At 39.0% G+C, this 122,414-nt stretch overlaps 6 protein-coding genes across 10 annotated transcripts; 3 read left to right on the plus strand and 3 right to left on the minus strand.

Annotated features, from left to right (window-relative positions):
* The first annotated feature begins 9,116 nt into the window (after window positions 1–9,116).
* Window positions 9,117–13,314, plus strand: proza (protein Z, vitamin K-dependent plasma glycoprotein a). The gene is made up of 9 exons (XM_015006241.2): window positions 9,117–9,244; window positions 9,944–10,075; window positions 10,580–10,722; window positions 10,848–10,872; window positions 10,943–11,056; window positions 11,148–11,276; window positions 11,931–12,046; window positions 12,137–12,254; window positions 12,343–13,314. Exons 2-9 carry the CDS (start codon window positions 9,997–9,999, stop codon window positions 12,876–12,878), a joined length of 1,260 nt encoding a protein of 419 aa, XP_014861727.2. The 5' UTR covers window positions 9,117–9,244; window positions 9,944–9,996; the 3' UTR covers window positions 12,879–13,314.
* Window positions 13,315–22,244: 8,930 nt separating this feature from the next.
* gprc5ba (G protein-coupled receptor, class C, group 5, member Ba) lies at window positions 22,245–41,359 on the plus strand. Of its 2 annotated transcripts, XM_088008340.1 has the most exons (4): window positions 22,247–22,861; window positions 32,913–33,939; window positions 35,831–35,952; window positions 37,079–41,359. In XM_088008340.1, exons 2-4 carry the CDS (start codon window positions 32,913–32,915, stop codon window positions 37,121–37,123), a joined length of 1,194 nt encoding a protein of 397 aa, XP_087864466.1. In that variant the 5' UTR covers window positions 22,247–22,861; the 3' UTR covers window positions 37,124–41,359. The 2 variants fall into 2 exon arrangements, with proteins under 2 accessions (XP_014861704.2, XP_087864466.1); XM_015006218.2 differs by lacking the exon at window positions 37,079–41,359 and having other exon boundaries at window positions 22,245–22,861; window positions 35,831–36,850.
* Window positions 41,360–42,256: 897 nt separating this feature from the next.
* iqck (IQ motif containing K) lies at window positions 42,257–57,041 on the minus strand. The gene is made up of 9 exons (XM_088007886.1): window positions 56,993–57,041; window positions 56,831–56,922; window positions 56,378–56,504; window positions 56,202–56,299; window positions 55,806–55,858; window positions 55,641–55,718; window positions 55,213–55,297; window positions 46,932–47,043; window positions 42,257–43,258 (listed from the first exon to the last, which is right to left on the minus strand). Exons 1-9 carry the CDS (start codon window positions 57,039–57,041, stop codon window positions 43,107–43,109), a joined length of 846 nt encoding a protein of 281 aa, XP_087864012.1. The 3' UTR covers window positions 42,257–43,106.
* A 1,043-nt stretch (window positions 57,042–58,084) lies between these two features.
* Window positions 58,085–85,654, minus strand: sun1b (Sad1 and UNC84 domain containing 1b). 4 transcript variants are annotated; one of them, XM_015006224.2, is made up of 23 exons: window positions 82,122–82,438; window positions 79,522–79,619; window positions 70,484–70,672; window positions 69,475–69,716; window positions 69,059–69,331; window positions 68,810–68,944; window positions 67,616–67,768; window positions 66,771–66,854; window positions 65,518–65,628; window positions 65,259–65,378; window positions 65,064–65,157; window positions 64,639–64,697; window positions 64,021–64,208; window positions 63,539–63,817; window positions 62,994–63,086; window positions 62,770–62,861; window positions 62,516–62,660; window positions 62,096–62,413; window positions 61,908–61,992; window positions 61,184–61,299; window positions 60,875–61,042; window positions 60,659–60,751; window positions 58,085–60,552 (listed from the first exon to the last, which is right to left on the minus strand). In XM_015006224.2, the coding sequence occupies exons 2-23, from the start codon at window positions 79,602–79,604 to the stop codon at window positions 60,436–60,438; spliced, it is 3,237 nt and encodes a 1,078-aa protein (XP_014861710.2). In that variant the 5' UTR covers window positions 79,605–79,619; window positions 82,122–82,438; the 3' UTR covers window positions 58,085–60,435. The 4 variants fall into 4 exon arrangements, with proteins under 4 accessions (XP_014861710.2, XP_014861709.2, XP_014861714.2 ...); XM_015006223.2 differs by lacking the exon at window positions 82,122–82,438 and adding an exon at window positions 79,968–80,052; XM_015006228.2 differs by lacking the exons at window positions 79,522–79,619; window positions 82,122–82,438 and adding an exon at window positions 85,456–85,654.
* A 487-nt stretch (window positions 85,655–86,141) lies between these two features.
* On the plus strand, window positions 86,142–98,220 carry ccp110 (centriolar coiled-coil protein 110). The gene is made up of 18 exons (XM_015006229.2): window positions 86,142–86,301; window positions 86,432–86,467; window positions 86,602–86,754; window positions 86,834–86,952; window positions 87,032–88,366; window positions 89,565–89,772; window positions 90,718–90,846; window positions 91,536–92,685; window positions 92,826–92,947; window positions 93,359–93,536; window positions 93,650–93,759; window positions 94,281–94,397; window positions 94,500–94,601; window positions 94,679–94,795; window positions 94,933–95,006; window positions 95,184–95,249; window positions 95,368–95,427; window positions 96,252–98,220. The coding sequence occupies exons 6-18, from the start codon at window positions 89,611–89,613 to the stop codon at window positions 96,325–96,327; spliced, it is 2,463 nt and encodes an 820-aa protein (XP_014861715.2). The 5' UTR covers window positions 86,142–86,301; window positions 86,432–86,467; window positions 86,602–86,754; window positions 86,834–86,952; window positions 87,032–88,366; window positions 89,565–89,610; the 3' UTR covers window positions 96,328–98,220.
* A 783-nt stretch (window positions 98,221–99,003) lies between these two features.
* On the minus strand, window positions 99,004–110,654 carry LOC148158019 (nuclear GTPase SLIP-GC-like). The gene is made up of 23 exons (XM_088008343.1): window positions 110,354–110,654; window positions 110,175–110,256; window positions 109,795–109,907; window positions 109,573–109,617; window positions 109,411–109,449; window positions 106,842–106,866; window positions 106,663–106,743; window positions 106,479–106,572; window positions 106,019–106,235; window positions 105,690–105,923; window positions 105,212–105,418; window positions 103,699–103,874; window positions 103,453–103,546; window positions 103,266–103,353; window positions 103,038–103,159; window positions 102,686–102,862; window positions 102,422–102,576; window positions 102,067–102,184; window positions 101,752–101,860; window positions 101,530–101,663; window positions 100,123–100,204; window positions 99,969–100,046; window positions 99,004–99,883 (listed from the first exon to the last, which is right to left on the minus strand). The coding sequence occupies exons 2-22, from the start codon at window positions 110,239–110,241 to the stop codon at window positions 99,988–99,990; spliced, it is 2,436 nt and encodes an 811-aa protein (XP_087864469.1). The 5' UTR covers window positions 110,242–110,256; window positions 110,354–110,654; the 3' UTR covers window positions 99,004–99,883; window positions 99,969–99,987.
* Window positions 110,655–122,414: the final 11,760 nt, after the last annotated feature.

Here is a 122,414-nt window from a genome sequence, read left to right on the forward strand (position 1 = left end):
AAAATGACAAGGTACGGCTGATAAACCTTCTTCAGGAATCAGAAATGGAAAGAGAAAGGATAATACTGAAGTTAAATTACGTAAAGGGCCAGATCCTAGAAACAGATCAAACTTTGGACTGGCTAAGGACAGAGAAGGATGCAGCAGAAGATAAATTCAGAAACTTGAAAAAAGATATTTACTCAATGACTGAAAAGTTTGATGAAATTGCAGCTGATGCCAGTGAAAGAGTGCAGGAATGTAAGAAAATGCTCCATGAGAAGGAACACGTGATTTTTGAGCAGCAGAGAATAATCTTTGAACTGAAACACGATCTACAATTGGCAAAAATTGACTTGACGGACAGCTCTGTTGGTGTCTTGCACCAGGCCATCGAAGACCGGGATAAAACAATTGACGTCCTCTGTGAGAAAGTGGAGCACTACACTAAGCGAATTGAGAAAAATGTGCAAGCCTTTGAACAGCAGGAAACAAAAGGAAAGAAAGGCAAAGTCATTTGCTTCCTTGAGTCTCAGCTAAAAGATGCAGAACAGAGGGCAAACAACGCAGAACAGGCACTGTATCAAGCCAAAGTTATGATCAAGGAAAAAAACAAAGAAGTCTGGAAGGTTTCAGATATTTTGAGAAATTATACGGCTGGTACTTACGGTCTAAATTCAGCCTTTAAAGACTTGGAGAGGTGGAAACATAAAATGAAAGTGAAAGCTTCTGACATGGAACCATTGACCACAGCGTTTAACCATCTTGAGATGAGAGTAAAAGACCTCATGGAGGAAAATTTGGATGTCAAGAACATGCAGAAAGAAGGGCATGCAAAGGAGTTCTACATTCCAAAAGGTCATAGACGACTGAAACCCAAAGAGGAAGACGACAAGACTGAACAGCCTACACGTGACTTAGGGGCAAGGCATAAAACTAAACATTTGGAGAGACACAATCCTGCAGAGTCACAGTTGGACAAAGATGGTCAATGGCAATCTGTGCTGAATTCATTTACAGATACCAGCAGCAACACAGATGAAGAACCCCGACCCGGCCAGTTTCTTCAAAATGAGATATCTAACCTAAGCAAAGAAATGGAGATTGTGAAGAGGAAGCTGGACAGATTTCAGAAAATATGGGACAATTTTAGTCCAGTTCAAAGAGAAAGGGCAGTTAGTAGGGCAAACATCGGATCGGGTAGTACGGGGATGCCATTTGCACCAAAACAAACCTCTTCTTTCGAGATGGAGGAAAGCAATGAGAGCCAGAGAGCAGCGGATGGGTCTAAATTTATGACTACCTCTCTCAGCACTTTGAAAGAGCGAAATGCAGCACTGGAGTCTCAGGTTAAGGAGTTAACAAAAATACATTTGGATGATAAAAGAGTGGAGCAACAGCTAAGAAGTGAATTGGCAAACAGAAACCACAGAGGGGTCAGTGAGACAAACAGTGGTAGAATCCCGGAATTGGAAAGGTCGGAGTCTGAGCTGCGCATGAAGGTTTTTGAACTTCAGGGGAAGTGTTGCAGTTTCAATGAGAAAATACTAAGCCTTAAACAAGAGAGTAACATAGCCCAAGAGGAGAGAAAACAGGCAGAAGACGGACGAATGAGAGCAGAAGAAAAGGCAGAGGAGCTCAAATTTAAAAATGCAGAACTCGAGAAGGCTGTCGCCAAACTGAAAGACAAGAAGGCTGCTCAAGACGCAAACGCAGAGAGACAAGAGGCTTGCCTACAAGAAATGAAGAAGAGGGAGATGGATAATAACAAGATTATGGATGTGCAGAAAGACGAAATCTCGCTCCTGAGGAGTCTTGTGAAAAAGAAAGAGCAAACAATTCATTCACTGGAAGAGAACCAACTGGTTCTTCAAGAGGCGTGCCAGCTTGCAGAGGGTAAGCTGCAAGAAGAGTTGAAACAAAATCAACAGAAATATCGTAAGATTCACACAGAACTTCTGAACTGTGTTGCGGCTTTTGAGGGAGATGCAATACTCCCTCAACAGGTACCTGTGGTTGAACAGGTAATGTATGCTTTGGGCAAATTCAAGGAACATCTCAGCAGCACTTTGGCCACACACAAACATTTGGAAGAGAAATTAAAGGAGAAAGAGGATGCTCTAAAGAAGGCAGAGCATAAAATTCTTTCCAGTGATAGGGTCATCAATGATCTGCGTCTGGAGCTCTCCTCTCTTAGCAGACAGCAGCTGCAAGCTGACCAAGCCGTGGCCCAAGAGCTGGCATCGCTAAGCAAAGCTAAAGAGACCATGAACAATCTTCAGCTTCAACTAGAAAGAAAAGATGAAGTGATAAAGAAAAACACCGAAAGATTTACTCGATCCTTGAATGAACGAAATGAGTCGATAAACAAGTATCAAAATGAATTGGCAGAACTTCAGCACAAACTTAATTTGGAAATGCACACTGGCCAGCGTTACAAAAATGAGATTGAGAAGATGAAGCAAGAAATCAACAGTTTTAACAGTAAACTAGATGTCCAGATGGCGTTACGCACGGAGTGTCTAAATGAAAAAGCGGAACTACAAAACAAACTCGCCCAAAAGGAAATAGAGCTTGAAACTGTTAATAAAGACTTATTGGAGCTTAGACAGGAATATGAAGATATTTCCTCAAAACTATCCAGAGAAAGCGCTTCACAAAAACGGGAATTGCATTTCATGCAGCAGCTAGCTGAAAGGGAGGCTGAAGAGTTTAAAGTACAGGTAAAATATCTTAAAGATAAACTTCAGGCAGCTGAAAAGACGATCATAGAATTCAGAAGGAATGAAGACAGCATGAGAAACAAAATGAAGGACCTGATTCAAGAAATCGAGTTTTTTCAGAAGAGGCAGAAAGTCATTGAGGATGAAAAGGGAATGTATCGTCGAGAAAGCCGTCGGCTCACATTACAGTTAAGGAGACTGAGCACTGTTCCTCTAAAGCAGCTGCAGCAAAGTACCGGTGGTCCAACCGTTGAGGAACTGCAAGCGAAGATCAGAGTGTTAGAAGGTGAATTTGAATATAGATTGAAAACTAAAACAGAAGTGAACAAGGAAATGATCGAATTTAGGATGAGAAAGACATGGCAGAAAAGGTTGGAGAACCTGGAGACAAGTCTTAAGCAGAAAGAAGAAGAGAATGAATCTCTGTTAAAAAGACAATCTACTCTCAGAAATCTCCTCGAGAAACTGGAAAAAGAGAAACGAGCACTTCAGGATAAGCTCAAGCCTCAAGCGTACAGGAAACAATCACAGATGTGAGTGTTTCCTTACCTGAGTGGGCCAACAGGAGTCTCTCCAAGACCTTCATGATGTGGGATGTCAGGGCAACAGGTCTATAGTCCCACCAGGACAGTGAGTCACTTCCCTAATAACAAACCCTATGTGAGCTAAGGGAACTGTAAACATTTAAAAAAGAGAACTTCAGGGAACGAGACAGAGAGTGACTGAGGAGCAGCAGAAGCATCTCAAAGTCAAGATTAGAGACAGTGTACAGGAAACCCTAACCCTGGAGAGCAAAAGGAGGATCAGACAGATGAATGTTCAGCAAATGAGCTGAACACATTCTTCAACAGATTTAGTTCAGGAACAAGCTCATCCTCCTACTCCTGTCCTGCCTCCATCTACGACAAGTTTGTCAACAAAATCAGGAGATGCTACCTTTGCCTCTCCATCCTACTTTTCTGAATCTCGACGTCAGGTGAAGAGGCAGCTGAACCACAGGGTCCAGATGGTTTCAGCCCCAGAGTCCTGAAGGCCTGTGCAGAGCACTTCTGTGGGATTCTGCAACACCTCTTCAAACTTAGCTTGACCCAGAATAAGGTTCCATTGTTATGGAAGACATCCTGCTTGATTCTGGTACCCAAGAAAGCTCTCCCATCAGTCATTAATGACTATAGAACCGCTGCCCAGATGTTTCATGTCAAGGTCATGGAGAAACTTCTGTTGGCTTATGAGTAAGCAGACAAACGCATATACTATATGGGTCTGCTGGAGTTTGCTTTCTGCTGTGGACCTGGAGAGGAAGACGCCGTCATCCACCTTCTTAACAAACCCTTTGTCACCTGTCGCTGCTGTTGTATCGACCATCCAGACCACTCAGGTCTTCTGGTTCTGGTCTACTCTGCACCCTGTTCCTTTTTTTTGCTTCTGCAATGTAATGTTCTTTTTTATCTTGTTTGTTGTTTTATTTTTCTTCTAGGCTTTGAATTGCCTTATTGCTAAAAATGTGATGATGATGAATTGATGATGATTGTTTTTATACTTCAGGTAGACATTTCACCAATAAAAAAATAAAACATAATAAAAAGTAGAACTTTCACATTTTCTAAGTATAGATGCTCAGATACATTTTCTAAGCATCCTTAGAAAATGTGAAAGTTCTACTTTCACATTTTCTACTATCACCAAACGTACAAACTCAAATACATGAAAACACACCACTTGTTTGGTGGCCATGAGACTGAAGAGGATTATGACAAAGTTTGACTTATTTAATCAGACCTTGGCACTTTTCCATCCTCTCGTTCATGACATGAATAATCTTCCCATTTCCTGTGTCTCTTCTAAATCAAAAATAGTTTCTGAACCAGATATAAATAATACATACACACATGCATACATATGTACACACCTACCTGCATAAGATATAAACACATAAACACACACACAAAACACCACAAAAAACGCCTAATGATGCGTCCACACCAATGGAACCTTCTCCTGGGTCAAAACAGGTTTTGAGCGCCAGGCGCGTCTGGTTTTACATTCAAAGTCTTTGTGGAGGCGAGTCTGGGGCCGTTATTTTTTTTAATCTAAACAACATTTAGATTAAACATAAAGTATGGTTGTGTGTGGGGAACTCCAGGTATTTTCACCCTGGTTAATTTATCTGTAAGCTGTCGAGAATGAGGTGACATTAACTATTGATATTGTGTGTGATGCCCCCCTGGGGTGTTTGTTTTGTGTGCTTATAAAACTGGACTGAAGAAGAGCAGGCGAGACATGTGCAATGATGTGCTCTTTCCTTAGTGCTGCCCTGCAATTTAGAGCTGGCACTCAAAAAATAATGAGTGCAGAGGGAATAAATGGGAGCTACAATAAAGAGAGAGAGAGAGAGAGAGAGAGAGAGAGAGAGAGAGAGAGAGAGAATATGAGAGGGTAATGTTGAATAAAACATAAACAGTCTGAAGGAGATGGATCAGATGATTGGTGGTGCTTTCCACTGCTGCACACTGCAAGCCAGCCTATATACACCACCAAATATACCTACCAGGGCGCATGTGCAAAGCTACAGTCTGTGCAACATGTGTTCATGGACAGATATCTGTTGCACAAATCTCTACTGAGCCACAGTTATGGATCTAACCTCAGATTCGATTCACCAGAGAAATTACTACGTTAATCACTTATGCACCAGCTCTTCATTCTTTAACATACTCTTTGTCTACTCCACACACCAGCGTTTGGTTGTTCTCCCTCCTCTGGCCACTTCAGCTCCTATCCCCGTCCAGCACCAGGGACCAGCTGGTCTGAGCAGGCTCCTATTATTCCTCTGTTATTAGACTGGGGAGATGGAGACATTTAACACGGTTGCTTCTAAGACCAAAGCCCCCACGGCCCTGCGTGTAAATTGCATTGCTCTTGCAAACAGTCTTATTAAAATATGACCACTAAAAAGGGACTCTGGCTCCATATATGGTCCAGTTTCAGAAACATTTACTGTTGGATGGGTTTAATCATTGTTTCAGAGTCTGATATCAAATATTTAATAACTCTATAGCACCCTTGGATGATAATTCTTTAGGAGGGAAAAAATAAATTAAAAATATTATTCTTACCAAAACTATAGATTTGATATCCTGACACCAGAAGTTAGCTGCCTCTAAAACAAGTTCTCAACAGCTTCCAGATGATCATTTTGTACACTCAAAATTTCCCTCCTGATCTGATTTGTGAAGAGCCTGAATTCGCTTTTTGTTGTTTCCAGGCTCCTGTGCACCAGTTTTAGCTGATCAGATGTACACACTGAATCACGAGAGAGAGATCACACATCTGAGGGTTATAGCAGCAATGGACAATGTTTTGTCTTTAAGGTGTATTACTTTTCTGTATGACGAAATTTCTGTTTTCCTTTATTGTTAGCATGTAGATGTCATTGTGTACTCTAAATTGAAATCAGAGAGGGTGAAATTTGAATGCCTTCAAAACAGATTTTCCTCATGAATATATAGTGTTTAAGAATTAACCCTTTCATGCACAGTGGTGACTACAGTGGACAGCTGTCTAAAAGCCATTTTCTTGTGCTTCTTGTGGATTTTTATGTTATAAATGCACAAAGACCACTGAAGTGGACACTAATGCATCATAAAATACACTATAAACTACTGGCCATCAGCTGCAAATGCAAGAAATTATTTTTGTTAAATCCAATATGGCCGACAGACAAAAAAAGCATACCAACGGACCCAGTCCCTCCTTCTACTATAGACGACTCTTGCAGGTAAAAAAAAATATTGTGACATCAGATAACCTCTAAAGAACAATACTACTGGTGTATTTTTCAAATAACAGCTTTGTATTTGGAGAAAATTAAAATTGCTCACCTAAAATAAAATAAAAAAAATAAAAAATCCCTACCATTTCTTATGCCTTAAGAAAATAAAAAAAGGAAAAAAATCCTGACACAAAGGATCATAATTCATGCATGAAAGGGTTAAGCTGTATATTTTGGTAAACATTTTTTCTATCTTAATAGTCAAAAGGTTTAGTTTGAAAACATAGTAAACTGAAAAAGTGTCCATACCACAGCATCATAAATAAGTAATTTTACATGTGTAAAATGATATGTTATTGTTTCTTTTTTGCATATTGTTTTTTTCTGTTCCCGATGTGACTTTTGTTTGTTTTTAGCCTTTTGCACTTTAATTTTAATTTGCCTATCAGGTTACAAATTTAAAGTTGTTTGAAAAAATTCATCCAGGTTTCAGAGACCATTGCACAAAAAGAAGAACTATTCAAATGTAATAATATGTTGTTGTTCTTGTTGTTTTTTCAGAAGTATTTAAAAACTGACTGGTTGGCAGTGGTGAGATCCTAAGCTGCTCCACTATTTAGCAAACTGGCTGTGATGCAATGTGATAGCCGGTGACTTTCCTGGACCAGTCTTGCATACACCTCATATTAATGATTAGTGGGTGTTAGCACAAATGTCCAAACATGCAGTAATTACATTGAAATCTCCACCTGCAAAACATTTCAAATAAGCATCTTTGATTCTCACATCAGCTCTGAATCAAGTATGTTTGGTCTTTAAATCTAGATTGTTGAACAAATAGACTGTGTGTTTGATGTTCTGAAAATAACATAAAATCATGTCACATTCTCATGTCTTTGTGAGGTATGATGACCTCACAAAGACATTGTATACAGTGTGTTGTTGTCTTTGTGAGGTATGATGACCTCACAAAGACATTGTATACAGTGTGTTGTTGTCTTTGTGAGGTATGATGACCTCACAAAGACATTGTATACAGTGTTTTAGTGTTGTTGTCTTTGTGAGGTGTGATGACCTCACAAAAATATTGTATACAGTGTTTTAGTGTTTTTTCTCTTTGTGAGGTGTGATGACCTCACAAAGACATTGTATACAGTCTTTTAGTGTTGTTGTCTTTGTGAGGTGTGATGACCTCACAAAGACATTGTATACAGTGTGTTGTTGTCTTTGTGAGGTATGATGACCTCACAAAGACATTGTATACAGTGTTTTAGTGTTGTTGTCTTTGTGAGGTATGATGACCTCACAAAAATATTGTATACAGTGTTTTAGTGCTGTCTTTGTGAGGTATGATGACCTCACAAAGATATTGTATACAGTGTTTTAGTGTTGTTGTCTTTGTGAGGTATGATGACCTCACAAAAATATTGTATACAGTGTTTTAGTGTTGTTGTCTTTGTGAGGTGTGATGACCTCACAAAGACATTGTATACAGTGTGTTGTTGTCTTTGTGAGGTATGATGACCTCACAAAAATATTGTATACAGTGTTTTAGTGTTGTTGTCTTTATGAGGTGTGATGACCTCACAAAGACATTGTATACAGTGTTTTAGTGTTGTTGTCTTTGTGAGGTATGATGACCTCACAAAGACATTGTATACAGTGTTTTAGTGTTGTTGTCTTTGTGAGGTATAATGACCTCACAAAGATATTGTATACAGTGTTTTAGTGTTGTTGTCTTTGTGAGGTATGATGACCTCACAAAGACATACAGTGTTTTAGTGTTGTTGTCTTTGTGAGGTGTGATGACCTCACAAAGACATTGTATACAGTGTTCTAGTGCTGTCTTTGTGAGGTATGATGACCTCACAAAGACATTGTATACAGTGTTCTAGTGCTGTCTTTGTGAGGTATGATGACCTCACAAAGATATTGTATACAGTGTTTTAGTGTTGTTGTCTTTGTGAGGTATGATGACCTCACAAAGACATTGTATACAGTGTTCTAGTGCTGTCTTTGTGAGGTATGATGACCTCACAAAGACATTGTATACAGTGTTCTAGTGCTGTCTTTGTGAGGTATGATGACCTCACAAAGATATTGTATACAGTGTTTTAGTGTTGTTGTCTTTGTGAGGTATGATGACCTCACAAAGATATTGTATACAGTGTTTTAGTGTTGTTGTCTTTGTGAGGTATGATGACTTCACAAAGACATACAGTGTTTTAGTGTTGTTGTCTTTGTGAGGTGTAATGACCTCACACACCTCATAAAGAGGTGTGTGAAGTTTCAATATTGAATGCAACTTCAACCTGCATTCAATATTTGGAAGCACATTGTTGATGATTGGACTAAAAACGAAAATTAAGCTAATTATTTTTGCTATTTGTTTTCAACAAGTTTTCTTTGTTTATTGCTGTATAATTATCCATCTACCAACTCTGACGAGCTTCTTGGTCTCTATGAAGAATAAAACAACCCGTTTTAAATGGTAACATCGTTTACATTAATGTTCACTGTAACTCCTTAATCGCGTCAGATTCTGTCATGGCTCCTCCTGTCTCAACACTGTGTAACAGTGTCCTCTCCTGGCGTCTCGTTGTCATTACAAGCACTACAAACAATAAACAGAGGAAGGCGGATGTCTGGGATGTGACCAGAGCCCGTTACTTTGGACGGACAGGCCCGAATCCGTCCGGTGGGTTCCTGCTGTTTTTCAGAACCAATTGGGGGGAAAGAAGCAGGTCACTGATTGATTTTGTTTCTCCAAGTAAGTATCGGGTATCTTGTTCGCTTTTTATTGTCATCATTGTCGGCAATGTTAAACGGTTTTCGGCCTGCTAGAATAACCCGCCCTGTCAAAAACAAACGAGAGATATGTATTTTATATCACAGGGGTTTTCCCCCTAAAATTGCGCAATAAATGACTAAAAAAGAACTTGTGCAGATTTTGTGTCGCACTGCAGAAAGCTGCTTGATAAAAAAGGATATTCGCAATGAGTGAGACATGGACAGATTATTTGTTTCAGAATATATAATAAAATAAAGCGTCACAATCATGGAAGCCCTTCAATGGGATGCTGAATCATGTCAGATGTCTCTCATCAACATCTGTATACAAAAGATATGAGGTCAAATTTCTAGCATTAAATATTTCCATGAAATGTGGATAAAAACATCATATTGAATGAACCTGAATGAACCTTGCAAAGTTTTAAAAATGAAATCATGAATATAGTATTTCTAATAAATTAAATCCTATTCTCAGATTTCATTTAGTTTGCTTTTATGCAACTGTTAAAGTCTAAATACAACGGATCACTATGAATTTGTGTAAAATGATTTTATAGTGGGTAAGCTGTAAGGATGTATGTGTGTATGAATAGACGGATAATCAATGATGGATAAACAGATTTTTATTTTTTTTGCATTCATCATCATAGCTGTAATCCCCTTGTTGTGTTTCCAGGATTGCACATCGATCCCTGCGGTACCGACACGTCAGACGTCTGGGTTGTTACCATGCGTTCTTCCACTACATACGCTGCTGTGCTCTGTCTCCTTGCCGGGGCAGTGACAGCCATTCAGACCCCCCAGAAAGGTGAAAAAGGCCACCACAAATACCAGATGGAGCTGTAAGCCTCAAGAGTGGGTCAGAATAAATACAAAATGGCAGCATCTGTAGCACTGACCTGTGAAAGGCATTAAGTAAACAGAAGCACAGATACTCTTAAAATGTTATATTTATGAACAAAAACTTATCCTCTTTCACCCTGTCACAGCCTGATCGATCCCTGCTCATGTCTCAACATGTTTCAGCTGTTTTATAAAATAATAACAATAATAAATAGGGTTTTTAGATGCTATTTAGAAGTGTAAATGCAGACCGGCTTTAGCTGGGATTGACAAATATTAAAAAAATATTTTAAAGAACTAGAATGAGATGGACTGTTTGCCCTCTATTTGTAATGTGCACGAACCGTTCTACAATACAATAATTACAGAATGTGAGTCTTTCCTTTCCAAAAAATGTGCTAATTTCCAAAGAAGCTTACTGGCTCTATACATGAATTGGCCATGCTGAGTAAAGTCACTGTTCCCTCAGTATTTCTGGAGAAGCAGCAGGCCACCTCGCTGATCTCCCGTCAGAAGAGAAATGCTGGAGCGTCCAACTTGGAGCAGGCTTGCATGGAGAGGGTGTGCAGCTATGAGGAAGCCAGGAAGTATTTCCAGGACTCGTATCGCACGGTTAGTAGCTTGCTGTGTATTCCCTTCATTTTAAATTCCTCTAAGCGTCCTCATTCTAAGAACTGACAGATAAGACCTTTCACGCGCCTGCTTCTCTCGCTCATCATGTGCAATTTTTCTTCCAGGACATTTTCTGGTCTGTCTACATTGGTAAGTTACATTAAAGAACCTCGTGTTCAACAATGCGCTGCCTCTTCTCACAAACGTGTTCTCTGTTTAGATGGAGACCAGTGTGCTGAAAACCCCTGCAAGAATGGAGCCATGTGCTCCGACAGTGTTGGAGGCTATGACTGCGTCTGCAAGTCGGGTTTCACGGGAGTCCACTGTGAAAAAGGTGCAGATCTGTTGTAGGCATCATGTAAAAACTGCTGCTTGTTTATTACTTACACATTAGTGTGCACACTCTGCTACATTCTGCAAACCAGATGAGACTCTTTGCACGCTGGAAAAGGACAAGGGCTGCTCACAGTTTTGCAAACCGGGCTACACGTCCTACGAGTGTTCCTGTGCCCGAGGCTGGAGGGTCAAAGACAAGGTCAAGTGTGAAGCTGCAGGTATGTTGTCGGTTTTTCCTTGTGTGTTTTTTTTGCAACTAAGACAAAGTTAAGCTTCCTACTTACTTACCATAGGTTATACTTACTTGAGTAATCTATTTTCACCTAAAATGTATTTTGGATAAATTGACTCACTAAATTAACCTATCAGTCCAGTTTGTGTAGGAGACAAAAGCAGATACATTTTGTTTTAACAAAGAATTTATTGACATTGTTTGGCATTAAATCAAATTAAACTTTTAACCTGTATGTCTTGGGTTTCCTTCCACAAGCTTCTCAATATAGTTTTTTTTATGCTGCAGTATAATGATATAGTATAATAATTGTAAAAACTAAAGGTAACTACTTTGTGGATTTCACTTATCGCGGGTTATTTTCGGAATTCAACCCCCATGAAAAATGAGGGATCACTGTAATCGTTTGAAGTGATAAATGTGGTACCTGTAGACATCTGGAAATTGTACCTAAAGATAAACCAAACCTGCAGAGGTCCACATTTGTGTTCCTGATAACTTTGTAAATTTTTCGTAGATTTTCAAAATGTCGCACAAGAAAACAGTGTGTATTAGGTGCTTCCTTAAAATATGCGTAAGAGTGTCTTTACCAACAGAAGCTTACTAATCTAATCTAATCAGAACCGTCTTCCCTTGTTAGTCAGATACCCGTGTGGTCAGGTGAACAATCTGTCTCAGTGGAAGAGCAGACAGTCAAGTCTTTCTACCAGTAACTTTGATGGACTTTCTTGTACGTTATCCGAGTGTCCTTGGCAGGTAAGGGGAGCCTACTCTAATGGACCACCTTGCACAAACTCCTGTAGATGCCCTTTTTGTGTTCACACAGTATCTCGATCTTCTTACCAGGCTTTCTTGAAGACTTCAGAGTCTCAGGGCTTCTGTAGTGGAGTAATTCTGAAGGAGGACCTCGTCTTGACTTCAGCTCAGTGCGCCAATAAATACAGCTCCTTCACGGTTGCAGTTGGTAAGTGTAGTGAACATTAATGCTTCTTTGAATTCGGTGCTTTGCACAACACCAAAAACCGATGTTGTCCATTCCATTGTCTCGTCAGGAAAGCGCAGCAGCAACGTTGAAGACGGAGAGCAGACGCTGTATGTGAAGCTAATTCACGTCCATCCTCGTTACGTGAGAGACCGTCCTGAAAATGACCTGGCTGTGATAGAGCTCCGCGACCGCATAACCTTTAAGCAAGATGTCGTCGCGGCCTGTCTGCCAGAGAAAGACTTTGCAGAGAGCATCTTAATGTCTGGAGATTTGCCAGCTGTTGTCACCGGCTGGAAGGAATCCACACAGATGTCCAGTCTCCAGGGCGAGCTCACTATAAACCAGCTGGTGTACAATAAGCTGCCTCAGTGCATGGAAACGTACCCCAACCTGATGACCAATAAAATGGGCTGCACCGCTGCCCGGGCCAATGCCGACTGCTCCATGAGCTCGGGCAGCCCCTTGCTCACAATGTACAGGGATGTGTTGTTTCTCACAGGGGTGGTGAGTAAGCCAGAAGGGGCTGACTGCACCAAAGGCTACATCTTCCAAAAAGTATCCCGCCACCTCAGCTGGCTGCAGACGTTGATGGGTTCACGTTAGAAAGGTGAAGCGAGGGAACACATCAAGCTTCATTATGAATTTAGCTTAATGCAGGTAAATAATTACTTAAACAGGGAATCCGTTCTATATATTTTTTGTTTAACCTCAGTCATAAGCTTTTCTGCGTGTGTCTTTTTAAAATATCCATAACATAAGAAACACTGGAGTTTGTTGGATTTTCTTCCTCTGTGCACTTCATCTTTTATCCACAAGGTGGCTCTCTGTTGACGTCAGTAAAGAGCTTTCCTCTTGCATGTGTTAAGTACTCAGAGGTTGTATGACCTGTAAATTATTCAGCATGTTTGTGACGTGAACATACTTTCCAATACCTTTGAAGTTCTGTATTTCAGCAACAATGTAATGGTTGACTTGCACCTTAAAGGAGCCCTGGTAAACACAGTTTTATGAATGTAATAAACCATAAAACCAAGACCAATTTATAGTGCAGTGTCTCTAATTTATAGTAATGTAAAATGGTTTTAAGCAGTTTTGTAGATTTATGGATATCTGAGATATTGTTCAATCATCAGGTGACTGCCAAGGTCAGAAATATGGATATTAATGTACAACATTATGTATGTTAATATTCTACAAAACAATCTAATCTATACTATACTCTCTGCTTGTTCCTAAAATATCTACTGACAAAAGTATTTCCACTCACGCAGATTTTTGTCCTCCAATATCAAACATGCAGTTTTTATGCAGTTTTCTCATTTTAGAAGCACAAATTGCACACTGCAAACTATCAAGAAAAGCAGAAGTGAAAAAAGAAAAAAAAACAAAGCATAGAAAATAAACTTTGAAAAACCTTAATAAAGCATGAAGACCACTTTAAATATAACAGATCAGGTTTCTTGTAACAAAGTTTAGGTGTGACTATGCAAAGTATGAACACTAAACCATTGTAATCATAAAATGGAAACATGAATCAGCCCACATTCTTTATCAAAGCTTAGCTAATCAGGGGATTTATTTAAGATTTCCACAGAGAAACTTTGAAAGAGAAGAAGATCAATAATAAACAAAATATAATTTAGCAGTAATAAGAACTACCCATTCAAAAAAGTTGGCCTGAGTTGCTCCGTCCATGGTAATGTTTTCCCATTTTGTCCCACACAGACATTATTAGCCTGGCCTGACTGTCACATACCAGTGTGTTGTCTGGCAACATTTTCCCACGGACACTCACCCTCAGCAGTCTTCTCACAGCCTCGATGGGCTGGTGAACAAGGCTGGGGCCATGTCATGCAGGCAAAGAAAAAAAAAAAGAAACAGAAGAATGGGCTGGAGAGACTGAAAGCAATAGAAGGCCCATAACAAAAAAAAAAAAAAAACTGGCCTGCCACTTTAGATTGGGAGCTTGAAAAGAACATCTCAGAAAGTTGGGGCCTATGCTGGCTGTTGCCATGGTACTCACCAGGGAGATGGCTCCTCGCTCCCAAAAAATGGCCGTGCTCCTTTACTGGGCCGTCCAGAGGAGATTCATTTGACGGAGCACCTTCCTTCCTGAGTGTGGTCCTGCTCTCCGGTTCTACCAGTTCAGTTCTCAACAGAGAAAGATAAAAGATTATATGAATATATGTACAATTAATACTGACATATCACACTTTGTAATTAATACTAACACATTTTATATGTTAGAATGGCCCAGTCAAAGTCAAGACCGAAATCAAGTCAAGAATCTGTGACAATAGTTTTGCAAAGAAGAATGGGCAGAAAGGTCATTCAGCAGATATGCAAAATTTGTAGAGACATACAGCTCCACACTTATCCTAAATCCCCAGATTACAGAGTTTATATGTATAAACATTTTTGAGAATTATGCATTATTTTCCCTTCACATTGGACATCGGTTTGTCCAATGAAATAAAATACTATAAACTAAAGTTTATAGTTGAAACCAGGCAAAATGTGGGAAAAAAAATAAAGTTACAATATGGGCTATGTGGGAGTTATCTGACAAACTGACACAGTGCTGACATTAGCCAACAATTAGCCAACAAAACTATATAAAAAACGATCTGGTGATTGCATTGTTGATGCTCAACAGAAGCCAGTCTTTGAGTGGACATATTGAGAGATCTGAGAAACACTGAGACACACTAGCAACCCGATCACAAGGGCTGCAAAGTAAATGGCGATGCTATTCCTATTAATGGAAAAAGTCATGACAAACTTTTAAGGAAACTAAATTTTTCTTGAATACGTCAGCAGAGCCCACATCTGACCAAATCCCACAACTTCAGTAATCCTTAATTCCCCCCAAACCCAACAACAGTCACATGCTGTGACCTCATATTCTTGCATGTATTTTGTGTGTGTTGGAAAGCACACTAACGAAAAACATCTCATTGTTGGAAAACCTGACCATCTTAGTTCATTACTACTTGCTCAAACACGTCACCCGATCTTTTCCAGTAAGTCCATTCTCAAAATTTATGTTCCCAGTCTTTTTTTTTTTTTTTTTTTAATCCCACATTAGCTTGTCTCTTAGTTTAAATCAATGGAAAAGCTACTTCCTTTCGTCCCACCCCCATTCAGACTCTACCCCATGCCAGACAGAGCGGCTTCTACTTCACTGGGTAATTGTTCAGACGGGTGGAGATAAAACTAGACCTCAAGAGGTTATAGCTTGGGCTGAAAGAAAATTTTGAAAGCAAAAGAATTAGACAAGCTGAACGGTTTTATATAACACTGCTATAGACTAATATCTCTCTTTATGTAAAACACTCATATACAGTAGAAATGGGTCCATCTTCACTGGGCCTTATGTTCCTCTCTCTTGGCTGAGTTTAGCTTTAAATAATTAACACGTTTTTGGATGAAAACTTTACAAAACCAGGACTTAGTCTTCATGACTAATGTATATTTATCTGTTTTTGTAGAATCATCTGTAGCATTTTGGATCATATCTGACCAGGCAGAAGTTATGTAAGAGACTGGAGGCTTCTGCTGACTATTTGTGAGTCTCCCATTATGTGCCTTATGAATTTTATATAAACATGGGAGGAATAGGACCCTGGAGACAAAGGAATGACTCTGTGCTATTATTTTTAAATCCAGTTGGGGATAAATGTGCCAGCATACCAACTTGCTCATGATGAATTTTTTATAAACCAATATTTAGCAGTAATTCTGCAGCATTTGCTCACAGACTTAGAGCACAACAGCATGCTAAAATGTATTCATTATGTCCATTGGCTCAACTACATTCACAAAGGTGCATTACCATTTCAGGTCCCACTGAAGTCTAGCCAGATATTCCTTTGACTGAACTTCGTCTCTCCAAGATAGTTTTAGAGTGTCTGGCAAGTTTGTTTAATCTTAGCTGACACAAAAACTAAGGACAACAATAGAGCATTCGACTTAGATGAAATAGAAAACAATAAGTGTGTGTAACAACGTTATATTTGAACGTTATATAGATGTGGAGATCATCAAAACTGGTTTATTCATTCTTCAAATTAATTTTGTTTAGTCAAAAAGTTATTTTGTCCTCACATTTACTGCTGTATAGGTAAATGTTGTTCTTGACAGTTGGTGGTTACCATAGGAACCAGTAACTGCCAGCTCATCCCCTTTTCCTGTTGCCATCTGTAACTGTGGTATGTGCTTTCTTTACAAGTATTATATTTTAACATTAGGCTAATTTAGTTAGATACAGGGTTTCATACGTAATCTTGCAATGTTTTATATTTTAAGCATTTTTAAAATATATACAAAGATGCTTTGTCTATATTAAAAGTGCTATATAAGTTTGATGTATTTTTATTATTATTTTACTCTTTAATTTTTTTTTTACTTTTAACTGTTATGATACTGAATGTTGTGCATTTCAGATATGTTCAACTGTATATCTATGAACTCTTCATTGGGAACCATTTCTCTGTAGTTATTGTATTTTTTTTCATGTATAGGGGCAGAAACTGTGGGACTGATGGTAACCATCAACTTGATTTTCCCTCTGAGGTATGTTTTCATTTTAATTTTTTACCAATTGTGTGGTAGTCTTTGAATGTTAAATATTTCCTGTACTAAAAACATATATATTTATCACTATTTGTGTTAAAGATAATATTAGTTATGCAAACAAACAATGTAAATTTATGTTACGTTCGACTATACGATCACACTCAGGTTGCCCCTCTTTCTGTTGCAGTCTGTAACTGTGGGGCAGAAGCTGTTGGACTGATGTATTTATTTTTTCTCATTAGAATAAGTACAGTGAGCCTGAGTGTGTCTATTGTGAAGTCAACCTACTGGACCAGAGACAAACAGAGAAGGGTCGCACATGGACAGACATGGGTAAATAATTTAATCATATTTAACACATCCAGTAAAGTCTTCACTATTTTCTATCCATGTGTAAATACTAGTGGATGTAAAAAAAAGAAATAGTACTGCATTGACATTTTTTGGCATTTACTGCACCACTCATTGGTAGAGGATCTTTTAATATGGTGGCAACACGGGTACTGAATACTACTTGTGAAGTGCTTTGCACTTTAAAGTCACATACTATTGTTTAGTATCCAATATAGCTATCATTCATAAATTGGGTGAAAGTTGAAGGTTTAAACTATTTATTAGCACTTATTACAGTTTGTATCACAATAAGCCAATGGCACACATGCTTTATTTTGGCACATTTAAAAATCTGCACAGCTGAGTAGCTGTTAGCTTTGTTGTCTCATAGCAACAGGCTCCTTTGATTTTAGCCAGACTATGGAAAGCTGAGCAAAGATGCTTAGAAATTTCTTTATAAGGTGTTTATCTATCAACTACTCTTGTTAACTTGTGATAATACTCAGAATTTTTGTTTAATATTTAGTTATTTTGACCTAAAAAAACAAATTTTATCAGTATTTTCACAGCACAATATGGCATCCCAGTGCCTTATTGACAAAACAATAAGGCATCCCAGGCACTGGGATCCCAATAAGGCTCTGGGGTCCCAGTGCCCTATTGAGTGCCTCAATATTTTGGCTACTGATTCAAATTGTAAGATTACCATCAAAAAACATCACTGATCACATTAGTGTAATTGATCATCACCAGATTTCAGAATTAAAGCATATGAGAACCACACATTTTTGACTAGCTTAGTTCTCTTGAAATGAATAATCAACTCATGATTCAGAGTAAACCATTGTTCATTATTGTGGGACCTAGAGACTGGGCGACAGAGCAGGAAGGTAAATCCTGGTGTTGCCTTTATTCCAATGACCCCACTTCGACCTTCTGTGGGTTAAACCATGTTGATAGGGCCACTGGGAGACCTGAAAAGCTCACCAAAGGATCTGCAAAGCTCACTGAATGAAAATATGGTGCATGGTGAGGTCTTCAAAGAGGTCAGCTAACCCCATGCCTATAGTGGTGAAACTAAAAAGTATGTTTTACTTCTTCAATACAATTTATTTGTTGATTTGATTCTCGGGCATCTGGAATCTGCATCATCCTGGCTTCTTCTGTTTTGCTGCCTGGAGTCTTGACCTCGACAACTACTGGAGTGTGAACTGAATAGACAGGGTGGCGGATGGATGAGATTTGGATTATCCCGCTTAAACTGAATTACCAACATTAAGGGAAAAAGCAAGAGTGTATTTCCTTCTGAGCAGCTGTATGATTATAATAGTAGCACAGCATGGTGATAAATTCTGAATTTCCACAGCAGGATTTTATATGAAAAAACTTAAAATGTCAAAAAAGCCCTTAATATTTTGAATAGCGAACAGCTGGTCCCTGATGGCAGAAGGAAAAGTGAGCACTAATCGTAGACAGTGAAAATAACAACTGTACTTGACGCAAAGTAGCAAGTTTCATGGTGACTTTTCAGTTTTAGGAAGCACTGTGCAGGACAAAGAACCTTTGATAAATCGCTACATGGATCCTGAAGCGTTTTAATCCAGTTTCATGGAGTTTTTCTCTGAAGAATGGAAATGGATATGTTGAGAATAAAACAAGGAAGCTTTTCAGCTACAACTTCATCTAAAATTGATAGATTTGACAATCCAAAAAGACATTTTTGTGTCTCAAATTGGTCACTACTGCATTGTGCTGGTGAGAAGTATTATAAAGCGGTTTTTCCTAAAAATTGTTAAGGCTGAGAAGAACTGGAATATCTGTTGAGCTTGTGAATCAGATGAGAGCAGAACAACTCCTGACAAAGCACTGATATCTCAAACTCACATCGTTTCCATTACAGCCTGAGTAAAGTGGGATACGTACATGGAAATAAAGTTACTCTATATAATTAGTCACTCTTCCTGTTAATTTGGACACCTGCATCCTGTCATAGTTAATGCATCCTGTAAGGTCACAGGATCTCATTGTGATGCTAGTTGCTGGAAACAGATGCAGCGTGCGTGTCTCCGTGTCGGCCACCCTGCTGTCACTGCGCTGTTTGTTGTGCGGAGGCCAAAAGGAGGCCTTGACGACGAGACGAGGCAACCTCCGGAGAAGGAAGAGGAAAGAAAAGTGGGGGGGCCTGGGGGGAGAAGACATACTGAAAATGAATATGAATGGAAAGAGAGAGATTACTCAAACATATATATAGTAGATGAGTCAAAAATAAACCGGGGCAGCACCTGTGAGCCTGCTGTTCTGGTACAAAAGAAGGTTTATTTAACAGACAATAACTCACGAGGCTGAGCCACAGTTAGTACAGGCTGTCAGTACGGCTATATTAGTCAGTGACTGAGCCTCACATGTGTTCACTCTGATCCAAGTTACTGTAGAACCCGCTATAAATACTCCGACATTCTTGTCTAAACGTCAAACTAATGATGAGAACATGCACTACGTATGCGTTCAATTTCTACTGAACCAGCCAGTTCAAGCAATCAGGTCTGGAATATAGACAAACTAGTATTCCCAGTTCACAGATTAAGTGAATTTCTGAAGCTAAAATACATCACACAAACACAGCAGCTGAAACCAGATATTTGCCAGCACTCAATGAAAAGACATATGATCCTTTTTCTCACTGTCTGACATTCAGTTCAATTCAGTTCCATTTCCCAAAGCTAAATTAAATGTTGCTATGTATATCATCCCAGTGTCTTCAGAGAGTCATGGGCAGTCAGTCTTGCAGCAAATCTAAAGAAGCCTCTGACTGAAGTCATTGCTGCTGTATGACAGCCTCATGACTGCCACACATGATCGTCATGACATGCTAGAGGGATTATTTCACAGTAACATGACCTGGAGGACATGAGCTGCTAGTCCACCTCATTTGCTTTCGCTGGTTGTATGGTTAGATACCAAGAAAAGAAACGTATTTGGCTCAGATTTCTGTTGCAATAACTTTTATATTCTGAAAAAGGTGGACTAATCACCTTGTAACACATGAAACATGTTCAAAGATTTTCTGCATTCTGGCTTCAAAAGGAAACTGGAAAATAATTAAAAAGATTTCTTTTACTCTCTATTCTGCAGCCAGTCTTTGCAGAAAGTTGTTGCATAGGCACTCATGATAAATCTGTGTAATGGTTTCAAAAATAAATTAATCTTAATTTGCAGCAGTCTAATATCATGTTGAACATTTTTTTTGTGATTTCTCTTACTGTAGATGTGGGTAAATTTTGGATTTGAGTCAGCTGTTTGTTTTTTTTTTCTTCCTTCTTCTTTTTAAATTAAATCAACACATGAATCATCCATTTACCTTGAGGAGCCTGATTGCTTGCCTTTCCTATTTTAAATGGCAACTAAGCAGGAAATTATAGTTTGCTGATTAAAAGGTCCTGGACAGGGCGAGATTTACTTAAAAAGCATTTTACACATTTTTCAGGCACTATATATCAGAGTGTTATGTGAAATCTAACTGGCTATCTCAGTAATGCCCATGTGCAGTAATTACATGGTCATAAGCCTCTCAATTACCTTATTATTTTAACATGATGAGGGATGTTTCTTTGAAATCAATTTACCGTGATTAAATACGTGTGGTTGTTCAATGATTTCCTGTCCCTTTTCACATCTTCCACGGCTCATATAAAGATAATGAGAATGGCAGCACTACCAGTGATATACTGCAAGGGCCTGTCCGCTGATAAGTGAAAGAACCATTAATCTCTCCCAATCCTCCTGTTTCAAGCACTGACCCCTCCTCCACATGGCCCTCCTCCACCCCCTCTTCCCATGCTGTCACTCTCTCAGGCTGCACCTGTCACATTAGTCTCACATCCTCAGCTGCCATTCCATATGATACGCCTCCTTCCTGCTCCCAGAGACTGTGTGTCACCCCTTTTTGCCTGGATTTATGAGTACGAAAAGAAGGAGAGCAGGAAAACAAGAGATTAAAGCTAAAAATAATAAATAAATAAAAAACTGCACGTGTCAAATGTAAGTGTGCGTATAACTTTCTGCTACAATTGGACCGGTTCCGATTGTATGTCCAAAATATGGATTAACACTCAATCGGTGGATTAATTGTGATAAAATCCAGCACAAACATCAGCTTCCTGTATAGATGTGACGAGGCTCCTTCTGTTTGCTATGAACTGAAATGGCAGGAAAACGACAACAGATTCGTGCTGTGATGAAGGCAGAACAAGAATCAGAGAGGAGGAGGTGCAGTAGTGGCGGTGGTGGTGGTGGGGGGAGGAGGGGGGTCACCACTGAAATCCTCCCCGATAAGACGGACTGGAGCAGCTGTGGCAACAAACGTGTGATGAAATCGAGAAATAATAATCCCCGCAGCAGTTTGTTGCTGCGTCAAGACCTCTGAGATGACCGGTGGAAGCATAAACATTTTTTTTATGTATGCTATTAAAACAATGGAGTGCATGAAATTGCATTTTTTTTTTGTTCCCGAGGCAAGGATATGAAATATTAATAACGTAAATCAATAATATAAAACTTACGTTAATGTTTGAAAGTCATAGTAGTAACTTAGAATGAATTAACTCGTGTAGAATGATGCGTTCAAATCTCGCTGAATGTGTAGCTAAATGCAAGAAAAATGAAGAAAACATGTTAGATGCTGCAATGGAAGAGAAGGGGATTGGTGTTCACCTTCCAGCAGGACAATACGAGCTGCAACACCCGCATAGATCAAAGTATGTGTTGGTGACCCAGTCAAAGTCTACACCTATCCAAATTACATACAGCAAGACTTTAGAAGTGCTGCTCACAGATTCTCTCCATCCGCTACTTTGTCTTTTGGATTCCAATGAAATCCATTTATCCCTCCTCAAGAGTTCAAGAGTTGTGAATAGGTTTGAATGGCTGCGGTGGCATTCGGTGGAAATTCAACAGCGTCCACACTAGGAGCTGACTCGCCGTCTCCAGCTGGGAGGTAACCTATAAGCTGAACACATGCCAGTAAACAAGTCATTTATCAGAGTGAGGCGCTTTAACAGGGAAAGGACAGAGAGAAGTCCGCGCTGAGGGTGTGGAGAGATGTCACTTTCCGTGCTTGTGTGCGCGCCTGGCTGCGTAGCGGGATTACCATTACGCACGTTATGCGGAGCGCTGTTTTGGTGATGCGTTCAGTCGGGAGAGGTGCAGCGGGGAGCTGCGAGCGTCAAACCGGAGACTCAGAGACAGAATCAGCAAAATAACCGGAGAGAGAAGGAGGAGGGGCACGGTTTGTTATGGGGGGGATTTTCACTCGTTTACAATCTCTCTATCCTGGAGAAGATGCGCACCGTTAAACAAAGGATTTAGATTTTTTTTTTCTTCTTCTTCTTCTTCTTTGTAAGGATACGGGACCTGTCTTGTATTTTGACCCTGACACCCTCTCCGGTTCGGACTTGCATCAATGCTTGTTTTGGCTCTGAGGACCGCGGACACTGGCTGAATCTCCGGGCACTCGTCTGCTTCGGAGTCCATGTGGAGCGGCAGAGGAGCATCAAACCCAGCGAACTGAGAGCTCAGTCCGAAATGTGACATTTTTAAAACAATATTCAGCATCCCATCAAACCTGGCGACTGTGAATCCCTCTTTATACTAGATCACATCTGTTTACATCGATCAAGGTAGGTGCTGAACGTAGAATGCTGATTGATTCAGTCGTGGGGGTGGGGGAGAAGTGTGGACGTCCGTGCGCCTGGTTTATTTAGAGGTCTGTGTTTTAAATGTCCTGAAGAAGACCTGGTTTTATTTGGAATCCGGCTGCTGTGTCGTAAATAAGATAAGAGCCGCATCAGTTGCAGTATTTTGGGGGAGAAAAACGGCGATGTCTATGCACCAAATGCATAGGTGTGTGACGCGGAGAAGCGGTATGGACACATATGCTCTTGCTCGTAATGGTGCATTTAACAAAAATAAAATAATTTAAAAAAAAAACCTCAACACAAATCTGTTTAGGGCTCCAGTCGATGTTTTTTGCACTTTTTTTTCTCACGGAGATAAAGGCGTCTGTGTCTTTTGGCTGCGCCTCCATTTTCATCACACACTAGGGGGGGGGGGGTGCGGGGGGCGGAGGAAAGGGGGTTTCAGGGGTGTCAATCATTTCTCTATTCTCCAGCTTTGAGGCTGGATACCATTCCCTATTTTTGGATCACACACAGTCACGCACCTCAATAACAATGGTTCATAGCTGCTGCTGTCCCCCCACCCCCTCAAACAAACACACTCTTCTGGAACCCCCAGGGACCCTCCCATGTGGCCTTTATTGTTAAACGAGATGAGGGGGGTGTGAAGAGAAAAGAAAAGGAAAGGAAAGAAAAGAGAAAGAGCTTACTTTAAATGTGTGATTGCATTTAGCTGTTCTTGCAGGTCAGCTAAAACCTAAAGGGAGACACCTTGGGATGTGTTCCTCCCAGCGCTGCACATAAGAGTCTAATTTGACTGAGGCATTTTGTATGGAAATGGATGTCAGACTTTCTGTAGGTCAATATATGACATATGAGCCTGTTGTCAGTGCAGGATTTGCTCTCCAAAAGCTCCTGGGTCTTTTTATTTTATTTTTATTTTTTTTACTGTGTTCTGTTTTCCCTCATGAATAAATATTCAGCTGAGTGGAGCTGTTTATTATCAGACTGTGCATTCATCAGTTAGTTAGCCCCCTCTTGGGAAAAGATGACACGACCGCGTCCTCTGGGCTGAAGCCATATGTACCCAGTACGGATTACTACACAGTGTGTTCATTCTCCCATTTTGCAACGATAAACTTCCGTGTGTTTTACTGGAATTTATATGTGGTAACTCAAGCTAATCACCATGAAGTGGTAAGAAAATGATACATGCTTTTTAAATGTACTTATTTTATAGAAATTGTTGTACCGCGCATATGCACTCAGCCTTAAGAGTCAAGAATCTCCTTTTGCTTCAATCTCAGCTGCAACTTGTTTTACCAACTTTGCACATACAGAGACAAGTTCTGGCACATTTTTGTGCAAAATCCCGTAGATCAGTCAGACTGGTTAAAGAGCATCTCTAATGTCCTGTCGGTATCCTCTTCCATCCATTTACAAACACAATTTCTGACTGGCTTCCTTTCAACAATGGCTTTCTTCAAACCAGATTTGTGGATGTAATGTCAACACATTCTTCCGCCTGAGCTATGGATCTCTGCAGCTCCTCCAAGGTTCTCTATTGCCTTGCATTTCACTGCATGTAGAGCTGAAACTCTTTTGGGGTCAGTCTTCAACAGCGTCGCACTAAGACTGAAATCTCAAATTAGCTCAAGTTATGTCAGATTGGACTTCATGCATATGAGGACATACATTTTTCAACTCTTGTCACATATTCCCAGTGGATTTAGGTCTGGACGTGGACTAGGCTGTGATCTATGCCCTTTCATTGTATCTCTGGCTGTACGTTCAGAGCTGTTGTTCTGCTGGAAGGTAAACCTATGCCTTAGTGTCAGGTTTTCTGCGAACTCTAATAAGTACGGTAGTCCTATTTGTTTGGCTCAGTCCGTCTTCACAGCTTTCCTGTCCCTGCTGAATAAAAGCACTTCCACAGTGAGCTCGTTTCATTGTAAGCATGGTGTTTGCTGGGTGATGTGTTGTGTTGACTTTCTGCCACACTCAACGTTTTGTGTTTTGGGCCAAAAAGTTTCATTTTGGTCTCATTTGACTCCTTCTTTCACACGTTTGCTTGTCCAACAGAAGGACAGTGGCAAAATGTAAATTGAACTTCTGATGATTTTATTTTAACAATGACTATCTTCTTGGCAATAATCCACAAATATTATCTTAACTGACCTCTGGATCTCTGCGGCTTCACCAGAGTTACCAAGAGTCTATCGACTGATTCTGTTAGTAATGCTCCTCTTGCCTGTCTGTGTCGTTGTCGGTTTGCAGTTGTTTTACATTTTCAAATGATGGATTGAACGGAGCTGTCTGAGTGGTTCAGAGCTTGGAGTACTCATTTATAACCTAACCGTGGTTTAAACCTCTCCATGCTATGTGTTCAGAAATAAAACTGGCCATTACAAAGCATCTGTATTTATTGTGAGATAAAATTACGCACAGTGACTTCTGAAATGTGATCGACTGACTAGGGAAATCAGAGCACATGCTTAGGATTTTATTTATATATAGTTAGGAAAGCATTTATCATTTTTCAAAAAATTCCAATAAACAGCATTCATGGATTATAAAGGAACCTGATGTGTAAAATGTCCCTTTTGTAAGGAACTGCTTGTAAATGTGTTTTTTATAAGGTCAGGTTGTTATATGTTGGAGCTTCGCTGCTTCATCTCTCATGTATGCATTTGTGTTCATGCCCCCACTCCCTCTTCCAACACACACACACACACACGCACGCACGCACGCACGCACGCACGCACACACACGCTCCTGCTCACGGCAAGCGGCTCACTCCAATTCCTCCTCCGAGCATCCGGCTGTTCCTCGCTCCTCCTGCTCCTCTGATCACTATCGCGCTCTCAAACCCAGTCTGATCCCCTCTTACCCCCCTCCCCCCACCAGCCCACCACTCATCCTCTTTCCGGATGTCAATCTATAATTGAAGATGCTTAATCATATCGCAGTGAAGCGGAACACATGACACCGGAGCTGTGCATGCTCAGGATACACATTTTTGCGTGCCATCACATCCGTCCGGTCATCCCATACTGTATCTGTTATGATGATAGAAGAGGAGGGAGGGGGGGTGAGAGGGTGGACGTGTAACACTGGCTCTGCTAATTGCGAAGTCAATTAGCATATGGTCTTGCTGTAAGCCCAGTCACATGATAATGAGGTATAATTAGGGGGACCAGGGATCTTTGAGGAGGCAGGGGATGAATATGTGCACTGACAGTTTCCATAAAATGGCTCCCAGGAGGTTGGAAATATCTCATTCTTTTTAAGCGTGCATTTAATCATCTGTTGCGTTTCTCCTTTCGGATTTTTTATTTTTTTAACTGAGCCTTATTTTCCAGGCTCCTTCTACATTTAAAAGCAGCTTTGCATCCAAATGTTACAAAACTCAGCAATTATGTCTTGGTCTAAAAAGAAAAAAAATCCATGGGAAAGGACCACATTTGCTCACACCTACATTCATTTTAAAAGCACCAGTTAACCAAGTGAGCATATTTTGGGAATGTGGGAGGAAACAGTAGTACTCAGAGGAAACCTACGCATGCAGAGCATAAAAACTGCACGAGATTGGAGCCTGGAACAATTGGCAGCCTAAACTTCTGTATCAAGAACTCATCTGTTTTCATTTACATTAAGATTATTAAAAGAACAATTATGCACCTTTAGCTGAGTGTAGTTATTTCTTCAAAATTAAAATGACTCAGACTTTAGTGGGTAGTCTACTGCCACATTTTCTCATCCGTACTCTCCTTTGCCTCTTATTTTGAATTTTTATAAATCTCACTAGCTGCTGCAAAGGACAAAAGACGAGCTAAATGTTTTCAGTGCAAAGATACACATTTGCATTCTCTCTGGTAAAGTCAGTCTTCTAATACAGAAACTGAAATGACAAAAAAACAAATAACAATAATACAAAATTTGACAAGGGATTACAACAAAAACAAAATATAATAAGGGTAAAGATCCTAAGAGATTTTTCTCATTTAGTTTCCACTAATGATAGCAAAGAATTTTAAATAATTACGAACCGATCTTAACTTATGACAGAGTTCTGTAGTGATGTAGCACAAAAGTACAAGGAGAAATTTTAACTTGCTAGAGCATTTATGCAGCAATTAAAATGTGCTTGTCCGTTTGGATAAATCTTTTTGTCTCAGATAAATGCAATTTATCTGAGACAAAAATCAACCTGAGAGTAGTTGATGTGGCCTAAGGCTGCAGCAAAACAAACAGCTTCACTGTTTGTCCAATGGCAGAACAAATCTTTATTCTGCCATTGTTCTGTCTAGGTGTGAGCCTCTATGCTGTCAGTGTGATAACATTATAAACACATTTGATGGTATTTATGGTATATATATGTGTAACCCAAAACATTGGTTTTATTGTTTTTCGTTTTTTTTTTTAATTGCTTCTGTAGTTTGTCATGTAGTTTTAAAATACTGTTGCCATAACAATGGTGATTGATTTTTTCCTTTTGTTTCCTGCAAAAGGAAAACTGTCCAAACTGCAGAATTCAGCATTTTTGTAATATGGAAAATATTTGGTAACCACCATGGCAGAGCAACATGTTGGGGAGGGGCAATGTAAAATCTTGGGATACCTTGATGTAGTACCAAGTCTAAACTGAAAACCATCTTGTGTTTACATCTATTGTATAAAGGTTATCACAGTGAAGGCTTGTTTCTATACATCTTAACTTCTAGGAGACAAATGTTTAGGATATCTCTACACTGATATTTCTTTGTGTGTTTTTATTTCGGTTTCTGCTTTCACACCTCCTGAGCAACAACCAACATTTAAACTAAATAACGCACAGCTTTCACTACAGAGATGCTTTCTCTACTCGAAACTAATAAAACCCCAACAAACCAAACTGAGTTAGCCAAAATGTCACCCATACATGGAGCCAGTATGAGATTTTTACAGTATGATAACCTGGACTAACAGCTTTCAGCCAGCTAACACGTAGTGCACAGCAACAGTTGGCATAAAATGTGTACAATGTTACTCTATGCTTTTTCCAGCAGGAAAAACCTCTGGTCAACCCGGTGCTTTCTCTGGCATCTCATCAAAAGTGCTTTAAATTGTAGGAAGGATTTGATGGAATGTCTTTGCAGTCTCAAAATTGTAAAACCTTATTGTACCTTGACATTGGTAATCTGTCCAGGACATAAAGACAAAAGATAACTTCCTTCAACAGGCAGAATCATTAAAAGGTCCCCGCTCTCCAAAAGTAGCTAATGTGTACTGCGGAAAATTATTTGGAGAAACCCCCAGAAACATTATAATGGAAGCCTGGGAGTTATTACATACACTGTAGATACTGCTCTTCATTTAACGAGTCATTTCGGAGCAATTAGCAGGGAGCATTTATTAAATTGGTTTAAGTAAATTAGACATTTTTATAATTAATCATCCCTCAATGGCTGTTTCACTCAGAAAGCAAACTAGACATGCTTCTTTTGAATGAAAATTCAGAGGCAGTAAACACAACTTCACTCCTGGAAGAAGTCAAAAAAGCTTAGCACAAAACTGACGGTTTCATTTTATTTGTGATTAACTTGTGAGCTAATAACTCGTCCCTCCATCTGAGTAAGCGGCGGTCCGGTCGAATATTGCACATTTTTTAGAAACTCTGATATTTTGTGTGTTGCTGAAATAATCTGGCCAAAACTGCTGCAGAACAGAAAGACACGAAGCAAGTCGTTAAAATGCAATAATCGTTCTGATCGTTACCACAGTAATTAGACAGCATCTGGCTGTGTGTTGCGTCTGATAATCATAGGAGTCTGTAATTGTCCTGGACCACTTGACTCATCACGCTCCCCCCCGTCCCCCATCCTTCTCTGTCCAGCCTGGAGCTCGTCTGAATGACTGCAGTGCTGCACATTTGTCCCCTCGAGCCTGTATTCCTGTTCAGTGCTGCAAAGAATGCATGCTGCATTTGCGTCACAATGGGGATTTGTGTTTCAACCATGCATGTTGTCCTCATAAGGACATATAATGCGTGCAACCAAGCTAAATGTCAAACCTGCAGCATGCCAACAGAGGCATGTTGGACATGCATGCAGCACAAAAGCAAGCTTGCAACCTTGTGAGGTGTAGAATAAAGGAGCTCAGTGCCACCCGGCTGTTTGCACTTGCAGCAGAACTGGCTGGAGCTGGATTGTTCCTGAATTACATAAGAAAAAGAACGAATAAAGGCAAGTGGAAGGAAGTGGAGGAGGAGGAAGGACCACAAGGATCTAAGATGGAAGAAAGGGGAAGATGAAGAGTGTTTGGAGGTCTTTTTTAAACGAGTAGCGTGTTGAAGGAGGAGGGGCACGGACGTCTAGCAGAACAGAGAATTTGAAACGGAGAACAGAAATGGCGACAGAAAGGAACATGCATGGCGAGGCAGAAGGCCGCCGAGGATGAGCAGCCAATATCATCCTCCCTTTTCACACGGCTCACTAATATGAAAGAAATGTGAGGACTTAAGTAGCATATGTGCTGCATGTGCATGTCACTCTTAACATGTGGGATTTTACACATGCATGTGCAGCTGATGGCTCTCATGTGACCGCGCCTGTGTGTGGCCTGTGGTGGCTTCCGGCTCACAGGTTCTGCCAAGTCCCACTCAAAAAGCAGCCAGTGCAACCATCTGTGCAAGAGGGAGTGATGGGGCAGGAGGACGAGTGAGTGGAAAAGCCAATAGTGTGCAGGACGCAAGCCTCAGCCTCTTGTTGTGCATCCGTCTTGACTACGTGGCTTTATTGCCTCTGTCGTTGGACCGAGACAAAGAAGGTGGTGATGAAGATACAATAAGGAAGGAGAGAGCTTTTTACCTACATTTGTCCTCTGTAATTTAGAGACAAGAAGGACTAATCAGATGTGATGTGCCACATATATTTCGTTGTGCATAAATCTGTGCTTAAAAGCTTTGACTGATGGTGGATTAATAATAAGTGGTTTCGAGCTGATGCAGTATTGCAGAAAGGCGACAGAAGGAAAAGGGGGAGTTTTGACCCCTAATTGATAATCATGTACACAATCACATGCATGCAACTTGCACTGTTAGGCCTGGGGCTTCCTAGGAAGTTCACTTGAAAACAACAGCTGCCTGTTCAAAAATAGATGTAGGGGCACAAAATAGCTATAGCTTATAAGTAAATAGGGGGGAGGTGAAGTGCAGTGGACGTAATAAAAAAGAATTACATTGAAGCCATTAAGTCTAAAAGTGGAAATCTGACCTTTGAACCTGTTGTTGTTTTTGTTCCAATTGTGGAAGTGCATTTCAAAAATATTACAATATGGTTTCATGATTTGACCACAGAAGATATGTACAGACGCTCGTTATGCCACGACTGGTAGCTACAGTGTAGTATCTGTGATCGACATCCAGCAGTAAAGATGCAGGAGAAGACACAGTTCTTATTGACTAAATGGATTATTCAAGGTAAAAACAACAGAGGGTCTGTTGATGCCTTATTATTGATTAATTAATTATTTCTAAGCACAGGATTTTTTTCCCCCACATAGAAATATAATAAAGTATAAGTTTAAATTCGTCTACAATTTGCCTTGTAAGACCATGAGTGATTAATTTAATTTAACCTTTATTGCACATTACTAGGCATACTACATTTAAAACTGGCTTACAGTTGTTTGTAGTTTAGTAAATCAGCCAATCAAATGCCCGCAAGGCAATGCATTTCGGCATCTGGATGTGGTGAAGATTTTTAAAACCCAGCATCTGGATGAGAAAGAAAGGGGATTTAATGAATATGGCATGGTTGTTAGTGCCAGACAGGCTGGTTCGAATGCTTCATAAACTGCTTGTCTGCCGGGATTGCCAGGCACAACTGTGTTTTGGGTTTCCATAGAATGGTCTGGAAGAGAGGAAAATATCTAGAAAACAGCAGGTGGCCTTGTGGGTGTCAAGCGAAGAGGAGAATGGACAGAGTGGAAATGTAAGCGTAGCTCAAATAACCACAGATTACAACCAAGGTACTCAGAATAACATCTATGAATGCACAACATGTAAAAACAGATGGGCAACAGGAGCAGAAGAGCAAACCCATTTTGCTAAAAACAGGAAACGGGGGCTAAATTTATACATTACGGCTTGATTTATAGGATAACAGATTAAAAAACATTGGGAGCCTAATGAGTCTAAATTGCAGCTGAACCATTCAGATGGTATGTTCAGAATTTGGGGGAAAACAACATGTAAGAATTCCTTCATTTTGCAGTTCAGGCCAGTGGTGGTGGTATACTGGTGTAGTAGTGGATATTTGTTTTGCACACTTGGGGCCCCTTGTTACCAACTAACCATTCTTTAGACATCACTGAATATCTCAAAGAGGTTTCTTGAACATGGTGGTGTGCTCACTGTACTCTGTGTCCTTCAACTTGGCCAGATCTTAAAGGAAAGGGAGATTCCCATAATTGGTGTGAAGCCAACAAATCTGCAGCAACTGTAAATGGTGTGTACTTGTATGGCACTTTCCAGTGCATCCCCCTGCTATTCAGTCACATACACATTCACACACTGATGGTGCCCCGCAGGGCAGAGCAAGGCACAGGAAAGGAAGGTGAGTTATGCAAAGAACGGGGATCGACCCGACAACCCACCGATTGTGGGACAAACTCCTACTGCTGTCGCTGTCCTGTGCTATCATATCCATAGGGTCAAAAATCTCTGACACCTTGATAAAACATTGATATACCTTGAAGAATTGAGTCAGACCTGAAGGAAAAAAGTGAGTCCAACCCAGAACTATCAAAATATACTTCATGTAGAGGCTGGTATTGCACAGGTATTTGTTTCACCCCTGGTTTTGTAATTTTGGGGTTTGTCTTCTTTGTGTAGTCTCCCCATTATAGCAAAGTATTAGTCTGTATAAGTTACATGCAGGCCTGCATGTGTGACCAGAATGTTTATCTGATCCTGAACTACCCCCCCCCCCCCCAGCAGTCTGCCTGCGTAACCCACTCTGACTCACTGACACTGGGAGTGGGAATATAAAGCTCGGGATATCCAGTGTCCTTCATGTGGTATGCAAATACCGCTGTAGTCAATTTGTGGACACCATTACATTTCTCATGTCAAAGTTACATCTCCCTGAAGGAAAACAATTGAAAGTTTATCTGCAAGCATAGAAAAGAGCAGAAAGCACTTTTTGAAAGCCGACTGTTTAGCTCACAAAGAATGCCAGGACATTTTGTGACAGCAACCTGCCAAGAGGATATGTTCATCTGTCTGGTGTTGTGGTGCTGTTCAACACACATCAGCCTTCCACAAAACACACAGTGTGTCAGGTGAGACGACAGCACAGATCATCTCTGCAAAGCCAACAAACAATTAAATGAAAAAAACTCAGTATGTGTATGATATGAACAATAATCCTGACAGAGGGCAAACTGTTAGATTGACAGCACTGATGTTGCACACTTCAAAAAGTACTAACAAGTACTTGTATTTTTGCTGGAGGTGCGGTGTTCTTGTGTGTAGTGCATTATGCAGCGTCTCACACCTTGCAAGAAGCCTGATAGTGAGTCACAATCTTTTCAGTGTATCTGTATTTTTTTCGTGGAAATATTCATGAAGTTGCAGCTCTTGTTTTCCCAGTGCTGTAGCTGCTCAGACTCCAGTCTTACACGGTGAACAGGCTGAAACCAGCAGATCTGAGCTCCGCTTGCACTCTAAGAGTTGCTATTTTTGCCCCAAAGCTGTAGAAATATTTTAAAAGAAAAATGGCCACAACCTGCCACCGGTGAAACACAATGCGTAGTTTGTTTGTGTGTTCAGAGAAGCTTCAGTCAGTCACCCAGCATAAACTTTGGTCCTTTGTTCCATTTCTAAAACGCAGCAGAAGCCGATCGTCTGCTTTGTTTCAAGGACAGAAGATTGCTACGGGAATGACTGACGGCTCAGCTTTAATGGCTCACCAACATTTGTGACTCATGACCTTTTTCCTGTCTCCACTTTCTGCCCTCATGCTCTGCATCAATCTTCCTGTCCATCCTCACTTCTGTTCACCTCTCAAAGATGGCGTTCCCACCTGTGTTCCTCCTGCTGCTGGCTGTTACTCATCATGCCCACGGTCAGGATCCGGACGACTCCGAGGCTCTCCCAAGAGGCTGCGGCTGGGGTCTCGGGCGACCCTACACTCTCCTGTGCGACCTGGAATCCATCTGGGGCGTAGCTGTCGAATCTGTGGCTGCCGGTGGGACGCTGGCGGCCATCCTACTCGCTCTGGTCCTGCTGTGTCGTCTGCGCCACATCAGTGAAGCAGAGAAGCGCTGTGGTGTAGGGCCCATTCTCCTCCTGCTCCTGGGGATATTTGGCTTGTTCGGCCTCAGTTTTGCCTACCTTGTCGAGCAGGATGAGTCTCTCTGTCTGATCCGTAGGGCTTTGTGGGGTCTCCTTTTTGCTGTCTGCTTCTCCTGCCTGTTGGTTCAGGGGGTTCGTCTGCGCAGGCTCGGCCGAGAACGCCGAAGCCCCGGCGGATGTGCTCTAACGGGTCTGGCGTTAGGTCTGAGTGCCGTGCAGGGCATCATTGCCGCTGAGTGGCTACTTCTGACCGTGCTGAGGGAAGGTAGAGCAGCCTGTCAGTACATGCCTTTGGACTTCTCATTAGCCTGCAGCTACGTGCTAGCCCTGCTTCTCGCTGCCCTTACTGCCGCCTCCTTGGCTCTGTGTGGAAAAACACGTCAGTGGCGCTGCAATGCTGTCTGGCTGCTGGTGACATGCCTGCTGTCATTGCTGCTGTGGGTGGCCTGGGTGGGCTTCTACCTGTATGGTAACGACTGGCTCGGCAGGTCCCCAGAGTGGAACAACCCCGCACTGGCGATAGCCTTGGTGACTCAGGGCTGGCTCCTGCTGATCTTCCATGCTATTCCCGAATCCCACATCTGCTTGAGACCCCCACCGCAACCCACCGCCCCAGACTACTTTGACACTTCCCAGAACTCAACACGTATGAGGGAGACGAGCTTTGATGAAGACATCCCTCTGTCTCACCGGCAGTTTGTGGATAACCAGAGCTACGGATACAGCGACGAGAACACAGCAGGTACACCACCACCGTTCAACATTCTAGAGGGCATCCTTTATCTGGACAGTATGGAAATATATGTGCCATCAGACTTTGAATAAAAAATGCCTTTGAAATTTGAATGTTGTATATTAGTGCTTACTTTTTCAGTGTTAAAATGAATTCAGAATATTTTTAACCAAAAAAAAAAAAAAAAAAATCAGTGTCATTATTTGTACATGAAAAAACCCAGCCAATCACATGACGCAACTGTCATATTGAAGAAATACCAGCACCACCGAGGCTGACGACCATGGAGGCGAACGCAAACCCAACAGTGAGTTTCATATTCTGTAGTATATTTTATTTTGCGCATGAAGTTTGATACATTATCTTAAAGGTTGATTTAAAGCTTAAAGCTTGACTGAGACAGGCAGTCTTAGTAAAGTCGTAATTTTTCAGATGCTACCGCTAATGTAGTAAGCTAATATGGCTGCCTTGTATGCTTCAATTGAAGCTTAAGGAGGGGCTGTGAACTCTTCCTACTTTAATTATAATCACAACCCCATCCTGTTCATGTGACTTCATTTATGAATGACTTAATAAATTAATCTAAAATAAGTTAGCAGATGTACTTTCAAGCATATATTTGATTCAAAATTAGTTAAAAAAACAAAGGAGGTTTTTTTTAATAATGTTGCTAGGTAACAGAACGACGTTTTGTACCGAAAAGTAAAAGAATGTAAATTAATATATCGTCACTTGTTAGATAAGAGAAGCAGTATTTTGGATGATGTTGTAATGACCATAAATTTATTAATTCTCCCGAAAAATTACGACTAACAAAACCCGGAAAGTCGTCACCCATCACTTCTCTTTAAATATTCTAGACTTGGCGCAAGTGGCATTTATTTTTGAAATAAAACGGGAGGAATCGTGTGTGGGACAGCGGGGAGGAAGTTGTGGGATGCTAGGAGGTAGCTGGAACTAATATGCCAGCACTACATGATGTAAGATTAACAACGGCCCAAACCCGAGTTTTAAATCAACCTTTAAGATAATATATCAAACTTCATCAGCAAAATAAAATATGCTACAGAATATGAAAGCATTAAACTCACCGTTGGGTTTACGTTCGCCTCCATTGTCGTCAGCCTCGGTGGTGCTGGTATTTCTTCAATGTGACGGTTGAGTCATGTCATTGGCTGGGTGTTGGAATCGTCTGTGACCTGAAGTAACATTGCCATTTTTCCAGCGAATTTTTTGACGCTGAATTTGAGACGGCAAATTTGACCAAGTTGAATCTGAGGACACTGAAACTATTGCATTTGAGAGTTTTGAAAAGTTGAATTTTTTTATATGTTGAATTTTTTAACACTGAAAAATTAAACTGAAAAAATATGTATATTGAAAATTTGATCACTTTGAAATAGGATTTTAAATTTTTTAACAAATGAAAATTGCAACCATGTACAAATAATGACACTGAATTTTTTTTTCATGTACAAATAATGACACTGAATTTTCTTTTTCATGTACAAATAATGACACTGAATTTTCTTTTTCATGTACAAATAATGACACTGAATTTTCTTTTTAGGTTAAAAATATATTCTGAATTAATTTTAACACTGAAAAAAGTAAAAAGTAAGCACTAATATACAACATTCAAATTTCAGAGGCATTTTTTTATTCACATCCTGATGGCACATATTTACTTCCATAGGGCAGCTTGTAGGACGAATGTAGGCCAAAGTGAAAAATTAAACTCCAGGAAAGGTAGGCCAAAGTGAAAAATTAAACTCCAGGAAAGGTTTGCCTGAGAGCCTAGAAATAGGTGTTGGAGGAAAATTTCTGTTGCGTAGGAAGTGTTTCAGGAGAAAAAGCAAAAACGATGAGTCAAAATGAGTATTCTGTGTACGCCTCTTAGGCTTGAGGAGCGGTGGCGGTGCCGGCCAACACAACAGTAACACGGGTGCCAGGCCCAGTGCTCCCTTCCGCAGTAACGTCTACCAGCCCACAGAGATGACCATGATCCTGAACGGGGGAGCGGTGAGTACATCTTCCCAGTCACAGGTACACGCCGCTTACACGCCGCTGTTACACTCCATCACGCCGACAAGACTGCATGTACGTTAGTTCCTTATGGATCACGCGTCATTGCACAAGGAGAGAGAGGTGTGTGCTTGCATGCTCATGTCTCTGCTAATGCATGGACTGGTTTGGTCGCTCATCACTCAAACTCACAAAGTGATTTGTGCGAGTGATTGTGAGGGAGCCTCAGTGTCTTTAACTCGCCCATGAATTGTTTTTATTTGTTGAGTGATGCAACTGCCTGCAGGACTGTAAAATCAAGAGGTGTGTACATTCTGGCTGGCAGAGGAAGACCACTTTCATAGATGATTTTCCGTTAAGTCCAAACTTATCCATGCCGCCGGCAGGTTTATGCACAGAGAGATCTTTTAACACATTTCTTTTTACTTGAAGTAAGGAGCCCTTCCAATCTCAAAGACTTGGAGCTCATCACCAAAGATAAGATGTCAAAACAGCAGTCTGTACACAGCTATAAGAAGAATTTGATAGCTAAGGATCCGAGAACTTTCACAGTTTTTATATTTTTTGAAGTTTAAACTCCTTTTGCTTTGCTTATTCTTTGAGAAATACCTGTCTCATTTCCTATCAGAAACCAAGTTCTTGGTTGAAGAAAATAATTTAAAATTCAAATCTGCCAGTGGTTTGAATAATTTGGGATTTAACATAACTAAAATCCTACTTCAGTAGCCTAACTATTGTTTAACTAGTCTATATAATATTACTAATTAATGCAATGGAATACTGATTTTACTGATTTAACCTGCTTTGCATCGAAGAATATAAATGCATGTTTGCTAACAAATATTTTGTGATGTGCAAAAAAAAAAGAGAAAGAAAAAGAAAATCACATCTTAAATGTATGAAAAATTCAAAAACAAAGATTGCATTCAACATGCCTTTAGTTAAACCCAAATATTCTTTAGTCTGGAGGCAAAGTTCCCGTATAAAACTTTAAGCCAGTGTAAAAGGACCAGGGGAAATATGGCATTTTGCAATGCAGCTAACCCTTTTAGCAAAACATGTTTGATTACATGATGTTTCCAGGCTGTTTATCATTTACACACCAATTTTATTTCATCCACAGGTGCCCTCTGCCCCTCCCACCTACACTGGCAGGCAGCTGTGGTGAACGAGAGGAAAGACGACGTTTGGTGGAAAATGGCGGGATGAAGAGGACGGAAGGAGGAAGGGGTCCAGGACTGTTTGGGTGGGGCAGGCATCTAGTTGGACTGGACTTTAGGCTTGTCTGCCTGCAGGGCCCTTTCATGTACAGACTTTATCACTGACTGTGTGCCAAACAATTATGGAATGAATGTGAGTGAGACTGAGAGAGGGCCGCATGTGGAGGACAGAGCTAAAACTTTTCTAGTCAATAAGTATTTATGGAAGAGTTGCAAAACATGAACTGAAATGTGTCCAGTATGATAGTGGCCAAACAGAACTCACAATGTTATCTGACATTATTAATTATTATTATTATTATTATTATTATTATTATTATTATTATTATTACATTATCTCTCTCTTTTGGTATGACTGGTTCCGTTGACACTCCAGCACTGCAGGCATCTTTGAAAACTGTGAAAGCAAACTCTTCGTTCTGTTCTAGCTCTTATCCTGTCAGGTGCATTGTTTTTCTGCTTTACGGTGCTGGCATTGGAGCGGAAACCTTTAACTCTGTCCTCCATCCGTTCACACTGTAAGGGTTGAGCCAGAGTGCCGCTCTCTTAAAAACAAGTCACCCTCTGTTGGTGTCTATATACGGGAATGAGTGTGTTTGTGTGATCTGTACAGCTCTCACACTCCAAACCCTCCTCCTCCTCCTCCTTTGGACTGTTAGCCCTGGCCTTTCCCCCTCCTCTTCCCTGCACTGTCTGTGACTACAACACATAACTCTCTTCACCTTGCGTCATCATCCCACTTGCATGGACACATTGTGAATACAAACTGTGAAATATAAAGGGGACAGTGACATGAAGTGAGCACAGACACGACAAAAGTAAATCTGGAGGACCTGACCCATCATGCTGCTATTGAACCGCTACTAGAGATTTGAAAAAAGAAAAGAGCAGAGCAGAGCGGATCGTGATTGGAGAAGGAAGGCGTCAGTCGTCAGCAGGGGAGGTGCAGCTTTGGGAATCTGGGTCAGACTTCTGCACTCTCCACGCATCTCCAGCGGCCAGTGGCGGATGGAAGCAGCCAGGAGAAACCGTCACATTAGATCAGCAGGAAGCGGAGCGAGGAAATGAATCGGCCTCTTGCTCCCGGTTCCTCTGTCTGTGTTTGTGTGCATATACTGTATGTGAGTTTTGTGGTTTCGTGAGGGCTCACAAGTTGTTTTCTGGTGCTAAAATTCTTTGCAGTGAGGTATAGAAATGACATGACAGGAACAACGCCGGTGTGGATCCACTCGTCAACGAACAAGCGGCAGACTATATTTAGAGCTGCTTCTGCTGTGTGGAGATCTTCTGGAGTCTCAGAGAGATCAGGTTTACACTGTGTGGTGGAAAGAAGAGGATCAAATGCAGGAGAAGAAGATGCAGGAGGGGGCATATAGAGAGGGATGGTGGTGAGGCCAGATCTTCAGTCACTCTATATGAGAAAATAGCCTTCCAGTCTCTATGTGCATGATGTGGGAGCCTCTCCTCCTCCTCCTCCTCTTCACCTTCTCCCTGTCTCTCATAGCTTAAGTCCCTATGCCAAGAAGGACTCCATGTTCCACTGGAGTCTCTGTTTTACACGCTTTCCCTACATCGTGACACCAGCTCTCTGTTTCACCTGAGAAACTGTGTACATAGTAGTGCTGTAATGCTTTGCTTGCTCGTTTACGTTTTTTTTTTTCTTCTCCTTTTTATTTTAATACTAGGCTGAGTTTAGACACCCATTATGCACTGGAGAACTGATTTTAATTTGGATTAACTTGCTTGCTTTGTGTTCATGCGCTGCCTTGTTTTCATATGCTTTTAGTTTTCTCTTGCTGGTGTCTTTAATTTTTTTTTTTTTTTTTTTTTTGCTAGAGTTTTGAAAATGGTTTTGCCAACGCTAGATGTGCTTTTACTTTTTTTCCTTTTGGACTATTGTTCATGAATATTTTGCGATTCATTTAAAGGGATTTATGTTGGTTGTACCTGTTGATTGCTGTTTTTATTTTTAGAAAAACAAAAAGACAAATAGCTGTGAATAACATTGGCACTTCATGCAGTAAACAAAGACTATTTTTATGAAACTCAGAGCAGAGCAGGGTGGGTCGACCACACTAAATACAGTCCCTTGCAGAAGTATTTTTATTCCCTGAACGTTTTTCCCAGTTTGTCACAATGCAGCCAAAAAATTAAACATATTTTATTGTCAAATCATAGCATATGACAGACCAACATAAAGCAAAGACAACTGAGATGGGGAGAGATAAATGTTATTAGTTCTATTTTTATGAAAGATTTTCAAAAACTGTGAATAGTGGCATGCATTTGAATACACGAGTTAGGGTTTTGGAGCCTCTATGATTTTCCTCCGGTATTCCATGTCCACATAATGACACAGTGCTGTGTTTCACAGTGGAGATGGTGTGTTCAAGGTGATGTCCAGTATTAGTTTTCTGCTACATTCAGCATTTTCCATGTGGGCTTAAAATCTCCATTTTGGTCTAATCTCTTCTGATAAGATTAAATGTCTTCTTTTTTTTTCTTGTCAGTTTTCAATAAAGTCCAACAAATTCTGTCACCTGAGTTGAGGATCTCTGCACCACCTCCAGAGTAACAATATGGTATTGTTTAAAAACCTATAATTGATCATTGATCTGTCTGGTGCATTCCTTCACAAAACAGCTGGTCTGATATTTACTTTAAATTGGACTCTTAATTTGGTGGATTCTGCTTTGACTTTTTTTTTAGGGAGGACTAACTACAAATGTATGCAACAGCTTTCTGAATTTTATTTGTAAAATAATTTGAAAGCCATGCATCAATTTCCTTTACTTTACAACTAAGCACTACTTTGTGTTTGTCTGTCAGATAAAATCCCAAATAGAATACATAAATGTTTGTGGTTGCAATGTGAAAGTTCAGGAAGTATAAATAATTTTGCGAGGCAATGTAAGATCACCAAAAGCCATGGTAGTGTTATCTGAACTTGCATAAGCCCTGAGCTAAGAAAAGTTTGGTAGGGGGTGCGGGGGGTTTAGCCCCTGACTGCTGCTGTACGTTTATGTCTCAAACTCTGGTTACTCTAAAACAGGACGACTACTTGCAGGCCAGCTTCGTACCCAGACACAGCTTGTCCTCTCAGCCTGAGCCGTGTCTGGGCCAGTCCTGGTCAGAAACAGATCAGTGCAAGGAGAAGAGTCCTCAGGGGTTTTCATGGTCACCAGTACATTTCTCGCAATCGAGGAGGGATGTTTGAATTCTCGTGATGTTTTCACTCGGTGTGGATTACAAAAAAAAAAAAAAGGAAGAATAACAACATGTTGTGACTTTGTAGATTTTGCACTCGTCAACTACCTATCTGTGCATGCTTAATCACCATTTCTACATATAAGATCTTTCTCAGACGTACTTTTCAATACTAACTATTTATGTGACGGTCATGTGACAGCAATCATGATTTCAGTGTATATCAGAAGACACACGTAATGTCTGTGCTTTGGAAAACACAAAAGCAAGCTTGCTTGTTGTGAAGTAAAGAGATTAAAATCAGAGGACGGTCAAACAGAGAGTGATTCCCAATGAAGGAAACAACATGCCATCTTCAGTGGACCTAAGAATACGTTCCTCTGCTTGGGTTTGAAGACTTAAAGGGTTTTTTTTTTTTTTTTTTTTTAAAAAAAGAGAATCGTCTGACTGATATTGTCTCTGTGTTACAAATCAAGTAGACTGTGGTGAAATTTGCACAAATCTTCTATGTTGAGTTTGTTGTCCCTGGGCAGCCTATCTGAACAACGCCCCACCCTCCAAGGCTTTCCTCTCCCGATCCTTCTTGCCTTCAGACTGTTCCAGCAGGGCAGCTGACAGGGGCAGTATTGGTTTTCACAGCTATGACTGTGCAGTGATGAGGCATGCATATGTATAGAAACTTGATTTCTTGATTAGAAAAAAAAATAAAAAAATAAAAAAAATAATAAAACAGTTAACTCTGTTGTTTCTGTAACCGATTCAGGATGAAAAAAGTTCAATAAAAGTGTCATGTTTGTAGTGAACTTTTACCTGGATATGGTGTTTTATTCCTATAAATTGTAATTGTTTTGAAAAAGTGTAAAAGAAGAAAAGCCAGGTTAATGTTGAACTTTGGGAGGAAAGTAAAAATTGCAGGTTTTTTTGTTTTTTTTTAAAGAAACGTAAACTATTAAAAGATGATTTAAAAAATAAAGAAACATCGTCTATCTTTGTGGATACAGTTTATATAGCTAAACCTGCTGTTTCATAAAAGTAGTTACATGTTTTTAAAAGGAGTATGACGTTTTGTATAATAAGTTTGGCTTATTACTTTATGTTTTGAATTATTTTCAGCTCCTGGGTCCCATGCATACGCAGCATCTTGATGTCCAAAAAGCTTTAAAATAAACCCATCGTTCACTGCAGTGGCAGAAGATCACACTAAAAAAAATTAGAGCTCATAAATGGCCTCATAATACACAACCATGATTTTGGCAACTGATGCAGAATCGTTTTGCATCGGACTGAACCCAAATTTTCAACCAATCTGAAAGATGCTTGTTGTGTTAATAAAATAATGAAGTGCTTCTGGAGTATGAATTAGATTATAATATTTTCCCACATAACAAATAGATACGATGGTTATCTCTTCATAATTGTACCCAATAATTTTAACTTCCACTTCTCGCCTGGAAACCAGACCCACTTGATCTTTAGCTATGCAGAGTCGACCTTGTGCCGCTTCAACTCTAGCACCATGGGATCCAGTTTCAGTCTGGTCCACTGATGCCAGTTTCTCTAGTGCTGGGTTCAGTATCAGATGTCCCCAGAATAAAATGGGTGGTTTTATCAGCTTACCCAGTGGCAGCTGCTGCTGCAGGAAGACGAACGTAGATCCTCTAAAGGCCACACTTTAACGAAATCAGAGAAGGAAAGGATGGAGAGATCCTCCCATCACGGGACCACAGAGCATCCTCTCAGGTATGTTCAGTTTGTGGGGCGGTGGGGCACTTACTGCATGTTGCATTTCAGGTTAATCTGCAGTCAGGACATAAGGCTAACAGCTCAGACAATTTTCATTTTCAACGAAGGAAATCAAAGAAGTGAAAAGTCCATTGAGCATCGTGTAGGGTTTTATTTTTGCAAGTCAAATTTCATGAACTCATTCAAGGATGATCCATGAAAAGATTGAGACAATGCTTGATCACCACAGGGATTGCTGATAAATGTATCTGTTAGTGTTGAATACATATTATTGAACAAGGAAACGTGCTACATCTACATAAATGATAAATATTTCAAGAGAATAATAATTAATGTGTTCCGTAATACAGACAACAATCATTCACCAGTGATCCTTGGCATTTAAAACATTGTTTTTATTCTCTGATTCCCTGACAGGGACATTTCCTTTCCTGGTAAACAGGACAGAAAGTGCTGCCGCCAAGGCCAAGTCACTCCTCACTCCTCACTCCGGCCTTCATTGTCTGCCTAAATGGAAAAGCTACGACCTTTTTTATTATATGTATTGCTGCGATAATAAAAGAAGAGACAGAACGAGGAAATACGGTTGTCCTCTGGTGAGACATCAGCAGGAGGTGCCAAGAGAAAATATCAGGTCTGTTCCAAGAGGTTTCCCTTCTGGCAGCATTACGGGAACTAAGTTATATGGAATTAATTTATTGGGTAAGACGCATGAAGGGAAGTGATCAGTCAGAGAGGCAATGGGAGCAATAAAATGATTGGACATGGATCAGGTCCTGTAGGCCTTTGTACAGCAACTTTTACTGATTACTTTGGTCAGTTTGACTTCAGGGTAACAAAGTCTAACAGCCGTATAACACCATAAAAAACACATAGAACAAGGAGATAATTATTTCACAGAAAATACATAACACAAACAACTTAGCTCAAGTGTTCAAGTGTTATTTTATCCTTCAGTGTAAAAGTAAGGGTATTGCTCAGTCATGTCGAGGATGTTTCCGTTTCCTCACCCGGGTTGATGGTCTGCATCTCACTGGTCCCTGGGGTCTCCTGGTTGGTGTGATTCATGCTCAACTGAGGGGCAGAGACGTCAGCATCAAGCTTCTTTGCCTGCGCTGCCTTCATCATAGCAACTGGAAACAACAACAGTAAGGTATCTTTACTATGTTGGTTACGTTTCAAACAAATCAACAACAACAACAACAAAAAAATACAGGCATTAGTGCAAATAAAGTCCTTGCATTTAAGAATTTTGCACCTTGCACCACAACCTCACTGAAGATATAAGTTTGAACATTCAAAAACAAAAAAAAAACCAAACAAACAAAAAAAAAATATATATATATATATATATATTTAAAGGACTAGACGGAAGAATGCTGATTAATTCAAAGCTTTAGCTGGTTTTAGAGTGTGAAGAGTTAATTTTCACAATTGTTGGTTTCCAAAACAACAGAAGTTTGCAACTGGTTTTGTTAATTAAAAGTTAAAGAAAGAGTAACTCCAAGATATAGACTCAAAACAGTGCAGTACACAGCTTTAAAAGCAAAACACCTTTAAGTTTAAGCATCTTGTATTATATAAGTACAATGCCAACGTGGGATGCAGTGGTATACAGCACACCATCATTGGACGGTACAGCAATGGAGACATTTCCAATGCAATAATCTCTCAAGTGTAATGTGTATGAAGTCCTTTGGGAGAGTCTGGCTTAAACTGTTACCATGACAACAACTCTGGGCTCACTGCATTGTGCTAAGTTTGGTGGTCGGAGGATTGTGGTATTGGACTTCTGGCCCATGGACACTTCCAGTGAAAGAAATGTCTAACGTTTTCAGCATATCAAGATTTTGTGTTTGGAGATGGCTCCTTCATGTTCCAATGTGACGGTCCACCAGTGCACACAGCAAGGCCAGGAAAGACAAGGGCGAGCATAAATCAGAGGAGGCGTGACTGCTATCCAGGTCTTCTCATCGAACATCTCACAAATTAGTTTTTCGTTTTCTTTTTTTTCCTTTGGAAAAATTGTCAGAAATCCCCACAAACACATAAAATAAATAAAAAAAGCTCACTCCAGACTAAACTCCCAAAATAAATCTCACATGGAAACAAAAACAACTTTTCCTCTCAGGATTCATTTGATAAAGTACAATACAAACAGGGCATGTTCCGAAGGTAAACATCCCACTAATGACAGTCACGTGGTGATACATGTAGCGCCAACAGCTGCACCTGTTCACGGAGCTCCAACCCTTCAGCATTTTGACAAATGACTCTGTGTCTGCCCTTTGCCCTTCGTCTTATTGTTTTTAGTTTCCGTCTCAGGCTAAATCCGATTTCAGACCAGAAAATACCAGAAGGGTTGATGCACGTTTGCTCCTGAGGTCAAATAAGGTGAGCGCAGCTGTTCCTGGATCAACTTAAAGAGCTTCCATACGCAGGGGGGAGCTTCCCACAATATTTTTTGCTCACCCTCTGCTTCTGTCGCAGTGGTAAACATGGCTCATTTATCTGTCAGTGCTCTCAACCAAAACAACACGCAGCACAGCAAAATCACCACTGTTAATCATGTCTCCCCTCCTTTCTGTCACTCCGCTTCCCTCCCTTCCTAGTCCAGCTCATATTCCGCAAAAGAGGTCAGAAAATGATTTCCATTCTGGACGATGGGCCGGGTATACTTTTTATTTTGCACACAGTGTGTTGCGCCATACACACACACACCCCCAGGCCCCCTTGTTTTTATGTCAGGTCAGCAGCGACGGCAGTGACGCTGTGGCACCACAGCACAGGAATGTTTGACGGCCCGCTGTGGCTGCAGTGGGCCCTTTTGTTATGTGGAATGTGTTAGCGTGGAGGCAACCTGCAATCATGGTGGTTTTTGGCAGTGTTAGTAAGAAACACAAGCAGCAATATAATCATGATGAGCTTTAATATGCATGTTGGAGACAGTATGTTTGAAATAGCACACCCACAATGTGGGAGGGAAAATGTGTCTGAGTTAAGGAGAAGTTTGGGATTTGTGAAATTAGGTTGTGTTAGAAGATTGGGAGTAGTTAATATCTAACCTGCAGTAGATAACTCTCTTGATGTCTTCAAAACCAAACAAACTTCTTCAGTTCATATTAGTACTATTTTATAAATCTTATGCACTTCCTCATATTTGTATTCGGTGGTTATAGAAGCTGATGGTTTGCCACCAATAGTCTCACTGTGTCAAGCATGTGAAGCACAGAACATTTACAGTATTGACTGGATAATGTAAATATGAAGAAGTGTAAAGTGTAACAAAATAGAGTACACTTACATATACAACTACGCAGCTACTTTTTGGTGAATTACTCTTACTAGGAAGGGTCTTGCATGTTTGTTCTCAGTATGAGAGAATCACTGATGCTGCACGGACTTCAATTTCCCATATAAATAATCAAAACTTTCTCTGTAAATAACAGAGTGTAAAGAAGACTACGAGTGCTATGACTGACCAGTAGTTCCTACTGCTTCATTACTGTTACTTTCAGAGACTTTATTGTTTTCCTGACCAGTTTTCATGTAATCTTTTTTAATTATGAAGCATTTTAGGCTGCAGTAGAGGTTACTGGACACCTGGATAAAAGATGACGTTAAAAGCAGTCTATAATTTTGGCCTAAGCATTAAAATAAATGTAAGTGTTTAATGATCAAAATACAGCACCATTTTACAAGATAGGGACAATTTGTTGCTAGAATGTTTCAAATGTAGGCAGTTAGATTGGCTCATATGTTCTTTTCGAAATTTTACTATGAAAATTTTATATTTTTCCTGACAGCTGTCACACAGTGAGAATCTCAAACCAGATAGATTTGATAGATTTCTGATCTTTTGTGGCTCCTCATGTGCAAAAAACAATGAGAATTAATCACATTAAAAGCCACTTTTTCTTGGTTCTGCACGTTTCAAAGAACAAAGCTTAGCTTTTATCCTTGAACCGTAATGCCAGTCACTATGTCACACAGATATGCATTCTCAGCTGCTGTGTCTCATCCTTCATGTGTGCGAACCACAGCTCTCAAACACACACATAGTCTTCTACTTCTCTGTCTTAATCCCTGTGTAACTCCCTTCTGTCTTCACGTGTATCCCCCACCAACCCCCACACTCTGCCATCTCCATCACACAAACACACCCCGAGCCCTGCAGAGATTCTTTTTTCTTTTTTATGCCGTGTCTTTATCTCCGCCGCTGGCCTCATTCTCACTGTGTGCCGCTGCCGCTGCAAGAATCCTCGTCTCGGTTTTGACATCAAAGCCGTGTTAGGATGAATACTGTATCTCTGCGGCAAATCAGGTGCATGAGTGAGTGTGTACGGCGCATGGGGTTGGTAGTATTATATAAGCATGTCTTTGCATAATGCATTTACTAATACTTCTATACTGTATAAGCAACAACCGCTGTCAACTACAGCAGTAGCAATATAGCCCAAGGACTGGAAATCAGTGACTAAAAGTGAGTGAGTGTGTGTTTGTGTGTGTGTGTAATTTGATACATTGTAAGGACCATGAGGACCAACTGCTCCTTATGGGGCTTGAGACCCAGGATCCATAAGAAGAAGTGCTGTTTTGGGTTTAGGAGTTGAGTTGAGAACTAAGTTATGAACTGAGCTTATGTTAGGTTTTGGGTAAGGATCAGGGTTGAGGTTAGGAAAAATTTGGGGGTTCAGCATAAATGCATTTACTATGATGAATGAAAGTCAATACAAAATCCACAGGTTGTATAGCAGTAAAAGGATGTGCATGTATAGGTTTGCCTGTGTGTGTGTGTGTGTATACCTCGTCTCTCTTGCCGGGCCCAGAAACGTGCAACCGTTGTGGTAATGTCGCTTTTCTCCCTCTGCTCCTTTTGAAATTTACGTAATTCCTGCACATCAGGCCGTATTCTGACCTGACAACAAATTATACGTGTCAACCAAAGCAAACGTCACAATTCACACACATTAAGTTATTCATTACTAAACTGTTTCAAATGTTCAGAATATATATATATATTTTTGTTTTGTTTTAGGCATACCGCCTGAGATGAAAATCAGAGAAACTCGAAAACTTCTTGCACATTCGCAAGATAGTTCTTACAACACTTTTAGAAGTTTATCCTTTAAACAAGAGTTGGATGTTGTGCATTGTGAGGCTCCATCTGGACCAAAAAGGAGACAATGTAATAAAAATAGCATGGTGAGTAGAACGGAAAACAAACATCAAAAATTTACATTCACTGCATGAGGAGGACAAGGCAGAACTAAGTGGTGTGAAATGGAAGAAGCTAGCAGTGAACAATCAGGAAGCTTAAATGCAGACGAGATGTGATCAGTGACATGGGGACCAGGTGAGTTAAATCAGTGCAGTGTTGATCAGCTGTGGGAGATTAATGAGCACCATTCAACTAACGGAAAATGTTTAAATGGATGTTTCAAAATAAAACATTTGAGTATTTCAACCAGCTCATCATCCATTTGTTGAACTTATTGTTGAAAAATAAACAGTTTTTCAACAAACAACGATGATCTGTTCATATTAGTGTTATAGAATCAGTGATAAATACAGTAATATCTTTTTTTTTAAATTACTCTCATACATATAGCATTAATAAGTCAAGGTTTTAACATGTTCAATATTCAATGAACATTAATACTCATTGAATATTCATGTTCAATGAATATTGTGATTCTCTTGTTTCAAATAGCTCAGTACACATTTGTAAAAAATGGTTTCCATTTAACAGGACAAAAATCCCGTCCAAAATTCATTTATATGCTGATGCCATAATTGTAATGATTTGTTACAATGCGACCCTCCTCCCGATTAAACTTTTGACCTTTGATCTCACAACAGAGGTTAAAATTGGTCCTGAATTAAAGCAGGAATAAATGAATGACTTCCAGCGATTGACTCTGTGTGACACCAAATGAAATCTGCGCAGTAGAAGTCGCATATGGGGACGGCTAGATTAAAAAAAGTGACACAATGATGTGATGAAATAAACTTTGTGTTAGACTTTTTATGCTAATAAAATGCATGCCTTGCATACCTTATTTAGAAATCTGGGCTGCACTTTGTTGCAAGAGCAGGCTCGCTTTCTCATCACTGTATGTCATACAAATCCTCTCAAAGATAAATTAGCCCATCTATCTCTACCCTTTTGTTATTATACAAGTAATTATGTTGCCAGGGAAACTACATAAATAATAAATAAAATTTCAGTAGGGATATTCAGGCCTGCCAGATATAGGGTATATAAATAACATGAATAGAACCTGCCTGCCTATGCTACGGAGGCTAAAAGGTGTCAAAAAGACACACATGCCCTTATCTGAATGAGTCAGATTAAAAAGACTTACAAAGCCAAGATGAAGCTAGGTTGTCATCTATATTCTAAAACAGCTAAAAATAACTATAGCTTTACAAAGCAGTTTGTCATTTTATGAGTCACTGTTCGGGCCCATGTCTGAAGTATGATTGCGTCTGCATTGTGCGGCTGGCTAAATGGGTGGAAATTCATGCAGCCTAATTGTCAACAAGCTGCCTTTTGATGCATCTCCGACTTTAAGTTGTTGTTGACATGACTCACACTTTTGTTCTTGGAGGAAACCCCTGTAGTTGTTTTGTGTTTGTGTGTGGGCTGCTGAGAGATTGACTGAATGTTTGCTGTTTAGGATGAGAAGAAAATGTCCCTGCAGGGCTCACTTGCCTATTCCTCTCCCACTAAAAAGGTTTTCTCTCTCTTTTACTCAGAGAGATTTTCCTCTCTGCCTCTCCTCCCCTTCAGCTCCTCAGTGGCTCATATAACAACACCTCAGACCCTCTTGAGATTCTCCTCACATCAATGTTTCATCCCTCTCCGTCCACCTCTGTCCTCTCTGTTTTGCATTCTCCACGTCTCCTCTCACCCATCTTTTTCGCCCTCTGCTTCCAGTGAACCTCAATGTCCTCTTGAGTGTCTGGTTGTGAGGCTACAATAGCGTTCATGCTCAGGAGTATAAAAGTAGGCCGGTTATATAAGGCTGGCCGTGAGGCTGACGAATTGGTAAAACCAACCCAACCAGTGAGCTCCAACAGTTAATTCAATGGGTGTCATGGTGCCGCAGCAGCCCCTGTCCTGATGGGAGCGAACCATAGAAATGGAAATCAGGGGCGAGGGTCAGGACGTGTGGGGGGTTGGAACCGCTTGTGTTTGCTCACCATTGCTTGTTTTCTCTGTGTGTGAGACTGAATGTCAATTTTCACTGGCTTCCTCCATAAATCTTATACCTTGTTATTGTGCTTCTGCTGCCATAACCTGCTTCTAAATAGAAAAAAAAATTCAATAAAAACAACTGCTTAGAAACAGGTCACATGTTTAAAATGCATAATGTTTTTAAGTGTGTCTATGACAGACAGATGAAAGAAGCTGAGCTTACTGACAGCGTTTTATATCCCGTCTGTGTGAATAAGACCAGGTTGTCTAATGGCGAAAAGTGCAGTTTGGGATTATATGTGCAAAAAGACAGTAACAAAGTTCTGGCACATTTTTCATCTTTTCCAGTATCAAAGTTCTTGATCATTTATGAAAAACATTTTAAAGAATGACCATGACACTTCAAGATGAATTTATGGTGGATAACTTTTTACTGTAATGTGGCTTGAAATGTAAAATCCACAAACCAGAGACGGTATGGATAGAGTGAGAAGACTGTTATTTTTGGATGGATATGGAATATGACAGGATATATACCGTAGCTTTTAAATCCAAATATTTTCCATTTTGTATTTGTCCACACTTATTGAAAATACTTATATCAACTTTTCCTGAAACAAGTAATCTGTCTGTGCACTATAACGCAGCCTCTGACAATAGCGCCTGATCTCAGGTTATGGCTTTAGAAAAGTGTGTTTTTTCTGACATAGTCATCTAAGTTGGAATCGTTTATGACTGTTTGCGGACACAGTATGCTGCTGTTGTGATCACTCGTGTCACTGCACACGTGGCCGAGTTTAGTTCATTGCATGTGAGTCACTCCGCTCATGCTGCGTACAATGCACACAGGCATGGATTAAAGTGATTAGAAAAATCGCCGGGACACTGGGAGGCCGTAGCCTTCCACATGCGTTACTTCAGATGTAAAATGCTAACACGAGCAAAAACACACACCACCGAACTGAAACAGAAGAAGAAAATACTGCATGAAGGCAGCCGCCAACTCAAGTCCCACAGACATCTTCGCAAAAATCACACCAGTGGTAGCACAAGATGCAGCCCTAGATAAACCGCACTCCCACAAGTTGCATAACTCCAACAAACAATGTACACACTCTCTCTAACACACATCCTTCAGCTCTGCTGCACAGCCTCTCAGGCTGCTCTGCTTTGCTGCTTGGGAAACTAAGTTTCTCATTCTGCAGCAGCACTAAGGTCTGTGTTTACTGCAGTACTATCACCAACGTCGACAAGTCACACAGAGACACCCACACATTTGCTCTGTCTTCCCCTTCACACCTCATCCAGCCATCCATCATCTATTTGTTGCCAGGCGCTTCCGTCAGAGTTCAACCAGCCCGGTGACCTGCAGTCTGATACTTGCCTCTGCAGGCTTGAACACAGTTAGTGGCTCCAACACACCCCCACTGTGCTTTTATAAAACACTGACAAGGAATTCTCATTTTTTTCCCGCGGACCATACTGTTCATATAAATCCCACCTCGTTTAAACGGTGCCTTGCTGTAAGTTAGCAAGTGGGCACTAAGCAGAAGCAGACAGAATGGCTATTTAATGGACTGAGTGCCTGTGACATTTTTTCTGCATGAATGTCGCTGCACGTGGTCGGTCAACTGACCTAACACTGAAGCTCAGCTCAGACCTTTCAGCTATGGCTGCTCTTAGATCGTTGAGCTGGAATCCCAGACCTAATTCTCTGATCGACTACACTGCTGTCTGGCAGAGACTCTGTGGGCAGAGTGGGTGTCAATATGTCAAACCATCAATATCAGGTCATGTCAAATGAAATATTACTCAGCACAAAGAGTGCCCTATTTCTTTTTTTATTCTAATCCAGGCTTAAAAATCCAACACAAATTGCGAAAATGAAAACATTGTATAAATACATAAGACCAAAGATTTTAAACAATTTATTTCTGTGTTGCTACAAGACTTAGCAATAAATGTACAGTAGGAAAACCTGTTTTGATCATTTTTCTCTTTTCTAATGAAAATGCATTTTGGGGTTTAGAAGGATTTACCTCTCTATCAATGTCTTTGGGCAAATGCAAACATGTCATTTTGAAGTGTAGATAATAGCTTGTTAAGACGCTGCCACAAAACGTTATTTTAAGGGTTTCAGTTTTATTTGTCCAGGTTTATATTTTACAAATATACCGTGAAATATTTCATGCTGTTGGTGAAGAGGCGGTAGTAGATCTAACCAAACATCGGACTGAAAATAGTGACCCGGTTTTTTTGAGTTTACAGATGATATGAGGAAAAAGCCTCAGCATTCTTTACTGATACCCCTTTTAAACCAGCCAGCCCATTACTCCTAGTGGATTAAGCAGGAATAAACCAATTAAATCTAAGCATTACTTACTAATAAATATTAGTCCTGTTTGCAATTTTTTGGGGGTTAAAACATAATTCATAATGCTAGATTTTCTAGATTTAATCCAGGGAACGTTAAAATAAATATCACACATTGCATTGTGTTTAATGAACCTGTTTAGTGCGTAATAAACAGCAAGGAATAGCATTTACTTTTAGAGTGTTTTTATGTTTATGTTTGAAGAGTACCAATTCTCTGATACTAATGTGCAGCAGCAGTCTATAGAGGAAATAAAGCTAGTCACTTTAGCCAGGTGATTAATAGTAGAGTGTGTGCATGCTAAATACATCGTAATTAACAAGAAATGGAAACAGTGGGAAAAATACCTCTGAAACACAAACGCAATTTTATAGTATCAACAAGCTAAACTGTAGTTTATTATACAACAGCTACACTGCTCCAACTCAGCTGACCACATTTGAGTAATCCTAATAAGTCTTAGTGATCATAAAAAGTGTTTGTGTGTGCTAGAGTACATGTGTGTTACAGCAGCAGGCATGGATGAATGGATTATGGCCGGGCTAAGGCACGTAGTTTAAAGAAGATTATGCAACATGTTACGGTCTTATGGCTCTTCCTGGTTATGGTGCTCGTAACTCATGAGCATTTTCATGTGTCTCATTACAGCAACTAACTTCACTGTGTCTTATTGAGATTTTATGTGATAGTCCACCACATAACTGGATGGCCAAGGAAAAATTACAACGTTTTTCTAGGAAGTGTGGAGTGCTTATGTTTTTAATATAACTTTACAGAACCTTTCACTCTAATTCCAGGTGCAGGTCATCAGGTTTATGTTTCAAATCAACTTTGGATATTTAAAGACCTAAAGTTTGATGGCCCAGACTTTGACTGGGCTATTAAAAAACACATTTATATATATATATGCTTTGAAACAGTATATGTTGTGCTTTAATGTTTGCAATAAAGACTAGTCCAGTTTCTGCAGCCTCTTGCAGCTTTCCTAACAGTACTGTCCTCCAATCATGTCCTACCTGCTTTTTGGTCTCAGTTGAAGAAAGGCACCCCATAGCATAATGCTGCCATTTACATGATTTACTGTGAAGGATGACTGTATTCTGAGTGATGTAAATACCTGAAATACTAAATAATTTGTGTCAGTCCGTCATATAAAATCCCGATGCAATACAATGAAGATTTTTTTGTTGTCAGGTGACATTATGTGAAAATGTTCCAGGCGTATGAATGCTTTTGGAAGCGAAAAGGGAAACGAGACACAGTGTCATTGTCTAAGTCATTGACAGGAGTTAATTTGTGCGTGTGTGTAAGAGCCAGCTCCACTGCGCCTCTACTTCAGTGCGCAGCGTTGCGATGAGAATGATTAATCATGGAGGGATGAAAAGTCAGCTCTGCAAAAATACTCTCGGTCTCTGCTTCCTGCGCTTTTGGTCTGTCTGTGTTTCTTAACCAGAACACGCATACTCGCACAAGTCTACACGGACAAGCACAGATAGACACAGACTGCAGTCAGGGAGCCAGTGCTGCGTCAGGCGGGTTATATAACAGTTTTGAGCGTGAGACTGAGGGGGAACAAATGTAGGGATCAGTTTGGGGGGCTTGATCATATACACCTTAGAAAATCTCAACATCAGATTAGGATATTTTAGAAATTCAAAAAGTATTTGCCATTACTTGAAAATCTCACACAGACGCTGATTTTAGTAAACATACATTGTTGACTAGCTGTGGGCTCAGAATTCTGTGAATTTATATCTGGGTGGCCATAAATCACAAAGGTTCAGCAGGACTTGCACAGATTCACAAATGACTTTATACATCTACTTCAGTCATGATACACCACAGCCTCTGTCAGTACTCTGCAAGCCCAAAATACCCCCATCCTGTGAGTGTTTAATAAGTTGTGATCTTGCGTCAGTCAAAACCCCAATCTCCAACTTCCGACACTGACTGTACCGCATTTTTAATCCTTGATCTCTGCTGACAAAGCTGCATTTCCTTCCATCTAGCTTCAGTCTCTAATCTGACACTGCTCTGCAACATCAGCATGCTTTCTTTCCTCCCCTTTGTCACCCACCCCAGAATTTTCCAAACATAGCTTCATCTTTCCTCTTAATCCTTCCCGCTCTCTCTCCCTATCAACTCAGTTTCTCTCTTTGTTGTGTGGCTCTGCCTCAAGATCCCTGGGGCTGACCGTGTGCAGTGCCATCAGTGGCCTTTCTGAACAGTCTCCCAATTCAGGGTAAACACACTCACTGCTGCCACAGATGAACACGGGCTGAAAAGAAGGACACTTTCTCCCCCTGCTGGCGGTAAAAAGCATCCAAAACAGAAAGCAATTCACCTGCACTTCCAGCAAAGCTTTTTTTAGGCACACACCCATAAATCCAGCTACATGTTTGAATAGGTATGCTGATTTATTTAAAAGCAACTGCAGATGACATTACGGTTGGGACAAACAGAACACGACCCTTTCACTTGGCCTCACACCACAGAACATTGTGTTTATCTTTTGTCTGAGAGTGACGAAACTGCTGCTGTTTGCCTCTGGCTGCGTCTGACTATTTATATCGCGGCATCTCAGCAGCACCCACACAGGAGGGAATTAAAGCCTGGCATCACCGATGACATAACCACGCTGCTGAATGAAACTACATGCCCCTGTGTAAGAGGAGGTTTTTACAGCGAAATGGGATTATACAACAAGATTACGGTGTGGGCTAATTTTCTCAGAGGCAGGGCGTATAATGTATCCTAAGATGGCCACACACAGGGTTACTGCGGCCTTGTGGACTGACTAAACTGTTCCTTTTCTGTTTTAAAATGAACCTTTTTTATGTACTTTTGGGCCATATGCATTGATTTACTTTATCTTATAGTAACTTGACCTTTGACAGTTTGGTCAGAGCTGCCTGTACTATGAGAAAAAGACTGCAGAAATGTTACTTTTATGGGCGGTGTGCAAGGAGAAAATCTTTGCGCTTTAAGAAAATCATGAAGACCAGACTAGACTTTGCTAGTGAGAACTGAGACCAGGACTTCTGCAATGATGTTCTTTGGACTAATTAGACAAGAATTAAATTATGTGCACCTTAGAATAGAGAACATATCTGGCTTCAACAAAATAGAGCATTCCAGGAGAAAATAAAACTATTTCAGCCTCCATGAAATGCGTGACTATCCTCAGAAGCAGGACATGGGTTATTAAGCCAACCACTTTAAATGAATGTTGCAGTTTCTTCGCGCAAGAGTTGTCAAACGTTCATTCAGACTTATGCCAGATATTTGATGATGGCCACAGAAATCATGTGGTCAAGGTCCATCTTACTAACGGAGATTTATGTAAATGTTAGTGTGGGTGAGTGTATATATATTTTAGCTTGTGTTGATTAACAATAAGTACACAAAAAAAACATTCAAACTTGTGGACTAAATTCTTGCTTTTAAAAAAAATAAAATTATTTGTTGTACAACCACTTTACGATGGAAAAAAAAATAAAATGATGCACCTTATATCCTCTCCAGAAAGACTGGACAATCAGGGCAGCCTCCTCCTCACTGAGCAGTAGAAACAAAGGGATGGGAGGTCTAGGACTGGAAAAATACAAGACAAGAAAAAATGAAGAAGACAATGGTGTAGGATCGAAAATAAATGACTATTATCGCATCAGAAATTAAATCATAGCCACTGCAAGAAGAAATATAGCCATTTTCACAAGATTGAAAGAAAAACAAACCTTTTTCACTAATATTCATTTTATAATTTTATCTGATTAAACATGCACAACATGAAAGAGGAAGTTTAAAGGTCTTTGAGTTTAGTGAAAGGTGGTAAGACCCTCAAAGGACAAAAAGACGTCACTGTCCAAGGATTTCCAGAGCTAACTCTATCCCAAATATTTTGTATGTGTATGTTTGCATAATGTGAGATACTTACTGCTCTTTTAGCCAGTCACTGACAAAGGGAATGTCAAAAAAGTTCACTGGATCCTGACCCTGTCTCTGGGGGTTCTGACTGAGAAAAAATAAGACAACATGAGCTAAGAAAATTATTTGGCTTAGTCATGCAGTGTCATATAAATATGTGGGGAGGGGCTCTTACTTGTAGAGATACTCAGTTAGGAAGTCACAGGGGAGAAATCTGGTCACTTTTCTCTGGAATGAGTAAAACATACCAGTTTGACACAAACCCTAACATTAAAAAATATTTGAAAGTCTTGAGATATGAGATAAAAGATTCTGATGATATTTATTTCACTGATGATATAACTTGCAGAATATTGTCTCCAGAATATTCAAATCACTCTCAATAGTGTCAAGGTCTGCAGACGACTCTGTTATGTCTCCAAATACTTTTTGAGAGCTCTGACAAACGCTTTTATTAGTTGTCGTCACAGCCGTGGCAGTAAACAATAAATCTACTTTCGGGTCAAATTAAACATTCCATTTTTGAAATGTTTAAATATTTAGTGTGATGTTTATCAGAAGAAATACAGACCTCAAAAGCGCCAGCTTTCTGGGCTTCTCGCAGCAAAGCTTCAAGCCCGGGTAATAATACAGGGAACACTATTTTCTCCAAGAACCGCTTGACCGGACCTGAAACACATGGATGCTAGTCTTTGCAAATTCAGATCAGGGATGGAAGAATTTTTTCAGGCATGCAGTAAATCTTACGTTCATTATTCTGTGGAGACGGTGTAGTTTCAGCTGTCGTATGGTGCTTCTGATGAGGAACTACTTTCAAGCCACTAGTACTAGAAAGAGGCTCCGTGCACGTCGGATGATCATCATCCACTAATGCCTAATAAAGCCATAATTACTCTAAGCGATCTTGAAGCAGAAAAGATATGTTCATCAAGCACATTGTAAACACATTCAATCCCTTTAAGCTATTTTCCCAAACTTTTCTCATATTAAAACCTCAGACTTGACCTTCTCAAATTAGTCATATAATTTGTACTCATAACAAGTGTATTTACTACTAAGGGGCAAATTGGTGCCCCTTAGTAATAAATTAAGTGGTCACACTTTTCAGAATTATATTTGTGAAATTTGAAAACCAGTTGTGTTGGTTTGCTACATGAAATCCCAAGAAAATTGAACCGTGTGACTGTACCATGGCACAACCTGGGAGCTCAAAGGGTGTGGATACCTTTTCAAGGCACTACAGCTCACCTTCTGCTTCTGTTTAGGAGGGCTGGGCTGCTCAGCTTCAAACTCTTAAAATACACACAAGCAATTCATTTTATTTACATTAAACTCAGACTTATACAGGCACATTCATCTTACCTTGGCAAATTTGTTCCCATAGTGATGTATTAGCATCTGTTCCTGCCATTCTTTAGCTTGTGGTCATTAGCTGTTGTCAAGGAGTGTTGTTGCTAGGGAAGTGCGTAGAAGTTGACTTCCGATGTAAACATTACTGTCAGTCGGAGCTCGCTTGTGGTATTTAACATTATTTCTCATAGAGGTTGTAGCTTTAAAATGTAGGTTAGCACCCGTCCTTCGAGATAGCAGCTGCTTCGTGGTCCTATCTCAAATTTAGATGCGGAAGTGACGGAAATGCTTTTCGGACGTTTAAATTATTCACGACATAAAATAATAATAAAATCCGCAAAGTGAATTTTAGTACTCCACACTTTGTATCCAAACTACCAAGTAAATGAAAACTAAAAAAAATGGAAAAGACACATTTTAGCTATTATGGCCATGTACCACCAGATGGCGGCACTTTGCCATTCATAAAAAATGTATAGTGCGTTGAAATAGGATCCAGTTGATCAGGAAAATATGCGTTCAGACTACATAATTTTTTAACACTATGATAACAAATAGTGTATATCCTGCTACCTGAGCTCTTGCTGTTTAGATGAAATACATCACTGTTTTAATACATTTCATACTAGTTCCTTTGATCAATTTATTGACCTTCAGCTATTTTCTGTCTAAATAATACCTAATAAATAAGTCATTTTGGAGTAAATTCTTAATAAATATTTGTGTTAATTTCCACCTATCAACAATAATATTTTTCCAATTAATATTTTTCAAATGCAAGCACAAACTTACTAAGTCAACTGAAAATAAATAAATCTGTCATAAATTCCCAGTAGCTGTAGATTTACAACTTTTTGTAAAATTGTATATGCTTAGGCTTGATTTCTTCCAAACGTTTTTTTTTTTTAAATATTCTGAAAAACACTAGAAAATCTTTATATATGAATGATCCTATATAAATAAACCTGCCATTGCTTTGTTTTTGAGCTACAATCATTCAAATCTAATATAGAATCCAGACCATTTTATTCTGGACAATTCAAGTTCCTTAATAAGTATTACCCAACAGCACCATCATGCTTATAAAATCAAGTAACACATGAATGGTATAAAAGATCAAAATTAAAGTCTTTATTGGAATATATTCCAAAGCAGTTAAGTCATCTCATGACTGAACAAAAATAGCCATTTATCTTAAAAAAAAAAAAAAAATCCAAAATGCACCGAATAGCTTTTAACAAAATATACACTGCCAAAACTCATAATTTGCAGCCACTAATAACTTGTTAATAAATAAGATTGTGAGCAAAACGTTTTTACAAATAGTATTTTAGACCTACCCAACCCACAACTCTTTACAAAGCCCCATTTTTGAACAAAAACACCCCGTGCCACAAACCTTTGTCTTACATGTTGTTGCAGTGCATCCTGTGTTGAGAATAATCCCCCAAATTAAAACAAAACAAAAAGAAAGCAAACACAATGAGAAACTTTAAAAATAATAGCAACATGGTCATAATTATGACTGGATTTCTCTTAATAAAGCAACACTGATAAAAGCAGATATCATAAAAGGACCAACTATAAACAATGAAATATACAAATTACATTCCTTCAGGGTTTTAGAGTTCTAAGAGCCCATGTGAAAAGGGACATTTAGGTGAAGTAAAGGGTGAGAGAGAAAAAGATAAAAACCAATCTATGGTCAACATGATATCACAACTCTGGTTAAGATCTGAGCTCCAGGCACCAGATTTAACAACACTTTCATATAGAGTGCCGCACAAAAGGATTCATGCTCCTCAAACTTAACATTTTGTCATCTCACAACCACAAACTTCTGTGGATTTTTATGTGATTTACCAGCACCAAGAAGTGGAAATGGATCCATGGCTTCCAAATGTTTCACAAATAAATTTATAGAACTGTGGTATGGATATGTATTCAACCCCGGAGTCGCCTTTTCCTGCGATGGTTTTAGAGTATGTCTAACAGCTTTGCAAATCTATTCACAAAATGTTTGCTGCCTATTTTTTTTCTTTTTTTACCAAACTGCTCAAGCGCCGTCAGTAAACATCACTTTTCACGTATTGCCACGTATTCTTAACTGGATTTAGGTCTTACCTTTTACTGGACCATTTTAACACGTGAATATACTTTCGTCAAAATCTGGAGCTGGCACTGCACAAGTTTTAGACGTGTCCCTGCTTCAACACACCTGAATGACCTTCTCAGCATGTCATGAACAGACACATTTGATCCAGGTGTGTCGAGCAAGGGAGATATTAAAAACATGTAGAGTGCTGACCATTGAGAACTGACTATGAGAGCACTGATCTAACCCATTCCACTGTAACTCTGGTTGTGTTCAAGAATCTCCACCCCAATCACAAAAGTTATTCCAGAAATTCCTTGTATTTGCCTTCCTTTACTTTTTATTCATCAACATAAAATCCTGGGCAACCAACCAACCACACTTTACTTTTGGAGTTTTATTTGTAAAAAATGTGAAGAGACTGTATCTTTTTTTTCTACTTCACCATAATATACTTTTGTCTTGGTCTATCAGCTAAAATCCCACCCCCCCAAAAAACTCACTGGAGTTTGTGGTTGTAATGTGATAAAATGTAAAAAAAAAATAAATAAATAAAAGAATGCTTTTGCAAGGCATTGTACATGATGGATGTAAAATCAGTGTATGTTTCAAAGGAGGAGCCACATGTTGCATGATGGTAAGGAGCCTCCTAAGAGTTGCATCGCACAGAGGTCAGCGTTTTATAGAGTTGCTGTGTGATTAAAGGAAACTTGCGTTGAGCCTGCACTTGATCAAACATTCAGAACTTGTTCACAGGCAGCATGTTCAGTTCTTTAAAAACAAGTCTTATGGCTATGGGAAAGCATTCGGAACCCATCTGCGGACGTCTCGGTTTAGCTGCAGCAACTAAAGGAGTGGCATATCTGGCAAAGACAGAGTGGTCTTGTTCCTAAAAATAGCAGATTCCATTAAGAGAGATTAAAAACAAAAGAGAAAAGAACTAAAACAAATCAGATGCAGATTGAAAAGGTGGCTGAGATGAGTCTGTCATCCCCGCCCCAGTGAAGGTGTCCACCTTCCCGTAGAGGTGGGGATGGATTTGTCTGCTCAGGGAAGCCTCGCTACCCTCAAGAGCAACTCAGTGCAATGAAAAGGGGACTTTTAGCTTCTTTCGTGGTTCCGCTCCTCTCTGCGTTCCTTTACAGTCCAGATACAAAACTTCCCAGTGACTCTTTCATAAACACACTTTCCTTCTTCCGACTCGGCACATTGTTCTCACACTCCACAACCTCTCCGTTTGCATGGCTTTCATACCAAACTGTCCACACTGTCAGGTGTCCTTCGTTTTAAAGAAGCTGGTGAGAGTTATTTACAGACAGAGTAAAATGATGATTTATTAGTGTGTCTTTTGGTGGTTGCTTCATTCAGTAAGTGGTTCTCCGTGGACCCTGAAGCGATATAAGCAGGTGTATTCTGGATGACCCCAGTTAGACAGAACCCGAACCTCTACGATCTGGAACGCCTTGTCGTTTTTCTCCTGGAAAGCAAACAAAGGAATTTTTATCGATTTATTTTCTCTAAAGATGACAGACTCGTTTTCTTTTTTTACATTTAAAAGTTTAGAAAGTTGCTTTTAAAGTTACCTTAACGGGGAAGATCTGCAAAGAACCACCATCTTCCTCGTATGTGTAGTGCCCCAGCAGCGTTCCCTCTTCTTGGTACTCATCATCGAGACCCTAAGAAGGAAAAAAATAAATAAAAATCAAAAACAAGTCAGAACAGGACACTTGGTGTTTCTATTTGATTCTTCTACTTATTTATTTATTTCTATTCTTAGGCTTTTGGGTCAGTTTTCTTACAAAGACAGTGAAGTTGCGAGGAGCACTGGCGATGTTTCCTGTTGGAGAGAGCGTCTTAGGGATGTGCTCCACACCGAAGGACGTTGGATGAATCCTCAGGGAGAGCCTGATCACCAGATAACCTTGAGAGCCTTTAAATGCCCAGCAGTTGCCAGGATACACATCCGGCTGATGGTATGGAAGAGCACGGTATTATTTTTTGAAGTCAAAAGTCAGCAGTTTAGCAGTTAAATGTTGTTTTTATACACGCTTTTGTTTTTCCATGGTTATCAGACTTTGTTCCTCTGGATATCTGAAGGTGGGACTCACCTGGATTACAACACGTGGAGACTGGGAGAAGTACCAGAGTGGAAGGCCGAACAGACTCATGAGGGCTGTCTTTGTCTCATAAGTCTCGGAGCAGCGGGTGCTAAGGATGCTACCACCTGATAAAACAGAAACTATGTTTTTACCCAAATTTATACAAGTACCGTCCAGGGATCAGTCAGACAAGATATTGTTTTATAACCTAACCCTACTTTAAACTTCTCCAAGACTTTAACCCTGAACTGTCCAGATGAAGGCAGGCTTAGTTACTACAACTAAAGTAACGCAACAAGAGTTTATTTATTAAGTCCACACTACAAAATTATTTTGTTCGTTTCTAAAGACAAAAAAATATGAGGAACAAAAAAGAAGACTGACTTAGTACCAGAGCGAGTTAAATCAATAGTTTTCTCTACATTGCCCTATGAGTGTAACGATAATTGACTGTAGAAAATGGATAAATGGATGGTTGGATGACCAAAGAACAGTGTTCCAGCACCCAGCCCACCAATGACAGTTAATATCATAAACAGCCAACAGATAGAGGCATGTAGCTTCACAACAGTTAAATACCCTGCAGACCTCGATGCTGCTAATGCCTTAGTCCTCATTGCGTAAGACATGCGTTACAGGGAGATAGAAGTGCTAGACTGCTAATCCCCTTAAACCACAACAGAGTTAACTACTGACCTGGATACAAGCTCAGGGTGGCAGGCTTCCTTCTTACCTCCAGACTCCAGGGCGTAGTCCACCTGACCCGTCCGGTCCTGAGAGTAGAGCTTCAGGGCGTTCTGAACAATCAGATTCACGTCCTGGTTTACAAACGACAAGGAGAAAAAAATAAAATAAAATCATGTCAGACAAATTACGTGGTAAAGATGAGAATCTTAAATGGCAGAAGGTTTTGTGCATTACCTCTTCAGACAGGCCCTCAGTTGTAGAAGTGTGCCGGACCGTCCCTCTTACTGTCTCAAAGACGCTTCTGGCTTTGGACTCTGCCTCGCCCAGAACCTGGGCTCGACTGTGCTCCAGCTGAAGCGAAATGTTTTTCAGGATGCTCATCTCGATGGAGGCCAGCGCCGCCTGCAGGTCGGGCGTGCTCACGTAACGCTGCGACAGCCATTGGATCAGCGACTCGGGGATCTCGCCCTGCTGCTGGTCCGCAGATTCATCGCTGCCGAAGAACAGATTTTTCAGCTCCTTCCGCAACTGCGAGGAGACTTGACCAGATATCTAAAGGGGGGGAATTTAAAGTAAAAACAGAAGGAAATGTTTGACCTCATTTAGACCATTTAAGGAGAATTGCTGAGTGGTTGCGACATTTATGCTGCTTACAGTCTGCTGCAGAGTGTTCAGCTGCTCGCATTTGCCCTTACATCCTGCGAAACCCTGCAGGTCTCCCCTGATTTTACTCAGCTCTGCCTCAAGTCTCTGCATCTCCAGCAATAGAGCGTTATGGTCCTCCTGCTTCACACCCACACTAATAAAAAGAACAGAAACTTCCTGTTTTACAACAGAATGGTCCATGTAATATGAGAAATGAGGTGCTCTCATGTCAGTTAGCACGTTTAATCATTTCTCCCTGGTACCTGACAGGAGCTGTGTCTGCAGCCGCCTTAGAAGCCGCTTTCTCCCGTTGCTTCGCCTCATCCTCAAACTGCTGTTGCTTCTGCTGCATCTCCTACAATGCAAACATGAAAACTTTCATTTGGACCATTCATTTGCATTGTAAAGTTTGTTGTTTTTGCTCATATTAAGCAATCTGGGTCCAGTGTGTTCATTTGTGGAATTGCAGGAAACCTGCTGTGAATACCTCAGTCTTGGTTGTCAAAGCTCTGAGCAGAAGCTCTAAATTAGCCAGACGTGCCGCCTGACTTTCCTGTTGCAGTTTCTGCTGCTCTGAACTCTGCAAAAGAAAGGAATTGAATCTTTATTTTCACACCCTCTCATAAGTTTACTCATTACAATGTCAGGACTGTTAATGATCATCAGCCATAAGTAGGCCTGTAACAGTAATGTATTTGCTAGAGGATATGTTTTCCTAGAAATAATTGCAGTAAATGATAATATTGCTGTGTTTTGAGATCATTTTGATCGTTTTGATAATAATGCGAGTTCACTCTCTCAAAGATAAACAAACTTTAATTTTGGAAAGGACACCTGACACTAGAACTGGAAGATGTTTCAAATATCCAAAAGGAAGCCACCACAACCAATAAATAAAATAGAAATAAAAACCGCTTACATCCAAAACCATTAAAAAATGGGTTATCATTGTTCAAATATTAATCATCAAGATGGAAACTGAGATAATTCTAATTTACCAAGCGATCAATTGCTTAATTGTGACAGGCTTACCTGTGCTAAGTTTAAGTTCTCGCGCTGCAGTACTCCTCGCAGCACACCCAGTCGCTGATCCATCATAGAGGACACCCACGCTTCTAAGCTCTCCCTTTCGTTCTGACTGTGGACCTGCTCTTTCAGCGAGCTGTAGAGACTGAGAACATTGCTGTGACGCTGATCCTGCTTCTGGTCTCCTGCCTGGACTCTCTCCCACAACAACGCCAGCTGTCGCTCAACAACTTCGAGGCGGTCCAGATCCACGCCACTGTGGATGGCGCCTGAGGGGAGGATCGGCTGAGGAGGAAAACGGGGGAAATTAATACATTTATATTTAACTCTAAAGACTGACTCAAAGTCAGATATGCTTCCGTCTCTGCTCTACAATTAAGCCGCTAATGTCTGATGGTCCAATCATTAACCTGACCTTGTGCTTGTGAGCAAGTTTACAGGACATACACACTTTGTGAAAACCTGGTCTGTAAGATGGTGCTACTCACCGTTGCTTGGGAGACCGGAGTGTTATGACCCTGCTCCATGGGAGTCTCTGTCGCAGGGACAGCAGCGGGAACAGCAGCCAAGTTAGAGAAGAAGTCAAACCTAGATGTAGAGCTCCACTCTGTGAGGTTCATGGCTGGAAGGTAGGTAAGCAGGGCGCTGGTGAACGGGGGCCACCACCACCATAAAACTGCAGGCAGACAAAAGAATGTGAGGTTAATAAAAGAGGTAATGCTCTTTTATAATAATCCAAAGCTGTTTGGTTAAATATTAAACATTTCAGAAATTTAGAGTTAAACTGATGTTGCAGACACATAATACATTAAATGTTTTTTTTTTTTTCTAAAACACACAAAACAAAAACTCTTTCTAGCCCTTAAGGAGGATCAAATTAATGTTAAAACTAAACTAAGGTGATATTTTACTTTAACTGCAGCATGATTCAGCAGGAAAATAAGAAATTGTTTGAGAACAGCTGAGCTGCATTGAAGACTCGGAAAGGTTGACCTGAATCTGCAGCTAGATTTACAGCAGACTCCAGAGATCTGTGCTGGTTCTAATAGCCATTTATCATTCTCTCTGTGCTGACTACAGTAAATGGGTTCCATCTGTTTACTCACGCAGAAGTAGAAAGAAAAGCAAAAGAGGCAACAGGAGCTTCCAGAGTTTGGGAAGGCATCTGAAACACAGAAGAAAACTTCGAATTTTACAAATGATTGGTAGTTCACATTTTTAAAGAGCAAAATATATATCTTTATATTCAGGCAAATAATTAAAAATGAATTATGTGACGGTTTAAAAAAGTACCTTAATTAAATTATAAATAAATCACTTCAATTGTTTTTTTACACCTGAATTTTTGTAATAGGTATAAATTAAAACGCATGATCATTTTTCACACATCAGGCAATTCCAACATTGAGCAAAGCTTAATTATACTTACTGTCAAATGCATAGCAGCAAAAGCAGCCATGTTAACTAAATTTCTACTAAACCATCAAATATCTGTGATTAATTCGTTGTCATAAAAGGTAAGAACTCTTACTGAGTTAGAAAGAAGACGTTGACGAGAGACATGAGAGACACCAGTTGGTACCATCCTCTTGCAAGAAACCACATCAGTCCCTTTCCTGCGTTTACTAGAGATGCAGAAAAAAAACGGAGAGAAAATATTCAAACTATCAACCTAAAGCTGATGCGTATCGTAATTTGTTGGAAATGATAAAGATCTGAAACCTACCTGGGGCTGCTAGGATCGCCCAGAAGCATGAGAGAAGGCTTTGTGTTGCTGTGATGATTCCTGAACCTAAAGCTTTACCTGCTGCAAGCACATAGCGACCAGGCAGCAGCAGACAGAAACCTGCTAAGACAGAGCGAATGACGTTCACCAATACAGCTACAGGTTTTAAGGAGCTTAGCTTACAAAATAACAACAAGAATACAAAAAATATCTTTGTAACGGAATGATCAAAGTTAAAAATGATGAAGCTTCATTTAACCTGTGTAAGCTAGGATGCTCCACAGTGCCCCCACCAAGCGCTGTGACTTGGGGAGTGGTGCAACAGCGACAGTGCGAGACTCAGAGTACTGCTTTCCTTTACAGTCGTCACCTGTGTGTGTCCAAAATGATGGAGAGCAGACAAGCAGAATGCAAAAATGAGCAAACAAACAAAAAAAGACAATAAGCAGCATGAATAAACGCATTTATTCCACAAGCAAATTATAGAAAATGATTGCAAATTATAGCTCATTTTACAAAGGCATGTGCCGCAAAGCTTGATGGGAAACTAAAACAAACAAACAAAAAAATCTAAATCCTAAATGACATCTTTGTCCAAGTAATCTTTTTTATTAGTTTGGTGACATTAGCTTGCTGTCAAATTATTTTAAATAACACCGCAGGTCTGGTGCTGAGGGCTGACAGATTATCCTGGTGGCTTTAAAACTTTGAGCTTCCCGAGTTTTTTTTTCCCCCCTTGTTTTTTTTAGATATTTTATCTTCAGTTAAAATCTGGCATGAAAGTTAGAATAAAACAATTTAAATAATCTTCAACTTGCCATTGGAGGGTCAAACAGATTTATAACAACGTTTTTAATTAGCCTTTGTTTTTGGTTAAAAAAAAATCTTCCTATTGTGTTCACCTTATTTTCTGCCGTTTTGCATTTCAACATTAATTGAATAAGAATTTTTTTTTTTTTCCTCCCACAAACTTCAGTAAACATTTATATTGGCAGTTTTGGCCCTTTCAAATATTTTTATGTTCAAATAATAAGGAGTCTCCTTCATATTTTAAGAGCAATTGTAAACTAAACAGAAAAGTACATGGAATACATTTTGTTGACAAGTTAAGAACCTCTAAATTACTTTTCTATTTGGGCTCTGCATATTTGTTTGCTTTGAATTTGAAATTCTCATTTAAAATATCAAACTAACCAAAAGCCGTTTCACATCTCTCCTGCTTCTTTTTCATCTTGTCTCCATTTGTAAGTATAAAGTATATCATTAACCACAAAGCATAACCAACTTTAAAATAAAAATGTTTTAAATACTCTAAATTGTGGATTAGAAAAGTCTGGCTTCACTTTCTGCAGGTCACAAAGTTCAACAGGCTGCTGAGTAGTTAAAGCGGTTCACACAACCTCTGCCCACTGATGCCGACACAGGCCACGCATATCATTGACTTTGTCAATCAAAGCTGCACACCAGGAACCCTAACAAAGAGTAAAGAGAACATGTGCTGTGTGTGCTTACACAGGGAGCCATTGAGGTTAAGATGTGATGTTTCTTCAGTGACCAGGTCCTTCACATTCATGCTTCCACAGAAACTTGAGTGGCCTGCAACACACAGATAACATATTTGATTGTATATCAAAAGGTTTGAATAAAAAAAAAAAATCATAGCAGAAATGATGAGAGAACCACCATGCTGTGTGGAGGAAGCAAAACTCCTAAAGACGAGATTACAAGTAGAAGTTACACATGCACAAAAATAAAGAGAATACACACAAGATCCTGGTTGAAACGGCAATGAGGGTGGTGAAACTAAACCATCAGGGCAAATGCATATCATCCACTGTGGGAAAAAATACAATTAGGGAATATACTGGATAGAAACATTTACTTTATATATTGAAACCTCAGCCAAATGGTTGGAGCAACTAACAGTTTTATGCTACAAAGTGCAAATTTGAAAAGCTTAGTTAAAGAGTTGAAGGTTTTTGGAAGTTCATCTTAAATGCTCACTTAAGTGCAAATCTCCTCTCAAACTCATTTAGCAAAATGAAGAAGTGCAACACGTGCGACGGTGTTGTCTGGAGTTTTGAAACAACGGTGTGGCTACTTATTTCATTCCAGTATACTTCCCCTTTCAAAAAGAGAAAAGTGTGAAAGTGAAAGCTGGGTCAATTCAGGAGAGAGATAGGCAAGTTATCACATTCTTCAAAGGCACACCCAGTTTCTGAGAAAGCAAGCATCTCTACCATCTAAGGAAGGAGGACTCTTGTCTTGATTAACAAAACAGTAGAAGCTTAGAAAGGAGAAAAAAGTTAAAGGAAACGAGGCAGCTGAAACCTGGAGCTGTGACCGACAGCAGATACCTTGTTCTTCAAAGCCATGGCTTTTGGAGCCCATCATCCTTTGGAGAGTGGTCTGCTTAAACAGCCAAAGTTTGGACAAACTCGAGGGCCACGCTTGTGTCAAGGAGTCTGAGTACGAGGTTCGGACTCCTGTTGACATATCCTTTGACACCCCTGTCCACACAACCATTGTAAGTCGAGATGGAAACTTGATTCATGATCAGAGGCATGCAAATGTGTTCATCCCTCTCCAGGTTTTATCAGATTTTGTTTGTTTATTTTATTCCCATCCGTTTTCCACTTGAGCCTGAACAGCTTTCCCTGTCTCTCCTGAAGAAAAGCAACCTCACAGCAAAATCCCCCACTATTATATCTTCAGAGGATGTTGCGGTATTAGTTTCTGGAAACTCATTTGTCTGGCATATTGGGCAAAGAGTTCAATTTCAGCTCCAACCTGTGCTGCTCCTCGCTCGGCCAGTCGATTTAGACGGATTTCTTGACAGGCTGGCTTGTGCTTGGTACTCTTTTCATTTTCAGATGACTTATTGAACAATTCTCTGCAAAATGTTCCCAGCTTGGGAATTTATTTTACAACCTCAGCCTGCTTTAAACTTCTCCAAAACTTAATCTCTGACCAGTCTGTCCGCACTCTATGATCTTCATGATGTTGTTTGTTTACCAATGTTCTCTAAAAACCCCTGAGACCAGCTTCTGACTTTCTGAGATTAAATGACTCAGAGATGGGATTCTTTCTACCACTTAGGTGAATTGTGAAGGCAATTGGTTTCATTGGATTTCACTTATGAGTATTGGAGTAATTGGGGTTGATAACACAGGCAACACTCTTAAATTTGTATTTGTAACAACATTTAAAAGCCATGTCATCCGGCTTTTGCTTCTCAAGGATGTCCTATTTTGTGTTGGTTTTTCACGTAAAATTCTAATAAATGGATTGTGGTGGTAATTTGGAAATTGCTGGGGCAGTAAGGGTACAAATGCTTTTACAAGAAACTGTAGAAGAAATAAATCTCATTATAAAAAAGACAGAGTAATTGAGATAACAGAAACTCCCCAAAACAAATTCAAACAGCAAACATAGAGGAATGTAAGAATGACTGAAGAGTGGAATGAATCAAAAATGGAGTTAAATATCAGAAGATTAGATTTGGAGAATGAAGTATTGATGCGTAAATTATCGATGAAAATTCAGAATACCTTCTTCTGCTGAGCTCCTGGTTCTTGTACCCAGCCAGACCAAACTGCTGTAGACAACAGAGACTAAGGACACAATGGGGGACAGGGCTTTTTTGCTGTAGCGCACACATGAGTTAGATATTGACTTCAGGACACCTGGAGGGAGAAATCACTAATGGTTAACATTATCTTCATCACAATCCTTGTTATGCCAATATGACTTTAAACAATAAAAATGCAAGTTCCCAAATGTGGAAAGTATTTTCTCACCTGACTTGTTCCTTCGACTCCTGTCTCTGGTATAAATATTTGTGTAAGGTGAAGCTGTGGAGGCGAGGCCATCGGTGGAAAGTTCTGCTGCGTGGCAGGATGATGACGATGGTGATGATAGCGATGTCAATGATGACCGCGTCACACGGGAGTCACTTTGCTGAGAGTGAAACGAGCAATCTTTGCAAATGTAACCATTAGGGACCGAAGCGTTGGTCTTCGAAAAGCTGGCTTCTCCGTTGATGTTTGATGAGCTCTGGCTGGAGTGTTGCTCTGGAACATGACAGCCAGGCAGCAAATTTAACCAAATTTGATTTTCAAGATAAGACTTCCTTTGCAAACTGTAGCTTTCCTGGGGTAAAGAGACAGAGCATTCAACATTTTTTTGTGATCAAATCTATAATTTTTTGCCTCACCCCACTGTCCATCCACAGTAGTTGCAGATCTGATGGCGGTTCCTCTGCGCTGCCTCAGGTGATACTGCTCTTGAGCTGATGCGAGCCGCGAGACGTCGTACGTTGTGATGTTTTCGTGACTTGTTCTGTCAATCGGGGTACTGGCAGCTGAGAAGGACAGGGTTTGTCTCGGTGTTGATATTTGGCTTAGGGATAAAGACACAGAGCTGGATGTGGACTTCTGCTTTCTGTTTCGCGGGGTCCTAGAAAAGAAAAAAAAAAAAAAAGACTGTGTGGTTACTGTCTGAATAATATAAGACATAAATAAAATAGTTTTCAATTCTGCTTGACTGTTAATCTGAAAAAATAAATTTTGGAAAGATGTGGATCGTCTTGTGGTCTATTTATTCCATGCTGTCCTGACTGTTGAGATATTGTTTTGTGATGTGATGATTTTGTGTGAGTAAGGGAGAGGTGGGAATTTGTTTGATGATGTTAATGTCTGTTAAAATTAAAAATAGTTAAATAAAGACATTTCATTTTACTGGTGAACAATGTTTACAACATAATAATAGAAATAATAATAATAAAACTAATTTATTTGATTGATATATATATATATATATATATATATATATATATATATATATATATATATATATATATATAGGGGATTTTGTGTGACAAACCAACAGAGAGTATTTTATTACTGTGAAGTGAATGTACAATGACACAGTTACATTTATTTTGACAATTAAACTGAAGTTTAGTGCACATTTGTATTAAAAATGTGAACAAGTTCAAGGTCTATGGATTCAGGTTACTGTAAAATAACTACATGAAAAAGAGGAAAGAAAACAATCTAAGTTAACGTATGAGTTTTCAAAACTTTCAATTTCACAGGAACAGAAAAAAATTATTCAAATACTTTCGCTTGGGAAGATCTTGTTTAGTCATGGTCTACAAGACACAAGTCTTTAGCAATGCAGCTGGTGAGAGTCAGACTGAAAGCGTTCACATCTTAACTCACCGTGTCTCTTTCCTGGTGTCGATGTAACTGCTGCCATGGTTCAGGGAGTAATCAGTTACACTCTCGGTGTTGTAATGACTGCCGCTGTTCTGCAGACGGAGGCTCCGCCGTAACATCTTGGGCGACTCGTACACAGGAGAAATCTGGTGCTCTTTCTCAAACTCTAATGCTGCAGTTGAGTAGCTTGAACTAAGACAAAAGTGAGAAACAAACAAAGGAAAATAGCGTTAGAGAGTTTGCAAAAAAATCCAAAGTCATGGGGCCCTACATGAGACTTAAGATGGTTTGCTTCTCATATTTACTGAACTGAAATTTTATTCAGAAACACAGTTGAAAGAGGAAAGGTTTCAACCAGCAAAGCGTTTTAACTCCTAGTTCCTCATCCTAAACATTTCAGTGTCAGATTTCTTAAATGAAAACAAACACAGGCTTTTTATAGAGCTGTGATGCTGGTGGGTGTTGGGTTGTTCCTCACAGGAAATGACTCACTCACATGGGAAAGACAAGAAAAAAGATCAGGATAAATCTGTCTCTAAGAGCAAAAATCAAGACAAATATACCAAGTAAACATCCCCAACTATGCAAGGAGAAATAGTTCAACTCAGTTTGCTGCAGTTTCATACGTTAGGAGGAAACATGCCGTGAATGTTCGGTGCCATGCCTTACTGTGACTCAGAGGGCCACACCCACCCCAATGAGCAGGCTTTCAGTGAAAAAATGCAGGCATGACTAACAGGCAACATTTGCAACTATCCTCTCAGTTATTAGTTCCTCTTAGCTGGTGAATACAGAGCATTGTTAATGAAAAGATGAAATGTCAACGCTTTTTGCTGCAGTAGTAAAAAAAAAAGGCTTAATATTGAGAGAGTTAAGCTACTAGGAGCCTTTGAAAAGATGAAAGACAGTATTCTTCCGGTTACGCACCTGACAATCAGGTAGGCTCACTGTTTACACTAAAGCTGCCAGTTTTACGGTTTGGCCACAAAGTCGCTGAGTGTGCAAAGGAATGGCAATATCCTGAACCCAACTTCCCTGTGCAAGCTAATCAAGCTTCAAAGTCCTGCAGAAGAGCACATATGTGTTCGTCCCACACAGATCCCGTCTCTCTGCTAGTCCGTCTGGGAATAAAACCTGGGGATTACTCACCCTGACAAGGCCAATTATGTGCTTTTGTCTGGAGTCTGCCACCTGCCTGTTCGGCCAACTGCCACCTCTCCCAAAACCCGACCAGGACCATTTTCCTGCTCTGGGAGTCGTGGGGAATTTGCTCAACATTGGCCCAAGGATTGATAATAAAAGCGAATAAGCACGGTGTTTAAAAAAACCACAAACCCAGATCAAAAGCACTCCAAATTCTTCACTTATTTGTATATTTGTGCAGGAAGCACTGCAGACGGAGGCTGAGTAGTCAAGAACCACCTCATCCATACTTTTTGTCAAACCACTAAATTATTATTCTTACAATTATCTAGTAGATTCTTCCGGGACAACAGTATCCAACTAATAAAAGTTGTTGTTTTTGTTTATTTTTTTTAAGTTTTATTGTGGTATGTGCCGTTATCCCTTTTTATGGATATGTTTGTGTTTGTAAATCTTTGACATTTTGTTGCTTCCTAACAACAGAGAAAAATGGACCTATAAGGTACTTAATCCGTTCCCTCTGCTCTGCAGCTAAAGACGTAGAACACCCGATGCATGATTTCAGGATATGTCCTCCAGACCCGAAACAGCTGCTGTACAAAGAACAAAACTTTGTCAGGTCATGTGTGTCCCTGGCACTGTTGGGAGCAGGGCTGTGCGATAAGGAAACAAATGTGTCTGTCTGTGTAGCCTGCAGGCACATGCAAACATTACAATACACCGTTCTCCAAAAGTATCCACAGCCACTGAACATCGCCACTATTTGCCACACTGCAACAAATTTAAGTTGAAATGTTTTGTAATAAACCAACACAAAGTGGTAAATAATTGTGAAGTGGAAGTAAAATGATTAATGATTTTCAATATACTTCTGAAGGCAATAAGATACACCAGAATTTACTTAGAGGCATTAAACTAAGAGGTTAAATATATTTGCACCCACATTTTAAAAATGTTTAATTGTAAAGTAAAATTGTGTTCAGCTTTGTGTTGGCTTATCACATAAAATTATATAAAGCAATACTCTGTTTGTCATGGAACTCCACATTATCATTGCTCTTTATAGGATTCTCAAAACAAAGACTGTCAGATTAGACAATGTTATAAATCTAGCTCATGTTTCCTCAAAAACTCTTATTAGTTAAACTCCTCATTTGCTCTCGTTCTCCATGTTGATCGGTGTGTCGCTTTTCTCCCAGGCGACATTCGCAGCCCACATCAGAGATATAAATAGCGATGGACAAAGTCAATCTACAGACAAGAAGAGACTTACAACAAGCCAGACCTGAGCAGAGGAAAAAAATATCCCCATCTTGATAGGAAGCTTGCTGGAATTTCATGTTACATAATACTATAGATTCAAATCCTCTTCCCACACTCTTCTCGGTACAATCTAACGTTTTTGCCTTTCACAAACTCTTGTTTTGTTGTCATCATCATGAAATATGCCAAGCAACTATGACTTTGCTGATTGACAATATCAGTTAGTAGTTTGCAATACATCCTTATTTTAGCTAAATTCAGAGGAATTTCAGAGCAAAATACTACACATGATAATGATTTTTTTTTTTAGCAGAACCAAATCCATGGAGACAATGATATTAACATCCCAGAAAAAACAAGAATTTTCTTTGTTTTTCCAAAGTTGTGGATTTCCCAGCAGCTGCTATTTTAGCTGAAGGAAAATAGAGGCTTTGATTTCTGTAGGATGTATCCAAAGAGCCTGTCGTATATTAAATACACTTCTATCCAAAAGAACCTCGAAGGACCTGAGATAATAATTTAAGCAGTCAGCTCAGTTGGTACACTCACCCCACAAACTCTCACTACCATTTGTGAGATATGCACACATTTATTTTAGCCTGGGATTATAAGAACCATGTGGGTTGTAAAACCCAGCAGCAAAACCACAATGTGGAGTCAGAAGCTTGCCAGAAAAGTCTTAAATCTCACACAGAGAAGTAAACAGAACAGTGAAAGTTTTTTTCGGGTAACAATTTTTAAAAATGCATAGTTGCCAAACAAGCAAACATGTTTCAGTTCAGGCTTCTGCAACGGTCGCACTGCACAGAGTGAAACTCGTGTACAAGAAACCAAACATGACAAATGTAAATAGTTTTGTGTGGAGAAGCTGGATTTTTAAATAAATTTGTTACTTTGTCACTCAGTTCAGAATGTATTATATAGATATTGCACAAGCTGACACTTCTGTGCCAAAGGCTGAACGTTTCAGTGTTGAGATGTTGCAATTCAGAACTGCGACACCACATGCCCCTGTTGCATTTGCTGGAATAAAGTTATTTTCAAACACTTTAACTAGGGAATACCCTGGGGAAAAAAACAGGATAGAGGTAAAAAAAAGGGGGGGAGGGGACAGTTTCTTTCCATTTCCTTAAACTGTTATTGAGTGGAGAAAGTAGTTTTCCACAAAATGTTGCACCCTATATTTACTAGAGGACAAGAAATGGAACTTGGGGGCAAACAGAGAGTGTTCAAATTTCCACCCAACCATCTCTGAGTGGGAAGGATTTGGCTTTGTGATTCTGATCAATCAGGCTGGGCCTCATTTTCCCTCCCACTGACAGCACTTCCCTTCTGCCTCGCAATAAGAAAACGTCCTTCCCTCACCCGAACTGGAGCACAACGACCAATGTCACATGTTACTGGTGTTACTATGGAGACAGCAATAAACTAATCTTCAACTCGGAAAGACAGATCAGTAGATGAACCGATACCCCATCAGGAAGAAAGATGTTCTAGCACACAAATATACTAAGCCACACTTTCAGTGGCTTGCAAAAATATTCACACAGTCTAAGCATTTTGTCTCAATACAAACACAAACTCCAATGCATTTTACTGGCATTTTGTGTTGAAGCAAACTACACGGACATTTCTACAACTAAAATCTGAAAACATTTTAAGTCATCATCCTTACACTAATACCCCAATATAACACCAGTGGAATAAGTCGCTTTCAGAAACAGAGAACAAACAGAATCAAAAACAGCAAAAGTCTATCAACAATAATCATCAAGCAATCACAAAGCAGCAAGAAGACAGCCATTGTTATTAGAAAGCTTTAGGAAGTTCTATTAGCAGTTTACCAAAAACTATGTAGAGCTCTGCTAAAATGAAATAAATAAAAAAAAATCTTTCTGACCAACATGCAAAAAACTCAATGGGTTGGAAAAACAATACTGCACCACACCCTAATCAGCATCATACCACCCAACAAACATGGAAGCTGCAACATCATGCTTCAGTCACAACTTTCTCAGTAAAAACAGAGAAAGTTGTGAGTACCGATAGGAATGAGGATGAGCAAATATGAAACATACCTGCTTAAGAGCTGCAACATTCTGAGTTACAGAAATGTATTATCGCCCAATTACTGTTACAAAAATTATCTAGGTCAAAGGCCCCATTTCCCCTGAATCCAGTGCATTTACTGAAACGTGTGTGAAGCAACTGTAACGACAGGGCGCACAACAGCAGTTCAGCTGAAGCTGATTAGATTATGCAGCTTGATGGAGCTGCAGATCGCGCAGTTTTCTGCATTTGATTCACAACTGGGAAAAAAAGATTGGTAGAAGATTGAATTTACTATTCTTAGTCACTATTTCTACAAGTATTATCATTCACTTAAATGCAGCAGTTGATAACAATGAGATATAATTAACAGTTTTTAGATAACTCAATCACTACAGATCAAGCATGATGGTAGAAATAAGAAGATACCATCCAGACGCCCCGGCCCCACTGACCCACTTCTACAATCATAAAATATGAAGGCTCTCTGGGTAGATTCTCAGCACACACACACCTGTTTTCAGAGGAACATGGGTGCAGTCAGTCTGTTTTTCTGGAAGACGAGCAGCTTGATTTTCTGTCATGAGGCCCCATTAGAAATCAAATACCATTTCTTGCCCACAAGAATTTTACTGTGTGCTTAGTTTCAGTTTAAAACCAGTTGTGCTGTTTGTGTTGTCATAGTGGAAGGGAATGAGAAACAAATAATTGATTGAGACGTGTCAGTTGTTTTATCGTTACCTTCACTTGCAATAGACCATTGCAAGTGAAAATGCTTGTGTTGCATTTTATGAAACTAATTCAAAAGCGACAGAATTAAAATTTGACAAAAAACAAAGCTATACCCCTAAACTGTCATGAGGTCATGGGTGTTCTCTTGAGTTTTGGGGGTGACAGTTAGGCAGTTAAAAAAAACTTATTTTAATTCAAAAATAAATAAAATAAAATACAACTAACTAAAAATGCATTGAAGCATATTCTCGTTGTTCATGTGTTTACAGACTAAAATGGTGGGAGGATACAATTTTGATGCATTAAATTTATCATGGGACACGATACTTGGCAAGTTCCAATCACTGATTGATTGGTTGGGACATCTTAAGGATGCCCAATATATATCGGCATTAAAATCGATATCTCAAAACTGGCCTAATAACCGATGTTTATCTCCAACCTGTTGCCATTTGTGTTATGGAGAGAGGAGGGGACTGCTTGGTCATTTGACAGTGATAGTGAAGCCTATAGCTAACGTTCCTGGCGAGAGGCAGGGTACACCCTGGACAGGTCGCCAGTCTGTCGCAGGGCAACACAGAGACACACAACCATGCACACACACACACTCACACGTAGGGACAATTTTTTAGAGAAACCAATTGTTTTTGGACTGTAGGAGGAAACTGGAGTACCCGGAGTAAACCCACGCATGCACAGGGAGAACATGCAAACTCCATGCAGAAAGACCGGGGCCGGGAATCGAACCCAGAACCTTCATGCTGCAAGGCAACAGCTCTACCACTGTGCAGCCCTCGTAACCCATAAAGTAATATTAGCAGATATCAGGCAAGATTTAAATACAAGAGCATCCTCAGTGTGTCACTTACAATAAATGACTACAACAATATCCTTAACTCTATATTATGTTAAACTGGAACTCAAGGATAGTAGTCCTTGAGTTCCAGGACTCAAGGACTGCCTTCCGCCTTCAAACTTTTCATATAGGCCATATAAACTTCACTTTTACATGCTATGAGAAGTCAGCAAGCAACAAACATCCGCAAGTCTTGCTTTCTAACATCTACTTTATTGTGTTTAAATAAAATTAGGGCAAATGCCTTTTAATTCAGTTGGGATTTTCATCAAAGCCTTCTCACCCTGCTGCTTATAGGTCTGTAACTGAATGTCTGTTACAGTAATAGTCTCCCCGAGGACAGAAACAGAGCAGTCCTTTTCCTCCTACACTTGGTCTATTCAGTGCTACAAACCTTGTCACTGCTCCTTTGAGTTTTGACAACAGATGGACCAACCGTTTTTGTCACCTGACCTTGTCTGTTGCTGCACTGCACTCTTGTATTCACTGCAGACCATGCACACCCACTCCATAGACATGCAGCTAGACTCATTAAATCTAGAATCTAAATTCTTACAGCATTTTGAGGTCCGTTTCTCAAGTTCTCAGGAAAGGAGAGAATTGTTACCAGCCGGTTCAGAAGCCACAGAAGCCAGAAGCTAAAAGAATACCACAGAATCCTCAACTAGCTCGTCAAGAAGCATAAACTATTAGTCTAATCCGAGGATCAAGGCCATATCAGGAAGGCTCATTAATAGCCTTTCAGCTGAATTCAAAGGAACACGATTAGCTTGTTCCAATCACTCCATCTACCTGCCAGACTCCAACTTTATCACAGTCATCCTAAACTGCCTCAACACACAGCCTGATTCTTTAGATTTATTACAACTGGGTTTTTTTTTTAACTTGGAATCCAGCCTAAATAATTGACAAAGTAACATAATTTTGTCATTTATTTTGATTCAGAAACAAATGCAGCCTTTCACACAAACTCGTTCAGATTTCTGCAGAGTTAGCTTTGGTCAAGTACCAGTATGAGGGTATATAAGGGCTTTAAAAAAAAGTTACAGGCTCAAATATACAAACATTTTCCATCATACTAATCCCACGGTCTCTTTTGTGAGATTCCAGAAAAGTAACAGAGTGACCAGAGATGCCTGTTGCTGCACACTGCTGTTCAGATGACTAAAAGAAATCTTCTACACCTCTCCCACACTTACAGAAAAGGTAAATTTCAGACAATTAAAAAAAAAAACACAGACAATCATCATGTGAATACTAAAATGTAACAACTAATGGAAACTGCTTGTGGTTCACTTTGAAATACCCATTTATTTTCATTTGCTTTCATTTCTACTGGAGTTTGACAAACTTAAGAAACTCGGTTGTGTTTTCTTTCTCCTTTAAACGGGAATTCTAAATTTACGTCAGTTTCATTTTAATTTTTCTCGTTTGTCCTTCTTGTTTTATTGTTTCAAATAGAATGTTAATATGTTTCAGGGTTTGCTTCAATTTGGTCTAACTTGTGAAATCTTAAAACTACTTGATAAATAAGCTGACATCAACATTGACAACCATCACTTTTCTTGAGGTAACACCGATTGAAAACTACGATTAGGAAGCTAGGAGAAGAATGTTGTCAGTAGCTGACTGCAGGCTCTACTTGACTAACCAGCCAATATTAATTTTACTCTAAGAGTAGAAAAGTAAAAATGTGTGATATTCTGCCCAACAAACATGTTTAACAAAAAAACAGTAATTTTAATGATGCGTAAAGATGTCCAAGTCTACGATCAAAATGTAATTTCCAAAAATATATAAGATAACATAATTGTACCCTATATTTCCATCCATCCATCCATTTTCTTTACACCCTTGTCCCTTAGTGGGGTCGGAAGGGGTGCTGGTGCCTATCTCCAGCTAACGTTCCGGGCGAGAGGCGGGGTCACCCTGGACAGGTTGCCAGTCTGTTGAAGGGCAACACAGAGACAAACAACCATGCATACACACACTCACACCTAGGGGCAATTTGGAGAGGCCAATTAACCTGACATGTTTTTGGACTGAGGGAGGAAACCGGAGTACCTGGAGAAAACCCACACCCTATATTTCAATATGCTAATATATGAAAACAAGTACATCATGTACATTTTGCATCTTGCATGAAAGTCAATGCTATCATACAATAAGAATCTTATAGGGCCCCATGCCTAAAGCAGTATGCTAATTAGGATTCAACCGCTCCAATCTTTCTTAGACTAACTTTCCTCAAACAGTACTTTCTAGCCAACAGTAACCCTGATGAGGTCTTTGTTGAAACTCGATTTTCTTTTTACAAGACACTTGCATACTTTCCCTTGGGACGTGGCAGAGATAGGGGGCATGCCTCTAAAGTCAAGCAATCACATGTCAACTCAAGGATTGTTAGAAACTGCAGCATACACACCCGTTAATTCCTCACTCCCTGACCTACACACCCAAATGCCTTTCTGTGGTCTAACAGCTTCTGGTAAAGTAAGGTGACAGCTCTGGAGACAACGACATTCCTCCACATGCACACACTTTGCTGGTAAGGTGCTGACTACATCTAAAGCATAAGATGATAATAAAGGCGAGCCAATGAATGATGGTAGATTCAATATGCCTTACATTTCTAATTGTACAACAGAAAACAAACATATAAATGCCACTAACTGCAGCAGCATAAGCATCATTTTACAACAGACTTTCAGATGTGTTGTTTGGATTCAACTTGATTAGATTTCTATCAGACAAAAAATACCTGAGATAGAAACAAATGATGGAAAATCTTGCAGGAACTTCACTTGCAAGGTTTTAAAGCACATAAAAGCTGCTTAAAACACCAGCAGAAGGACCTCTTAGACAACATTGACTCATTCTGAGTTAATTGTTGTGCTGCCCTGAGTAACAAAAGATACACGCTGTACTACTTTAAATGCCATAACCTGAACATTTGATGCAGCAACTAGTGAACTGCAGTGCAACACTAAGATCTCACCTGAGAGAGTACGTATAGCCGGTGTTCTCTGGAGCACATTGTGGAGGTGTGTATGTGTGCAGCTGGGAAAAGTCCATGGTCATTCTTCTTTGATTAGACTGAAAAAGTTATTGTGCAAAGGATAGGACTCCCTTTAGTCACAGATGACATGTCAGGAGTAGAGTAACAAAGAAAAAACTACTTCTAAAATACACTTGCTGCTTTGTTCAGTCTGTCTCTTAGATGTACTTTTCTTAATTGTAGCAATACTGATCTGAAGTTTTGGAAATGACTCACTACTCCACAATGAAAAAAAAATAAATCATTTCTGGTTTGAAAACAACTAATAAGTTCTATGCCGTACAGTCCTGTCAGAAAACTCAGTCCTATTGGACACCTAATGAGTATACGGGCATCCCCGTTTCTCTGAAACACAAAAATGCCACTGTAAGAGAGAGTTGGCAGACCTCTTCCTGCATGCTGGCTCTGGTTGATGAGCAGTATGGACACCAGTGGAGCCGTGATGAATGGCCAGCCTCTTCTGCTCCGGTACGGGGAGTGGTGGAGACAGGGCGATCCTATTTCCGTTTGTATTAAGCAGACTAACCATAAGGACAGCCAGTCCCTACGGTGGAGACTTCAGTAATGCTTGGTATTACGAAAGCCCATAAAACGGCAGAGGGTGGGGAGGATCCTGAAGCAATGGGCGGGAACCAATGGGCGGGAAGCAACGCGCCTAAGAGCTGAGCTTCTGTGAGCGAAGCCTGCTTAATGTGAAGAGGCATTACTGCTACACTGACTATTCTCTATGAAAATTAAGCCATACATACTTTCTGCTTGCTGGTTCTGCTTTACAGAAACTTTAGAGGACATAGCAGCACGTGGAGTACTGATAAAGACTGCTGTTATTTTGTACATCCTTTTTTTTCCAATCAATCATTCTCAGAAGGAAAGTAGAAACACTTCCCGTTTAGAGGAAATACCAGTATTAAACAACAGTGCCCTGCAAAAGTATTCATACCCATTTAAACTTTGTTGACCAAAACAACCGTGCAATTAATTGTAAAGTAAAACCTAAAGCAAGAATAGTTTTTACTACTTTACAAGTAATTTGACAAAATACGTCTGGAATGTATTTAGATTCCAGACGTCTAGTCTTTTAGAGATGTGTCTCTATCAGTTTTCCACAGCTGGAGATGGAAATATTTTCCAATTTGTCTCGGAAACAGTTAAAGTTAAGATAAGCTTATAGGAGAGCCACTTTGAACAACAATTTTCTTGGAACACAATTTAAATTGGATTTTAGTTTAGTTGGTTTTCTAATTCATCATTTTAGGTGTTTTGAAGCAAAGAGAGACTCACCCTCAAGGATCTATCTAATTCATACTGCCTTTGTCCAACTTTTGGTTAGGTAGATGGTCATGCCTTAGTAGGTTTGCACAACACATTACAAATTTCTCATTTCATCCTTAGAACCAATATTACTTTATGTAATATGGATATCACAAATACAATAAGTGTTATTTGGTCATTTAAGTGTCGTGCATCCAAACTGTCTAGCAAATAATATATCTTGTGACGCCTGTTTAATTCAGCATGAAGCATAAAACTCCCAATAAAGTACAATAAAGTTTATGATCATTACCAGACAGAAAACGGAAAGGTTCAAAGGGGATAAATGATTTTGTAAGGTGTGGTAGACATAGACTGATAGTTTACCATTAGGCTGTTTGGCCAAATCAAGCTTGCATCACTTTAGATGAGAAAAATTGTACAATCAATTAATAGGAAAACAAATCTCCACCAAGATCCTTACACATAATCTTAATCAAATCCACACTAAAGTCCCCAAGCCGAAAAGGAGGGATAATGGGAAACAAATACCCAAAAGCCAAGAGGACTGATTAAATTCAGCTAGGATTAGTTTCTAGACATATTAAGAAATTCAATGAATCAATTCCAAAATTATCATAATTTTCCATTTTGCAGAGCATTGACTATGAGACAGACTGAACAATAACAGTAAAAAAAAAAGGCACCACTACAGTTAACAAAGACGGCTTCCCTGTAGTTATATTAATATCATGGTTCACCTCATTTCACACAGATATTTTGCTGCCTCCTTTACGCAAACCACCTGCGACGAACACTGAAAAAAAAAAACATTTGGCCACCGACCATCAAAACAATGACCCAGACCAAAAGGAAATTTAAATTCAAACATGTTTACTTTCAGAATAACAGCAGGCTGTCGAGTCAAATGACATGTAAGCCTCGTAACATTCTCACGTTGCCCTGCGCTATATTTGGAGCTGGCAGTATTTAGATAACAGCGTCACCAACACTGCGCCGCTCTGTCTTTATATTTCCCAATGCAAACACGGCTAACACACTTCGATGGAAATGTGCATCCGCATATATTTATATATGCCACCATAAATTGAATAGATTCGTGTAGATTCGAGATAAATTAAACAAATAAACAAAGGCCGGATACAGCGTTCGCAATCGAAACAGTTGGTAAAGGAGAGCAGCAAGGTTTATTTGAAATCGATTCAAATGCACAACAACAACAACAACAACAACACAAAACTGTGGCAACAGCAGGGTGATCAACTTGCCCGCGTCAGAATCCATGAATGTTATTCTTTAAAAGCGTAATCCGAAGGAACAACGCAAGATGCGCCAAGTTCCGCCAGCATCCCGCTGCGGGGATCCTCAGAGGTTCCCGATCGCTGCGGACTGATCGATCCGCTCCGTCACCGCAAATTTCTGACAGAAACGCTCGGAAGTTTGCAGGTAGCAAGTGTCTGTTAACTGCTGCGGCACAACAAGCTGACTTCCAAAATGGCTTCCCGGGCGTTAACAAAGCCAGAAGGATCGCTCCCGAGCTGATCCTCCCACTCCCAGGCCCTCCATTGTCGGGCCGGAGCGCCCAGTTTGAATCTATTGGAGGAAAGCTGCAAAGGCTCGCACCGCACTGGAGCTGCTGCTCTGTGCGCGGACAGGACTCACACTGAACCGCTGGGAAGCTCAGGGTTAATGCATGACAAGTGTCACTGCCAACGAATGCCGTCTATTATCAGCCACAGGACTTTGTTAGTTATTTATTACGATCAAATATGCAAGCTGGCAGGTGAGTTATTAATATGGTCACTTCTTTCACTGTTAAGCATCAACATTATAAAGGTGAAGCAAAGCTGTTACAAACCTGTGGAAGTTGTCCTTATCATAGTGCAGAAATGTGACATAATCACACTGTTCTAATGTATATTTTACAGTCATTGGGGGACAAAATAATGAATTACACCTGTCTTCTTCTCAGAGTAACTATTCCAGTTCCTCCCATGTAAAGCTTCACTTGTGACAAAAAGTGCTATTTTAAAGGCAGATGTATAGCTAAAGCATAAATTATTCATAATCTGGGCTGCTTTAGCTTTAAAATAAATAAATAAATCACACAAACCTGATAAAATCTCTCTCTTTTTTTTTTAAACAAAACAATAGATTTTCTCCACCGGAAAACAAGAAACTTCAATAAGACTCTGTTTTACAAATTAACATTTTACAAGTCAGAAGGAATGAAGTAAAAGAACAAAGCACAGTAACAGGAGTTTGAAGATATGGTGCGACGGCACAATTTTCTTTTTTAACTAAGCTGGAGTGAGGAACAGCTAGGAGCAGATCTAATGGCTCTGGAATTACGTTGAAGGCAGAAAACTTGTTGTACCAAAGAAACAACTCAAAAGTTAGTTGAGTATTTTAAGCTTGTTCCAAAACACAATCCTCTACGGTTAAAAAAAAGTAATAACTAAAATTACAAACAGACAGCGATGCTGCACACATCAGTTATAATGTGGGAGCAGCAGTATTCATTGTCATTTTCAGAAATACAATCCATTGTTTCAGATGTTTGTCGCATGCCATTTGTCTCCAGTCAAGATAAGATTCCATTCTGATATCATCCACTTTCTCCAACACAAAAGATAAAGTATCTTTTTTAAGCCTGCAGGAACTAACTCAATAAATTAACGGGAAAAAGCAAAAGTGACAGACATTCACTGTTAACCAGGAAACACTATTTATAAAAGCATTTGTTGCAACTTGAAAATCTATAAAATTACATCAAAAATAAACACTTTGAATTAGTTCAAATATGTGTTTTCATTTATCCACCTTTTTTGGGTTCATTTAACACTTTCATTTGCAAATTTATTTTTAGATAAATGTTTAGTTTGGCGTAAGTTGGCCCATTATAGGGCTGGCGCTGGGATGACATTTAAAAAAACAAAAAAGTGCAAAGGGAGTACCAGGAAGCAGTGAGAATGGAACTTTGTTTAAAGCTTGGCCCCCAACGGATTAATAAACCATCAGACAGTTTCCATATTTGGACAATGGACTTCTTTCAGATGAGTGCAAAATATGCCCATGGAGCATTGAAAGCGCCACTGTTCTTCTCTGGATGTTTGATTTTAACAACCAAAGGTAACATGTATTGTGTGAAGCTTAAAAAGCTCAACCTTTATCACTGCAAAGAATGCAATGTCAGCACTACAGCAAAATCCAGATCAAAATAATCCCACTGCTAAGAACCTCAATATGCCTCTATTTGGCTGTGCAGCACAAATACTTGAAATATAGCACGGCTTAGATTTGTAGAATTACTTGTGTTTACTGGAGTCACTAAATGACTCAGCAATTGCTGTCCTCCAAAATTACTAATGTTTCGGATGTGAATGACAGCTAATCTTGTTTTGGGCAGATTGAAAAAAACGGTTTTCATGACTAAGGCTCCATCTGCTGGACAGCTAACTTGTTTTTTGGACTATCTCAGATACTAAAAATAGAATGCAGCTCTTCCCCAAAGAGTAAACATCTGGAGTTGGACTCTTGTTTCTAGTCAGCATAATCAATGAAACTGATAATAATAATCTGTGGACTTCAACATTTTTAGCTGCCATTAGACTTTTAGGGATATAAACGCAGCTTGTTTGTATGGTATTTTATTTACGCATATAGACAGATGTATACTGCTCAAAAAAATAAAGGGAACATTTCACTTTAATTTTGTGTGTGGCTCCAAATCCAGGCCTCCATTGGTTAATAAATTTGATTTCCATTGATGATTTTTGTGTGATTTTGTTGTCAGCACATTCAACTTTGTACAGAACAAAGTATTCAATGAGAATAGTTCATTCATTCAGATCTAGGATGTGTTATTTGAGTGTTCCCTTTATTTTTTTGAGTAGTGTATATCAATATTTCTCTTTCCACTATTAGCCAGTTTTATTATTTTTAATACATTATAATGATGTATAAGACTTCTGATTCATAAAAAAATCAAATATAATTCATCCAATCGTTCATTTTGAAGGAAATAAAGTGAAACAGCTTTCACTTTATTATAAACTTATCTAAGTTGCACAAGAGAAAACGCCATGGTTTTACAGGAATTACTGGAGTTCAACATGAGAAACTGAAGAGCTCCTATTAGCATGAAGGTAAATAAGGAAAGATTGGCTCGGTACAGGACTGGTCGTTCTGGAACCAGTTTGTCTTTTGCCAGCACGTTGTCTCATTAACATAATACTGTTGCTTAGCAAACAGTATTCGTTACTAGTATTAGTTCAAATGAGAACATGGGTTTGTCACCAAACAAAACAACGATACAACCGGGCTAACAGAAATGTGAAGAACTGCAACATTAGCTTCAACTATTCATGCTCAGCTCAGAATGAAATGTAATTAGTTAAAAAGAGCAACAAAAATGTGGAAAAACTCCAATGTTAGCTTCGATTATTCATAACAGCTCAGAATAAAACGAGAGTAGAGTTTAAAAAGTAACAGAAATTTGAAGAACAGCAATGTTAGCTTAAACTATTCATAACACCTAATAAAACACGAGTAATCAGTTAAAAAAAAGTAACTAAAAACACAAAAAACTAGACTACTCACTGCGTTAACTCTGCCTGTGGGTATTTTTAGGATGTACAGGAGCTATAGCTTGAGCTCGCTCGAAGACATCGTCTTTTCCATTAAAAACATTTTTGGTCTAACGTTCGCTTTTCCCGCACACATGGTCACACTTTCCGTTCGGACACATACGTCACGCAGCCAGTCCATATATGGTAAAAATGCCCAAACTTGTCAAACAATCTAACGGCTTAAAAAAAATACAGTGACGACGCTCTCAACGTACAAACAGTGCCACCTAGTGACCACTTTTGAAAACAGTATGGGACTTTTTCTGATCAACTGTTAAGTTGAACTAATTAAAACAAAGTTTCAGAAATTATGTTATTATTATCATTATACTAATACTATGCTACTAATACAATTTCTAAACATTTATTGATAATCAAAATAAGCTCATTTGTCAGGTATGGTACTTTAAGGAAGTTTTTTTTTCAAGTAAAAGGTAAAAATGTAAAATATAAATTTCATTGATAGCTTGAGTTTAGGTTTAAATTTAGAAGTGTTAATTGCTGGTAAAAGGATTCCTTCACAGAACCTTATCTGGTGTTCCATTCAGCACCTACTCAGACCCTGGGCTGTTTTTCAAGCATCCAGACAAAACCTGAAAAACTGGACAGTACAGTTGGCATTTGTCAGTGGTTGTGACGTAAACTCATTGTCACTGAGATCACATGACCAGACTGTGTAAAAGCTTGTTCTCAGTTAGCTTCTGTTTATATGCTTTTAGCTGGCACATAATGTACACACCAAGGACCATGAAAACAATCATTTTTCTTATGTGTATGGGATGCTATCTTCCTGTGCAGTCTCATGCCACAGATCGCTGTAAGTAAAAAATAAATTTTTTTTTACTGCTTTTAGCTTTGAAAGAATTTGTTGTGTTTGCATATGTCGGTGTCAGCTTAATTGAATCTCCAGTCTGTTTTTTTTTTAAATTTTTTTTTTTTTTTATCAGACTCTTACTGCGAAAGCTGCCTAACAGCAGCACGAGGTATGCAGGACTAAACTTGCCTCACAACTTGTAAATGATTTATTTATTATATCTGGGAGGCACATGTTTGTGGTGTGACTTTTTATTTTCTTTAAGGCATGGGAAGCAAATAATTTATGCTCAATGCTTTCCAGAGATTGAGAAAGGAATAAAAGAAGCCCCAGCTGGGAGCAGACACACGACGATAGACAAGCTCCTCAGTTGGCGCCTATGTGAAAAACTTCTGACTTCCAACCATGAGCATGTTTCTAAAGATGCAATGAAATCAGCCTGCATCCACTTGTTGGGTAAAACTGTCAAACAACAACAACAAAAAAATTCACAATATTAATGCGTGTTTCACAGCCTATTATGTTTTATTCCTAGATTCTCACCGTACCCAGTTCCGGGCTGCTTTAGTGAAGAAAGAGAAAAAGAATTTGGACATAGTGTTGTGTTATGAGCTGTCCCACGCATGTATTGGGGTCAAGCGCCAGACCTTTCAAGTAAGATTTTGATATATTGTTCAGACTCTATTGCTTTGTTCTGTTATAACTTGTTTTCATTGTTTTGTCTTTGTGACAGGATTCCAAAGCCACCTTGACAGATGATGAAATTGCTGGCATGCTTCGAGACAATCAGGAAAATGTGCGCATTTCTCAGCCAATATATGAAGCTTCTCCCGAACAGAGAAGAAATGAGTTGTGAAGCTGAAACATAGTTTTTACGTTGTATTGTATTTTGCATTTTTGGGGTGTCAATATAACAAAGAAGTCACATGAAATACAATTGGTTGTATTCAGATGAGTATTTTGTTGCATTTTGTTTGTCTGTTAGTGAATGTCTTTGTACCATGTTGCACATTGTGGAAATAGGTTCTCTTATATCATGCAACATAACAAGAAGAACATCTAAAATATTTAGGAGGAGACTGTGAAAATATCATTTTCACCTTTCTTATGGGTCAAAGACAACTTTTTTCTCTTGCTTTCATAAAAAATTAATTGTGATTCCAGTGCTTTTAGTTGTGAAATACTAGACATTTTGCATGACTTGCAAAAATGTTGAATTATTTATTTTTTAAAAACACAACATTGTTTTTTTAAAAGCACAAAAAGCACAGTGGACCTTACAGCACACTCCACACTAATAGGCACCTTATATGTACATAAATGAAACATTTAGAGAGATTCAGGGAAAAAAATACATTGTTTTCATGCTCTGTATAATTCTTGAGGCTAAACTTTTCTAAATTATATTAGTTTAGTAAATGTACACAATATGTTTACTTTTATGTTGTATGCAAATTCTGATTTCTTTGGGATGAAAATATGACACAACATATCAAATTTCTCTTATTCTCACTTTACTTGTTCTCTTGTCACAGTAGACAAGGGAACAAGCATATAAGCAAAGAGAAAATAAATAAAAAAACACCAACAGAGCCTCTCAAAAATGCACACGTCTTATAAAATGTCAAGTTTTTGTGATGTTAAAAGGAGACCATTATGAATCATTAAAAAAAATCGACAAATAATGTGATATTTGTTCTTTTTAATTAAATGAAAATGATTGAATCTGTTCAAGGTTTTCATTACACAAGGTTTTACTACTTTCTGTTATGCTAAAACAGAAATTTCATGACGTACATAATGTGTTAACATACTAAGAAATATGTTTAGCAACGACTTGACTGTTCGGCGCGTGCTCCCGTTGCTAGGAGGCGCTGTTGGAGCCCGGAAGGGTTGGAAAGCGATCATGACCGTGATGATGGTCAAACCGTGATTAGGAGCACAGACGCTAAACCATGCTGCTTAAACCTCCCATATTTAGCATCTCCGCGAGATTATTCTGCATGTGAGACTGCCCGTCGGGGCAAAACGACAGAAGACAGTCGACCGTTTCCCGTCTAAACCGCAGGTATGGCTGCTCGCTGTTTATCTGCTGTCATTCTATGTGGCACATCTGGATTAAAAGGTCTCTAACGCTTCAGAAGATATCCGTGGTGATGTTTGGATTACAGTGAACAAATTCGGTTAAGCATGCTCTAAAACAGCGCGGGGCCAAAAGGAAACCATCCCCGCCCATGCTGTGCTGTGATGGGCTGCATGAATCTGTGTGGTAGTCAGAGGTTACAGCTTTATAAAGGCGTTGTCTTTAACTTAAGCGTAATACCTACAAAGGTTATGTTCCATGGGGAAAAAAAAAAAGAAAAAAAGAAAAAAAAAATCTTTGTGCCAATTGTCTTACGCCGTAAATCTGTATGGACTACACTGTTCTCATAATTGCTGACAGATATTCCAAAAATACACCGCATTGATTTGACACACAATCCCATCTGCATTTTTCACAAGCACCGGAAAAGGAAACGAGTCATCAGCTAAGTCCTTCAGAAAAGAATGGCAGGAATGTGATGAGACAACATGAGAGCAAACAGAGCTTCATTGTTACAGGGGACTTCTACTCTCCTGATTACATTATATAGTGCCATTAAAAATGTTGACACCCCCTTTTCACAAACATGTATTAATTGGACATTTTATGTGATAAACCAGCACAAATTGGTGCATTACTGAAACGGGGAGTGGGAAAGGATATCTGGTTTTCATATGGTTTGTTGCCTGCACAACTAATAGATCAGGTGGGAAATTTTGTTGTCGAATTGTTCTACCTGAGCTGTGGATCTCTGGAGCTCCTGCAGTTATCTTGGGCTTATTGGATGCTTCTTTAATAAAAACTTCTTCTTCTGTCATTTTAGTTTGAAGTAGGTTTGCAGCAGGTCTACTTTTTCTTGTTTCAAGTGATGCTTGTTTTAAAATATAATTCTGCCTTAAACCTCCCCAAAACGCCATCTCTGGCCTCCATGACACTAAATACAAATGCAGATTTTTATTTGCCCAAAACCTCGGAAACTATATATATCTTCTTCTTCCTTTTTCCAGTCATGCACTACTTCACGTTGGCCTATTGCATAAGATCCAAGCAGAATATGCTGACTTTTGAAGTCATGTGTGGCAAATATGTGAAAATGATTCTTTATAGTCTAAGTGTACAGTAAACCAAAGGGTTCACAAACTTTTTTGTAATTCCAAGTTTTTATTTGATTTGATTTAAACAGCTGGGTGACAAGGCTACATGGTGTGTGTTTCCTGCCCAGAGAGTGGATGTGTGGTCGTCCAGGGATGGAGAGCTATGAGGAGTTCTGTATGCGGAGTTTGGCCATGCTGCAGGAGGGGAAACTCAAGAAGAAGACATGTGAGCCGCTTTGTTCCCTGAAAACAGGCTCTGTCATCCGCTTTCATGGGAGACCTATACTTTTGCCTTTGGTAAGCAAGCCAGAGTTGTGAAATAATGAGCTTTTTTATTAGTCCAAAACAGAACCCATATCTAATGATTCGATATGTAATCAATGTTTGCGAGTTCCAGTTCCAATGGGAAGTTTATTTTACGCTTTATATACATGAATATCATATTTATTTGTGGCTTTTATCAAGTTGTTTGACTACTTGTTTTCAGGGTGGAATCAACACAACTTCAATGCATTTTATAAAACAAAGAATCTTTTCTATTTCATTTCAAATTTTTATAGAATGGAATAGAAATATCCTTTTTTTTCTTTTCTCAGTGGGGAAATTCAAGCGTAACAGCATCTAAGAGACAATCAAAATGGAAGCATGCATCTTCACACAAAGATAAGAACAAAAAATAAGACATTTTATCGTAAGGTGTATAAAAATATACTCCAGCATTTCTTTGCAAGACCTTGAGAATCTAATATTTCTGTAAAACGTGGTAATTCATCACTTCAAAGCCTGTTTTGGCTCATCGTTTGGCTTCCCTTAATACAGAAAGCATGAGTCCAGTTTGTCGCTTTAAAAACAACATTCCATTTAAGGCATTCCACTGTTTGAACCTTTGATTTTCTTGCTAAAAGAAGTCAGGAGTTCTCACATAAGACGAGTCTAATTACGTCAGCAGTTGGCACAGAAAATAGATAAAAGGTAATCGATGAGGAGCTGAATCAGGCCTGATTGAAAAACCCATTTGTTCCTCACTGCTGACAAAAAGTGTTCAGGAATCATCCCATTTCAGGAACTCTTTCCCCGGATCTCACAGAAAGAATCTTAAGATTTTTAACTCCAAAAATGTAAAAAAAAAACAACAAAAAAACATTTTGGTAAAGACTTTAACTAATTCTTTATCTGTGTGGACACCGTCAGAGTTTGTGAATCACCTTAACAAAAGATAAAAAGATGAACTTTTTCTTTCAGCTGCGTGCAGAGCAGCACACAGCTATGCATGGCTACAGACAGAGGGCGATCCAGCTGGAGCAGAACAGAGAGAACCTGCAGAGAAACAAGCTTATGGCCCGAGTTCAAGTCATTCTGGACCACGTACAGGTCAGTCTACAATGCATCTTCCTAGAAGAAAATGTTGTGCTGGCAAAATAAAGATTCCTGTGAAAGCAAATTAGTCAAACACAATCTGAAGATTAAAGTCATAAATGTTTATGACAGCGAGGAAAGAAAAAAGAGGAATGTTTTCCTCCATATAAAGATTTCATATTCGTGCCTCAAGTGTAAAAATAGGTGCATCTGTGCAAGGATGTGGCACAAAAACTAAATTACACATTGCCCTAAAATCTCTGGTGACATTTTCAGAGTTAAATACAGAGTGTCTGATTTAAAATCTGCTCCAGAGAGCTGAGATATTTTTATCTGATTAAAGCCATGTTTTGTCAACTCATTTTGTAAAGAAATGTTGCTCTCTTGCAAATCTGACAAACTGGGACAAACATAAAACATGGGGATGACTGACAGGTTATTTAAAAACGGGGGGAATGACGATACATTTTGGATCCATTTAAAGAAACAAGGAATATGAATTAGAAAAAACTCCATAATAAATTTATTAACATTTTATTTTATTTGATTATTCTAGCCTAAAAAATTAATAGTACAACCAGATCAATAAAGATTCAACGTTGAATACATTCAAGCCTGTTCTGAGTGCACTTAAAATTTTAACAAGTTTGTATACAGTATTCCCTCTACTTGAAAAGCTTTTTGTCTGTGTATTTTCTCTTCAGGTGCAAGACGTGCCACATGAGAAAAACATAAAGCCCCCAGTTTGTAAATCTGCGACTGTCAGCGGCTACACTTTGGTCACTGACTCACCTGGGCTTCCCAAAGTTCCTGAATTTAGGCCAAACGTAGTAGAGCCACCTTCTCATCCTAGCTCTGAGACTCCCATTGTTAATGGATACAAAGAAGAGAAGGACTTAAAAGTCGAGAATGAAGAGAGAAGTGAAGAGGAAGAGGAGGATGATGAGGACATAAGCTTGGACAGCCTCCTTAAGAGATCGAGGGAGTACGTGCAACGGGAGCAGAATCAGCAGAGACCAGCAGAGATGGTTGACCCGATCAGCAAGGTTCCCCCAGCAGAGAGTGTTTCTCTCAAACAGCAGCAGAGGTGTAGCCCCATCAGGGACTCTGGTGTTGAGTTTGGATTCAGTCTGCACCACAGCCCGGTTGACCCATCTCCAATGCAGCAGCAGCCTCCGTATGACCCCAGTCCCCAAAAGTCTGTCCCCCTCTCACCGGTCAAACCAGAGCGATATGCTCACCTCCCTAGCCCGGAGTCCAGCGTCAGCCCCCGTCCTTGTAGGCGCAAACCACGGCCAGTTTCTACAGGGAACATCCACATCTCGTTTCCTGTTGCCCCTGCAGACCTAATCGCTCGAAGCCCAGGGAGGGTAGAGGATGGCGCTGGACGGGTGGACTGGTCAGAGGTTCTCTCGGCTGGTTCCATCTGCAACTGGGGCGTAGAGAGGAGGGATAGCAGCCGTCGGTCCAGTCACTGCGGTACCAGTCCAGTGCAAGAGAACAACAGCCCCGTGAGTTCCTCTGTACCCAGCGCCATGACACACCACGATCACCTGTCTTTAGGATTTCGCCGGCGCTGCCACACACTGGACAGCCAGCTAAATACCTTCCAGTCTGGAGCTGAGCAGGTTGACCGGAGCCAGGAAAGGCTCCCTCGCTTCATGGCAGGTGTTACGTGGCTTGCTCCAAGTAGGCGCACCCCTGCTGCCCCTTTGAACCAATCATACAAGGTAGAAAGCCCTTCTGCGTGTGTGCTGAGGCCCCGTGGGACTCCAGACGAGTCCCCGGTTCCAAACAACAGCAAGAAAACACCAGTTGTCCTGAGAAATGCTACTGAGTTACAAGTCAAGTCAGGTGACTTTATTTATTGAGTATTTTATTTCTGAATTGTTTTTTCCTACTCGGGTATCACCTTTCCTCCAAGTTCAATTCTTCCTTTTATTCTAAAGTGGAGTTAGAGGATTTTGCTTGTATCTTTGTTTGGAAACACACAGAGGAGACGCAGTGGCGAGCCCAGGCTCTGGAAGATATGCAAAGGCGTTTAGAGGAGGAACATGCCCTGCAGATGTCCATCCTTCTAGCTGAGCAGGAAAAGGAGCAACAGCGCCTCCATCTGGTGAGAACAAAGTGTAAAAGAAGTAATTTTAGTAATGTAGTGATCTTTTTATCTTTTATTTTGTTGTTCCTCAAGATGCAAAGGCTAAATAAGCTAGACTCTGATAGAAAAGTTATTTCATTTCATTTGGTCAAAAATAAGCCAAAACCATTAGAATTAATTGAAAAACACATTTGAAATATGTCACTCTGTGAGTAATGGATATATATATCTTTTTATTACTGAATCTACACCAACATATTTAATTCACTGAGATTCAACTATTTGGGATAGCTACAAAAAGTTTAATTTTGCCAGAACACACAGGAAACTAGTTCAGATTGTAATTTTAAGCCATAACCTGAGTTCACTGTCTTGTCTGTGTGTCTTGTTCAATGCAGAGAGCTTTTATTTTTTTTCTCTGACGTCCAGGAGCTCGAGGAGACGGAGAGAAGACTGAAGAAGCACGAGTGTGAGAGGCCAAGAAGTGGGGACACGTTTGACTGGAGCTACAGGTCTGTGAGTGGCAGCTGTCCCATTATGAGCCCCTCCTGTCCTGGACTGAGCCCCATTCACACGTCATCAGAGCGACCGTCTGGGCACACTTTAGGTACCAGTTCATTCATTGGTGTCTTGTTATTTTAAAACATTCTGCTGCAGATAATAGTTTTAATTTAATTCTATAGTTTTTTCTTAAAAGTACATTGTTTGATGTTCTTCCAGGTTTTCCCAGTGCGGTTCCTGCTAGTGTGATAACCCCCCCTGTCCAGCCTGCTGCTTATCTGTGGGGCTCTTCAAGGACAGCAAACAAATCCCGAGCGAGGCTAAGTCTGGTCAGCATAAACATGCTTCCTCCACACTGAATGAGTGCAACCTAGTAATTCAAGATGCTGACATGGGCATGTTACCCTCTATAAATCCAGTTATATTTGCTTAAACAAACTAAATGAAAAATCTAGAAACTGGAAAATGATGTGATTTTTAAATTAAACTATTGTAGGAACCCTCACCCCCTGATGCATTTGTACTAGTTAACTCAAAATGATCAGGTTGGGCTCAAAATTGATGAAACCACAACTGTCTGAAGTGACTTTCACTGGTGCATAAACAAAAGTAACTTCTCTTTAAAATTTTACATTGATGTTAATGCACTATTTGCATCTCCACATATGCAATTCAGTTCATTTTACAGAACGGTCACATCTTTGGCATTGATAGCTGGTTTTGTCCATTGTCTATGTTCTGTTTGATATTTTTGGTTTAATTTGATTTGAAAACAGCATGTTTTCAGTTGAACTTGTCCATCTTTATGATCCCCCCCCCACCTCTCTTTGTGAACTCGTTTGGTTTGCAGGTTCTAACAGCAGAGCATCAGAAGGCTTTTTGTCAAATTGGCGCCATGATTCGTGGCTTCCTCACACGCAGGCTGCTCAAAATAGAGAAGCTGAAACAACTGTGTCAAACCGTTGTGGTAAGATCACATCCAGGCGAAAAGGACTTCACAAATGAAAACATTGAAACTTTTCAAAATATCAACTAGGCAAAAAAATACTTTTGTAAATCTCTACCTTAGGATACGCAAGAATTCATTCAGTCATTTGAGACTGAAGCTGCACAGAAGAGAGGACCCTACACAGCACAAGATCTCTCCCTGCAGGAGAGAGTCAGAGCTCAGGTATGTGATATTACTGTGTGCAGCCAGCAGAGGTCCCCCTTGCCTTTTGTGTTTATATTTGCACATTTGTCCTTCAGCTACGTGCAGCCCTGTATGACATCCATGAGATCTTCTTTGAAATACCTTTGAGGGACCGACTGGCCCTTCTGCAGCAGGACAGGGAGCTGCGTGCAGAGAGGAAGCTTCGAGATCTGGTAATCTGATAATACTGGCCGAGTATCACATAGAAAAATAAAGCAGAGGAAGATATTAATTAGGGAGAATATTTTCTGATTTCTGTCTAGCTCCACATTTTATTAGGTTTCATTCTAAATCTGGATCTCCCCTGCAGGAGAAAGCCAAGACCCCCAAAGATAGAGTGTCTCTCTCTGCTGCCACACAGAGGTCTCTGGACAGGAAGAAGAAGTACGGAAAAACACACATTCATTTATTCCTTACGGAAAAATGTAAAGTTACTTTCATTCATCAGTAAGGAAAGGCAGAGTGTCTCTTAGGATTTTCCTCCCAACATTCCTTACTGTTGTCAGGAGGATTTCAGATGACTAGCTCTGTTTTTGTTCTTTACGTTTGGCGATTGCTCAGGGTCAGCGAATCGCCAGCAGCGGCCAGAAAGGCGCAGCATAAGCCAAAAAGCCCAACCACCAACAGGTTACTGATATTTATTTTCCTTTTACACTTTCTTTGACATCATGTTCTCAGGGTTTGTGTCGTTTATCCTTAATCTTTTTCAGATTTTCTTGAGATTTCTGTTTTGTTTGTTTTCCAGAGTTCAGAAGCCAAGTCAGGGCCAGACTTCCTCTACTCCAGGCCAGCTGAACCGTCAGGGGTGACTTTCCTACCTTTTATGTTTTTTTTGTTTTAAACCTGTAAAGTGCTTTAAATCACATAAACATTTTTTTTATTTTTAATTTACTTTTTTCCATTATGGATTTATTGATTGATTAGTTTATTGCTGTTACTGAGATTAATTTAATCCATTCAAACTTGACTCAGCACATCTGTTTTAACCTAAATCAGAGTTCTTGATGCATTTTACTGTTAGTTTACATACTTTCTTTTGTTACACATCATTTCTGAGGTAATTCTTAAGGTTTGTTTATTTTATGTGCTATAGTATTACTCCAGAAATGTTGCTCACAGTCAGAGACTTGCAAGAGTTTTTGTATGCATTGTACTTTTTCCCAATTTGTTCACGTTGCTAAAGCAAACTTTAATATATATTATTGGAATTTTATGTGATAAATTATCGCAAGAAATGTGATATCACCAATGTACTGTATACTGGTAATTGTGAAGTGGAAGAAACAAGATGCATGACTTTTAAAATGTATTAATAAAATCCTAAAACCTGTGACACACATTTGTGTTCACTCAGCATGTGGAACCACATTTCTCTGCGATTGCAACTGCAGCTTTTAAGGAATATGTCACATCTGAAATGTTAACCAATAGTATGTTGAATGGAGAGTATCTTTGAACAGCAATGTTCAGGTCTGGCTGAATGTTTGGAGTTGTCCTTTTCTCTGTGTGCTCAATGGACTAGATCGAACCTTGACTTCTATAGAAAGAAAGAGAAACCCTTGAGCATTTTGATTCCAGAGGAAGTCAATGCTTTTACTATAAGGACTGACGGTGTCCGTTTGTCCCCAGGAGCTGGTACAGAAAGACTCCAGAAGAGAGAGTGAGGCGCTTGGACACCATGAAGAAGCAGCACTCTTTGGGTTAACAAACACATTAATGCCTGACGATCTGCTAACTTGAATTTTTAAAATATTTTATTAGATATCCTGTACTACTGTCCGCGCTGCTAAGTTTCACTCCCATCTGTGTTCGCCATCTCACTGTAATGCCCACTTGTAATACAATCTTATTGTTCAAATTTGTTGTTAACTGCTGAAGCTGTGTCTGTATTTTTTTTTTCTTCCAACAAATGATTGTATAACAAGAATGTAATGTGTGTTGAGGAATTTTATAAGCAGGCTAGTATTTAAGAAAGAGAGAGGCAGCTGCTCAATGGCTGAAAGTAAGTCAGAGCCAAAACACAATAAGTTAGAAATGTATCTGTGCCTGAGAACTACACCTTGCTGCCAGCATGTTTATTCTCTATTATCTCCTGTGATCATAAACACTAAGTGCTCGTGGTGGTAAGATTTTTTTTTTCTACAATTATCAGTTTCATGATAATATACTTGTCTTAAGAGTTGTAGTACACAGAGCCTTGCAAATTCATTCATACTTTGTGACTTTACCAGTATTCACCTTATAGCCACAGGCTGAAATATTTGTATTGGGGTTTTACTTGATAGGCTGACAAAAAGTGGTGCATAATTGTGAAATTACGAAATAATTTAGCGGTTTTGAAATCTTTTTAAAAGCATCTCCATTCTCTCAACAACTTTGACCAGTTCTTCCACCCCTGCCAAAGAAAACATCCCCACAGCATAGTCTAGTTATTCATTAGTCTTGTTGTTTTTGGGGTTTTTATTTAGGCCAAAGAGTTGTAAGAGCCCGGTTAACATTTGACCAGAGCAACTACTCCCACTGTGTTCCCTACTTGGCTTACGTAAACCCATGTTTTTTTTTTATTTTTTATTTTAATAGTGGATTTCTTTTGGCTTCTCCAGTTTTTGTAGAGTGCACAACTAATAGTTGTCCTGTAAGCGTACTCCTCCAGCTGAGCTGTGGATCTGTGCAGCTCCTCCAGAGTCACTATGAGCCTCCTGGGTTCTTTTAGCATTGCTCTCCTTGCCTGATCTGCAGATTTCTCCCACTCTCTTCATTTTTAGATGACGGATTGAACAATTCTCCACGAAATGGAGATAATCCTAAGATACTGTTCTTCAGATAATGGTCCTCCAGTGTTCTTCAACAAACATCTGAGGCCTTCACAGAACAGCTGGATTTCTACCAAAACAGGTTGACTTGTTTTCACTATATGTGAATTCCAAATGCAGTTTGTTGCGGGGAATTTTATTTTGGTCTTGGAGTGAAGAGTGCAACGAGTGGAATACAAATTCACATTGTTCTATATAAATCATTTGAATTTAATCAATGCAGAAGAACTTGTAACAGAGTAGGTGAAATGAAAGAAAAGAAAAAATTGGGGAACTTGGATATTTAGCCAGGGTTCAACCTGGCTTTAGAAGTAAGGAGATGTCTTAGTTATGTGGGCAAACAAGTATTATTGGAGGAGAACGATGCAAGTATAGAACGAGAAGATTTCACACGTCATCTTTGTCCCAAAATGTAAATGTTTTATAAGTCTATTTACAGTAAAAGTTGAACACTGTATTTCATTTTTATTTCACTCAATAATTTTGCACTAATTTATGTTTGTCACATAAAATCTCAGTAAAATACCGAAATGTGTGTTTTCCACTTGTGAAAGTGTGACATGAATAATTTTGCAAGGCACTCTCCACGTGTGTTTAATGAACGGATTTGTTGAAGGGCTTTGAGTAACTTTCTGTGCTTTCTGAGCTAATGGTGCTGAGTGTACTCTGAGACAGTTCTGTGTGTTTCGCTGCTTATCTCAAAGTTTACACTGCTGTGGTATTTTAATGTAATTTCACATGGAAATGCACAATAAAAGCTTTTTTTTTTTTTTTTCTCCAAAAAATGACTGAGGAAGAGATTAGTTGAGACTAAGAATGAAGGTAAACATAACTGATAGGTATTTTCTGAACCTACATAGATAAGAAAGAACCACAGACAACGTAAGTGAGTTTTTACCAAGCTTTCATGAAAGGAGAAGACGCAGCGGACCGCTCCAGCGAGCTGCCCACCGCGCGTTCTGATAACGTCCAGTTAGAGCTTGTCTATTACTTTCAGAGAAGGGAGAGATAAAGAGAAGAGGCGAAAGGCAAGCAAGTTTTGTCTATAAGTTCTACACACAGGTCATCTAGTCCTTTCCCTTGGGAGCAATTAGTTATCTTGCAGCAGAGACAGAGTGGGTCAAAAATCTTCAACACAGCAGTCTAAAGTTTTAACACAGGCACAGTGAGAGGCCAACACTTCTAAATGAAAATCACAATAATCTATAGTAATATAAGACTGCTATGGTAAGATCAATAATCTATACACATGTAAGAATGATAACACATAATAGTTCCAACAATAACTTTTTCGAAATTTCACACTTTAAGAAACAAACATTCTGTGTCTCTCCTCTCTGCCTCTCCATGGGACCTTGATTTCAAAATAAAATGCCAATTACTTTCAGTTATTTTCCTCCTTTGGCAAGATAAGATTGTTCTGAAGGACTAGACTCAAGAAATATGAAAACATGGAGATATTAAAAAAGATCCACCCTGATCTTTCAAACACTTAGTTGGTACCTGCAGTGAAAGTGATATATCATAATTTTTTTCAATAATTAAATTGAAGAGTGAAAAACACAATGTGTCATACATAACTTTATTTATTTATTTGTAATTTGCATCTCTATGGTAGAAAGTGTAACAATAATCATAGTTATGAATTTCCCAGTGAATAAAACTCAGAAAATTAATTTTAAAAAAAATCCTCTGACTTGTTCATGTACATTTATCTGATCATCTTAGTGAATTTTAGTACAGTGATACCAAATCACACACATGCATTAGGAGTACAATTAAACATCTAAAAAATGAGAATAATTACAGGTTTAGTCATCTTCAGAAGCAGGAGATAATGGTAACTTTATTTGTCTTCACATTTTTCATGTAAGCTTCAACAAGAGAAAAAAGTAATGCAAACATTTGTAAAAAATAAAGAGTTAAAAAAGTGTAATCAACATGCTAAAAATGAATAACATTTTGTCACGTATAAAATATCAAAGACAACTTTTCAAAATGGAAATGTCTTCTATTTCTTTTTCCTGCAATAAGTCCTGCAGTACTGAGTAGAGACACTTTGATTTGATTTTAATTCCAAATGTAATGCAAACATTTCTGAGAATATCAAAGAGTAAAGGAGTGTAATCAACCTATACTAAAAATCAAAAACATTTTTTCACATATAAAATATCAAAGAAAGCTATTCAAAAATGGAAATGTCTTTTATTTCTTTTTCCAGCAATTCTCCCTATGGGACAAAATAGGGATCTGATTTCAATTTTACTTTCTAAGTTTTTCCATATTCAGGCTTTAATAAACAACATGAAAATTGTTGCAAATATTTAAAGAAAAAAAAAATGATGAAAGAAGTGGAAAAGAAAATTACATGATTTTTTTTCTTTTCACAGTTTTTCATCCTGAAGGGCTGCAGATGCAGATGATGACGAATCCCTCCAATGAGAACATCTGTTGAATTAAAAACCACAATTAGAGCTTAAAGTTTTTGTTGAATCATTCAGTAAAGGTGCAATTTACAGATTATGTTCTTTACCTCAAATATGTTCCCTGTTTTAGCAGCTTCTCAGCTCATCACGTAGTTTTTGGACCCTCTCCAGCTGTGCTGAAACATCTAAGAAAACAGTTTTAATTAGGGCTTTCTGTGAAATATCTTTTTAAATAGATTCTTTTAAGAGCTGAAATTTTACCTGGAAGTGAAAGATCATCAGTCTTCAGTGAGAGCTCAATCGATTCCCTCATGGTGTCCTCCAGTGTTTTCAGGACGTCCACCTGATTTAGAGTTAAACCTTTTATCACTTGGTTCAGTCAAAAGTTAATTTCAAGATTAATGGGATGTGATTATTGTCAAAATGCCTGATACTTGTTTTTATTCACACCATAGTGGAGGAGTATTTTTAATAAGGGGTCACATTTTAGCCATATGTTTTTTATCAAGAATCTCTCCACTGATCTACAGATTGCACATGCATAAGAAAATTCATCAAGACACTTTAGAAAGACAGGAAACAGAAACAAGAGAAAGAAGCCATGAACTTTTTCACAGCTTCGTGTGGATCAGAATATGGGTACGATAACAGAGTGGAGAGTACGGTAATGTAATTTACAGGTGCTGGTCATAAAATTAGAATATTGTGATAAAGTTCATTATTTTCCATAATGTCATGATAAAAATTAAATTGTCATATATTTTAGATTCATTGCACACCAACTGAAATATTTCAGGTCTTTTATTGTTTTAATTTTGATGATTTTGGCAAACAGCTCATGAAAACCCAAAATCCCTGTCTCAAAAAATTAGAATATTATGAAAAGGTTCTCTGAACGAGCAATAAAAATAATCACCTGAATCAACAAAGTAACTCTAAACACCTGAAAAAGATTCCTGAGGCCTTTAAAAACTCCCAGCCTGGTTCATTACTCAAAACCGCAATCATGGGTCAGACTGCTGACCTGACTGCTGTCCAGAAGGCCATCACTGACATCCTCAAGCAAGAGGGTGAGAAACACCCTCTGTTTGTTTCTCACCCGGAAGGGTCCGGTCACCTCTTCTCGTTGTGTAGCGTTTTCTGCCACACTTTTTCCTTCCTACTGACTTCCCACTGAGGTGCCTTGATATAACACTCTGCAAACAGCTGATTCGTTCAGAAATTTCTTTCTGTTTCTCACCCTCTTGCTTGAGGATGTCAGTGATGGCCTTCTGGACAGCAGTCAGGTCAGCAATCTGACCCATGATTGCGGTTTTGAGTAATGAACCAGGCTGGGAGTTTTTAAAGGCCTCAGGAATCTTTTTCAGGTGTTTAGAGTTACTTTGTTGATTCAGATGATTATTTTTATTGCTCGTTCAGAGAACCTTTTCATAATATTCTAATTTTTTGAGACAGGGATTTTGGGTTTTCATGAGCTGTTTGCCAAAATCATCAAAATTAAAACAATAAAAGACCTGAAATATTTCAGTTGGTGTGCAATGAATCTAAAATATATGACAATTTAATTTTTATCATGACATTATGGAAAATAATGAACTTTATCACAATATTCTAATTTTATGACCGGCACCTGTATATTTCACTGTTAGCGTATTAAAAGTAACAAACCATCAAGTTGTCCAGGTGGTTCATCATGACCTTTTTAGCCTCTTCAAACATGGTGTTCTTTGATCTATGTACGTGATTCTCTATAGTGTCCCGCATGTTCTGCAGTGTGCCAGTTCCTCTAAATGCTGCTGCTTCTGGAAAACAATGTTTTAGGTTTTAATGAATAATACCTAAACATACATGTAAATTACTGTAATAACATGATATATATATATTTTTTACTATTATAGCAGTCTTGCATTGTTTCCCCAATGGTTTTTGCTAGACTCCGGTAGACTGTTTTTTTGCCCTTACGAATATTTTTGTTCAGACTTATCTTCAGGCGTTCTTCCTAAAAAACAAAGATAATTCAAAAAATAATTTAAGTAACACAGTTTTACTACAAAGATAAAGTATTCAACTATTGTCATAAATAACACACATATATGTATCTACTTATTTATTTATGACATATTTTTTTGAAATCTCAGGTTTAGTCAACATAAAAGCCTTTCGTTATTTTATGTGTTTCTAAAAAGTCATGTTTCTCATTTTTACCTCTGACTCCAGAGATATCAGCTGCAGTTCCACATCTTTGTACTTCTCTTTTAGTTCTTTAGTGACAATTGAAAAACCATAAATCACTCCTTTGAATGGGCCACATTTTCCATCATTTCTGCAACATAAAAAAATACTGAATATCGTCAATAATATCAAAATGTGAAAATCATTCAGGCTATAATGAATGATTTGGGGCACTACGTAGATTTTAAAAATATAATGTGGTGTATTATAGGTGTTTTATATATTTTATAGATGTAATTGGGAACAGGAACGTCAGTGAATTTTATTTGTAACCGATGTTGCAGTAACATATTTGTAGAGGCCCTCTATGTGCTCATGAAGGTCTTACGGAAAAGTGGTTCTGAATTCCTCATCAATGCTGTCAGTCAGAGGGGACGTCAAGTTCATGTTGATGTTCATTTCTCTTCCTTTCTTAGGTCTGCAGACCCCTTCATTTTCTACTGCTTTTTTCAGTTGCTTATGAAATCCCCGACCATCCCTTTTCTGGGGGAATGAAAAAGAGAGAGAGAGAGAGAAATTAATCAAATTTAATAACATATGTGACAAAACTATGCTACATTACAAAGATGTACTTCCTTATCAGCACACATACACGGGGATAGAGGGTAGACGTCAAGATGTTTCCATATGAGTTTTTGGATCTCTCAACTCCTTCTTGAAGGCGTTCTTCAAAAACTTTGGAAATCTTCATCATTTCATTTTTGATTGATTTAGTTTGAAGGGTTAGATTTTTCTCAAGAGCTTCAAACACCTCCTTAATTCTGTCATCCTAGAAAAACATTATTGTTTAGGACATTTTCAGACTCTGCAAATCTATTTTAATTTAGAACCCCTGAAAAATAATATGACTAATTAAGTTATCTTTATTTGTGCTGAATTAAAATTTTCTTAAAGCAAATAAAACAGCTAAATACACTAAAAAACATTTAACTTGCTACCCTTACCTGTTTTCTTAAGTTTGCCCCATGAATCAAAGAGAGGATCCCATGAGCTCCAGACACATAGTTTAATGTCTCTGAGTGACAGTCATTGAGATTTTGCAAAAATTCCTGAAGTTTGGGTATTTCTGTGAAAACAAATCATGTCTATAGTTATATTTATATAATAAACTTCACACTGTTTGTGGTTCTGCAAAGCTGTAATAATGTTTCACACAGATTGACACAACCTACCAGTGTCCTCTGGACTTAGATCTCTCTTTCTGAAAAATTCTCTGGAGCTCACAGTGAACACCTGAAAACACTCATCACTGAAGTGTTTCTAGGACACATTAATATAATTTGTTAACGTAGAAATTCTTTATGTTTTTAATGGTTGACAAACATTGTGCTACACATTTTATCAGTATACCAAACTCACTTTAATCTTGTCCAGTTTGTTGAGTTCTTTTCCCACACTTAATTTGGCTTTTGCATTTCTCTTAAGTATCAAGGCCTGAGTTTCTGCTTTGGTGCTAAAAGAGAAGAAAATATCTATTGGAGCTTGGCAGACCTAGGAATCTTCTGACAGTAAAATAAAACATGAAACAACGTAGTAGACCATCTATGGCTTTTTGCCCTTTGAGTTTTATTTAGCAATACACTTTTAGCATAGCAGTGAACTCACAGTTCATGTGAATCGTCAATATCGTCAGACTTGGTGCAGACAATGTGAATGTGTCGACACTCGCCACCGTTTCCAATCTGACTGGCAACATTTTTCAGGATGTCCCAAGATTCTTGCTCTGATGCTGCTCGATTGATTTCGGTGACAACCCAGACGGTAGAGCAGTCTCCAACAATCTGAAAAAAAAAAGCATTTTATATATTAGGTGCTGGTCAGAAGATTTGAATATCATGAAAAAGTTGATTTAAATCAGTATTTCCATTCAAAAAGTGAAACTAGTTTATTATATTAATTCGTTACTCACAGACTGAAATATTTCAAATATATTTTTCATTTAATGTTGATGATTAGAGCTGACAGCTAGTGAAAACCCCAAAATCAGTATCTCAGAAAATTATAATATTATTTAAGACCAATACAAAAAAAAAGGATTTTTAGAAATGTTGGCCAACTGAAAAGTATGTAAGGACTAGTGAGTGTGAGAGCCACTGTCCAGGATGAAACATCCAAGATCCATAAATACATCAAGGACAAAGCCTCAACGGACGATGTGCTCAGCGAATGTCTCAGGCAATGAGGAACAGAGGACGAGGTGCTGGAGGAACCATCATGGGAGGACAAGCCCCTACATGGGATGTACCACCGACAAATAACTGAAGTGGCTGATATCAGGAAATCCTACCAATGGCTGGAGAAAGCTGGACTCAAGGACAGCACAGAGGCCCTCATCCTGGCCGCCCAGGAACAGGCCCTAAACACCAGAGCAATAGAGGCTCAGATCTACCACACCAGACAAGACCCAAGGTGTAGGTTGTGCAAGGAGGCCCCTGAGACAGTCCAGCACATAACAGCAGTGTGCAAGATGCTGGCAGGGAAAGCGTACATGGAACGACATAACCAAGTGGCGGGCATAGTGTACAGGAACATCTGTGCAGAATATGGACTGGAAGCCCCGAGGTCAAAGTGGAGAACACCCCAAAGGTGGTGGAGAATGACCGAGCTAAGATCCTGTGGGACTTCCAGATCCAGACAGACAAGATGGTAATGGCGAACCAACCGGACATTGTGGTGGTGGATAAAGAACAGAGGAAAGCCGTTGTGGTGGATGCAGCAATACCAAGTGACCACAACATCAGGAAAAAGGAGCATGAGAAACTGGAGAAATACCAGGGCCTCAGAGAGGAACTGGAGAAGGCCTGGAAGGTGAAGACCACAGTGGTGCCTGTGGTCATCGGGGCCCTCGGGGCAGTCACCCCCAAACTGGAGCAGTGGCTACAACAGATCCCAGGAACAACATCAGACATCTCAGTCCAGAAATGTTCAGTTCTAGGCACAGCCAAGATACTGCGCAGAACCCTCAAGCTCCCAGGCCTCTGGTAGAGGACCCGAGCTCAGAGGATGAAAGAGACCACCCACGGAGGGTGAGAAGGGAATTTTTTATTTTATTTTTATATATATGTGTGTGTGTGTGTGTGTATAAAATGTGACAATATAGTTGTGAAGGATAAATTACCCCTTTCCACATTGTATCTCTGCTTTTATTGCGGTCTCCATTTCCAGGAAGGTCCACAAGTGTGACGTGTTGGAGAAAAGGATTATCTGGTACCCTGACAGTCACACACTTCACAAGTGGCCAGTACCACTTCTTTATTTTGTCATAGTCTTCGTTTTTTGCAGCATCCCTTGTATATTTGACAATATCTGTAGATAGATCCTTAGCCTGCAAAACATAATAGTAGTCATAATATTAGTAATAAATTATGACAGCTGAAAGCAATGAAATTCTACTGTAAGCCTCTCATTTTCAATTGAGAGGGTTACAGTAAGCTCTATGTGCCCCACCTTCATGTAAACATGTGCATGTATTATTGTATGTATGTATCAGAATTGTACAATTAAAAAATCAATATAAAAAATTATATAATTATGATATGTACACATATATTGCTGAATTGATGCAGGAAATTACTGTTAAAACCTTTGCATCTTACTGATTCAAAGACCAAGGTTTTGCTTGTTGAACAAAGAAATTCTGGAATTTCTTTGAAGTACTTCGTCTCCATGAGTTGTTCGCAGGATTTTTCCTTCCATTCATCTTCATACAGAGCCGTCAGCTTATCAGCGGCATCATGGTATTCTTCATCAGAATCATCAACATTGTCTTCCGTTTCTTGATTTCCTTTCTTAATGATAGAAAACAGTGACCCCAATTCATCTTCCCAGTCCTAAAAAAATAAAAGACGAATTGCTTTTCAAGTGACGTGTAAAATTACAGAAGTAACATTTTCATCAGACTTTTGTAAGTATATTTTTAGCTTACTTCAGGTGAAATGAATTCAATCTCCGCCTCGTATTTTTCATTTTGCCTGTTACCCTCCACTTTAATCATGACTGAGGTGCAGGCACTGACACTTCCAGAGGGCAAAAGATTCTTCTCTTCAAGGACAGCATTTATCAAAGACGTCTTTCCAGCTCCAGTTTTACCAAACACACCAACCAGCTCCTTCTTTTCTGTCTCCAGATTCTTGATTTTAGTTCTGTAGAAAATGTAGCCATTATTGAGCAACTCAGCTTTAAAGTGTGTGTCTACACATAAGAAAATATGGGAAGGTTTAACAAAAGCTCAAATGTAAAAAAAAAGACAAGAAAAACAAGAAGATGCAAACCTTTTAGTAGTCTGTGAAATTGCATCTGTGAAATTGCACCTCTAGATATCCAGGAATGTTTTTTCTAGTTTAAAAAATTTTTCTTGGTTTATTTTCAACTTAAAATCTACTTACTTCAAGATCTTATTGAGATCACTGTCATCTTGCAACATGGCATAGATGTCCCCCATCGTGTTTCTCACTGTATTTAACATCTTTGCTTCTGTTTCTACAAACAGAAGCAAAGATGCAGAGCTGTAATTTAAGTATACCAATATTATTATTTTTATGTTGGTACAATGTGTATAAAAAGAAATACCTGTTGACGAATTTGTCTCACACTTCCTTTTTGCTGCTGGTTGTCCTTTGCTGCCCAACTGTTGGCCAGATTTTCGTTTTCCTTGTTTTAAAAAACAAAAAGTTACTCGTATTGGTTTATCTTCAGCAGTTGTTTTAATGTCAATGTGCATGAAAAGACTTTGATCTTGTATTTCTCACCTGTATCGCTTGTAGAAGGTAAAACCTGAAGATGAACAGAAAAGTTTGACTAAACTTAAAAATGCTTTTCCATTATAAAATTGTTTAAAGTTCATAATGTTTATTTTATTACACTGGCATTTTCATTATACTAATTATACATTTTCCAAGTAGACTAAAAAAAACATAATAATAACATACGTATGATGTCTTATGATTTATGAGATAAAAGATGAATGGTGGCCATGTCAAAGAACTATATATATATATATATATATATATATATATATATATATATATATATATATATATATATATCAGTGTTGTGTTCAAGACCACCTAACCCGAGACCAAGACAAGACCAAGACCAGAGTGTATCGAGACCGAGACAAGACCAAGACTTTTGGGGTCCGAGACCAAGTCAAGACCAAGACCGAAGGGAGTCGAGACCGAGTCAAGACCAAGACCAGCGGCCCGCGCTACATGACACAATAAAATGTAAAATATGATCAAAATTGCTTCTCAAAATAATCTGAAAGATCCATATTACCATAAAACACCTAGATATGAAATACTTAATACATTTTACTAATATTAAATATTCCATTTATGTGCTAAAAAGTGTGATGGTCTCGTGCCATCCCTAAAAACATAACGCCCTGGGCATTTGCCCATATTGCTCATATAAGAAGCCACCACTGTCTGCACCATTAAACATAGCAATTGAGGCAATGCCCTGACGCTCAACTATGAACACTGACCAAGGAGCAACAAGCAAGTAACCAAACAGAAGGCGCTCATCGTGACTGTTTTCAAACTCTATCCTAGTACATGAAACCAGATAGTCTGACACCATGGCAGACATTACAGCTGCCACTTTGAACAAAAACAATCAAAGAGCAATGTGCATGCTCTGCGTGCTCTTTTGTTCTTGTGTTTTAGTTATTTGTTAATTTAAATATTAACGTACATAATAAAATAAAATAATGATGCAGTGTACACAGAGCATTACAAGAACAAAGAACGGGTGTTCTGTCAGGTCAGATCACGGTGTTCTGTCAGGTCAGCATACGTTGTCAGATAGTCTTACACTTAGCTCAGATATGCATATGCTGTCATTACCATATGATTTTATTTAATCAGCAACATAGAATCATGACGTAGATCATTATTAACAGTTATTAACAGTTGTATGGCATCCAGCTGCAGCCAGACCTGCTTTAAACACACTTTGAAACCACGACAACGCATGTATATCCATCTAGTTATCACATTATGTCATATTATAAACAATTTAATTACTTATTTTCGTCATAACTTGTTGCGTATACTAACAACTACACTGACGGTCGGACTTAATGCGCATGCGCTGGCATGGTACTCACTGCATGTATGCTATTCTGACAGCGTATGGCTATCTGATAGAACACCGGCTATATCTGTCAGACACGTCATTACCATAAGATTTCATTTAATCAACAACATAGAATCATGACGTAGATCGTCAGACACTTTGTTATTAACTGTGTATGGCATCCTGACTTAGCGGTTAAGTGAGTTTTACACGGGCGTGTGTTGTAGCTGACTCCAGCTGCAGCCAGACCTGCTTTAAATACACTTTGAAACCATGACAACACATGTATATCTATATAGTTATCATTGAAAACAATTTAATGACTTAAGTTCATCATAACTTGCTGCGTATGGTGAACAGACAACTCCTCTGACGGTCGGATTTCTTAATGCTTAATGCATGTATGCTATCCTGACAGCGTATGGCTATCTGATAAAACAACGGCTCTCAGTGACACTCCAGTCCTATCTAATAAGTAAAGAGCCGTGGAGAAGAATCGACTGTTTCTGAATGTCACCTCACTATATTGCAGACTTTTGGACATAGCGTTGTCCCATATATGCGACAAGTCAGTCAACACCTCCGCACAATAATTCAGCACAGTGAGTGATAACATTTTTCATCACAATGCTTATGTGTCTCTGTACAGCTAGCTTTGATAACATCACGTTAACGGAGCTTACCTTCTTTGAGCTACTTTTCTAAGTGATGAAAAAAGTTAGACGTTGTCCCCACCGTCTGTGAAAGCGAAGCGCTGCTGAGTTAGCTGTGGCCATCAGATGTCTTACTATTTATGTAGCGCTATTATATTACTGACGATTAGACAAACATTTTCTGCCGCTGAGAGGAAACCACTGCGCATGTCCTGGAGCACCGCGCTCGAGTGAAAGGTGGGGAGGGGGGGGGAGTAACAGAAACACGTAGTTGCTTGGATTTTAATCGGTGCGTTTTGCATCCACTGAAAACAAAGATGTTAACAAATAAAGTGGACAGAATGCTGTACGTTTAGTGATATTTTCACAGTTGCGGTCTTGACTGGTCTTGAAATAAAATGCCGAGTCCTCAGAGCCCGAGACCGAGACGAGACCGAGACCATCAAAAAATGGTCTTAAGACCGGTCTTAAGACCAAGACCAACTTCGAGTACCACAACATATATATATATATATATATATATATATATATATATATATATATATATATATATATATATATATATATAATTATTCCTTCTCACCTCAGTCATACCAGTTTCTTCTTCACCTTTCTGGTGACCCTGCAAATAAAATAACCTTGGTAAAAAGCTTTTATAATTGAACACTAAAGCTAAGTAGCCATATCACAGATGTTAGGATAAAATACTTCACTTTAAACTAAAATAAGAATATGTTTGACTTACATGTGTTGGAAAATGATTTGGGCTCTCATTTGGGGTTTGTTCTGCCTAGTGATAAAATATTTTTCCAAATCTGTTCAGTCTTTATTATCAATGGAATATTTTTCAATAATAATAATAATAATAATAATAATAATAATAATAATAATAATAATAATAATAATAATATGTAAAAGCATATATCCACACTAGTGAAAGTTTTTTTTTTAAAAGCACAGGACATACCTTTAACCGTCTGATTAACTTTTTGAATTTTAACCTTGATCCCATTTTTGGAATCAACTTTTCGATGTCTGCATCCTGAAGCATATAAAAAGTTTCTGTATCAATCCCTTCATCTGTAATCAAAGAACATCTCATTAGAAATCAGTCATGCCAATATTTGAAGAACAGTTTGTCCTTTTGTCCTCTGGGAGGCACTATGTGTCCTTAAAAAGCAGAATAAAGTGACTTTTTACTACAAGAACATATTCATGGTCACATTTATCTTTGTGTTCAAAAGATTATTATTGTAATATATTTAACAGGTATTTGTGAATCGATGTATTTTTAACTTTCTTGTAACATTATCCTATGATGACAAAAGTAACAGTGTAATTCGTTACCTTTAAATACTTTAATCAAGTCACTCAGACCAGCCTTGGCTAGTGTGTCACGAACAAAGTCATCCATGACCAAGAACAGAGACTGGAAGATAAATCATAAAATCATAATGATATATTTTATGTATGTATTGTTTCACATAGGCATTTAAATTTTTAAATTTGATCAAAAAGAAACTCACCTAGAATGAATGAAATTATGGCTTCAGGCTTCAGATGAAGAAGAGAAAAATTGTCTGAGAGCTGTTTCACAAAAGGAAAGTCTGACATTCAAAATAGTGGACAGCAAGGAAATGAGAAACAGGAAGGTGTGTTTTGGTTGACAAAAAGAGGAGTGGCAATGGAAAACAGCTAGAGGCGTCCACACTGTAAAACAAACTGTTTGAGTTTTGCCAATTCAATTGATTCAGAAATATTCTAGCAGATATTAAAACTGTATGAAAGATGGACACAAATTTAAATTATCTGGTCTAAAAATAAAAAAAAAAAAATAACTAAATCAATAAAAGATAAAAACAAAAACATTTCATGACAAGTTCTTAATTTTTACTAAGTCCATACATTTAGAGACACATTTATTCAAGATTAAGTCTATAACTATTTCTTATATTTTAAGATTTTTCAATAAAATTTTATTTGAGTTCTTTGCAACATTATCAAGTTTTCTAATATCAATCTTTTACTGCTATTTATGTTTTTAATAGTTTGGTAAGTCCTACTATTTTATTGATAATCCTATTTATTATTTCAATTCCAAAATTCCTAGTTGTTATTTCATTATTCCTCACTCCTCCCTCATTTACTTAAGTTGTTTGATGTTTTAAACTCTTTCATTTCTTCATCTGCTTATTACTTGGCACTATAAAAAGTGTTCTTGATCACTCTCTGGCACGCCATCAGAACCACTCTGTTTCCTGTTGGGACTTGTCAAAATGAGTTACAACCGAAATTAAAACTGACAAGTGAATTTCTCAAAGCAATTAGTACAAACTAGTTTAGTTGATAGTTCATTCCTCAAAAACAAGAATAAATGAATATTTTGAGAAAGTCCCAAGGCAGAGGGACTGTTGCGGTGTGTCTGTTGGATCGATGGCATGACTGGGCTCTCTGTCGAAGTTTGGAGTTCTGTTTGTCAGGGATGTAACAAGAACAAAGATCACACTGTACTCACGATGAAGGAAGAATTTGTTTTATTCATGGTAGAGATAATAAAAAGCACTGCCCAAAAAGAAAGGAAAACTGAAAAAAAAATAATATAATTGTGGAAGCAGCTCAACTATATCTTAACATTAAGAAAGGAGAGAAGTCAATCTTCTCAACTTCATTCATGCATTCCAGAAATTTGGTTTAAGCCTCAACTAGATTTTATAATCCAAGTGTATACAGCGATAAGAAATCACAGTAAGAAGAGACAAGGTGGGGTAGTATCAACCTTTGTGCAAAATATTTGGGAAAGAATTGTGAAGAAATTTATAATATTGACAGATTTGTGTGTAATGACCCAAACAATGGGGTGATGACTTTTAGTTCTACAAGGAATTCCTCATTCATTAAATTTTAATTTTACGGACATGACATAAGTTATCAATCAATCAATCAATCAAATTTTATTTGTGTAGCACATTTCAGCAGCAAGGCATTTCATAAAAACTGTATGTGACATTAATAAATAGATGAAAAGTAAAGATAAAAACATTAAAAAACATTAAAAAACATAAGAAACAAAAACAAAACACACTTTTATTAAGGAATTTAAGCGCCTGTCGTCGCCGTACTCCGCTAAGTTATGATAAATGATAAATGAAATGAAATTTATTCGAACATGATACAAATATAAAAATAAAATAGTGCACAGTAACAAGAAGTGCATAAGAAAGAAGAGAAAATACAGATTTTTTTGTTTCAGTTAACATATCATGCTCAAAATGGGGTAGGAAGAAGTGAGAACTTATAAACTCCTACCCCCTAAACACTTGAAACTTTAGAGTCCTACTGTCATTAAAAAAATCAAAATCAAAGTGGCAGTCAGAAGTAACAGTTACTAATATTTACCTATACATTTTCCCATTTTATGCTGGTTTGTCTTTCTAAACCCTTACACCAAGTTATCTGCAATACACACCTTATTGCTTTCTGTCACCCATATGTGTATCTATTGAAAATTACCTCTTTGTACTTTCTTTTGAATTGTGTTAAACTATTGCTTTGTTTTAAATCTTCATGTAACTTGTTCCATAACTTTACACCTTTAATTGAAATACAGAAGCTTTTTCTTGTTGTTCTAAAATTGCGGATCTTGAAGTTTGAGTGACCCCTTAAGTTATACCCCCCTTCTCTTTCAGAAAACGTGCTCTGTATGTGCTCAGGTAACAACTTTTTAGATACTTTGAACATAAACTGAGCCATTTTAAATTCTACAAGCTCGTCAAATTTGAGAATTCTGGATTTTATGAAGAGTGGGTTTGTATGCTCATAATAACCGACATTATGGATGATTCTAATGGCTCGTTTCTGTAGGACGGTTACCGGATGTAAAGAGCTCTTGTAATTAACTCCCCACACTTCACAGCAATATGATAGATATGGTAAAATCAGAGAGTTATATAGAATATGAAGTGATTTAGCATTCAATACATGTCTAGCTCTAGCCAATATGGATATACTTCTACTGAGTTTACTCTGTAAATGTTTAATATGAGGTTTCCAACTGATTTTGTCATCTATTATTAGACCGAGGAACTTATTAGCAAAAACCCTTTGTAGAGTTACGTCCTCTATTTGAACTTGGATTTCAGTATTTTTATAACAGTTCCCAAAGACCATGATTTTCGTCTTGTCCAAATTTAGGGATAATTTGTTATGGTCAAACCATATCTTTAACTTACTAATCTCTGAAGTGACTGTTGAGAGAAGATGCTCTAAATTGTCGCCAGAGGCTAGAATATTTGTGTCATCAGCGAATAAGATAAATTTTAATACATTGGACACTTTACTGATATCATTTATATAAAGATTAAATAAAACTGGTCCCAATACTGATCCTTGTGGTACTCCACAGACAGTCTCCTGCCAATCAGATTCCACATCTCCCAATTTCACAAATTGTTTCCGGCTCTTTAAATAACTCCTCATCCAGTCAGAAACTACTCCCCTAATTCCATAGCGTTCTAATTTTTTAAGTAAGATTTCATGATTTATTGTATCAAAAGCTTTCTTTAGATCTATAAATATCCCTACTGCCAGTTTCTTACTATCTGTTGCGTTGGTTATTTCTTCTATTAAGTCAGTTACAGCCAGCGATGTTGACCGGTTTGCTCTGAATCCATATTGACTGCTAATAAGTAGCGAATGTTTTTCTATGAATTGTTCCAGTCTTTTCTTAAAGAGTTTTTCCAGGATTTTAGAAAATTGTGGGAGAAGAGAGACAGGCCTGTAGTTAGTGAAGAGGTGTTTGTTGCCAGTTTTATACATTGGTTTGACCTTAGCTATTTTCATTTTGTTGGGAAATGATCCTGTTTGAAATGATAAATTGCAAATATAAGTTAGTGGTTTAGAGATTCCTTTAATTACTATTTTAATAGTTTTCATGTCCAGATCATCACAGTCAGTGGAAGTCTTATTTTTACAGTTATTCACAATGTTTATGATTTCTTCTTCTAGTACAGGGTTGAGATATAAGGAGCTGGGATTATTCTCAATTAGATATTGCTGAGTTGCAGTTTTTGTAGTCGGTATTTTTTCTGCTAATTGAGGTCCTATATTAACAAAAAATCTATTGAAATTATTGACGACACTTTTCAAATCAGTAATATTCTGTTCATTATCTATAAAATAGTCTGGATAGTTGTTATTGTTAGATTTTCTAATAACTCTATTTAAAATATTCCATGTTTCCTTAATGTTGTTTTTATTCCTATCCAGTAATTTATGATAATAGTCCTTTTTACATGTTTTTATAATATTAGTTAACTTATTTTTATATTTCTTATATTTGTTTTCTGATTCAGACGTTCTATGTTTTAGAAATTCTCTATAAAGTTTGTTTTTCTTTTTACATGCCTTTTGTATTCCTTTTGTGATCCACTGTTCATTTTTTTGAATGCTTTTCCTGTTATATTGTTTGATTGGGCAGTGCTTGTTATATAATATTTTAAATGTTTTTAAAAATTCTTCATATGCTAAATTCACATCATTCATTTTATATATTAATCTCCAATCGTAGGCCAACAACTCAGCTTCTAGAGCTTTTAGTGTCTCTTCAGACGTAACCCGTCTGTAATGCGTCTCTATTTTTTGATCGTCTGTTTTGCACTTACAGTCGTAGACTATGAACACTGGTAAGTGATCAGTTATGTCATTCATTAATATTCCACTAGTTAAATTATTTTCCAGCACATTTGTAAAAATATTATCAATTAAGGTAGCGCAGTGCGATGTAATGCGACTGGGCCTGGTGATTTTAGGATACAGGCTTAAACTGAACATGGTGTTAATAAATTCTTCAGTCATTCTATGTTTATTTGGATTGAGAAGGTCAATATTGAAATCCCCACAGAAAAATGTTATTTTTTGATTAATTGTTATAAATTTTTCTTCTATCCAGTTGTTGAGTACTTCAATGTTTGATCCAGGGGCTCTATAAATGCAACTCACTAAGACATTTTTCCTTTTTTCCACGAGTATTTCTATAGTCACACATTCAAACATGTTGTCCATCACAGTTGACATTGTTTCGATCAACTTATAATTAATCTTCTTGTCAACATATAAAGCTACTCCCCCTCCATTTTTGTTTTCTCTGTTCTTACAAACCATTTCATAACCATTTATTTCAAAATCTATGCCCTTATCACTATTGAGCCAAGTTTCTGATAAGGCAATAACATTGAAGGTCTGTGAAAGTTGTTGGAGGTATTGTTTGATGCTGTCAAAATTTGCATAAAGGCTTCTGCTATTAAAGTGAATTATTGACAGCTTTTGTTCTGTTTTAATGCTGTTGTTGAACTGATCATCGCTGTAATAGTGACAACTATCATTGCTGACATTATAGAAGTTGTTATCAGGATCAATGTCAGTTTCAATATCTTGCTGATGATAGTTTCTGTGTTGGAATACTGGTAGCTCTATATCCTCATAGGCCGTGATCTGTTTCATGTTTCTCTTTCAGAAGTGAACGTCAGCTATGTCTGGCTGTCTGTCATACATTGTTGGATAATTTAGGGGTACTAGTACGTGGATGGGTGATCAACTTATCATAACGTAGGTAAGCGATGTCCCCTCTTTGACGTGCTGCTTTTAAGTCCGGCATTAGTTCCGCCCTCCTTTTCCTTACTGCATCCGTGAAGTCTTCGTTAATGAAAATCTTAGATCCCTTAAGTGCCTTGGTGCTCTGCAGAATAGTTGATCTGTCCTTGTATCGTAAAAATTTGACAACAATGGGCCTGGGTCTGTCTCCTCTATGTTTACCGGTGCGGTGAGCTCTCTCAATATCAACCTTATGTTGAAAGTTTAGCTTTTCATTTAAAATAGTTTTCACTTTCTCCTCAGTCTCAGCCCAAGTCTCATTTGGTGATTCAGTAATTCCATCAAAAACCAGATTGTTTCTCCTTGATTGCCCCTCAAGGTACTCCATTTTATCAGTGATAGTCATCATACCCTCACATACTTTAAATATGTCTGACTGCACCGTGTCACTTCGGTTCTTGTGCTTAGCACTTTCTACTTTAATGTCGTCAATATCTTTCTGTGTAAATTGCAGGCTGGTTTTAATGTCCTGTAGTTCTCGTGTCATTGCGTCCATTCTGGTGTTAGTAGTGTCCACAATGATTTTAACAAAACCCTTAAAATTGTCCTGTTGTTGTTGGAGTAACTCCATATACATTTGCTTTTGCTGGCTCAGCAACTCTTTGACTTGCGTGAGTGATACATAGTCCTCATCTTGTCTCCCGTCGGTCTTGGATCCTTTTGGAGGCATTATTTCGCTTCTTTTTGCCTGTCGCTTCCTTAAGGCTCCTACTCAGCAGTTGGAGGCCACTGCGCTGTCTCTCTCGGCTTGCTGTCAATCCAACGTATCGTTTTCCACTGGTTTTGTCCTCTGTTAGGTCGGTTAACTGCCGGACGTTGGCCTCGTCCCGGTTAGCAGCCGCGATGTTAGCAAGCTAGCCGCAGCAAGCTAGCCGCACTGTCGCTCTGTGAACACAGACACCCTGGGCCAGACGCGTTGTCCAAGCACAGCCGATCTCTCGCTGTTCAGCTGACTGTGGTGGATAGCGGTACTTACGGACAAGGCAGAGTTTTACCTCTGCCTGCTGTCAATCCAACGCGTCGTTTTCCACTGGTTGTTTTCTCGGTTAGGTCGGTTAGCTGCCGGGAGTTGGCCTCGTCCCGGTTAGCAGCCGCGATGTTAGCAAGCTAGCCGCAGCAAGCTAGCCGCACTGTCGCTCTGTGAACACAGACACCCTGGGCCAGACGCGTTGTCCAAGCACAGCCGATCTCTCGCTGTTCAGCTGACTGTGGTGGATAGCGGTACTTACGGACAAGGCAGAGTTTTACCTCTGCCTGCTGTCAATCCAACGCGTCGTTTTCCACTGGTTGTTTTCTCGGGTAGCTGGGTTAGCTGCCGGGCGTTGGCCTCGTCCCGGTTAGCAGCCGCGATGTTAGCAAGCTAGCCGCTTCACCTCCAGTTATGCCAGTTATCAAGCAGCAGAGACTTGATGCATGTCCAAACATATTTACAGCGTGTGGGAAGGAAGGAGAAACTGCTACTTGGAGGTGGAAATAATAGTAGTAAACATTTTGATTCTGTGTAGAGAAATTCACCAAAACAATTGAGAAAAACTAACATCCAGGCAAAGGGATGTTTTGCTCTGCAGAATGTCTTTCCCATGCATTGTTGTAGAGTCAGACCACAACATCTCTGTAATTTTGTCTATAAATGTATTTGTGATTTTGTCAGATGTACCAGAGCTACTGACGTTTGGAAGAAGATGAAACTAGACTGAATAGTGGTAAAGTGACTGTAAATGAAATTAGTTTGTGGTCACAGATGGGCATTTCTAATGCTGTACAGCTAGAAAGCGATAAAGCAGAGCAGCAGACAAGATCCAGAATGTGACCTTGGCTGTGTGTAGAAAAGTCAACATATTGCTGCATTCCAAAATCGTCCAACAAATAATAAAAGTCACGTGTCAGAGTCTTGCTGAATTTGTCCATGTGAATGTTGAAATCACCCACTACGATAATATTTGGGGATAAGGACCACAAAAATGTTAAAAGAGAGGAGAAATCGCTTAAAAATGCCTTGTTGGGTTCAGGAGGGCGATAGATGGTGGCTAAAATGGTGGGTACTGATAAGTGGATTTGCAGTACTATAGATTCAAAAGAGTTGTAAGGGGGGACACTCACAGGAGATACAAGCCACTTTTCTCTGAAGAGCACTGCGACACCGCCTCCTCGTCCTTCAGAGCGTGGTTGACTGATGTGAGAATACCCATCTGGCGCTGCCCTGTTTAAATGTGTAAGATCGTTTTTCTTCTGCCAGGTCTCTGTCAAGCATAAGAAGTCAAACTGCTTTTCCCTCAAAAGTCTGGAAACGAAAGACTCTTTGTTGGTGAGTGAGCGGATGTTTAACAAGCCAACAGAGACGGTGACGGTGCTGAGAGACTTTATGCTGGTCCTGGCTGGGTCAGAGGTCACATTGTTGGCAGTGAGGAGACGTTCTCTCGGTCGACCATGATGACGACAGGGATCTAATTGACCGGGAATCATCTCGGGTTGGACACTGTTCAGATACAGAGTAAATGTAACAGTGTGAAAGAGATACGATAAAGTTTTATCTTTCAGAATTTAACATTTTACAAGTTTATATATACCTTTTATTATCAAGTTGGTGTTAAAATGATGTGAAATGATTTGCATTTGCTCATTTTAGTTAAAAGTTTAAAAGTTAGCAACGGGTAAGGCCAGAATTATTCATACCCCTGGGAGGATTATACTTAAAAAATGTAATTGTCTTTAATTGAATTAAATTGATAGGGAAAGGAAAGACTAATTTATTAATGCTGTAGTCCTTCCTTTGTGAAATGAATTGCTTCATCATTCATGATATTCATGAAAAGAAGTGAACCGAGTAATCAAATATTATTTCATATTTATCCAGTGTAAAAGTGTTTATACATACTTGTGCAGGACAATGCTGCGTCCGTGGATTTCTGCTTTGTTCTTCCTGTTGACAAGTAATACATTAGAAACCCAAAGTACATCCAATAAAACAAAAGAAGCACCAAAAAGCATCGAGTTACAAAAGCAAGTATCAACAAATTTTCATTAGGCCGAAAATGAGCAACAAAATGGCATTAACCTAGGTATTACCTTTAACAGCTGGAATCCCTTTTTGAATTGGGTCCTTTGGTCCACGTTTGGAATCAATGTGTCAACATCTTGATCTTCAAGACAATAAAGACTTTCCATGTCCATTTCTTCATCTGTAATCAATAGATGTTCTTAGCCATGCTGATATCATTTAAAGCTGCTTCAGAATTAAGCTTCATGAACATGGTACAAAAATCATTGCAAGATACGTCTGCTGCAGTTACTGAGGTTTGTTATAATCTAAAATGGGCGTATAGTAAACACTTGTTAAAAAAACTGCTAATTTTATTATTCGGGTAAATGGATCTAATTATGGCCATGCGATAAAAGTCAATAGGTCATAATCACACATATTCAACTTCTGCCTAATATTGAGGTTGGCAGTCAATCATATAGCAACATAAAGACAACAACCATGCACACACACACACACACTTCACCCTTAAAGGTTAATATCTGTGGTGAATTTTTATCCTAATGAAAAATCTAGAAAACTTCACACATGCCACAAATGAAATATTAACATACTTGGAAAAACTAGGACTGAATTATGCCACTTGAGCTGACTAGTACATTATTACGAGAGAAAGCAAAACTTCCAGTGAGGAAATGCAAAGGTTTTGCAAGGTAACACAAAAGAAAAAAATCTTCGAGTCTCCTACGGAGCGCCATAAACAGTTATGCACTAGAGGAACAGCTGTTAACTTGAGCAATTTAGTGACATCATATGAACATTTGCACAAATACATTATCCAAGTTGTTTTTTATCCAGCGACAGTACAGTGCAATACTTTACCTTTAAATGTTTCTATCAACTCACTCAGACCCCACTGGGTTAGTTTGTCACAAACAAAATCATCCATGACCAGGAACAGACACTGAAAGATAAATCATAATGATGGGATTTTATATATGTATTTTTCAAGCAAATAGGCATTTAGAGCTATGAAGTCATACGAGATGCTTACCTTGCAATGAAGAAAGTTATAGTTCAGCCAGCAGGAAGAGAAGAGCAAAAATGTTCAATTCAGAAGATTCAGTGAGATTTCTGAGGTAAAGTTGATTCCTCAAAGGTTTACAAACAAAATGGCAGAAAGCAAGAGTTAGAAAAGAGGAACAAGTTGTGACATGTCAGGAATCAGAAAGACAAATGTGGAAATGTTGGCTGGTTGAAAAAAAAAGAGGTGTGGCAACACTGAGAGGCTTCCACACTGTTAAACAAACTGTTAGATTAACTAATTAAATTGGTTTAAGAATTTATGTGTGCAGATTAATCAGTATTTCTTTGAAAAAAAGTATAAGTTTATCATTTAAATATGCACTAATTAAACTGACTATTAAATTACAACTAATTGATGAAATGTACTTATTTGAATAAATAAGTTAAATTCAAACTAATTATTAAGATTCTTTTACTGATACGTATTGCCCTTAATTGTCAAGATTGAAGTCAAGATGTAATACTGTTAACAGTTAGTGTGCACTACTTATCATATATGCTTGTCCTAAAGGTGTTCTAGTCCACTCCGGGTCCAGAAAGGTTATTTTGTTACTCCTTAAGACAGCTGTAAGTAACATTTATAAAAAAATATGTCTTTTAGATATTTGTGAAAATCACCACTATACCATGAAATTATACAGAATATCTGTGAAAAAAAACTCTATCTTATCCCGATGATGCTGTCATTTGCACAAATACACTGCTGTGTCAGAAACAACCTATCAGAGCCAGGAGGAGGATCTTGGCGCTGATAATCATGTATGCGCTGCTCATACCCTACACTTTTCTCTCTCTGATGATGACACATTAACAGTTTTTCTGGAACGGTAAGTTATTTCTCACATTAGCACATTCAGCAGCTCATACGCGAGCATCATTGACATCGCTAAAACGTCCTGCTGCCTCTGGCTCATTGGTTGTTTTTGACTTGGAGTGTTGCATTTCTTCAGATAGCTATAGCAGCACTGGGGAGGTGGAGCTCAATGTTTTTCACACATTATCTGTTGCATATACTTTCACAACATGGTGACAGTTTGAACAAATACAAAAACTGATTATTGTAAAAATTACTGCAGCTTTAAATTGAGCACCAAAACATAATTAAGCATATTTTTCTTACCCCTCAGCTTTGGAGCAGCCTTCCTGAAGATCTGTTGGAAGCTGAGAGTTTGGATGTTTTTATTGTAAAAGCAATCCTTTATGATTTAACTTTTACATGTGATAGTTTTTTGCAATATTAGAAAGAATTCCATGAGCCAATTATATTTGAATGTTTTATTTCCATTTAAGCTTTTAAGAGTTTAGCAAGTTCTATAATCTTATTGACAATATTGTTATTTTGGATTTTATAATTATCTTGAATTGAGCATTTCTATACATTTTGTTTATTTAATGCATTTATTTTTGTAAATTTATCTTCAGAGTTTCCACAATTGTATTTCCTTAGTTCATTGTCTCCTTTCTCTTTCGTTTCAGCCTCTGCATGTGATAAACTTTATGGCACGGTAAGAGGTGGTGTTCAGTTTGAAAGATCACATCAACATCAAACAGAGAAACCATTCCTCTCTGTTGCCACGCTACCAAAACTGTGAATCATTTCGCTTGGTTTGTTTCGTTTCACTATCAGCCTTGATGACCTGCAGCAACAGATAGTCATTAAATTTCTCAATACTTTGAAAAAACCCCACCCAAAAAATTCAAAGGAAGTGGTGAATATATAACGTCCATTTCTTTTCAAAAACGAAACCATAAAACTTCAAAGGAAAACAGTGAGAAAAACCTGCCTAGGTGGTTTTTAATCTAACATGAATTAATAGCTGGCACTGTTTTATAACATAACAACTTGTATGGAAGGATAAAACAAATCCTAACATGGTTACTGCCTGACATTCTTATTTCTGTTGTACATTTGACATTCACAGACCAGAGTAACATCAAGTTTGCTATACTGGCTCTCCTCTCAGTCATATTGTGAGTTTGAGCAAAGAGATTTACTGTTGTAAGGCTCGTCTCTGCCTGTATCAGTTTCACCCAGTGTGGAGGAAATGGTAAACGACCCACTGTAACTACACATTAACTTTACTCATAAATCTCAGATATGAGTCAATGTCCCTGTATCCGGTCCAGCTGAGGACATAATGCAACACTGTTCTGCACACACTGAATGTGTTGAAACAGGCAGCATTATGCCCAGCTTCATCTATAAATCTAGAAGCTTAAGGTTAGCATGTTTGAGGCCAGGGATGAACTGGCTGTCTGGTGTAACGGGCAACGCCTGGTTGACTGATGCCCAACCGAGACTCTCAGAACTTAACCAATTTTTATGGACGTCGATGGGCCTTTGATTGATTTCCTTCAAGGACATTGAGCTACTCCATTCCATCAGTCCTTCTTTGATCGCACCTCCCCTTCAGTCTGAATTCATAAATTTAGCAATTTCAGCTGAAGGGAGTCGGAGAGAAGAGAGTGGACACGTGATGGGTCTTGCCCTTAAGAGTTGCAAGAACAAAGGCTAACACCACTAGATGTGACCCAGGGACACGTCTGTCTCATTGACCTCTTCCTTAATCTTCCACAGATTGAGGAAGAGATCAGATTAGCTGACCTCTTCCTCAATCTGTGGAAGACTGTAGTTTGTGAGTGAGTGAGTGAGTGAGTGAGTGAGTGAGTGAGTGAGTGAGTGAGTGAGTGAGTGAGGATAGCCTACACATAAACTAGCATGCAGTGAGTAGCACACTGAGATAACAGAGGAATACAGGAATGGTGACGGTGCATGGAGTTAACACTAAACATGTTTTGGGATGTGTGATGATACTGATAATAATTAGTGAATTGAATCTGTAAAAAAAGTGACGAAAAAGACAGAAGAGTCA

This window comes from Poecilia mexicana, unplaced genomic scaffold (genome assembly GCF_051168715.1).
Source record: "Poecilia mexicana isolate PSO_F unplaced genomic scaffold, ASM5116871v1 scaffold_8, whole genome shotgun sequence".
NCBI lineage: Eukaryota > Metazoa > Chordata > Actinopteri > Cyprinodontiformes > Poeciliidae > Poecilia > Poecilia mexicana.

Coding starts and splice junctions, on each gene's coding strand:
- proza (XM_015006241.2), top strand. CDS start 9,997: ATGCGTTCTTCCACTACATACGCTGCTGTGCTCTGTCTCCTTGCCGGG. Junction 10,723..10,847: donor TCCAGGACTCGTATCGCACG/GTTAGTAGCTTG, acceptor TTTTTCTTCCAG/GACATTTTCTGGTCTGTCTA. Junction 12,255..12,342: donor CTCCTTCACGGTTGCAGTTG/GTAAGTGTAGTG, acceptor TTGTCTCGTCAG/GAAAGCGCAGCAGCAACGTT.
- gprc5ba (XM_015006218.2), top strand. CDS start 32,913: ATGGCGTTCCCACCTGTGTTCCTCCTGCTGCTGGCTGTTACTCATCAT. Junction 33,940..35,830: donor CAGCGACGAGAACACAGCAG/GTACACCACCAC, acceptor TACGCCTCTTAG/GCTTGAGGAGCGGTGGCGGT.
- iqck (XM_088007886.1), bottom strand. CDS start 57,041: ATGGCAGGAACAGATGCTAATACATCACTATGGGAACAAATTTGCCAA. Junction 56,300..56,377: donor GTCTCCACAGAATAATGAAC/GTAAGATTTACT, acceptor CATGTGTTTCAG/GTCCGGTCAAGCGGTTCTTG. Junction 55,719..55,805: donor CTAACTGAGTATCTCTACAA/GTAAGAGCCCCT, acceptor ATTTTTTCTCAG/TCAGAACCCCCAGAGACAGG.
- sun1b (XM_015006223.2), bottom strand. Junction 69,332..69,474: donor TACTGTGGATGGACAGTGGG/GTGAGGCAAAAA, acceptor GTCATGTTCCAG/AGCAACACTCCAGCCAGAGC. Junction 64,698..65,063: donor AACGTCTTCTTTCTAACTCA/GTAAGAGTTCTT, acceptor TCTGTGTTTCAG/ATGCCTTCCCAAACTCTGGA.
- ccp110 (XM_015006229.2), top strand. CDS start 89,611: ATGTGTGGTCGTCCAGGGATGGAGAGCTATGAGGAGTTCTGTATGCGG. Junction 92,948..93,358: donor AGCAACAGCGCCTCCATCTG/GTGAGAACAAAG, acceptor TCTGACGTCCAG/GAGCTCGAGGAGACGGAGAG. Junction 95,428..96,251: donor GGCCAGCTGAACCGTCAGGG/GTGACTTTCCTA, acceptor GTTTGTCCCCAG/GAGCTGGTACAGAAAGACTC.
- LOC148158019 (XM_088008343.1), bottom strand. CDS start 110,241: ATGGATGACTTTGTTCGTGACACACTAGCCAAGGCTGGTCTGAGTGAC. Junction 103,547..103,698: donor ATTGACGATTCACATGAACT/GTGAGTTCACTG, acceptor CTTCTCTTTTAG/CACCAAAGCAGAAACTCAGG. Junction 103,160..103,265: donor TCTAAGTCCAGAGGACACTG/GTAGGTTGTGTC, acceptor TTGTTTTCACAG/AAATACCCAAACTTCAGGAA.